Here is a 121,371-nt window from a genome sequence, read left to right on the forward strand (position 1 = left end):
GCTAGGCTTTGGCTATTGTCAATTGATCGATTTGTGCTTGGTCTTGTCACAGGTTATTGCCATGGATTTGGCATGTACATCATTATCAAGGTTTGTGCTTTTCCATACAAAGTTTCATGGTTCAAACTTTGAGCATTGGAAAGCCGGTATGCATGATGCATTGAGTCAGTTGGGCCAAGTGTTTCCACTACATGGCATGGATGTTAGGCCAGAGTCTATGACTAATGATGACTGGGAGGATTTGGATGAGCTTGCACGTTTGACAATCAGGCTACACCTTGGTGAGTCTGTCTATTGCATTGTTTTGGATGCATGTACAACTAGAGAGTTATGGCAAAGATTGGGCAATGCTTTTGGCACAAATGAGTCTAAAGAGATGCCTACAGTCAAAGGATGATCTCGTAGACATAGAGATGTTGTGTGTTGGCATTCTGGTCATGTAGGGCATGTATGTAGGCGTTGTTTTTGGCGGATGAGACAGTGCAAGAGACAACACAAGAGGGATGCTATCACTTTGGATGATGTGGGAGCAAATGTAGCGTATGTGGCTACGCATGACGGAGATGTTGACTTTGCTTCCATGTTTACTCTTTTCTTATGTCAGTTTTTGACAACACATTACCTTCATATTGGATACTAGATGTGAGCGCTAGATTTCATGTCATGTCGAGTCGTGAGTGGTTTAGCAGATATGCTAGTGGTATGCTTGGATGTGTGTGTATAGCTGATGATTCAGTGCATGACATAGTTGGTGCAGGAGATGTCAGATTATTGTTGTCGAGTGGTGCATTATATGTGTTGCGAGATGTACGCCATGTGCCAGGTTTGATGCATAGCTTAATCTCTGTCAGTCAGTTACGAGACAGCGGATGCCAGGTAGTGCTCGCTTAGCACAGTTTAGATTGCATCGTAGACATCTAGTCATAGCGAGAGGTGCTAGTGTTGGTACAATTCATGTGATGCGAGTGCGTCAAGTACAAGACGACATAGTCATTGTGAGTACATAGCCATGCAGAGATATGAGGCATGTCTCCTTTGCAGATGGGTTGCATGATGCTCCAGTTTGTGAGCATGTTGAGCTAGTTGTGGAGACAATTATGCAGCACGGCATGTCATCCATGGATACGATGACATATATGGATGGCTTGAGTGCTGAGGACTCACCCGTGATTCAGTCATTCATGGATATGCTCATGCTAGAGGCTGATGAGTTGATGCCAAGATACAGAGTTCCGCCTATGGATGAGAGGGACGTAGCTGCCCCAGTGTCGGCAGTGACACATTCATATGCGATGAGTAGTCATGATGATGCAGTACATGCACATAGCATAGGAGAGGCTAGGACAACCATGTTTGCGCAGATTTCTTCAACGTTCAGGTGTCTCATATTCGACTTGTTAGTGTCGAGGCTCGATCTAGCAGCTGCAGTGGGAGCATTTGCAGTAGGGATAGTCAATCGTACGGTGACTTACACTAGCATGATGCTTCGTGGAGCTTTGTAGACCATACAGAGTAGTCTGCATGATTTACATGCAATCTCTAGCGGTGGTACACACGCTCGCCTACCACCAGAGCCGATACGACTGCATGTAGATCGACAAAGTGAGCTAGTGGGCATAGGTTGAGAAATTCTCTCACCTAGTTTCTTGTACGTACCAGTAGTTTAGCTAGTAGGTCTCACTTATCGGCGCATCGCCTTTAAGTGGGAGATTGTTGGGGTAAAGGCGCTACGCCTTTTGCCCGAGCCAGACGTCCGATGTTCGGTCGCCTGCCAACTATGTATACACACTTCCATATTCTTTCTATACGTAAGAATAAGGAGCACCTCACTCATATAGAGAGTTACATCTTGAGGCTCCTCCACCCACATCCTGTGTCATGCTCTCTCTCTCTCTCTCTCTCTCTCTCTCTCTCTCTCTCTCTCTCTCTCCCATTCGCACTCTCCACACGTGCACCGCATCCGCGCACTCACAAGGGTGCATAGGTCGTTTGTGTGTTGGGAGGAAGGAATGTGAAAAATAATGAATTTATTTTTAGCAATGCCCTTATGTCCCTATTCAAGATACATGCATGCATAATACTTAAGGGACTTTTGTATGTATTCTCTTTCTATCCCCCAAACGACACCAAGCACAATGACACCTCCAATAGATGTCCTCGTGGACCAAAATCTCAAAATTGTAGAGAGAATGGAGCTTTTGTGTCACTATCGAAATCACTTGAAGGGGGGATCAACACTTGAAATTAAAGATCCAAGTTTTTACGTGGTTAGCAGAAAAAAAAAATTTGCAACATTGAAAGGATGGAGGGATAATGCAAGTTGCTTGCTGGCTTTCATTCTCTCGAGGGCTTGGTTGAGAGTGAAAGTCCATCAAACAAGGGGTACTATATTTGAAGATCTTGTAGCATATTCAAAGCAAAGGCAACAAGGAAGGCTTGTGATGAGGACACTTTGCTCTGCAGCAAGCAAAGGACATATGCTCTCACTATAGTAGAAATGACTTCTTAGACTATTCAAGGTAGTTTTTCCTCAAATGTGAAGGCTTAGCTATCACATCGAGGAAGTATATACCCAATGGTGTGACTTTAGTTTAAGTACATTATCTTCAATGGCATGCCATAGAGACATTTGTGGACACTAGGATTGCTCTAATAAGTGATTCTTTGTTAGCAAGGCACACTCCCTTGAAAGCCATAGCATCGGCCCCTAAAAGAGAAACAATGGAGGAGTGATTCATCGAGGGTAGCTCTATAGCAGGGTAGCTAGTTGCTATCTCATTTGGAGGGATGTGCAATTGTTGGGAATGGCCGCACTATGTTATTTGACATCTCATTCTTGTTGCAAATTTTCACATTTTGTGAGAACTTAATCTATGGCAAGGGTTTTAATATGGCAGTTGGTTTATTTAAAAATAAAACACTACATTGCATTTTGACTCAAAACAGGTTTTTGTAAGCTAATTTTATGGAGCAAATCCTGATTTGGTGGTTTGTTCATTTCAGAGTAAAAATGTATCAAATTTTGACTCAAATGGCTTTGCAAAAGACAATGCAACGAGATTTCACCCCACATTTGATCCCAGGTAGTAAGGTACAATAGATACCATGCGTTAGGTCTAGGTATGAATGCATTGTTTGTCGTGCTCATGTAAGGTACTCAAAAAAGTACACAACATACGTTGGTTGTAGCATTTTTGAGTCAAGATAGAAGTTTACTTCCATTAAAGAGAGATTTTTGAGATTATCTTCAATGGCATGCCATAGAGACATTTGTGGACGCTAGGATTGCTGTAATAAGTGATTCTTCATTAGCAAGGCATGCTACCTTGAAAGCCATAGCATCGGCCCTTGAAAAAGAAACAATGGAGGAGTTATTCATCAACGATAGCTCTATAGTAGGGTAGCTAGTTGCTATCTCCTTTGGAGGGGCTGTGCAATTGTTGGGAATGGCCACCCTATGTAATTAGACGTCTCATTCTTGTTGCAATTTTTCACATTTTGTCAGAACTTAATCAATGGCAGGGATTTTACTATGGCAGTCGATTTATTTTAAAATAAGACACTACAATGCATTTGACTCAAAACAGGTTTTTGTAAGCTAATTTTGTGGGGCAAATCCTAATCTGGTGGTTTGTTCATTTCAGAGTAAAAATGTATTAAATTTTGACTCAAATGGCTTTAAAAACGAGAATGCAAAGAGATTTCACCCCACATTTGATCCAAGGTAGTAAGGTACAATAGATACCATGCGTTAGCTACATGTACAACATGCATTGTTTGTCACACTCAGGTTAGGTACTCAAAAAAAGTACAAGACATACGTTGGTTGCAGAATTTTAAGTCAAGATAGAAGTTTACATCCATTAAAGAGAGATTTTTGATGAGCTATTACATAAGAAATTATTTGAGATCATAAATGTGGTTCTTAAAATGTCATCAAACCAACCGATTGGTAAAAATTGACTCAAGTCTTCTAATCTATCAGCACAATGGTAGAAAAGGAAATAAAGTCTTTTGTATCATTGCAATTATTTGCATTTTGTGTCTACATAACTCCATACATGTTGTGCATCCAAATATGCGTAGTATATCTCTTGTTCCTATTATTCAAATCAATCTACGTCGGTTGGATTAGAATCTCATGGTTGCATCATCCAAGTACCTAACCCTTTGATTCCATACCATACATACAATACATGTATCAAACACAAAAAAGATAATAATATTGTTTACCAAATGCCATCAACTTTCCGACAACATCCAACGTGTGTGGTAAGGTAGGGATGTTTTCTTATCCTTATAATAATATGCCGCATTTGCTTTTTTCTATTGTTTCAACTCAACGCAAAACCAGCTAGCTTTGGGTTCAAGATTTTACACTTGACTACACCGCATCTGCGGATTTTTTAATCGGTCGATTTGAACATTTACTTTCACCCAAGCTTCTTCATTCTTGCGGATAGATCACCCAGATGCGGGTTCATAAGCAATGACAATTTCAGCAGCAAGACTTGCTCAAATCGAAAAATATGGTGTGAGCAATGTTCTAAAGAGTCTAGGTTCTTCAGTGCCTGATTTACAGACCTTGATCGAGTTTGAGGTCTTCAAACATTCTATAAATCTCATATCAATTTCCATTCAACTGCGTTAAGCTGCAATGAGGCGGTCCAACATGAAAGGCCACAACCCTTATATATTTTACTTGAAAACCAAAGAAGAAAGACACATTGAAAGAGACAAATCAAGGCTACAATGAGGCGCTCCAACATGAAAGGCCACAACCCTTATATATTTTGCTTGAAAACCGAAGAAGAAAGACACGTTGAAAGAGAAAAATCAAGGCTACAATGAGGCGCTACAATGAAAATTTCAGCAGCAAGACTTGCTCAAATCGAAAAATATGGTGTGAGCAATGTTCTGAAGAGTCTAGGTTCTTCAGTGGCTGATTTACAGACCTTGATTGAGTTTGAGGTCTTCAAACATTCTATAAATCTCATATCAATTTCCATTCAACTACGTTAAGCTGCAATGAGGCGGTCCAACATGAAAGGCCACAACCCTTATATATTTTGCTTGAAAACCGAAGAAGAAAGACACGTTGAAAGAGAAAAATCAAGGCTACAATGAGGCGCTCCAACATGAAAGGCCACCACCCTTATATATTATGCTTGAAAACCGAAGAAGAAAGACATGTTGAAAGAGAATTACCATCTAAAAAATTATAAATCCAGGCTTACATTGTGGAAAAGTTGAAAGTACTTATTGAATGTTATACATCAGCACGGGAAAATAGCACCAAATATATTGTCTATGATTGAAGAAGCTATTCCACGCACAACCTTGTATCTCACAGAAATTTGACAAATTTTTGGTGCGGAGAACACCTCTTTCTACACTCCACATTGTTCTCTGACCACCAAACCCCTTGGCTCACTACGCAAATAGTTCAGAAATGTTTCCAAAGAATGGCAATGCATCTTGCCCTTGCAGCCAGTAATACCATAAACCATGCAACCACTTTTTCTCGCCTTGTAGCGATGTTGTGTACATCTCTGCAACGATAACATTTAGATAACTTCAGTTATCAGCTAACAAACATAGCTCGGAACAGAGAAAGTACAAATGGCAACATGAACTTAACAAGTTCACCTCGATTAATTATGCAAGGTTGTATAAATTAAGATCTGACATAACTTTTGAGAAAAACCAAATACCATGATATCTAACATCAGGTTTTAACTCCTTAAGAAACATAATCATATCAAAGATTGATGAGATTTGGAGTGTTTTGGCCATGGGCATACATGTCTGTCATGGATGTGATTTCTATCATTTGATGCTTTCCGTATTTCCCCTAGAACGACCTCCTCTCTCTCTCTCTCTCTCTCTCTCTCTCTCTCTCAACAAGATGGCTGATTTCTATTACTTCCCCATATGGTTCCTATTCTATGGCACGTACATCACAGATTACAAAGCAGGCCCGAAGGCAATAAGCTGGAAGCTGCAAAGGTAAACCCAGTGCGAAGAACACAAGGAAACAAAGAAGGAAATAACACACAGGAAGATAACAACAAATAAGAAACCGAGAGGAATCACAAAAAAAAAAAACATTCTCTAAAAACAAACTTTTCATTCACACCTCGCCTCCCCTCCCCCCCCTCCCCCCCCCCCCCCCCCCCCCCCCCCCTCTCTCTCACACCCACCCAAGGTAACTGACTCAAAAGGAGAATATATTTGTGGAACCTGGAGCCAAATCTGGGAGAATCAAGAAGAACATCTCCCCACTTTGAAGAATGCCATGGCACCAAATCTCGGAGAACCAAGAAGAACATCTCCCCACTTTGAAGAATGCCATGGCACCAAATTTGGGAGAACCGAGAAGAGCAACTCCCCACTTTAGAGAATGCCATGGTTAACTCTAATTTAAGTACCCTCAGCTTTAAGTACCACGGGGTCCCAACCATGGGATCAAGGGCCCTTGTGCAAAATCAAGGGTGTTCGTGGATCTCGGCCGTCGGCGCGTAAAAACTAAACTCTGTTTAGTTTTTATGGTGGGGTCCATGAAAACTAAATTTAGGATCCTGAGTAGTTTTTATGTCGAGATCCGAGTGCTCTAGCTCTTTGGGTGGCCAAGTATGAGACATGGATGCACACAAAACGTCCAACAAGGGAAGGCATGTGTCAAGATGCAATCACCTATGTTTTCACCTTAAAGGTATGTGGCCTTGTGCAAGGCATTGACATGGGTGAGAAAATCCACGAGGAATTTTTAAGTCAAGGGTTGTTAAAGAAAGGTTTCATGCTGCTTTGCCAAATATGTTTTTTCAGAGAGGAGGGGGGGGGGGGGGGGGGGGGGGGGGGGGGGGGGGGGGGGGGGGGGGGACAACGTAGGCGGGCCGGTGCAAGGAAAGCATGTGCAGAGATGGGTGCGGGTGCATGGGTCGTTTGTGTGTTGGGAGGGGGGAATGTGAAAAACAATGAAATTATTTTTAGCAATGCCCATATGACCCTATTCAACACATATGCACACATAATCCTTATGGGCTTTTGTATGTACTCCCTTTCTATGCCCCAAACGACACCAAGCACAATGACACCTCCAATAGATGTCCTCGTGGACCAAAATCTCAAAATTGTAGAGAGAATGGAGCTTTTGTGTCACTATCAAAATCACTTGAAGGGGGGATCAACACTTGAAATTCAAGATCCTAGTTTTTCATGGTTAGCAGAATAGTTTTTTTTGCAACGTTGAAAGGATGGAGGGATAATGCAAGTTGCTTGCTGGCTTTCATTCTCTCAAGGGCTTGCTTGAGAGTGAAAGCCCATCAAACAAGGGGTACTATATTTGAAGATCTTGTAGCATATTCAAATCAAAGGCAATAAGGAAGGCTTGTGATGAGGCACTTTGCTTTGCAGCAAGCAAAGGACAGGTGCTCTCACTATAGTAGAAATGACTTCTTAGGCTATTCAAGGTAGTTTTCCTCAAGTGTGAAGGCGTAGCTATCACATTGAGGAAGTATATACCCAATGGTGCGACTTTAGTTCAAGTACATTATCTTCAATGGCATGCCATAGAGACATTTGTGGACACTAGGATTGTTGCAATAAGTGATTCTTAGTTAGCAAGGCACACTCCCTTGAAAGCCATAGCATCGGCCCCTAAAAGAGAAACAATGGAGGAGTGATTCATCGAGGGTAGCTCTATAGCAGGGTAGCTAGTTGCTATCTCATTTGGAGGGATGTGTAATTGTTGGGAATGGCCGCACTATGTTATTTGACATCTCATTCTTGTTGCAAATTTTCACATTTTGTCAGAACTTAATCTATGGCAAGGGTTTTAATATGGCAGTTGGTTTATTTAAAAATAAAACACTACATTGCATTTTGACTCAAAACAGGTTTTTGTAAGCTAATTTTGTGGGAAAAATACTAATCTAGTGGTTTGTTCATTTCAGAGTAAAAATGTATTAAACTTTGACTCAAATGGCTTTGCAAAAGAGAATGCAAAGAGATTTCGAGATTTACATCCATGAAAGAGAGATTTACGATGAGCTATAGTAACAACCATTGCACACTAAGTAACACACTCTTTATAGTGTGCCTTGAGATTCCTTTGTCTTCTCCAAGCTATGTGTTTTTCTCTGCAAACCGAATTCCAACAATTGGTATCAGAGCACGTTGCGTCCTCCCGGGCTTAGTCGCCAGCAGCTCCAGTACACTCTTGCTCACTTTCTCCTATTTCATTGAGCTTTGGCAAGCGTTCGCAGGTCAACAAATATTTCAGGAGAGCTCATAGAGCTTAGTCTCCGTTTCCACTACAGGGAGGTTTGCACAGGCAATTTTGTCATTTTGTACATAATTTTTGTCGGTGTCGTTTTTTGCGTAACAGGTGCCTTATAGAATTCTACGGTTTGTGCTATATAGCACGTGTTGTTCCCGCTCCGTTTCTCCTATTTTCGGGCAGTTTTCACATCAGGTGCAACATTTACCATGGTTGACAACAACAACACATATGTGTTCAAGATGTTTGTTGTTGAGGACAGGTTGGATGGGGACAATTACCATATGTGGGCTTATATGATGCAATACGTCCTTGTGTCAAAGGGCGTCTGGAATATTGTGCAGGGCATTGATGTACATCCTGGTTCTGAGGATTAGGCGATGTTGAGGATGTTGCAGGTCTTGCTACAAGGATTACAGCTATTAGAGTTGTTTTGCCTACAGAAGAACAAGCTCGTTGGGATGTAAAGGATGCGCAGGCTCATACATTGATTGCTTGTTTGTGAAGCGCACCATTGTTCCTCACATCCGTTCAGCAAAATCTGCAAAACAGGCTTGGGATATTCTAGCAAGTGTTTATGCAAGTCGCAATGAGGCTAAAATTGCTTTGCTGCGTAAAGAGTTGAAGTCGAAGATTATGCATGAGGAAGATGATATGGACACTTTCCTTGCTAGTGTCAAGGATATCAATGAGCAACTTATTTCTGCAGGTGAAGTCATCTCAGACAATTCCCTTGTGCAAACTGTTCTTGATGCCTTACCAGATTCTTACCGAGCTTTTGCTAGTACTTGGAGACTTATGACCCAAGGGAATCCAGAAGTTGTCAAGTTTGATGCATTATGAACATTGCTATTGCAAGAGTCACTTTCCATAAAAAACAGGACTAGACAGCGTGCAGTTGAACAGGGTTTTATTGCTTCTCAAAGAAAGGGTGGTAACAGCAATGCAGCCACTTCTTATGGTTCTGTTGCGAGTGGCAAAACTTCTGTTCCTAATGCTTCTGTTGGCCGTACTTCGTCTGGCAATTCTAGTGATAAGGGCAAAGAAGATACGTTGCCATTATTGTAAAGCTAATGATCACTTAATCAAGTCGTGTCCTAAGTTGAAGGCCAAAGAGGCTAAGAAGAAAGAGGGTGGTTCCACTGCAAATGCTGGTTCCACTACAAATGCAGCCATTGCTCAGTCTTTTGTGAAAGGAAATTGTGTTGCTGATGTTGATGGAGAATGGGCTTTTAGCGCAGAGTGCACTTACAATCCTGTTGTCCATGATGCATGCTTGTCAGTTGCTGCATGTGTGGTATTTCGACAGTGGTGCTACAAAGCACATTACCGCACATCGTGAATCATTTACCTCTCTTGAGTCTGTCCCTCATGGAAATTCAGTCACTTGTGCCAATAATGCCTCTTATCCGGTTCAGGGAGTTGGAAAGATTGTGCTTACTACTACAAATGACAGTTCCTTCACACTTGTTGATGCACTTTATGTACCTGGGATCAAGAAGAATTTCTTGTCTGTATCCGCACTTGCTAGACTTGGAGTTGTAGTCAAATTTCTGGATGACAGATGTACAATTCATGATCTCAGTTTTGGTGATGAAATTGTTGCTCTGTTTTGGTGATGAAATTGTTGCATCTGACCTTTTGTGTCGTGGGCTGTATAAGCTCACTTTGTATGACAAGTGTGGACAAAATTTTGCAAATGGTGTTGCAGATTCAGGGGCTATTTCAGATGCAAAACTTTGGCATGCACGTTTTGGTCATCTGAATTTTGCCAGTTTGCTGCTTTTGCAGAAATCTGATATGGTTGCTTCTTTGCCGCCTCTTGAAGCACCTGTCAAACATGTTTGTGAAGGCTATATTTTGGGTAAGATGCAGTGTTCTAAGTTTCCAAAGGATAGTTCAGTTCGTGCCACATGCAGGTTGCAACTTGTGTATAGTGATGTTTGTGGGCCCATGCAAACTTCGTCCTTGGACAATTACCTGTACTTCGTGACTTTCATTGATGATTACTCCAGGCATGCATGGGTATTTCCGCTTAAAGCGAAGTCCGAAGTTTTTATGTGCTTCAAACAATTTCTGGCTATGGCTGAAAATGTCTCGAAATGTACTATGGGCACCCTCCGTTCCGATCGACGGGGGGAGTATATGTCTCATAAATTCAATGCATTTCTGGCTAGTCGTGGGATAAAACACCAATGTACAGTGCCTTATACACCTCAGCAAAATGGTGTTGCTGAGAGGAAAACGGGTCACTTACGAAAATGGCACGATGTATGGTCAAAAGTCAAGCTTTGCCGCATTCTTTTTGGCTTGAGGCCATCATATGTGTCACTTATGTACTAAACAGATGTCCTACGAAATCTTTGCAGTCTATTACTCCATATGAAGCATGGCATGATAGAAAGCCTTCTATTGAGCACATGAGTGTTCTTGGTTGTTTGGCATATGCTTTGGTGCCACAAACACAACGCAGAAAATTGGATGATAAGGCTGTCAAATGTATTTTTGTCGGTTATAGTGCTGAAAGCAAAGGTTACAAGTTATATCATCCGCAAACAAAGCGTATTCTGGTTTCACGGGATGTAGTGTTTGTGGAAGATTCTGTTCAGTCCTTATTGTCATGTACTAGAGACAATAATGTAAGCTCACAAGACATTTATGACACTTTGTTGCCTCTTTTCAGTGGTGGAAATACAAATGTAAGTTTCAATGAGGCAAATGTACAGCCTATGGGGGTTTCTGAAAATGTTACAGATCATCCTATTACTGATGCAGATGTACATAATGTACTTGATGAGGAAAGAGTTGAAAATGAGTAGGCTAGAGGTATGCCAAAATGGCCGGTGCACACTTTGAGTGACAGTAAATTGGATGCACCTTTGTCTAGTGGTACTCGTTCAGGCTCTCGCCATGCATCTTATGCATCAGATTGTTATGCTTTTGCTGTGTCTAGCTTACATGATCTTGAGGAGCCTCCGTCTTTTGATGAAGCACAGAATTCAGAAAATTGGATGACTGCCATGCAATCAGAATATGATGCACTTATAGAAAATGACACATGGACTTTATGTGATTTGCCTCCTGGCAAAAAGGCCATTGGTACGAAGTGGGTTTACAAGTTGAAACGCAAGCCGAATGGTGAGATTGATCGCCATAAGGCTCGACTTGTTACAAAGGGTTTTGCACAACAAAAAGGTATAGATTATGAAGAGACTTTTGCTCCCACTTGTCATATGACTAGTGTGCGTTTTCTATGTGCATTGGCAACTCATTTTGGTTGAGATGTACATCAATCAGATATTGTTACTGCTTTCTTGAATGGTGATATATTTGAGAAAGTTTATGTAACGCAGCCTCATGGTTTTGTCATAAAAGGACAAGAGGACAAAGTGTGAAGATGTAAGAAGGCTTTGTATGGGTTGAAGCAATCTCCTCGTGCTTGGTATGAGAAAGTTGACACTCATTTGGTCAAATGAGGCTTTCGTAACAGTCCAACAAAAAGCACATTGTATGTAAAGCGTGAGGGTGATGTACTTCTCATTGTGGTTCTTTATGTCGATGATTTGCTGATCACTGGACCAAATGAGAGACATATTGTTGAATTTAAGGCTGATTTGAATGCTACTTTCAAGATGAAAGATTTGGGACTGTTGCATCATTACTTGGGTATACAGCTTAAGCAGTGTGATGGTGATATTGCCTTGTGTCAGAAAAGTTACATTGACATTGCTATGTAAGTTTGGATTTGAGGATTGCAAACCTATTGCCACTCCCATGGAAACATGGTCTGAAGTTGAGTCTACATGATGCTAGCTATCCTACTGATGTCACTCTTTACCAAACTGTTGTTGGCCACCTCATTTATGTATGCAACATGAGGCCAGATATTCAGATTGCAGTCTCACAGGTCAGCAGATTTATGCATAGCCCAGGATCTAAGCATTGGCAAGCTGTCAAGAGGATTTTCCGCTACCTTAGTGACACTTTACATCTTGGCTTGTTTTATCCCAAGGGGGGATCATTGCCGCAAGACTTACATGCTTTTTCTGACTCAGATTGGGCTAGTTGTTTTGACACGCGAGTGTCCACAAGTGGTTTTTGTTTCATGCTTGGCAGTTCATGTATATCATGGTTGAGCAAGCAACAACCTACTGTGGCCACTTCGAGTTGAGGCTGAGTACAGGGCAATCTTCACAGCTACAGTTGAGTGTGTATGGCTCAGACGCCTTATGGCTCAATTTGGGTGTTGACCAAGACACTACCAACACTATGTACACTGCCAGTCATAGCGCATTGGCAATTGCGAGAAACCCAATTTTCATGCTCGTACAAAGCACATTGAGATGCATTACCACAATGTCAGGGAGAGGCTCTCAACAAGAGAGATCAGCTTGGCTTATGTGCCAACACAGGACAACCTTACATGTCTTTTCACAAAGGCATTGTCTCGTGAGAAGTTTGAAGCTTTCCGCAAAGCTTTGGGCTTACTCCCCTTTGTGGATTGATCATGTCCTCAAAACATGGCACTTGCTTTTACTCATGTGCAAGCTCTCGTTCACTGCACCACTGCAAGGGGGATTTGTTACCATATACATGTGGTAGTGATGTGTGTGAACATACTAGAACCGTAGAGGCATTTTTTTCCCTCTTTAAGAGGTTTTTTTCCCCAAGCATTGTATATACGCCCATTACTCTATCTTTCCATTGCACACTAAGTAACAGACTCTCTATTGTGTGCCTTGAGCTTCCTTCATCTTCTCCAAGCTGTGTGTGTTTCTCTACAACCCTAATTCCAACATACACCTCATGTGCTGATTTTTTTAATCACTCAATTCAAACATTTACTTTCACCCAAGCTTCTTCATCCTCGTGAATAGGTCACCCAGATTTGGGTTCATAAGCGATGACAATTGCCCTAGCAAGACTTGCTAAAATTGGAAAACATGGTGTGAGCAATGTTCTGAAGAGTCTAGGTTCTTCAGTGGCTGATTTACAGACCTTCATTGAATTTCAAAGCTTCAAACATTCTGTAAATCTCATTTCATTGTCCATTCAATTGCGTTAAGCTACAATGAGGTGCTCCAACATGAAAGGCCACAACCCTTATATATTCTACTTGAAAACCGAAGAAGAAAGACATGTTGAAAGATAATTACCACCTAAAAATTTATAAAAATCCAGGCTTACATTGAGGAAAACTTGAACATAATTATTGAATGTTATACATGAGCATGAAAAAGTAGCAGGAAGTATATCGTCTGCAATTGCCGACGGTGTTGCACGCGCAACCTTGTATCTCACAGAAATTTGACAAATTTATGGTGCGAGAACAACTCTTTCTCCACTCGACACTGTTCTCTGACCACCAAAACCCTTGGCTCACTACGCAAATAGTTCATAAATGTCTCCAGAGATGGCAATGCAACTTGCCCCTGCAGCCAGTAATACCATAAACCATGCAACCACTTTTTCTCGCCTTGTAGCGATGTTGTGTACATCTCTGCAACGATAACATCTAGATAACTTCAGTATTCAGCCAGCAAACATAGCTCGGAACAGAGAAAGTACAAATGGCAACTTGAACTTAACAAGTTCGCTTCGATTAATTATGAAAGGTATAAATTAAGATCTGACGGAATTTTTGAGCAAAACCAAATACCACAGTATCTAACATCAGGTTTTAACTCCTTAAAAAACATAATCATAGATTCCTCTCCTAGCTTGGATATGTTCTACAAATTTTTGTCTTGCTCGCTAAGGCTACTCAGTTGTTTGGTGTGGCTCTTCTTGGTGTCTTCGAGATCAGACTTGAGGCTTTTGCTCCTGCTCAGCCGGTTGATGGTGCTGACCTTTTCAAGAGCTATCAGGCATTCACTCTCTTCTTGTTTAGTTAGTGGCCAAGGCCCTTTTTACTCCCTTTCAGGAAGGTTTTTCCCCCCCTGGCCTTTTCTCAGTTTTCTCAGCTTCTGGCAATTGGCTATTCCTATCACTACATACCTTGGATCTTTGGGCACCCAACCCACCAAAATTTAGTCCATCAAATTAGAGCTCAAGTGATACATCATAAGAGAGCTCATCTTATCTTTCCTCAAGTTGTGGGCTTGGCTCGATACTTTTCAGGGATCCAAGAAATTCATATTTGATTCTCGCATTAAAAGACCTTCAGAGTTGGCAAATGAGGAGAAACATTATGTAATACACATTATGCATCCACATTGTTGATAACATGCATGCATTACACATGAATCATCAGATTACGAATAGTTTGTGCATCTCCAAACATCCGTTGAAAAAGTTAATCTAAGATCATACCTCAACACAAGGGATCCAGGGAAGACAAAGCCAAGGCAGACAGCTGATGTGGACCCTGTAAACTGAAATGCATCCCATATATCCGGGACAAATGAAGCGCCAACAAAAGCTACAGCAACAAGGCAAAATGTCATAGAGTAAAATCGTCGATCATCCAGAGAAATCGGACGAGCCCTGGGGAAAACAAGCCCATCCACATTGAGGCGGAGGGAGAAGTTGAGCAGAGGATAAACCAACATGAGATGAACAGCATATCCCACACGGACAACATCTGACAAAACTGCACCATGTGGCACTTCAAGGTCTGCATCAAAGTTGGACAATACGTCACTTAATGTACCCTCTCCAAAGAGCAGGTATCCAAATACGCTTGTTGTGACGTATATTGACGTGCAAAGTCCAAGAGAAAATCGTATCACTTTGGTAGAGTCCGACGCCCTTTTCAACTCATTTAATATAGGATGGACTGCGAAGGAAAACAACAAGAGAATGAATCCCTCCGCAATTCTGCATATTGAACCATAACTTTACAAGCATCTCTAAACAAGAAGAAAAGGACATAGAAGAGTAATAAGATTATAACCAAGTAAAGAACTTACTGGCCATCAAGCAGAAACTAAAAAGACAATATTGATAAGACTGCATCAATAAAGCGGACCACCAAGCGCTTTCCACAAAACAACACAATTTGACAGGAAACAGAACATTACAAATTGACAAAAAAGGACGGAGAAGGGAATAGCATACCACTAAAAAATCTTATGATGAGATAAAGAGAAGAAAAGTGAAAACGCTCTAAAAGCAACACTGAACAGGGCAAATCCTATTCTGACTAAAGCACCTGATCCAATAGACCAATAGTCCTCTTAACTTAAATACACAACTTCAACTCATCAATTTCACGAAGATAACTTTCGCATTTGCAACTCAATGTCTTCTCCCTGTGATGAAATACTTTAGTTCCACATTTACAGACATTCCACTCTTCATCTCAAACTTACTTGAATGGTGGCAAATATAAGCTGTCACCAAAATTGGCACCACTGAGAAGTAACCCAAAATGGTGGATGCATCCAGGCTAAATGTAGGGAGCAACTTTGGTAAGCCAATAGTTCCAACAGCTAGCTTGTACAGAAAAATTGCAGCAGTAACAACGACAAACAAGATCGCCAACCCAACTGACAAAGCTGAAGTAAGCTCCAATGAATCTAAAACATCAACACAAAATAAAATGAGGACACAATTTCAATATTCCCAAACAGGGAAACTGCAAACTCAAAACATCAAACGATGATTAACCATCCAAATTGGCCCACTTGGACGTTTGCATCCCAAACTGAAACATCAAACATAATGTTTCAAAGACATCTTTATTTGTTGCAAACAAGCGTGTGGGTGTCCATGTTTGCATAGGTGTTTATGTCTAACGCAGCCTGATGAACAAATGACACTTGCAACTGACCATAACAGCCACTTTCACATGGATTCCAGCCCTGACATTTAGTCCCTTATCCACAAAACGCCTCCACTAGCCTCCAAACTCAGAGGCTCACCTGCACGCACATGTGCTCACACACACACTATGCCATAGACCAGTGTGTATACAAAGTGGACACAACGCGATTACCACCTTTGGAATTATTGAAGTCCAAAAGAAATTTGGGACTAAATGTTTCTAACCTATTCTCATCAACAATGTCACAAATCTTAGTGATCTTCCCTTCCACTTAAACAAGTGCTTCTTGTAGACAGTCCATTAAGTTTGGCAAGATCACTGAGCCAAAAATATATACCTAGATGAATCCAGGATAAGCCCAGATTCACCATTCAAGGAAAGTGCAAGGTACGGACTTATGGTAGTCACCCATAGGACAATATAACCATCAGCTCCATTGTGCATAGTATTGACTAAATACTACGGCATCCCCATCAATGTCATCAGTGCCCAATTGTGGGTGTAGAACTAGGTGACCAATATATGCTCCCCCCCCCCCACACACACACACACGAGCATACATGAATACAAAGATCTGCGTACTGAGTTTCTATCATAACTCTAGAGATGCAGGGCAGATTCAACCCCACAATGAAGCCTAGCACTAATAGAAGTATTAAACAGGAAAAATTAGCACAAAAATGAGGGTAGTTTGTTACAAAATGATGATGTGGCATGACCCTATAAGTCTATCCAACTTAAGGTACCCCGTCCGAAGGGGCCAAAAGGGACAAAAGAATTAATGTTGATGTCAAAAACTGATGACGTGGGAGAATTGTACAGACAACCGAGAATTGCATTGGCAAGCTGACGTGGAAACAGTACGCATCTCCACGTTTTGTTCTACCAGGCCAAGCCTGTAACAGCTGACGTGGCATAGCTGTACAGACCGTCTGTGATTTGCGGAGGGATGTTGACATGGCAAAACTGTACGGACAACCCGCAGATCGCGCTCGCTCCTGACGTGTCAGAGCTGTACGGACGACCCGTGATTTGCGGGGGGGGATGCTAACGTGGCAAAACTGTACAGACAGCCCGCAAATCGCGATGACTGTTGTCGTGGCACCTGTATTTCCGCAATCTGCGTTGCCTTTAAACTGAAGTTGCCAGATACTTAGAAGATCACAATGCTTTTCATGTGAGTGTATCGAAACCTTTTAAGAGTGAGGTGCCAATCAATAAGGCGCCTGAGAAGCAACATGAAATGGAAGAGAGCGAGGAGATTCTCGTTTTGAAACAGATACTGCTCATAGGGAAAGAAAATTGGAAGGTAAAGTGAACGGCGGCTCTTACTTAGTCAAGAACTCTCCGACATTGGATGCGAAGGGGATGGAGGAGGAGGACCTAGCAGATACTCCTCAGATATTGGAACTTTTCCTTGAGATTTTCGGTCTAGCTTTGACTATTTCGAGAGATCCCGCAGATCAACACGGTATAATCTGGTGCAGACGAGACTACACAAGAGGAGAGTCACTCCGCTCCTTTGTCACAGGTTACCAAGATGGAATAAAGTCACTCATTTTCCTTTGGATGTCAGGGATACTAATGGGCTGACAATATTCTGCTATATGATTTTATGAAAGAAGTACTTCGACATGGGAATTCCCGAAATGATTCCGATTTATGTGTGCTCTCTCATGTGATTGTATTTGAGTGCAGGTTTGAAAGACAAAATGACTGTAGCATTTCGGTCTTGAGATTCTATGGACATGATAGCAATCAGAATTAGTCAATCCACCATTAGTGAGGTCCGGTGTGGATCTAGATGCAATTGCTAAACACGTTGCCGAGGGATCATGGTCCTAGATCTCGATGGATTTTATGTGATTTGATTTGAATGTGATGTGAATGTTCGGTGACTGTCGTCTTTGTGCAAGTGTTGGATTCGTGTCATCTATCGCATCGGTACTTAAGAGTCAATGTCTACTAAACTAGTTTGTGGCTTGTGTCTGATATTTGCAAGGGTAATCGAGGACGATTACAATTCTTTCAAGAGGGGGTATGTCACAAAACGATGACGTGGCATGACCCTATAAGTCTAACCAACTTAAGGTACCCCGTCCGAAGGGGCCAAAAGGGAAAAGAATTAATGCTAATGTGGCAAAGTTGCACAGACCGCCCGTGATTTGCGTAGGAATACTGACGTGGCAGAATTGTACGGACAACCTGCAACTCGTGATGATTGCTAACGCGGCACCTGTACGGATTTCCACGATCTGTGCTGCCAGCTTTTGGCGCCAGTTTTTGGACCAGATGCTTTTGGAACTTGTAGCTTTTGAGGCTCTGCTTTTGGGCATCCCTTGTATTGTTTATAAGAGCCCTTGGGGCCTCACTCTATAGAGCATCTGAACACTGAGTCTGAGAGCAAAGGTCCCTCGAGAGTTGTATTTACCGAAAGGGGCGCGAGACTTTGGGACCAATACCTCTGGACACGGAACGAAGCCGAGCCATGTAAGTTAGATATTTTGAAGTTTTTGTTTGTGTGTTGCTATTAAACTCTCGCTTGGGAGTGTTCAAGCTTGCTACATAGTTGACAAGGCATAGGGAGCACAGAAGATGGATAGAATTAGCACCATATCAACTCGTCGTAATTGGGACGAAAACTTCGCAATGTGAAGTCTACGTGTCTACCTATACAACTAAAAAATATACCTCGATGAATCCAAGATAAGCCCAGAGTCACCCTCCAAGGAAAATGCATAAACTCATGGTAGTCACCCACAAGACAATATAACCGCCAGCTCCATCATGCATAGTATTGACTAAATACTATGAAATGCTCGCTAACATTGTCAATGCCCACGGTGGGTCCAGAACTAAGTACCCAATATATGCTCCCACACCCACACCATACTGTAAGGTGCAGCGGAATGAATGTTGTATTTTCTCAAGATTAGTGATCTTTACTGCTCAAGGTTCCTTTTAGTTCTTAGGGAAAGAGAGAGCTTTCCGTCTTATAGAGAGTGTGGTGATCACGAACAAAGTGAGTGGATCTAGTGCGTGCAAATGAATGAGACTGAGAGAGGGAGAGAGAAGAGATACGACACCGAGAGGTTGTAAAACCCTCCTCCGAAGGCCCCACTCTCGTCGGCGAGAGTGGTCTACTTGATTGCACGAAAGAGTGCAATGCAAATGCAATGGACTGATGCTATTGGACTATGCCGATGACGAGACGACGACGATGGAGACGGCGGCGACTTAGCCTGGCTCTGGGATCTTCCCTGTGGCTGAAACTTAACTGTTTTTGTCGGGCTGAATATGGGATGAAAAACGCTGAAGGGATCTGGGATTCTGCTGCGGTTTCAGGGCTGAATTGCAGAGAATAAAACGCTGCTTCTTCTAGGGTTTGCTGTGTTTTTGATGGGGGCTGTTGGTGGCTGTAAAACTGAGTCTCTGCTGCGTTTCAGGGCTGGTTCGGGCTGTCGATAGGCTGGCTGGAAACGCTGCCACAGCAGGTTATAATGGGCTGAAAAATCGCTGTCAAGGCTGCTCCCAAAAACACTGCAAAACTGGGTGTTGGCTGGCGTTAGTGTCTTGCAAAAAACGCTGGTCTGGTCACTTGCTGGCGATTTCCTGCAATGGTGAAAAACGCTAGGCAACACAAGGGATGGCGATGGTAATCTGGTAAACACCGGCGAGGAATGGTCAACACCGGCGAGGAAAGATGCCCTATGATGAGAACGCTAGGTTTGATGGTCTGGCCTCGCCAAGGAGATGGGGAGGTTCTTGCTGAGAGGAAGGGAACACCTGCTGCTTGGGGAAGCCTGTTGTGCTCTCTGCTCATCTGCCAATTTGTGCTAACTTGGGTTTGCTTATAAATTAACTTACCCAATTTGCCCTACTGACTACCCAACAAAAGTCACTTAATAAATAAGTGATGAAAAATGTCAAAAATAGGGGAAAATGGGATAAAGTCATCTGAAAAATCCCCGAACTGACTCTGATGGAAATGCTTATGCTTGTGCAAGGTGCAACCAGAGGATATGCATCTATACTGAGTGACTGGGCATGCACGGTCTACGAATAGACTCACAAAAGTGCCAGATCACTCCTAATCTAACTTGACTGGACTTTGACAGAAACCCTGCTATGGTGTAGCTTGTCCACATACACATAGGGTTGGAATGTGTCACGTGACATCCCCTCCTTTTTAACGTGAGGTACTGGTACTGAGCTGCATGGCTTCCTTGTAGTCTGCCAACAACTCTGGATAATCCTTGAAGAACTCTTCGTCTACCCACACCGCTTCATAGGTTCCTCGATCTTTGAACTTCAAAAAATACTCTCGTACTTGTTTCTTCGAACCATGGCGAAACCGATGCAACAAGACTTGCTCCGGCTCCATGACCTCTGCTTCATCGATGATCTCCGGCTCTTCTTCTTTCGAAACGTCCTTTGGAGGTGTTCCCTGAAACACTTTCAACCAAGAAACATGGAAAACGTTGTGCATTGACCATGAGTTAGGCAACTTTAATTTCATTGAAACCTCATTAATCTTTTTGATGACTGGAAATGGACCATACATACGAAAAGATAATTTAGGACATTTCTTTCCAACTTGCTTAAGACGCTGTTTCATAATCAGTAGATACACCCAATCTCCTTCCTTGATCGAGACCTCCTCACAATGCTTGTTAGCCTGTCGAGAATAAGATTCATGAGCCTTGCTTAGCTGAAGCTTCACACTCTCAGAAATCTCATCCAATGATTGACTCTCAGCATTGGCATCAAGCATTTGACTGACCGATCGAGTCAACAATAACTGGAATCGACGGCCAAAAGCTGCCTCATAGGGAGTTCGACCAATAGCAGAAGAGAACGAATCATTGAGAATAGCCTGTACCAATGGGAGATAGAGCTCCCATTGAGACTGCTAATCATGAACATAAGACTTCAACACATCAAAAGCTAACTGATTATAAATTTCCGTTTGACCATCTGACTGTGGATGAAAAGCGGATGAAAAATTCAACTTTGTGCCAAAATTTTCAAAGAGTGCACGCCAAAAGTTGGAGGTAAACTTAACATCCCTATCTGAAACAATGGACTTTGGCAAACCACAGAGGCGGTACCAATGCTTTATGAACAATCGTGCAACATCCTGTGCAGTAACTGTGGCCTTACAAGGAATCAACATGCAGAATTTGCTGAAACAATCAACAATAGTTAAACATTGAGTGTTCCTTGAATGCTGACTTGGTGGTAAGTTAGTCACAAAATCCATAGAGATATCCTGGAAAGGTCCCTCGGGAATAGGCAGCGGAAGCAAGAGGCCTGCTGCTTACCCCGAGGAGCTTTCACTTTTTGACAAATAGTGCAATGTGTGACATAACTAAACACATCTTTTCGCATTTTAGGCCAATAGAAAAATTGTTCAATCTTTTCCAATGTGGTGTTCATATCCCTGTGCCCACCCGTGAGAGAGTCATGTGCATCATGCAATATGGCTTGCCTAAGAGAGGGCCACACACATAGACGCTGACGAAAAAATAACAATCCATCACGAATGAGATAGTTGTTGGGCCCTTGGGAAGCAAGAGCCTGCAACCAATACTTACCAAACTCCGAATCTGCATACTGATTCTTCATGCTGTCAAAAGACTCACCCTGTATAGAAAATGTGGTTCTTGACTCAAGAGCCAAAATCTGTCCTTTGCGACTCAACGCATCTGCAACAGGGTTAGCTTTTCCCGGCACATACTCAATCAAACCACCAAATTGCTCAAAAAATTGTGACCACCGCGCTTGGCGATCACTCCAATGTGCACTAGGCATAGAATGGAGCCACTTGAGGGCTTGATGATATGTGCGCACTATAAACTCTCTACCATACAAAAAATGCTTCCAATGCTTAAGAGAGTGAATGACAGACAAAAGGTCTTTATCATAAACTAAATAATTCTTTTCCACACTATTGAGCTTCCGGCTAAGGAAAGCTACTAGGCGACCATGGTGCTGGAGCACAGCGCCTATGGCGACGTTGCTCGCATCCGTCCATACCTCAAAGGGATCATCCCAAGAGGCAAGGATAAGACACGATGCTTCTGTCACCGCAACCTTGAGAGTTGCGAAAGCCTCAATGGCTGCTTCGAGCAAGTCTACGCGCTGACGGCGAGTCTTTACCCCTTTCAAAACATCAGTCATAGGTGCAACAATGCGTGCAAAATTCTCTGTGTGCGAACTATATGCTTGACATAAACCAAGAAAAGAACGCACATCATATGCAGTTTTGGGCAAATCCCAATTACGAACCTGTTCCACCTTCGCGGGGTCTAGCTGGACGCCTTCTGCAGAAATGATATAACCCAGATAAGTGACTTTAGTAAGAAAAAATTCAAACTTCTTAGCTGCAATGTACAACTGACACTCATCCAAACGAGTTAGTACCCGTTCAACATCTCTTTCATGTTGTTCCCACGACGCAGAAAAAATGACAATATCATCTAAAAAGATGAACACACATACACCTACCATGTCGCCGAAACGACCTACCATGAGACGGTTGAATGTACCCATGGCTCTTGTCAATCCAAAGGCATAACAATATACTCCCATTGCCCTCGCTCAGTGCGAAAGGCAGTCTTGAAAATGTCGCCTTTGAATACCCGTACCTGATGGTATCCACTTTTGAGATCGACCTTGCTGAAAACCTTTGCCCCATTGAGCCTATTGAGGATATACTCAATGCGAGGCATCGCAAACTTGTTCTTGACGGTCATCTTGTTTAATGCCCTGTAATCAACACACAAACGAGATGAACCATCCTTCTTGCGAATGAACAAAATAGGGACAGCAAAAGGATTTGCACTAGGACGTATGAATCCTCTAGCCACCAACTCCGTGAGTTGTCGCTCTAACTCTTCCTCCTGTGACTTGTTCAAACGGTAGGGAGCCTTACTGACAGGCTGCGCTCCCTCCATAAGCTCGATGCGATGGTCCTCCGGCCGCTCCGGTGGAAGACGAGGTGGAAGATCATCCTGCAAAAAGAGATGTTTAAATTTCATAAACAACTCCGAATACTTACCTGGAGCCTGAATGCTCTGGGAAACCGGGGCAGCATATATGAATGCCGCTTGTGCTCCTCGTCGTAATTCATGCTTTACCCGCACATGCGAGATGAGAGGCAAAGAATGCAAGCCCTCCTCAGCACGAATGATGAGGGGGGAATCTGTTTTGGCATGCAAAGTGAGAGTTAGAGCCTCCCAATCAACGAGAGGGTTCAGTTCACGAAACCACTTCATGTCCAAAATCATATCACATACTACTAAAAGAAACTTGCTAAACGGTAAACATCACATCAAGGCACTCCGTCGTGATGAGAGAGTCCATACCAGGAGCGAAGCCAGAAACCTCGATAGGAGATTTCTGACTAACCTTTAAGCGGGCTCTCTCAACAAGAGGGGGACTAATCACATCATGCATACTACCTGGATCAAACAATATGATAAAACGTTGTCCTTTTACATGACCATAACACTTCATGAGAGATTCATCAATGTGTGTGTCAGAGTCATGAGATGATAAAGGTTGTGTTGAGACAGAGTTTGTGGTAGTTGCAGGTGCCTTTGGTTCTTTAGGTGTGACTGTCTTAGGACAGTTTTTCTTAATGTGACCCTTAATGTGACATTGAAAACATCTACCTTCTTTAGCATAAGTCACTTGTTCTTCAGCCGTGATGTATCCTCCTACAATTCCTTGAGAAGCTTTTTCATCAGGGGTTAGCTTAGGTTTTGCAGGTGCTTTAGCTTTACCCTTAGATTCATTGTGAGAGTTCTTTTCCGAGGAATTAGAGGAAGAAGGGCTAGAAGAATTACCATTCTTACCGTTCTTACTGTTCTGTGTGTTCTGAGAATTCTGAGATGTCCCTTGAGAAGACTTGTTCTCCTTAGGCTTTCCCTTGTTGTGCTTCATCTCTTGGGCGAGAGCGATTGCTACCGCCTTGTTGAGATCCGCGGGGTCAAAGACTTCGACATCAAACTTGATGTATTCGTCTAACCCAAAGAGAAAAGCCTCTTTGCGCTCATCATCCGACTTGCGTAGTTGAGTGCCTAGCTGCAAAACACGGTTAGAAAAAGACATGACTGACATACCATGTTGCTTGAGATTACGCCAATCCTCTTTCAAGCGTACAAGATACTGAGGTGGTATAAACCGCGCCTTGAGCTTGTCTTGGAAATCAGCCCAACTAAAAGAGAGGGGCATGAAATCGTCGGCTGCCTCTAGGTGCGCGGCTAGCTGTGCCTCTTGCCATGCATGGTACCAATTGATGGCATCACCGGCAAGGTACATAGCTGCCGTCAAAACTTTGCTATTTCTTGTTTTCTTAGTTGTCGCAAAATAAGCATTAAATTGATGCAACCAAGAATGAATAATTGTAGCATCCATCTTACCGTCATACTTACTGAAAGTCAACTTTTCTGTGACTGGATGATTGGAGTCCGCATCGTGGCTTGCGCCACTTGACGAACTTCCCCGATCTATGGGTGGATCGGTCTTCGAGGCTAGGACTTGGGCAATAAATTCTTGATTGCGAAGCTCCCTTTGAGCTTCACGCTCAGCCCTCCATAGCCAATCTATGCGCAGCACGATCGACCTCCAATGCTGCGTTTCTTGCTGCGGCTTCTTCCTTCCTTAGTTCTTTTCTTGCGTCGCGCTCGCGTTCCAAAGCAAGGCGCTTGTCGTCCTGTCGATCCATCATGGCAATCATTTGCTTCATCATTGCCTCCATAGGGTTTGGCGTAGATGGCGAAGGGGGAGGGTTGGAAAAACCACCTGGTGGGGAGAATCCTTCGTCGCCTATCTCATGCTCATCACCTGAAGGCAAAGTATCCATGCCGCTTTGGGTGACGACCATGCACTATGATCTTGTGGTCTTAAGCTCGCGAGGAACTTCGTTCTTGAGGGTCTTGAGGTTCTTGAGGTCCTTGATTCGTGAGAATCTTGGGTTCTTGAGGTTCTTGAGGGTTTCTTTCGCTTGCTAATCGCGTTGGAGAAGGATCTTCTCTTCACCCGAGTTCTACCCTTTTCTGCGGGCGCACCCCTTGGCGGCCTTGCGATCACACCAAGGTTGCTTTTTCCCACCTCACATCGATTGGCCGGCTGCTAAGTGCACGGTCCGCTCTCAATGAGTGAAAAGAGACACAAGGGGAGGTTGGACAAGCCCTTCTTTCTTGGGATTCCTGTCACTCTTCAACAAAACAAGATTAGGAATCGCCACACCCAAGTAAACGCTGAAGGGATCTGGGATTCTGCTGCGGTTTCAGGGCTGAATTGCAGAGAATAAAGCGCTGCTTCTTCTAGGGTTTGCTGCGTTTTTGATGGGGGCTGTTGGTGGCTGTAAAACTGAGTCTCTGCTGCGTTTCAGGGCTGGTTCGGGCTGTCGATAGGCTGGCTGGAAACGCTGCCACAGCAGGTTATAATGGGCTGAAAAATCGCTGTCAAGGCTGCTCCCAAAAACGCTGCAAAACTGGGTGTTGGCTGGCGTTAGTGTCTTGCAAAAAACGCTGGTCTGGTCACTTGCTGGCGATTTCCTGCAATGGTGAAAAACGCTAGGCAGCACAAGGGATGGCGATGGTAATCTGGTAAACACCGGCGAGGAAAGATGCCCTATGATGAGAACGCTAGGTTTGATGGTCTGGCCTCGCCAAGGAGATGGGGAGGTTCTTGCTGAGAGGGAGGGAACACCTGTTGCTTGGGGAAGCCTGTTGTGCTCTCTGCTCATCTGCCAATTTGTGCTAACTTGGGTTTGCTTATAAATTAACTTACCCAATTTGCCCTACTGACTACCCAACAAAAGTCACTTAATAAATAAGTGATGAAAAATGTCAAAAATAGGGAAAAATGGGATAAAGTCATCTGAAAAATCCCCAAACTGACTCTGATGGAAATGCTTATGCTTGTGCAAGGTGCAACCAGAGGATATGCATCTATACTGAGTGACTGGGCATGCACGGTCTACGAATAGACTCACAAAAGTGCCATATCACTCCTAATCTAACTTGACTGGACTTTGACGGAAACCCTGCTATGGTGTAGCTTGTCCACGGACACATAGGGTTGGGATGTGTCACGTGACACATACGCACATACACGAGCATACATGAATACAAAGATCTGCGTACTAGGTCAAAAATGCTCAAATTGCGAGGATATTGCATTTAAACATTTTCCATACGCTTTTTGATAGGAGCCAAGTGGTAAGCCTCTTTTTTTTGTCTCATAGCTCAGCTCTCCATGGTTAGCCCGAGGAAATTGTCAATGATTGTGATCCCAAATTGACTCGTAATTTTTGGCAAACGTCTTCCAATATTGGAGACCCTTTTGTGCATGTCATCCTCGGATCCTCCTAAAACCGATGGACAGGCCGAACGCACTAATCAAACAATAGAGGGCATGCTTCGCGCAAATGTCTCCTGTCGTCAATATGATGGGGAAGGTCATCTCCCACAGAGTGAATTTGCTTAAAATAGTACTAAGCACACGGCTACGGGTTATAATCCGTTCATACTTATGTATGATTATGAGCCAAAACCACATATTGCTATCTGACTCAAAGGCGTTGTTAGGAAAACAAGAACAAGGGGCACCTCTATAGCAATGTCTCCCAATAGCACTCACAAATTCAACACCACAAACCATATCAAAGGAGCACCCACAAAACCACAACTCAAAGGCCAGTGATCCCTTGGGAATTTACAAGTACACGCTCACCCAAAAAATCACCATGAAAACTAGGAAGCACTTGCTATGGCACGGAATTATGGCACATACCAAACAATGCGCTTCAAGAAAAAAGCTTTCCCCTGCACCAAGACCCTCTTTAAAACCACAATTTCAAGGCGTAAATATGCCACAGCATGTAAGCTTTTACAACGTACTCTACATCAAACCGCCTACAAGCTGCCATATCCTATATCCTAAGGTTCCTACAGAGGATGATTCTTCAAGAAAGAAGAAAGAGAGAGCATAAGCAAAAGCAAAAGGCCTTGCATACAAACTACAATCCGACATTGAAGCTGCCACAAACTTGAAGCATATATTAGAGAAAAGGATTTTGAATAGCAAAGTTGAGATTACCTTGGGTGAAGTTCTTGGCATAGCTAAGTGTGAGTTTCATGAGGAAATTATAGATATCAAAAAAAGAAAAGAGTCAAAATCTCCCGAGTCTAATCCTCCACAATCTTAGGGTGAAGGAGTCATTGAAGACACAAGGGATACATGTACAAGAAAGAGGCCAACTCTCACTGCAGGAAACAGACTGTATCTTCTAAACCACAACTCCAAAAGAGATGCTTTCAAGCCTCAAAAATTCTCTGCAATTTTTTGCAACAAAAGTTTTGAAGGCACAAACTTTCAAATCTATACACCACTATATGCAAAATTGGCACGAATAGCATGCGGCCATAGAACGACTACACGCAAAGAAGGCTAGTCGTGTCATGTGCAGCAGAAGTGTTTGAGGGGCTAGTGGTGTCGATAGTAAGGGGTTTGCAACCACGATGAGGCTGGGCTGAGATCTACTGGCGCTTCAAGCTGGAAACGCTGGCTGTCTTGGCTGAAAAACGCTGACCATCTAGGGCTGAAAACGTTGATGGAAAGCTGAAGAAAATGCTGACTGATCTTGGCTAGAAACGCAAGGGAGATGAAGCTGAAAATGTTCACTATATTCTGCTGAAAAGTTGGCTATCTTCTGCTTCCTCTTCTACTAATCCTAGTGCCCAATGGGCTGCCTATATAGGAGGCACTGTAACAGACTTGGACACTCCAAGTCAAGAATATACCACGACAACACCAAATAACCACTTCAAAACAGTTCACAGTTCACAATTTATTCGACACTGGCCCGGTGGAGTTCCGTGCCTAGAGATATTGGCCCCAAAGACTGGCGCCCCTTTCGATATTTCCTTTTGTATTAATCTGAGTTCAAAGTACAAGAGTGCGGGCAGGCGCTCACACTCCAACTCTGCGTCCAGATGCTCTGAGTTGTGAGAGGCCTGCTCACATATTTCAAGTTACAAGGGATGCCAAAAGCAGAGCCCCAAAAGCTGAAAATCAAAAGCCTATAAATAAAGCAAAGGCTCTTTCTCTCTCTTGCTTATAAAATAAAGCAAGTTCCAAAAAGCTGTCCGATCAAAAGCTTTTAAAATAAAGCAAAAGCTTTTTCTCTCTCATTCTTCTATGCTTTTATAAAATAAAAGCAAAAGCTTCTCTGTCTCTCATCTCTTGCGTTGAGTAAAAGCAAAAGCCAAAATCTGCCCAGCTTTCCGTAAATCACGCTGGTGTCCGTACAACAGGCCACGTGTCAGCCTGCTACATCAGCAAATCAAGGTTAGGGTTAGGGTTTCCACAGAATTAGGGTTTTTTATTTTAGGGTTAGGGTTTTAGCAAAATTAGGGTTTCGGGCAACCACGTCATCACTTTGTGACATAACCCCCTCTTGAAAGCATTGTAATCGCCCTCGATTACGCCTGCAAAACAGACAGAGGCCATAAACCGTCTTAGCAGACACTGACTCCTAGTACATAGTACTACTCCTAGTACTATGTACTAGGAACACACATCTAGCACATGTACCAATTGACAGTCACATCACAGGACATCAAATGACATTCAACATTCATTCGGATCTTAGACCAAGATTTATCGGCAATGTAGATAGCAATCGCATCTAGATCCAGTCGGGACCTCATCAATGCCCGATTGACTAACCCCTATTGCAACCATGTACATCTATTCGAGATCAATTAGTTAAAAATGCTGCAGCCATTTCGTCTATCAGTTCCTGCACTTAAAAACAAGTCAAGAACAAATCAGTTTCATATTCCGGAATTCCATTTCATAAAGTCATCCAGCAGAATTATGTCAGCTCTCAGTATCCCTAAAGCTCAAAGAGACATCAATGACTCTAGTATTCAAAAATCGAGGCATCTGTTGACAAAGGAGCGGAGTAACTCCCCTCTTGTGCAAACGCACTGCACCAGATCTCCGACCAAGCTGAATTCTAGGTTCCATTTGGAGTAGACTATGCTAAACCAAAAGCTTCAAGGTAAAGATTCACATTCCAAGGAATATCTGCTAGGTCTTCCTCCTCCATTCGCTTCGCATCCAATGCGAAGTAGGTCTTGAATTTAACCAAGAACCGTCAGTTCGCTTTACCTTCTTACTTTCTTTCTATGCCAATGTCTGTTCTGGAACGAGTATCTACTCGGTTTCGTCCATTTCGGGTTGTTCATCATCAGGCACATCGCCTTCAAAAGGCTTCAAGAAACTCACATGAAAAACATTGTGAATCCTCCAAGTATTCTGGTAGCTTCAGTCCAAAGGAGATACATTTGGAAAACCTAGAAAGGTCCACACTATGTCATGCTAAGCTTACAAAGAAGCCACTTCTTTCCCCTTTGTTTTATTTCTCGATAGTGCCTTCCCATAATGTAAGAGCACCTAATCCTTCTCCTTCAATTTCAAATCGCGACAATGGCGATCTGCTGTCTTTTTTTGTCTTTCCTGAAATTTCTGCAAAGCCTTCCGGACCAAGTCCCTCGTGAACTGGTCGGCTTCAAAGAAAAATCTTATCTTTTGCGCTAAGGAAGGGTAGAATCTTCGTAGCAAATTCTTCCCCATCAAAGAGTCAAACGTGTTTCTGTAGGCATATTCCACCAAAGGTAAAAACCTTTCCCAAGTAGTCTTCTGATCCAACCAAGAAGACTTCAACAAAGCCAGTACCACTGAATTAGCAATCTTTGATTGCCCGTCAGTCTGCAGGTGGAACGAGAACTGCAACCGCGTGCCTATGTTCTCCCAAATAGCCGTCCAAAACAAACTCGTGAACATGGGGTCCTGTCGGAGACAATCGTCTCAAGCATGCCATGTAATCTGAAGACCTGCGCAATAAACAATCGTGTCCACACTGTGTTCTCCGAGATGAAATCCTTGCAATACTTTCCCAGGGCGGGTGGGTATGGGTAAAAGGCTGTAACAATCCCTGTGCTTTATGCTTGTCAAAGTTAACCTTCGGGCATACCAAGCAACTGCGCACAAACTCGTCCACATCCTTCTTGAGTCTCGACCAAAAAAAAAGTATCTCTCTATCCTTTCAAGGTGGTTGCAATGCATCGACGACCCGTAAAAGGCGGATAGTGGCATTCGGTTAGAACCTTTTCCCTTCAACGTCTGTGTAACGCACAACATGGTTTTCTTCATCAAGTAGCCATCCCAAATGGAATAATCCGCTACTATCTCCCCTTTCTGTATTCAACTGAATACATCTGCAAATCTGTTCTGTGGCGTACTGACCGACCATATCCTCGAAGTTCCTATGATGTATCGCAGAAATAGCCAGAACCAACGGCTTTCGGGACAAAGTATTTACCACCAATTTCTTATGTGCCTGCATATGGACAATCCAGAAATAAATCATGACAAGATGTTTGTCCACCGCATCTGCTTTTTCTGATAGCCGAATGAGCCGTCTGTAGTACGAACACAATCCCAAGAAGCTTCTAACTTCATGGACATTCTTCAAATCGGGCCAATCACAGATAGTCTCTATCTTGGCCGGATCCATTTGCACTCCTGCTGCTGACACAATGTGAACCAAAAAGTGTATCTCTGGTAGGAAAAAAAAATCACTTTTCTTCGCATTAATCACTAACTTGTGATCTCGTAATGCCTGAAAGACCTGAAGCAGATGATCTCTATGTTCTGCCTCATCCTTGGAGAAAACAATGATATCGTCAAAGAAAGTGCCAACAAATAGCCTGTACTCTCGAAAAATCCTATCCATTATCCGGTTAAATATCGCAGGAGCATTGGTTAGGCCAAAAGGTATCACCAAAAGCTCAAATAACCCAAAAGTCATCCGAAAGGCCGTCTTGTAGACGTCTCCCGACGCGATTCAGATCTGATGATATCCACTCTTCAAATCAATCTTGCTAAAACATGAGGATCCCTGTAATCTGTCAAGTATATCATCGATCCTAGGAATCGAAAATCTGTTCTTAATGGTGATTTTGTTGAGAGCTCTATAATCGATGCACATTCTACAAGATCCGTCTTTCTTCAAAACCAACAACATTGGAGAGCAAAACGGTGAAGTACTAGGCTAGACAAGATGTAACAAACTTGGACACTCCAAGTCAAGAATCAACCGCGACAGCACCAAATAACCACTTCAAAACAATTCACAGATCACAATAGATTTGCACTGGCCCGGCGGAGTTCCGTGCCTAGAGATATTAGCCCCAAAGACTGGCGCCCCTTTCGGTATTTCTTTTTGTATTAATCAATCATCAAAGTACAAGAGAGCGGTTAGGGTTTCACTCTCAGACTCTGCGTCCAGATGCTCTGAGAAGTGAGGCCCTCACCACTAATTTAAAGGTTACAAGGGATGCCCAAAAGCAGAGCCCCAAAAGCTTTTAAAATCAAAAGCATCAGTTCTCTCTCTCTCTTAGAGAGTCTTTTCTCTTTTTTTTTATAAAAAAAAAGCAAAAGCAAAATTCGCGTCGCTCGTCATTTTCCAAAAAAAAAAAATTATTTATTTTTTTTTTAATAATCCGCCTCCGCGATTTCCGGAATTTAGGGTTTTTGGCAAAAATTAGGGTTTGCAAGAATTTTAGGGTTTCTGGCAGAAATTAGGGTTTCTGCTGTCCGCCACGTCATCACTTTGTGACATACCCCCCTCTTGAAAGCATTGTAATCGACCGCGATTACGCCTGCAAAACCGACAAAAGCCATAAACCGTCTTAGCAGACACTGACTGTTAGTACCTACGTACTAGGAACACACATCTAGCACATGTACAAAATCGACAGTCACATCACACGACATCACAGGACATCACCAGACATCACAGGACATCACATGACATTCAACATTCATTCGGATCTTAGACCATGATTTATCGGCAATGTAGCTAGCAATCACATCTAGGTCCAATCGGGACCTCATCGATGTCCGATTGACTAACCCCTATTGCAACCATGTCTATTCGAGATCAATCAGACCAAAATGCTGCAGTCATTTCCTCTATCAGTTCCTGTACTCACAAGAAGTCAAGAACAAATCAGTATCATAATCAGGAATTCCATTTCATAAAGTCATCCAGCAGAATACTGTCAGCTCTCAGTATCCCTGAAGCTCAAAGAGACATCAGTGACTTTAGTATCAAAATCGAGGCATCTGTTGACAAAGGAGTGGAGTAACTCCCCTCTTGTGCATCCCACTGCACCAGATCTTCGGCCAAGCTGAATTCTGGGTTCCATTTGGAGTAGACTATGCTAAACCAAAAGCATCGAGGTAAAGTTTCACAATCTGAGGAGTATCTGCTAGGTCCTCCTCCTCCATCCACTTCGCATCAAGTGCAGGATAATTCTTGAACTTAACCAAGAACCGCCTTCGAACTTTACCCTTATTCTTCGTATCCTTATGTGCCAAAATCTGTTCAGGAACAAGGATCTCCTCGTTTTCTTCCACTTCGGGTTGCTCATCAGGCTCCCCATCATCAGGCACATCACCCTTAACAGGGTTCAAGAGACTCACATGCAATGCATTATGAATCCTCCAAGTATCTGGCAGTTTCAATCGGAAGGAGACATCATTTATCTTGTCGGTAATCTGGAAAGGTCCGTAGTATCACATACTAAGCTTTGGAAAAAGCCTCTCCTTTCCCTTTTTCTTTCTTAGGCGTGCCTTCTCAAAAGTAAGAGCACCCAATCATCCTCCTTCAGTTTCCAGTCGCGACGATGGCGATCCGCTGCCTTTTTCTGTCGTTCTTGAGACTTCTGTAAAGTCTCGCGAACCTTGGCAAAAGCCGTATCCAAATCTCGCGAATATTCATCCGCTTCAAATTTCTAATCTTTCGTGCTCAGGAAGGATGGAACCTTCGCAGCAGTTTCAACAATCTCTCATGGCGTCTTCCCCGTCGAAGAGTGTATCGAGTTATTGTAGGCAAATTCCACCAAAGGTAAGTTCTTTTCCCATTGAGTCTTCTGATGTGAGATACAAGACTTCAATAAATCTAAAATCACTGAATTGGCAATCTCAGATTGCCCGTCAGTCTGCAAGTGGAACGATGACGAGAACTGCAACCGCGTGCCAATGTTCTCCCAAATTGCCTTCCAAAACAAACTCATAAATCTGGGGTCTCTGTCGGAGACAATCGTCTCAGGCGTGCCATGTAATCGGAAAATCATCGTGATCATTCTGTATTCTCGGGAGATCAAAAAAAATGAAATCCATTTCAATACTTTCCTAGGGGCGGGTGGGTATGGGTAAAGGCTGTAACAATCCCTGTGCTTTATGCCTGTCAAACTTGACCTTCTGGCATACCAAGCAACTGCGCACAAACTCTTCCACATCCTTCTTCAGTCTCCGCCAAAAGAAATCTCTCTCTACCCCTTTCATGGTGGTAGCAATGCCGCGGTGACCCGTAAAAGGTGGACAGTGGCAATCAGTCATAACCTTTTCTCTCAACGGCTGTGTAACGCACAACATAGTCTTTTTCATCAAGTAGCCTTCCCGAAGGGAGTATCCAGCTGCTGTCTCCCCATCCCGTATCCATGTGAAAATATCTGCAAAACTTGTATCTGTGGCATACTGATCGACCATATCCTCGAAGCTCCTATGATGTATCGCGGAAATAGCCAGAACCAACGGTTTCCGAGACAAAGCATCTGCCACCACATTCTTCTGTCCCTGCACATGGACAATCTGGAAGTGAAAGTGTGACAAGATGTTCACCCACCGCATCTGCTTTTCCGAAAGCTGCTTCTGTGACAAGAAGTAGCGCAAACTCTGATGGTCTGTAAAGACAGTAAAATCCGCTCCGAGTAGGAAATGCCGCCACTGAGTAAGAGCATGGATAACCGCCAAAAGCTCTTTCTCATAAATCTGTGCTGTCATCTCTGGCCTAGAGAACAAACGGCTCTCGTAAGCTATGACATGGCCTTCTTGCATCAAGACCGCACCCAGACTATGACCACAAGCATCACAATATACTTCGAATGACTTCTGCAAGTCCGTCAAAGTCAAAATAGGTCCCGTAGTCAATTTCTCTTTCAATGTCTGAAAGGCAGTCACCTCTGTGGGTCCCCACGAAAAAGGTACTCCTTTCTGTGTCAAGGTATGCAAAGGGGAAGCAACCTCTGCAAAGTTTCGTATGAACCGCCTGTAGTACGAACACAGTCCCAAGAAGCTTCTAACTTCATGGACATTCCTCAAATCGGGCCAATCACGGATAGTCTCTATCTTGGCCGGGTCCATTCGCACTCCTCCTGCTGACACAATGTGTCCCAAAAAGTGTATCTCTGGTAGGAAAAATTCACTTTTCTTTGCATTAATCACTAACTTGTGATCTCGTAATGCCTGAAAGACCTGAAACAGATGATCTCTGTGTTCTGCCTCATTCTTGGAGAAAACAATGATGTCGTCAAAGAAAGTGCCAACAAATAGCCTGTACTCTCGAAAAATCCTATCCATCATCCGGTTAAATGTCGCAGGAGCATTGGTTAAGCCAAAAGGCATCACCAAAAACTCAAATAACCCAAAAGTCGTCCGAAAAGCTGTCTTGTAGACATCTCCTGGTGCTATCCTGATCTGATGGTATCCACTCTTCAAGTCAATCCTGCTAAAGCACGAGGATCCCTGTAACCTGTCGAGTATATCATCGATCCTAGGAATCGGAAATCTGTTCTTGATGGTGATTTCGTTGAGAGTGCTATAATCGATGCACATTCTCCAAGATCCGTCTTTCTTCAAAACCAACAACACTGGAGAGCAATACGGTGAAGTACTAGGCTGGACAAGACCCTTTTCCAAGAGGTCTTTCACTGAGTTCATAATCTTTTCATTCTGTACTCGGCTCACACGATAAGGTGGCCGATTCGGTGGCGTGCTTCCAGATATCAGATCAATGGTATGATCTTCAGGCCCTCTCAAAAGCAATCGGCATGAGCGTGGAGAAAAAAAATCTTGGCGTTCTTTTCTTCAGGTCAAAACATATTCAACCTTTATCCATCGTTCAGTTCTCCCAAAAGAATGAGTAAGAAAACTGAAGTTCATCAAGTACAATCTCTAAGCCCTTCATTTATCAAAGTCGCTTTCTCGGCCCGGTAGTCAACCACGGCGTAGTTCTTGTGGTACCAAGGGATCCCGAGTAGAACGTCACTCACGTGCCCTGAACACCCCTGTCATTGCAAACGAAGTTTGCCAATGCTCGGTGTAATGGCAACATCCCATCCGGGTGCCAGTCGAACTACCTCCGCCTGTGGCGTCAGTCTGTCGGGCGCAGATCCAAATCGAGCCACCAATTCCAAGTGAAAAGAAGTTGGCCTTGGCTCCTTCAAAAGAGCTTCCTGATCCTTCACTTTGCCCCAAAAAAAAAACGGCAAAGTTTGTACTTTCATTCATTTGATTCGGTGCAAGTCCCACGCCATGTGGTACCAGTTCTGCTTTTCTATCTGCCTTTTCTGCCACATTCCTCAGCTGCTCTCGAACTCTCAGACCTGTCGTCGTCTTTATCATTCTGTTCTTTCTGTGCCTTATCAGGGCACTTCGCGGAAATATGTCCATGTTCCCCGCATCCAAAGCACTTCCCCTCTCTGATGAAGCAAGCTCTCTCCTCAGGAGTAAGCTTGGGTCGTGCATCCTTTTTTTTTCTCTGGGTTGCTCTTTTTCATTCTACTTTCATTCCCAGAAGTCTGTTCGGCTCGTTGTGTCATGGCCTCATCTGTGGGGTAGGTCAAACTGCCAGAGTGAATGGCAAAGCCCCGCTTCGCATGACTCATCAACTCCTGAATAGAAGCTGACTTCTGTTCCAAGCAGTGATCTCGGATCTCTGTAGGTAGACCCAAGGTAAACCGCTCAATCTGTTCTCTGAATAAAGAGGCGGGTAGAAAAGAGCTCCAGAATCTTTCACAATAAGAATTCACTGTATCGCTCTTGGTCATCCGGAGATGGTTCCAAGCACCTCGTATATCTCGCTCAAACTCTTGAGTCAACCAAGAAGAAATAAAAAGCCTCTTGAATTTCAGCCATGTAACTGGCACAGTCTTGCTTAATAGAAGCGTGGACCACCAAGTACGAGCATTCCCCTCAAAGTAAGAGGCAGCTCTCCGAATCTTGGAGTGCTCTGAATAGCGTCCTCCCGCGAAAGCGATGTCAAACTGCTGTATAAAAGACAAAGCCTTCGAAGCATCTGAGTATCCTGAAAAGTATCAAACTTGATCGAGTGGCCACCTTCCTTAAACTCTCGGACTTTCTTGCTTTTATCTTCGAAAAAGTCATACTGGTTGGCTTTGTAAAAATTCTTCTTGTTCGCATAAAACTTTCCGTCATCGGAATCTGAGCTGTCTGTAGACGAGACCTGAGTAGAACTGTCAGTCTCTGGGCGAGATGTAGCCTTCTTTGCCTTTTTCTTGCCCGTTCCGAAGCTTTGTGTCTTGCTTCGCTTTTTGCTTTTTTCTGTCTTCTTCGCTCTAATCCGAGGAGCTAGAAGACTGGTCAGAAGAAGAAGAAGAAGAACTGGGTACTCCTTCAAATCGAACACGCTTCTTCCGTTTCTTTGCTTTGTCGAATGTCGACTGACGACCCAAATATCCCGGGAAGTCAGTACCTTTGTTCTGCTTTTTTGCCGTGCTTTTTGCCTTTCTTTTGCACGTCGAAAAGCTGAGCAATCCGTGCATCAACCACGTTCTCCAGTTCCTTCTCCGTATATTTCTTGAAGGCAGAAGGTTTCTTGAGAGCAGGTTTCGGGAGTGGTGTTGTGGTTCTCTGCCACTCCATCTGTACCTCTTCCAAAGAGGTCTGGTTCATATATTTTGCCATCTTCGGGTCCATGGCAAAATTGAGCATCATCTTTGTTGCATCGCTTATCAACTGGCGACGCTCCATCTCTCTTTGCTCCGCCTGAGTAGGCCGAGGCGGGCCATACTCTCTGCCTGAATCTTCGTTGTGATCCCAGCCCGCATCTCCAGATGCAGAGGGAGTCGACTGATCATTGCCCGAAGCCATAGGTGCCGCGGAAAAAAAATTCGGGGATCGGATTTCCCGTAGAAGAGAAATCGGCCGTGCTCTGATACCACTGTAACAAACTTGGACACTCCAAGTCAAGAATCAACCGCGACAGCACCAAATAACCACTTCAAAACAATTCACAGATCACAATAGATTTGCACTGGCCCGGCGGAGTTCCGTGCCTAGAGATATTGGCCCCAAAGACTGGCGCCCCTTTCGGTATTTCTTTTTGTATTAATCAATCATCAAAGTACAAGAGAGCGGTTAGGGTTTCACTCTCAGACTCTGCGTCCAGATGCTCTGAGAAGTGAGGCCCTCACCACTAATTTAAAGGTTACAAGGGATGCCCAAAAGCAGAGCCCCAAAAGCTTTTAAAATCAAAAGCATCAGTTCTCTCTCTCTCTTAGAGAGTCTTTTCTCTTCTTTTTTTTTTAAAAAAAGCAAAAGCAAAATTCGCGTCGCTCATCATTTTCCAAAAAAAAAAAATTAATAATCCGCCTCCGCGATTTCCGGAATTTAGGGTTTTTGGCAAAAATTAGGGTTTGCAGGAATTTTAGGGTTTCTGGCAGAAATTAGGGTTTCTGCTGTCCGCCACGTCATCACTTTGTGACACAAGACCCTTTTCCAAGAGGTCTTTCACTTGGTTCATAATCTCTTCGTTCTGGGCTCGGCTCACACGATAAGGTGGCCGGTTCGGTGGTAGGCTTCCTGGCATCAGTATAATCCTCAGGACGAGCGGGTGGTAACTCACTTGATAGGCCCTCTGAAAAGCAATCGGGATGAGTGTGGAGAAAATCTTTGCATTCTTTTGTTCAGGTCCAAAACATATTCGACCTTTATCCATCGTTCAGTTCTGTCCCAAATAGAATGAGTAAAGAAACTGAAGTTTATCAAGTACAATCTCTGAGCCCTTCATTTGTCAAAGTCGCTTTCTCAGCCCGGTAGTCACCCACGGCGTTGTTGTTGTGGTACCAAGGGATTTCGAGTAGAACGTCACAACCTCCGAAGGAAAATATGTAAAACTCCTCGTGCCCTAAACACCCCTATCATTGCAAACGAAGTTTGCCAATGCTCGGTGTAATGGCAACATCCCGTCCGGGTGCGGTGCCACTCGAACTACCTCCGCTTGTGGCCTCAGCCTATCATGCGTAATTCCAAATCGAGCCGCCAATTCAAGAAGTTGGCCTTGGCTCCTTCAAAAGAGCTTCCTGATCTTCCACTTTGCCTCAAAAGCAGCAAAGTTTGTACTTTCATTCATTTGATTCGGTTCACGCCCCACGCAATGTGGTACCAGTTCTGCTTTTTATCTGCCTTTTCTGCCACGTCTCTCAGCTGCTGTAGAACTTTCTGGCCTTTCTTCATCCTGTTCATTCGGTGCCACGTGACACATCCAACCCTATGTGTCCGTGGACAAGCTACAGCATGATCACGGTTCACTTCAGTCAAGTCAGTCTAGAATAGGAAGTGATCTGGCACTTTTGTGAGTCTGTTTGCAGACCGTGCATGTCCGCACACTTAAATTAGATGCATATCCTCTGGTTGCACACAGCATGACCATCAGATTCCAGTCAGATCCAATCAGTAGCATTTTACAGTGCATAGGTCTATTTTTCCTATTTTTGACATTTTTCACTTATTAATTTTATGTGACTTTTGTTGGAAAGTAGGTAGGACAATTTTGCTAAGTTAATATATAAGCAAACCAGAGTTAGCACTTTCTGGCATAAGAGGCAGCAGGAGCACCTTGCTCAATAGGCAACTTCTCAGCAAGACCAACACCGACGACAACTCTGGTGTTTTCTCTCACCAGAAGGCCTAGCGTTTTTGCACCAGATCAGCCAGCGTTTTTGCAATTGCAGATTCCCGGCAACAATAGACAACAAATCAGCCCTAGCGTTAGTAGATTCCCACAGCAACACAGTAGATTTCCTAGCGTTAGCAGATTTCCCCGCAAGGTCAGTTTTCAGCCCTAGCGTTTTTGGTTTGCAGATCAACCTCAGCGTTTTTGCAGATCATCGCGACAGAATAAGCCATAGGACCAGCGTTTTCAGTTTTCAGCCTTTAAAAACCGTAGATCAAGTCCCGAACCTCGCAGATCTCACCTTCCCGCAGCAATTCCTCGCCGCACAGTCAGTTTCCGCAAGATTAACAGTTTCAGCCCAGAAAACGCAGATTTCAGCATCTACGTTTTCAGCGCGTCGTCGTCGAATCATCGTCGACATAGAGTCAGAATTCAGTAGATAAAGATTTGCAGATTTCAGCCCGTCTCGTCGTTATCCTCATCGTCGTCGACATCGTCGGCAAGTCGAAGCATTGTACAGATTGTGCAATCATAAGTAGACCGCTCTCGCCATCGAGAGTGGGGCCTTCGGAGGAGGGTTTTACGTCTCTGGTGTCATATTTCTCTTCTCTCTCTATCTCTCAGTCTCATACACTTCCATTCACTGTGTCCATTCACTTTGTTTGTGATCATTGCACTCTCTCATTAAGAACGGAAGGCTCCCCCTTCCATAAGAACAAAAGGAACCTTGAGCACAGTTCAGAGCACTCATCTTGAGCAAAGTTCAAACATTCATTCCGCTGCCCTTACATATGTTGCCAAATTGGTTTTATCTGACAGAAAAATGATTCTAAATGAATTATTGGATTTATAAGTGAGAGGGTTTTCTCGCTTGGAACACCAAGGAAAAATAATTCTAAATGAATTATTGGAATTTTAAGTGAGGGTTTTTCTCACTAGAGACATCCGAGTACAGAATATTCCTAGTGCGTCATTCAGAGTAATGACGGGAGCACTGTGAAAGGGAATATCTGTAAGGCCACCAAGAACGGGTACTTCTGATGCGTCACATCGGGATGGGTGACAGGGAGCATCGGGAAGAAGTATCCGACCATCCGGGAACGGACATCTCTGATGCGTCATAGGATGGGTGACATAGAGCATCATGAAAGAGATTGTACCGTAACTTTGGTAGGAAAGGACTAGGTGATGGGTGTTCCTAATGCGTCACAAGGTGGGTGACGGGTGCATCGGAAAGAGAATATCCATAGTCGGGAGGAAATTCCGAACTATGTTAGAATTGTGCACAAGGAAAACGCAAGCACTTGAATGAAGATGGGTTCAGAGGAAACTTTGAGAAAAAACAGATGCTTTTTGAGAAAGTGGGATTGCTTTTCGGGAAGCAGATGCTTTCCCGCGAGGAAGTCTATGTCTGCATTGCAACTGTGCATGTGATTGCATCCAGGGACGCCTGGGAAGTGCTGTGAAAGCATTGTTTTTAACTTATAAGGTTTTATTGAGTTTTTGGGCAGGTTCAGACTATTTTTTAAAATACGCCGGCCACCCACTTAATAAGTGGGCAGCCATCTGATAAATAAGGCAACAGATCAGCCAGCGTTTTCTCTCTCTTTTTCTGGCAGAACAGGAAAAAAAAAAAAAACGGCCGCGATCTCTACGCGAGCAGCTATTCGTGCCCGTGGCTAGGAGCTATAAAAGCATCACATGCCCTCACTCAGAGGGGAGGACGAATCTTTGCAAGGAGGAGATGCTGCTGCAGATTTCAGCCGTAAAGAAGACGTTGCCGGTGATGCCCATGGCTGCCCCAAGTGTACCAGATGTCGCCAAGACCCAGTGCGCGAGTTCCCTCGCAAAGAAGTGCCTACGAAGCGTGTTTCCATCGCGACAAGTTGCTGTTTTTCTCTGTTTTCAGCCCATAAACGTCGTAGACGGGGCTGATTTACGAGAAGGAACACGAGAACACGCCTCTTTTGTGTGTAGGATTGGAAGAGAGGATTTTCTATGGAGAGATCTCTTCCGGGGAATTGCTTTTCGAGAACGGAGTTGCGTTTCGAGCGCCCAGACTTTGAAGGTAATGATTTTCATGTTATGAACTCTGAGTATTTGTTTACAAGTGTACTTCCTCTTAGTGAGGGAGTAGGAGCAGAGGAAAGTATGAGCCTCTGCAGGAGAAAAACGCTCTGAGGAACTAGAGCCAGATCAGTCCAAGGGTTTTGTACTCGAGTTTGGGAAGTAGATCCATGGATCGGAGAGAGGTAGTCTCTCAAGTTGTGATCCGCAAGTTGGGATTCCCAAGTAAGGACTTCGTGTCCGCGAAAGCAGAGTTGTTCTGCGGGAAGAGGACTCTGGAAAGAGAGTTGGAAAAGAGTTGCAGGGATGCCATGCCCTGAGTCTGGAAGGTGAGGCGAGAACCTTGATTCTCGAGGAATTGGAATAAGGAACGGAAGTTCCTTGGAATAGGGTTTTGCCCTAGGAATCGGAAGCTGAGGCTTCCGGGAACCATCAAGTCTTATTCTAGAACGAACGTGGTAGCCCGAATTTTGTAAACCCATCTGCAAGATACTTTGCAGCAGATGGTGCAGTCAGCAATAAAAGCTAAAAGTGTACACCTTAGTGTACATAGAATACAATCCCCGCAGTGGGACGAGAACCATTGAACACAGAAACAACGAATTTTTGTTACCTCTCTTCAAAGGATACATTGCTATCCGGAGAAAGTTTGGAGTAAGTGAATTCAATCTAACTCCTGAGTTTTTGAATAGAAGACCCTCAAACTTTAAGTGAGAGGGCAGGTCTTTGATCAAAGTTAAATCTTTGAGGAACTCATCAACTGCGTATTGCTTTTATGCACGAGATATGCATGTGTCTAACCAGGACAATCACTTTCGAGTGTTTATGACAGTAAGGTTGAGTCAAAACATTGTTTTACACGATGAACTACTGTCACTAAACGGGAGCGTACACGAGCACTTAGAAAATCTGAAAATTATAATTCTTTGAAAACATGAAGGGAGAAGATCGACACAGTATTGGGGACCAGAAGATGGGCTGGTCCCCCCCCCCCCCCCGTTAAGAGTATTCTTTTATTCAGGGAGAATTCTTATACAAGCACGAGAACCCGAGGAAACCCCTCCGTTCTGTAATCTTAGACCCGAAGGTCGTGCTTTCCCGTAAAGGGCTTGGGCACAAGGCCGTTCCTTCCCGTAAGGGACTAAGGCACGTAGCCGTACTTTCTCGTAAGGGACTTAGACGTGAAGCCGTACTTCCCGTGAAGGGCCTTCCTGTGAGACGGGAGATTCCTGCAAAACAAACAACACAGAGCAACAATTCTCAATGCGTAGCAACACCTTATACCTGTCGCTTCTTGCTCGCAGAATCGACCTCCGTACTCAATCGTCACGCGAACACTTGCAGTTTCCGTCGCCAGTCTCTGCTCCAGAATCCTAGCGCTGGTGCTTTTCTGCTGCTTCCGGCTTGTCAAAACTAAAACGCTGGCTATCCTTTTATAGGGTCTGGCACCCGACGGGAATAGCAGCCAAAAAGCAAGGCTGAGCGCTTCCTAGAGAGAGGAGAGAGAGCGATCGCAAAAATCAGCCCCCCCCCCCCCCCCCCCCTGCGTAGCTTTTTAACGCTGGCATTTTTTTTGAGTGGCTTGCTTTATTTTATTAATAAAGGCCTGGTCACTTAAAAGTGACCGGCCACTTAATAAAATAAAGTGTGAACCTGTTCAAACTTTAAAAACTCGCTTAGTTGGTGAAAGCAATGCTACACGAACACATTCCAGGCGTCCCCGGGTGCAGGACACGACACAAATGCAATGCAGACACAGACTCCTCGCAGGAAAACATCTGTCCTCCCGCGACTGTTCCTGCTTTTCGTAAAAAGCTTCATTGAACCCATCTTTATTCTTGTGCTTGCGTTCTTACGCGTATTTTCTTACTCGGTTTGGATTTCCTCCTTAGCCTACGGGATGCCCCCTTACTGATGCACCCGTCACCCATCATGTGACGCATCAGGGGCACTCGTTACCCGGCCCTTTCCACCGACCTTACGAAAACTCCTTCGCGATGTTTACCGTCACCCATCAAATGACACATCAGAGTTGTCCGTTCTTGATGGCAGTTCCTGTAGCTACAATCTTTTAACAGTTCTTAGTGCACATAATAAAATATCCTAAAAAAGAGATTTAATCATTAAAAATAAGAAAATAGTCCAATTAGCAACATCCCTCTAGCTTCTAAACAGTTGACCTCAACTGTAGTGCTTGGACATATACCTCCAATATCTCGGGATAAGCTGCTAATTCCTCATGCGTCATCCACTGAGCATCTAGATTCGAGTAGTTCTTAAACTTAACCAAATACTTCCGTGTCATCTTTCCGGATTTGAGAGACCGCTCCTGATGACTTACTATCTGCTCCGGTTGGAGTATTTCTTCTGTTTCCTCAACCTCAGGAGGTTCCTCAGCACTAGGCTGGCTTGGAGGCGGTCCCACATACGGCCGGAGTAAACTGACATGGAAAGCATTATGGATCTTCCAATTAGGCGGTAGCTCTAATCGGAAAGTGACATCATTCACTCGCTCAGTGATCTTAAACGGCCCATAATAACGGGTAGAAATTTTTACCACTTTCCCCTTATGAGACGCTTGTTTCTTAAGTCTTGCCTTCTCAAACTTAAGTAAGACTAACTGTCCGACTGTTAAGTCTAGATTCCTTCTGTGCTTGTCTGCAGCTTTCTTATGCTTTTCCTGAGAGCGTAGAATAGCTCTCCTAACTTGCCCGTAGGCTGCGTCCAAATCCCGGACAAATTCATCTGCTGCAAAGATCTTATCCTTAGTTAAAAGGATGGGTGGAAGCAAAGGCTTACCATCGAGAATCTCAAAAGGTGCTTTCCCCGTCGATGAGTATATGGTATTGTTATACGCATACTCGACAAGAGGCAAATATTTCTCCCATTCAGATTGTCAATCTGACACATAAGCTTTTAACATATCCAATACTGTGGAGTTGGCTATCTCACTCTGCCCGTCCGTTTGAGGATGGTAGGCAGATGAGAAATTCAGCTTTGTACCAAGATTATCCATCAAGGCACGCCAAAAATTTCCTGTCATGCGACGATCTCGATCGCTCACAATAGACTTAGGCATTCCATGATGCTTAAAGATCTGTGCTAGAAAGACCCTAGCCATATGATCTGCTTTGATCGTTTTCTTGACTGGTATGAAGTGTTCTTGCTTGCTAAACCTGTCCACAATGGTCCAGATCGCGTCATTTCCAGTCTGAGGAGGTCCACGATGAAGTCCATGGCAATACTTTCCCAACGTTCGTTAGGCACAGGCAAAGGTTGTAGCAACCCAGGCGTCTTATGCCGATCATACTTCACTTTTTGGCAAACCAAGCATTCCCTGACATACTTATCAATGTCTGCTTTAAGGCTAGGCCAAAAGAAATATCTTTCCATTGCTATGGTCGTAGGGAGAATACCCCGATGACCCGCATAAGGCGAAGCGTGTGCTTCATCCATGATCTTCTTTCTTAATGGTTCCGCCACACATATGGCCTGATGGTGGTAGAGATAACCGTCCCGAATGGAATAGGGAAACTCATTCTCTCCACGATGTAGCTTTCCCCAAATGGTGGAGAAGTCTGGATCATTCGGATATAAATCCGGTAGTGCTTCTAATTCTTGGTGATACACCGAAGTGATAGCGTTCACCCTTGGCCGCCTAGACAATGCGTCTGCGACTACATTCTTACTCCCAGCCGTGTGAAGGATCTGGAAGTGAAACATAGACAAAAAGTTTGCCCATCTCATCTGCTTTTCAGATAGTTTCCTTTGCGTAAGAAAATACCGCAAACTTTGGTGATCAGTCTTGATCACAAAATCCGCTCCTAGAAGATAGTGCTTCCAGTTGGATAAGGCGTGAATCACAGCCGAGAGTTCCTTTTCGTAGATTGATGCATGCAACTCTGCATCCTTAAGCCGTCTACTTTCGTAGGCCTCTGCATGGCCTTCTTGGTTTAACACTGCTCCGATGCAATCGCCTGAAGCATCGCAGTGAACCTCAAATGGTTTCCTTAAGTCAGGCACTATCAAAATAGGTCCATGGCTTAGCAAGTACTTGAGCCGATCAAAAGCTCCTTGTTGTCTCGATCCCCATCTGAAAGGAATCTTCTTCTTTGTCAAATCATGAAGTGGTCCTGCTACATGAGCAAATCCTCGGACAAACCTTCGATAATACGAACATAATCCCAAGAAGCTACGTACATCATGTACCGTAGTGGGAATAGGCCAATCTTCTACCACTTGGATCTTGGCAGGATCCATACTCACTTGATTGTGAGAGACTATATGGCCGAGATAGTGTATCTCTGAGAGAAAGAATTCGCTCTTCTTTGCATTCACATGCAACTCATGCTTTCCCAATTCTTTAAACACTAAGTCTAAGTGCTTCCGATGTTCCTCTTCTGACTTAGAGAAGATGAGTATGTCGTCAAAGAATACTCCCGTAAAAGCTCGATACGGGCTGAAAATGCGGTCCATCATGCCATTGAACGTCGCAGGAGCCTTGGTCAAGCCGAAAGGCATTACCAAAAATTCATATAGTCCAAAGGTTGTGCGGAAAGTAGTCTTATGGACATCCTTAGGGGCGATCCGTATCTGATGATACCCACTCTTTAAGTCTATGCGACTAAAGACACTTGCACCCTGCAACTTATCAAGTATATCATCAATCCGAGGGATCAGAAAACGATTCTTGATTGTGATCTTGTTTAAAGACCGATAGTCTATGCACATTCGAAACGTGCCATCTTTCTTTTGCACCAGTAGAACTGGAGAGCAGTAGGGTGAGGCACTGGGCCGTACTAACCCTTTCTCTAGAAGCTCGTTGACTTGCTTCAAAATTTCCTCTTGCTGAGCAAGACTCACTTGATAAGGGGGTTGATTGGGAGGCGAGCTACCCGGTATGAGGTCTATGCGGTGATCTTCCGGGCATACCGGAGGGAGTTCGTCTGGAAGTGTTTCCGTGAAACAATCCTTGTACTTTTCAATAAATTGAAGACGCTTAATTTCCAGACTAGAGACAGAGTCCCTACTAGTGTTATCCTATGCAAAAATCAAGTAAGCAGAAACACACTTCTTCATTTCTTTCTTAATGGAGATATGGCTTACAATTGAGAACTGCCAATCTCCTGCATCAGCTTGACTCTTTATTTTCTTACCCCCATGATCAAAAGTGAGGGTCTTTTCCACATAATCGGGAATAGGTGTCATGTGAAACTGCCATGGCATACACAAGATGATATCACATTCCTCGATGGGTGCCATCAAAATGATTCGCAGTCCTTGTACTCGCCAATCCGAAGATTGAGCTGTCCTTGCACGGGAGTTCCATTGGTTGTCAACCCCTCGAATGCTAATCCAGATGTAACTGGTGTGCCAAGCTGAGCCGGTGTAAGGCACAAACGTTCTACAGTCTCCAGGGAGATGAAGTTATCCGTGGATCCTGGATCATAAAGAATCAGTACTCGCTGGTTGTTCAAAGACCCCCATCCCTTCAGAAGTTGACGCTTCCCTTTCTCCATTTCTGTGTTTCCTTGAACATCTGGGATTGAGTTCGAGCTTGGCGGTGCGGGTTCCTTCCTTGCTTTCTCTTGCCTCGTAGAGGCTTGTTCTTGCCGTTGCTGCTTTAGCGGGCAATCCGGTTTCATATGTCCTCTCTCGCCACAGTAGAAGCATCTTCCTTCCTCTCTGAAAGTTTGAAGTTGAGTAGGAGAAAGATACTTAGTTCGCTTGCCAGTGCCCTCTGGCTTCTTAGAATGATCATCGTCCCTAGATGGAGGACGTTTTCTTCCTTGGCCCCCATGGTCATCGTAGACCCCTCTTTGTTGCACGGTAAGTGCTATTCTCCATCTTTCTGGGCATCCCAGTTGAGTGCAAATCCTCAGCAATGATTGCTGACTCCATCATCCTTTGAAGAGTATCATGCAGATACACCTTCATACTCTTTCGAAGCTGCGGTTGGAGACCCGCTTCGAATTTTCTTTTCTTTTCCTCGTCGGCAATCTTCATGAAGGGAGTGACCTTCAGAAGAACCGACCAATACTTGTCCACATAAGTCGTTAATCTTTCATGTTCCTTCTAGGCAAGCCAGTCCCATTCCTTCTCATAAAATTCAGATTTGAAGCTCTCCCAAGTTCTAGCCTGAGAACCTTCCAGAATCTTGGCTAACCACAAATTACTTGTCGTTTCCTTGAGGTGCATCCCCACATGGCGTAATTTGAATCTTCCTGTGAAGTGCCCATTAGTAAAGGCAACTTCAAACTGTCTCATGAAGGACAGTGCTTTGGAGATGTCTCTCCGTCCGTTGTAGGTTTCGAACTTGATGTCCTTGTCGCCCGATTTGAAGACTCTCATGCGATGTTGAGACTTGCGGCCATACTTCTTGAATCGAGGCTTATCTTTAGGTTGATGTAGGGTAGTGACAGTAGTAGCGGCTTCCTTCTTCTGACGAGATGATCGAGAAGTAGAAGTATAATCTGGAGAGTAAGATGGAGATGAGATAGAGATGTCCTTGCTCTCGTCTAGCAGAGAGAGCGCTTTTTCCTGGCCTTTCCTTGAAGTAGGCCGTTCATTCCGATCCGAAGATCCTTTGTGCACCTCGGCACATTCTTCTTCTCTTGCCTCCTGTGGTCTCACGCCAACAGTATTGTCTGGATGCTTGGTTGCATTAGTTCCATTCGTTTTCTTCATTCCGCCCAAAAGCTTTTGGACGTTTGGCAACAGTAAGATTTGTTGCAACTCCGCAAGCTGAGCTTGCACTTGTTGAAGCTCCTCTTCAACGCTTCTCCCTTGGCTCGACATGGTTCTTCCCGTTCTTCCCGGAATCGTCCTTCTTTGCAGAGAAAGAGAGGAGTCCGAGCTCTGATACCACTATCACAAAACGGGAGCGTACACGAGCACTTAGAAAATCTGAAAATTATAATTCTTTGAAAACATGAGAGAAGGGAGAAGATCGACACAGTATTGGGGACCAGAAGATGGGTTGGTCCCCCCCCCCCCCCCCCCCCCCCCCCATTAAGAGTATTCTTTTATTCAGGGAGAATTCTTATACAAGCACGAGAACCCGAGGAAACCCCTCCGTTCTGTAATCTTAGACCCAAAGGTCATGCTTTCCCGTAAAGGACTTGGCCACAAGGCCGTTCCTTCCCGTAAGGGACTTAGGCGCAAAGCCGTACTTTCTCGTAAGGGACTTAGGCGTGAAGCCGTACTTCCCGTGAAGGGCCTTCCCGTGAGACGAGAGATTGTTGCAAAACAAACCACACAGAGCAACAATTCTCAATGCGTATCAACACCTTATGCCTGTCGCTTCTTGCTCGCAGAATCTACCTCCGTACTCACTTGTCACGCGAACACTTGCAGTTTCCGTCGCCAGTCTCTGCTCCAGAATCCTAGCGCTGGTGCTTTTCTACTGCTTCCGGCTTGTCAAAACTGAAACGCTGGCTACCCTTTTATAGGGTCTGGCACCCGGCGGGAATAGCAGCCAAAAAGCAGGGCTTGGCGCTTCCTAGAGAGAGGAGAGAGAGAGATCGCAAAAATCACCCCCCCCTAAGCTTTTTAACGTTGGCATTTTTTTTTAGTGGCTTGCTTTATTTTATTAATAAAGGCCTCGTCACTTAAAAGTGACCGGCCACTTAATAAAATAAAGTGTGAACCTGTTCAAACTTTATAAACTCGCTTAGTTAGTGAAAGCAATGCTACACGAACACATTCCAGGCGTCCCCGGGTGCAGGACACGACACAAATGCAATGCAGACACAGACTCCTCGCGGGAAAACATCTATCCTCCCTCGATTATTCCTGCTTTTCGTAAAAAGCTTCATTGAACCCATCTTTATTCTTGTGCTTGCGTTCTTACGCGTATTTTCTTACTCGGTTTGGATTTCCTCCTTAGCCTACGGGATGCCCCCTTACTGATGCACCCGTCACCCATCACGTGACGCATCAGGGGCACTCGTAACCCGGCCCTTTCCACCGAACTTACGGAAACTCCTTCGCGATGTTTACCGTCACCCATCAAATGACACATCAGAGTTGTATGTTCTTGATGGCAGTTCCTGTAGCTACAATCTTTTAACAGTTCTTAGTGCACATAATAAAATATCCTAAAAAAGAGATTTAATCATTAAAAATAAGAAAATAGTCCAATTAGCAACAACTGCTTTGCTTAACCGTCCGAAAGGTCCATGATTGATCTAGTATCCGGTAGTTCTCCAACAATTTACCTGCTATTGCGGGTAGGAAATTATGAAGGAACCGTTCTGAGCTTTCAAGCAAAATGAAGCTTCAGTAGTCTTTTAGCCCACACCCCTTACCCGGTAAGGGAAGATATAAGAGTGCTTTTCGCACAAATGAAGGAATACTCTCTTTACGAGGGAAGGAACAAGCGACGACTACGGCCTATGATCAAGGAATCCAAGGAATAAAATCCTAGTTTATTTGATGAGCGGGTTTTGCTCTGAGATTGAGCCAAGGGATCGTCACGTTGAGCCTCTTCGCTCTAAGGATCTTACGAAGGGAAGGTAATTTCCCAGGCTCACTGAAACTTAGGTACACCTCTGGGTACATGGATAACAGACGAAGATGCAAAATACCAAGGAACTGGATGAGAGTTTGTTATACTCTCTTGAGCGCCTTTTTGCGCGCAAAGATATTCCGACACGAAAATCTCTATTTGAGATGTGTTCGGTAGAAGGAATTTGAGTTTCTCTACAGAGAAGAGGTTTTCTGATGGTCGTTGATCATTGAGTACGCTATGTGCTTTTACCATTACAGTAGCAACTTTTGGTTGCGGTATATGTTTCTCCATGAGCAGGTCAAGTAGTATTTACACGCTGCTGGAATAAATTCAAACTATTATGTTCGTAAGAATATAGTTCGCCAACCGTTTCAAAATGGTAAGAATTACATATGGGAGAACATCCCTGAGAATCAAAGAGGGTTCGCTCTATTGTGAACTTAACCTGGTTTGAACGTACGTTCAAAAAATGCTATGGCTAGAATCCTATCTGCCTGAGATTTTGAAAGTCGTCATTGATGCTCGCAACGTGAATCATTTTTTATGATTTTGTAAGGAAGAGACGCCAATGGGCGTCGGGAAAACACTCGTGGTGGTAATAACTCGAAGGAGGAAAAGATTGGAAGGAAGTGCCGCTGTGCACAAGGAATCTTTGGATTGGAACCGTCCGCCTACATTGAGCGACGGCCCGGAACAAGAACCGTCTTTAAGGTGATCGCAAATAGTGAAAGAAAGACATCGAGCTTAATGCTCTATGACTTGGGCATTCCCTATGTGGGAGGACACAAGAGGTTTAATACCCTCTGGACTAACATCGTAGGATTATGCGCAAGGACATAGACCTAGATTGATTTCTAGGAGGATTATTCTTCTCGGAATTGAGAAGGTGGAATTGAGTTAACAGATTCTCGGATGAGGAAACTTCCAATCTATTGGAAAGACGCGAATGACGAGTTCTTACATGGCTCGTAAGTTTGATGATTGGTGAAGGATATCCTCGAGGTACTAGAGGAAGGACATGAACCGGTAAGCTAAGTATTGAATTATTGGATTTTTGAATTTTTGTTTAATTTAATTTTTAAGTTCTCTTTTGAGAAAGGACTAGCTCAACTCACCATTGAGCAAGATTTGGAACTTTTCCGATTTCTCCTTGGCAGTTCAGTTGGACCTCTACAGTTGAGAACAACTGTTTATAAGTGAGAGGGATGTTACCAAATTGGCTTTATCTGACAAAAAAATGATTCTAAATGAATTATTGGATTTATAAGTGAGGGTTTTCTCGCTTGGAACACCAAGGAAAAATAATTCTAAATGAATTATTGGAATTTTAAGTGAGAGGGTTTTTCTCACTGGAGACATCCGAGTACAGAATATTCCTAGTGCGTCATTCAGAGTAATGACGGGAGCATTGTGAAAGGGAATATCTGTAAGGCCACCAAGAACGGGTACTTCTGATGTGTCACATCGGATGGGTGACAGGGAGCATCGGGAAGAAGTATCCGACCATCGGGGAACGGACATCTCTAATGCGTCATAGGATGGGTGACATAGAGCATCGTGAAGGAGATTGTACCGTAAGTTCGGTAGGAAAGGACTAGGTGATGGGTATTCCTAATGCGTCACAAGGTGGGTGACGGGTGCATCGGAAAGAGAATATCCATAGTCGGGAGGAAATTCCGAACTGTGTTAGAATTGTGCACAAGGAAAAAGCAAGCACTTGAATGAAGATGGGTTCAGAGGAAACTTTCAGGAAAAACAGATGCTTTTTGAGAAAGCGGGATTGCTTTTCGGGAAAGCAAATGCTTTCCCGCGAGGAAGTCTATGTCTGCATTGCAACTGTGCATGTGATTGCATCCAGGAACGCCTAGGAAGTGCTGTGAAAGCATTGTTTTTAACTTATAAGGTTTTATTGAGGTTTTGGGCAGGTTCAGACTATTTTTTAAAATACGCCGGCCGCCCACTTAATAAGTGGGCAGCCATCTGATAAATAAGGCAACAGATCAGCCAGCGTTCTCTCTCTTTTTCTGGCAGAACAGAAAAAAAAATGGGGACCAGCCCATCTTCTGGTCCCCAGTACTGTGTCGATCTTCTCACTCTCTATCTCTCTCTCTATTTATTTCTCTCTATATTCTCTGGCTTCAGTGATAAGTGATAAATCCTATTTATCCGAATGTATTTTATATTGTTATGCGCTCCCGTTTGTGACACATATGCCCAGTTTCCCCGCATTCAAAGCACTTCCCCTCCTTTATGTAGCGAGCCCGCTCCTGAGGAGTAAGCTTGGGTCGAGCATCCTTCTTTTCTGGGTTGCTCTTTCTCTTTCTACTTTCACTTATCAAGGTCTGCTCAGCTCTTTGTGTCATGATCTCATCGGTGGGGTAAGTCATACTGCCAAAGTGGATGGCAAAACCCCGTTTCGCATGACTCATCAACTCCTAAATAGAAGCTGACTTCTATTCCAAGCAGTGATCTCGGATCTCTGTAGGTAGACCCAAGGTAAACCGCTCAATCTATTCCTTGAACGAGATCTTCTCAAATGAAGAGGCGGGTAGAAAAGAGCTCCAGAATCTCTCGCAATAAGCGTCCACTGTATCCTTCTTGGTCATCCGAAGATAGTTCCAAGCAATTCGTATATCGCTTCATACTCCCGAGTCAGCCAAGAAGAAATAAAAAGCCTCTTGAATTTCAGCCATTTAACCGACACAGTCTTGTTTAATAGAAGCGTGGACCACCAAGTTCGAGCATTGCCCTTAAAGTAGGAGGCAGCTCTCCAAATCTTAGAGTGCTCTGACTAACGCCCTCCCGCGAAAGTGATGTCAAACTGCTATACAAAAGACAAAGCCTTCTAAGCATCTCTATAACCAGAAAACGTGTCAAATTTAATTGAATATCCACCTTCCTTAAACTCTGACTTTCTTGCTTGTCTTCCACAAAGTCATACTAGTTGGCTTTATAAAAATTCTTCTTCTTTGCATAAAAGTTGCTGTCAGCAGAGTCCGAACTGTCTGTAGACGAGTCCTTTGTAGAACTGTCAATCATGGGGCGAGATTTAAACTTTTTCTTGCCCTTTCGAAGCAATGCTTCTTGCTTCGCTTTTTGCCTTTTCTATCTTCTTCGCTCGTGTCAGATGAGCTAGAAGAACTGTCAGCAGAGGAAGAAGAAGAGGAAGAACTGGGTACTCCTTCAAATCGAACACGCTTCTTTTGTTTCTTTGCCTTTTCAAATGTCGCCTGACGACCCAAATAGCCCGGGAAGTCAGTGCCTTTCTTCTGCTTTTTGCCGTGCTTTTCAGCTTTGTTTTGCGCGTCAAAAAGCTGAGCAATTCGTGCATCCACCACCTTTTCTAATTCCTTCTTTGTGTACATCCTGGGAGTAGGAGGTTTCTTGGGTGGTTCTGTGGTCAGCCGCCACTGCGTTTGCACCTCCTCAAAAGAGGTCTCCCTCATATGTTTTCGCAAATTTTGGGTCCTTCGCAAAATTGAGCATCATCTTTGTTGCGTCGCCGATCAATAGTTGGCGCTCCATCTCTCAACGCTGCGCCTGAGTAGGCCTAGGCGGGCCATACTCCTTGCCGGATTCTTCGTTGTGATCCCTTCCCCCATCTCCATATTCAGAGAGAGTCGACTGATCTTTGCCTGAAGCCATAGGTGCCGCGGAAAAGAAAATTGGGATCGGATTTCCCGTAGAAGAGAAATCGGTCGTGCTTTGATACCACTGTAACAAACTTGGACACTCCAAGTCAAGAATATACCACGACAACACCAAATAACCACTTCAAAACAGTTCACAGTTCACAATTTATTCGACACTAACCCGGTGGAGTTCCGTGCCTAGAGATATTGGCCCCAAAGACTGGCGCCCCTTTCTATATTTCTTTTTGTATTAATCTGAGTTCAAAGTACAAGAGTGCGGGCAGGCGCTCACACTCAGACTCTGCGTCCACATGCTCTGAGTTGTGAGAGGCCATGCTCTGAGTTGTGAGAGGCCTGCTCACATATTTAAAGTTACAAGGGATGCCAAAAGCAGAGCCCCAAAAGCTGAAAATCAAAAGCCCATAAATAAAGCAAAGGCTCTTTCTCTCTCTTGCTTATAAAATAAAGCAAGTTCCAAAAAGTTGTCTGATCAAAAGCTTTTAAAATAAAGCAGAAGCTTTTTCTCTCGTTCTTCTATGCTTTTATAAAATAAAAGCAAAAGCTTCTCTATCTCTCATCTCTTGCGTTGAGTAAAAGCAAAAGCCAAAATCTGCCCAGCTTTCCGTAAATCAGCTTTCCGTAAATCACGCTAGTGTCAGTACAACATGCCACGTGTCAGCCTACCACGTCAGCAAATCAGGGTTAGGGTTAGGGTTAGAGTTTCTGATTTTAGGGTTAGGGTTTCAACAAATTAGGGTTTCGGGCAGCCACGTCATCACTTTGTGACAAGCACAGACAAGGTCGAGCAAGGACAAAAATCAGCCCCACGACCAAGTGAATTACAAGCTGAAAATGACTTATTAAACATGCCAAGTTAGAGGTGGTTCACACACGGCAAAACACCTACATGCTGAAATGACTAAACTGTGCAAGAGAGGGTATGCAACTATGACCAGCCTGGACATGCACGTCTTGCTAGTGGCTTACAAAGGTGCCAAGCTTAGTCCTAAAGTAATGACCCATGCTTGTGACATTCCCCCTGTTGAAGGTGAGGCACATCTGTGAACTTCTATCTTGGGATACTTTTCTGTTCTTCTAATGTTGACTGCTTCTAATGCATTTGGATGCATAACCAAGGTGGATATTGCGGATGTAGGTCTGGTGCGATGTAAACACCAACCATACGAGTTACTAGGTAGCCTTACTACTTTCGCAAAATACCAGCCTTGGTACTAGCTCTGCCTTGCGAGCAAGTACTACCGGAGTGGTACCAAGAGGGCACTCGCCCCAAACCTTGGCGCCCCTTCCGGTATTTCTTTATATTGCTCAAGACGGTACAAGCTCTAGAAACTCTGCTCTACTTCTCCACGCGGTAGAATGCCAAAGAGAAAGCCCACATAACATATTTGAAGGCCCTTGGCCTATCCAAAAGCATCTCACATGAAAAGCTACTGCTCTAAAAGCTTCAAGTCAAAAAATAAGCGCCCCATGGGTTGTCCGTACAGCTCTGCCACGTCAACAGATACCTCTGTAAAATGCGGGTTGGTCCATACACTGCAACCACATCATCATCCCTATGCTTGTGCTTGCTCTTCTTAGGGTTTCACGCCCTTGGCCGGTTCCTGTAAGTTGGAGAAGGTTAGGATTTTTAATCCTAACCCTCTTTGGGTGATAGGCCCCTCAACCGTCTTCAGTAAGTTGGTAAGAACTTCTTCCGCTTCTTCTATTAGGGTTTAGACCCTCGGTCGGGGTTAGGATCAAGGAGTCTTAACCCCCTTAGTCTTTAGTGGTTGACACCGTCAGCAATTTGTGACACCATCAATGACGCCTTCATGTGTTTGGCAGAGCAATGATTCTGAGAATACTCGAGAAGATTTTGCATAAGAAGTTGGACCTCCTCTTTTTGCTTGTCAACTTGAATCTTGTCGACAATAGCCTCCCTCCACATACTTGTACAATCATAAGGAGCTGCTGCGTCCATGGTGTGATAAAATAGGATTGACCTCTTCTCATATTCAATGTCCAGAAGGAGCCACCCGCAAACTGTGAGTGAAAATAACTCCCTGATAAAATAGGATTGACCTCTTCTCATATTCAATGTCCAGAAGGAGCCACCCGCAAACTGTGAGTGAAAATAACTCCCTGATACTCTCTTTATAAGCACTTGGCCGCTGCTTTTACAAGAGCCAAAAGCTCTAAAAAGCCAACTGCTAACAAAACTGGCACCCAAACGTCCCAAATCTCAACACTGCACAGCTTCTTCATCAGGGACGCCTTTGGGACTATTGAGTCGTAAGCAATGAAATACCACATCTAGAGTCATATATAGTTGAGGCATAGACAATGAAACATCAAAACAAAATAGCTTGAACTGGAATAACATAACAAGAGAGAGATAAGGCTGAAGAATCTTGCACAAGGAGCTAGATTGCTTCCAAAAGGAAAGACGGTGAACATGAGCCACCACACTCAATGGAACATAGATGAGCCATCAAGAAGAGCAACCCAGAAAAGCAAAAATCAGCCTCAAGCTGGGCACTCATGGAGAAGCAATCCAAGCAATATTTGCCAGCAATTTATTCAGAACAAGGGGACAAAGAATTAGCCCATCATGAGAGATAAATCATTGGTGTATACTAGAGAGAGAAAATCAGCAGCAGAAAGTAAATCCGCCGGTGTTGATTCTAAAGAGAGAGAAAATCAGAACAAGAGACAAAGTACACCATCTTGTGAATTTTTTAGAACGTTAGAATATAGCAGTTACGAGCCCCAAGTTATCAAAAAATTCTCATACACGACTAGACCCACAATATAAAGATCTATGTTAGCGCTTACTTCACACTCTATCTATTCAATTCCATGCTTTTAAAAATATTAGGCATGAAAAGACTAACCAACATGCCGAACACAAGCCAAGGGAGCCAAGATAAAAATAGTTGTGACGAGCATCACAACTGTCCTTTGATTCCACCAAGTCTCACCACCGGCCCATTCTTCCAATACACCAGAGTGATGAACAGATGATATCGTAGAGCCCGATAACACATCAGCTGTAAAAGCCAATTTAAACTGCATCAGTGGATAACAGCTTAAAAAGTTAGAAATCTTGAGCTTCTCGCTAGAGCACACACACACACGTCAATATGCACACATGACATGAAAAGAGATTTACCAATGATAATAAGGTAGACAACCAGTAACCCAAAATTGTTTACAATAATACAGAGTTGCAATAGGACACGTCCAATACGCCCAAAAGAGTCTGCCATGACACCTGAATATGACACGGCCTTGCTTGCAGACGAGTACCGAAGTAAGTAATCAATTGAATGGTTTGTGAGAAATCCTACAAAGATGATTAGAAGGATGCCAGGAATTAATCCAACTGTGTTCATAGTAGCCGGAAGACCCATAATGCCTGCACCAACAATGCTCGTGGAAAGATTAAATACTGCACTTGACAGAGAGGCTGCAGTGTAACCATCATGTTGCCGCTCATCATCTTCCTGCTTGCATGGTAGCAGAGGCGAATACTCTGAGACTTCTTTGAATGATCTTGTAGGTGCCATTATACAAATTTTGTGTTTGGAACTTGAAATGTACCAACAGCAGAATGTGCCTTTTGCAACAGGCTGTAGCGATCCTGTGTACTTCAGAGGTAAATTGGCTTCAGAAAAAAGTTTAGCAGCTTTATACTCGTGAATAAGCAAAAGCTCTTCTCTCCTCCAGCTGAATATCTAGTAGGCAAAACTGCATGTATAAGCTCAAAGAGGCAAAAGGCTACAACTGTCCTTTCTTCAAATTGGTAAAAGTATGTAAACTGTATAATTGGCTTAATTTAATTGGTTTTTCACGCTGTAAGACCTTGATGCAGTGTACTTCTTCCACCCTTGTAATCGGGCTTTTGCTTTGTGTAACTTTGTGTTGTCCTTTGTAAAAATATAATTCGTGTCTCCTTTGCAAATTGCTGGAATCTAATAGTGTGCAACGACTTGGAACAGTTGAAAAAATTGTCCTCTACTTATCGACGAATTTGCTGTGAAGATAGTTGCAGTTCTTTTTCTAAATATTTTTTCCTTTGAAACTGCACACGTTAAGCTGTCCAAGAACCCTTCTATTGTATTGACAATCTCCTCTTTGCTGCTTCTCTCCTACTAATGAATGATCCTCTGTGCTGTCGTATTTAATATAGTTTAACCTGTTTCGTGTACAATTGTACAAAGCTTTGCACAGCTGGACAACACACGACCCTCTGCAGCCTCTTGTAACGAGTGTCTCCTTTCACTGCACTGATGCTTTTCTGCTGCAGATTATAATGACTATTTTGTGCCTGTTTGAGGAGCAAATCTCTATAGGAACAAAAAGACACGCACACGTACACACAGCAAAATATCAATCTCTGCAAAATGACCTAAAAGACCAAAGAATACATCAACAAGATGCATGCATGATCAAAGTATACGAATTAAATTTCATGAAAAAAGTCTGTGATAACTGACTAGCGTAATTTGACACATTAGATGGAACATGGAGCAGGTGCATCCATAAGTAGCTGATCAACCACAAGTGATGCAAGAATGGCCCTAGACGGTGAGCAGATTAGAAAACAGTGATTGCACAACTGGAATCCTCAAAAAGGAAGGACAGAAACAGAGAAACCAAGAATGTGAAGGTATATACACCTGCATAGTTGAGTGTGGCTCAGTTGTGGTGATGTGTTGAAAAAATGGGCATGTTTAAAACCTTTGCACATCAGGTGATCAAATACTATCATCAACCCAATCCAAACAGCTATATCAGCAATCAGTAAGCAAAGTGATAGTTATCAAATCAAACCAGAACCGTATGAAAAACCATCATATCAAAGAGAATGAATGAATTTGCTATAGAAACAGATAGTTTTCCATAGTAGACAGCAGGACTAGTGACTTACAGAAAATTCTAGTTTGTGGAAATCTTTACCGTCAAAGTGCTATAAAGTAATGACTAGGTGTAGTTCTTGGAAAATGAGGGTTCCTCATTTTCACATACCAGCCACATACTTGACAACCCCATAATCAAGGATTTTTTCTCCCCTTCTTTTTTTCTTGGTGGGGCGAGTGTGTGCGGGGGGTCATAATGTCTCAAGTTCTATTGCCTAAATTTCTGTACTAGTGATGAGAAGCAAACAAAGATATGAAAAAAGTGCATTTCAAAGAGAAACAAGCATTTTCTCTATGGTGGTTGGAATGAAAGAGAGCATTTTCGAGCTGGAATCGTAGCCATCAGAGCCTTATACATGATGGGTCAAAGGAAACCGAACATTTCTTGAAGAGAAAAACAGGGCATTTTCCTTTGAACAAATAGAGCAGCAACAGCGCATTTGCTAGATTGGGTTTGGACGGAAAGAAGACAAGAGAGCATACCGGGCAGTTAGCCAACATGGTAATCGATGAGAGCGGAGGCAGCATCTGCAGAAGCCAATGCGGCTCGAGGAAAAATGGGTTGGCGAGCAGGCAGGGACCCTCTGAGAAAGCTAACGCAAGCTTCCTCTTTATTTTTTTTCTGTGGATTCTCGATGGTGGGTTGACACAGGAAGAGAGGAACGAAGGAGAGGACCCTGTCCCCTCCTCCTCCTCTTTCGAGCAAAGCGCTGAACTGGTGCCTGGATTCATGCCTAAAAAACTTGCTTGGAATCTTGGCCATTCATCCACCGTTGAAACTTAAGAGTTTATACACACCCTTCATTATTGAAGATGCCAACAGTGAAGTGGATCATTTGTAAGTTAGGGATTCGTGGAAGAATGTATCGCGATCAATCAGTGTGTGCACGTTAGAGGAGAGGGTATCAAGAACAATCCCTCCTTCTCAATCCCTTCCATCTGGACAGTGCTCGCACAAAGCAAATCTATTCGCATTACACATAATTATTCAATGGCCCATCTTTTGACCCAAAGCAAAACCTGACTTTGGTGTTCCTCTCTTGTAACTACCGGATTGATCCCAGTGGATGGTTGAGGCACGCAAGAAGTGAGCTGAAACCCAAATTCGAGTTGTGGACTATTTTACGATATCAAGCATTGGGAAACTTGATTGTGATGAGGCCCTTAGCTCTAGCACTGATAGACAATAGGCTACACACATGCTTATGGAGATGCATCATGGCAAACTAAGAGCCGAGTCCAACATGGCTTAATGGTTTTAATGTGATGTTACAAATATTTATAAATTGTAGTGACGATCGTTTCTATATTGAGAATAGTAAGGGGACAAGTTCCATAAATGTGGCCATACATATAGATTTTATTTTGTATTACCTTTCAAGTAGGAGCTCGAACAAATGAAAAAGGAGCCTTCCGTTATGCACCTTCTTAAACAAGGTGAAGAATCACAATGGCCTTCATAGACAGCTCAATGAAGTTGGAGATACCAATAGAGGAAGGTGGCAATTGGTACAACATAGGGTCACTATGCAAGAGATAAAGATGGGAATTCAAAATATTGAGGGCAAGGATGTAGTGCAACTCATAGCTATCTGATCTAAGTATGAGCAATACATGATCTATTCTGCAAAATTGATATATTTGATCATGATGTGCAAAAAAAAAAGATGTAAGAATGGTAAAAGCATTCAAACTAGGTAGGAGCAATAATAGGTTTACCATGGCACTTGCAAAAGTGTGGCCTCTTGCAAAAGTGTGGCCTCTTGAAACCAGCTTCCATTATCAACATTGAAAATGAGGAAGGCTTACCACTACTTGCAAGATACACGGTCCATAAACATGTAGTAATGTCACTCTAGAGTCCTTTTCCTCTTTATAAGTGGGTGTAGCTCTTGCAATGGTAGTAAGTGGACTCTTAGATGTGATCCAATCCAAGTGCAAATGGTAGACCAAAGTGGCTAGGTATAGACAAATGTCCAATGTAGAGTGGATGGGTCCTCGAGTATTTGGTGCAATCAATATGTGGCTAGAGAGAGAGAGAGAGAGAGAGAGAGAGCATTATGATGAAAAAGAAGTTAAGGCTTAACGTCATAGGAAAAAATTTCCCAAGAGACCTCAAAGATATATATGATGAGCCTTGAACTCAAGACCTATTATTACTCAATCTATATATATATATATATATATATATATATATATATATAGAGAGAGAGAGAGAGAGAGAGAGAGAGAGAGAGAGAGAAAGAGAGAGAGAGACTAGTTGAGGTTCGTACATATGAACAAATTGCAAATTGAATACAACAATGCTTTGGACTCATTAGTATGAATAGTCAAAGCCCAATGCTTTTGACTCCATAGTGAACAGTCGAACTTGAACAACAAAATCCCAATATGTAGATGTTATTAGACTAAGGTTATCCCCAAGATTGATCATTGCAAATGATGTAGCTCAAATTTGCAAGAGGTGATAAAGTTTTGCGTATTGCCTTCGCAGATCCCATCGTCGAATGTAGGCTCATGCAACTCTCACGGCCCCTTGTCGCAATGCCCTTTTGCAGCCCATCTTACATGAAGCAATGGAAACTCAAGAGAGCATTCCAATGCCTACAAACCAAGTGACAGACGAATACATTGGACGTGGTCAAGAATTAGAAAACCCTTTCAAGAAGCACATTTAGCAGGAGATAAAAGATGATGCCTACGATTGGTGATAGAGAAGGCGATGACAACGGTAATAATGTTCCTTCTTCCACTGTCTACATTGTTATTGACAATACTAAAACAAAGTAACATAGCTCCGTTGTGTGAAAGTGGAAGAAAAGCTCGCCTTTAAAGCTTGCTAGGGAGATTATTTAGTGTGATTTCCCTAACAAAAGCTGCAGACTTTACTAGGCCAAGTCTGGCTCGTGACTTTGACTATTCCTAGTCTTGTGTCCTACCCTGCATCAAGATTTGAGCATCCCCATAGCTTCCAAGAGGGATCCACAGATTCATTGCCCCAAACCTATTGTGTTTGCTTGAAAGGCTTCTTTTTGGGACCAACATTATGTGGGTGAAACCTTTCTTCCTAGGCATTGTGCACGATAGGTTGTGATGAGAGGGGGGGGGGGGGGGGGAGAGAGAGAGAGAGAGAGAGAGAGAGAGAGGGGGGGGGGGGGGGGGGGGGGGGGAAAGTGAGCATAAGCTCGATCTGGCATGCATGCTATTATTTCATTATTGATAATAAATCAGATTGCGAGACAAAGACACAACATGGTGCACGTTGCACCATGTTGTACATGTGGGCAATGAAAAAATACATTAAACACAAGGTGAAAGTCTCACATTGCCATTCTAAAACAATAATCCGAGATAAAGTAAAGTAGGTAAGGCTCTTAAAGGAAGGGACCCATTAAGAAACTAAAACAACAAGGTGAGGAGGCACTAAGGCCTGCTAAGTTAAGGGGAGATGAGGGAAAGTAAGTTTAGATACGTGCACATAATCACATGGAATTTTTGTTGTGTTTTAATATAAAATTGTATGATCTATTATACATATATAATGGCAACTGGTTTATATATTACAAAGAGTCCCAGTTAAATAATGTGACAGGAGCACATTGTATATCAACATTTTGAAATAAAACAAAATGAGAAAGAACTAAAATAAAAACAATAAAATTTAAATTTAAAACTCAAAAAAATATTTTAGTGCCTTTTTCATAAGAAAATATAAATTTAATAAAATATATAATATAATAAAGAGGTATAGTGAAATGAAATTTGAAGTTTTTAAATGAAAAAAAAACTTTTATGAATGTCTTATAGCATGGGATCGGACTCTTATGAATACACTTTTTAATCCAAAAAGGTGAATGCACCTTTGGAAAATAGCATTTAAAAGACTGTAATGTCTTTCTATTCACAAGACTTTCAAGGCCCCTTAGGACACTTGTCAAGCAATGAAAATTGAACGACCTTCACCCATAGTGCACTAAGGCCTTTAGCAGGCCAAATAGAAGATTGTATATGAAGCCCTATCATGGGCCTTTGACTCTAGATTAAAAAGAAGATTGTATATGAAACCCTATCATGGGCTTTTGACTCTTCCTAGTCTTGTGTCCCACCCTCCATCAAGATTCGAGCACCTCAATAGCTTCCAAGAGGGACCTAGACATGGCCATAGAGTGATTGCCATGAACCTATTGTGTTTGCTTGAAGGGCTTCTTTTTTGGGACAAACATTCTTTGGGTGAAACCTTTCTTCCTGGACATATGTGTGACAGGTAGTGCTGAGAGAGAGAGAGAGAGAGAGAGAGAGAAGAAGAAGAAGAAGAAGAAGAGAATTTTAACGTCGTAGGAAACTGTCCCAAGAGAGAGGGCATAAGAGAGGAAAAAGTGAGCATAAGCTCAATTTGGCATGCATGCTATTTTTGCATTATTGACAATTCATCAAAATGGGAGACAAAGACAAAGCAGGGTTCACATTGCACATGTGGGCAATGAAAAAATATATCAAAACACAAGGTGAAAGGCTCACATTGGAATTCTAAAACAATAATATGAAAGAAAGTAAAGTCAAGTCGGGTAAGGATCTTCAAGGAAGGGACCCATTTACAGACTAAAACAAAAGAAGACTGTATATGGAGCCCTATCATGGTCCAATTTTGTACATGGAGCTCTATCACAACTAACTCTACTAGTGGGATCCACTCCATTGGGTAATAGTTCTAAATCTTTTGTTGTCTCTTAATGCATTCCCTGTGCGACTATGGTAGTAGATCCAATCAACATAGCAGAGGAAATAATAAAAACAATTTAATACAATGGACGATACGAATCTCTTAAACAGAAAGACTCATTTACAAATTGAACTATGAAATAAAATATCAATCAGTCAATACTTCACATCAAATGTATGCATAAATCCCTTCTTTACTAAAGCTTGTTTTAAAAAGCCATAAATTTTCAACTCTTTAATGGGGTTGTTTAGTAGCACTTGTTTTAGAAAGCCAAAGGCTTCAAGCTCTTCACACGGGTCATTAAGAACCACAAGCAAAAAAATTGTCACCTACCAAAGCAATGGAACTCTTACAATCACAATGCAACATTGGATCTATTGATCTTTGCCCAAATCTCCCATTGAACATGCTATTGGGGTATAAAGCCCAATGTGGTCGCCCAGGTAAGTGGGCGGGCCGCCAGGTATGTACACATATTCTTTTGTTAAAACCTAATAAGAACTCACTATGCTCTACACATTACAGTAGAGCGAGTTCACCATATCGTCGTGCTCTTCTTCTCACACTCTCTCTCGCATCGCACTTCCGCTCATACTCCTTCAACTGGTATTAGAGCTCAGATCGAGGCTCGGGGCAGCACTGCAGGAGGCTAGAGTCACCAACTCAGATTGGAGTGAAATTCGACAGGCGAAGACACGGCCCCAAATCTCGTGGGAGAGCCCAAAGCGCTCAGTGTTGTCAGAATTTCATTCTGAGGTCATCTCGGCCACCATTCGGCTTCGACAAAGGTCTGCGCAGGCCATTTTCGACTACGTGGTCTCGACGGGTGCAGATCCGACTCTGCAAATTTGGGGTTTTCGGCCTACGACTGCAGGTGCTGATGATATCGACACTCCGAGAGTGTTGATTTGTGGTTGTCTACACATCGAAGGACGGCTCACAGTTCTTGGAGGCGTGTCACATACGACACAGGCGCATCTATACACAGACTGTAGGCGACATCCACTAGTTCATCAGGTAGCTTATGTTTGCTGCTTGATATTCCAGATTTCATCCTGACATTGCAGGTACTTCCACATGGGATGTATTGTCAGAGATGATGTATGTTTGTTGAGGGTTTGCTGGCTGTGAGTCACGCAGCAAACAACCGCCGCAGCGGTTACAGTATATAGTGGGAAATTTGTGGATGTATGACTTTGTGGGAAGTCTATGTACTGTCAGATTTACTGCAGCCTTTGTTGAGGGTCGAGTGAGGTTTTATTGAGCTGGAGGATTCTCGAATGTTGAGATCCTTTCGGTGATACAGGTCTTGGAGCGATCCCTCGAGCACCCTTAGATAGGCAGCTAGGATGTATTGAATGTGAGTTAGACAGTTGGGATGCATCTTTGCTTTACTGCCGTTGAGGCATTGTCGCAATCTATGCTTACAGGATAGTGACAGGACAGTCAAAGTCAGTACAGGTGCAGGACAGGTTTACCCACAGCTTACAGTGTTAGAGAGACAGTGTTTTTTTTGAGCTGTTTTTTGGTCTGTTTTTTTAGTGCACCAAAGCCATTTTACAAAGGAGACTCTGCCAAAATTTATGCAGAATCTGAAGCTTTCTTGGTTCATTTGACAGGTTGATATTGGTTCAGAGGTCAGTTTACAGGGGAAACTCTGCCGAATTTTTCCCAGGAAAGTAAACCACTGTGAAGCGTAGCTATGGCTGGTGGATCACATGACACTGCTCTTTACAATATCAAGAAGCTGGATGGAACCAATTTCCCATTGTGGAAGAAGCAGATTTGGCACGTGTTGGTACAAAAGAAGCATATAAAACCTATAAAGCTCAAGGGGATAAAACCAGAAGATATGGATGAAGATGAATGGAGCGAAATGGATGAATTGGCACTTTCTACCATTATGCTGACTTTGGCAGAAAGCGTTTACTTCAATGTAGCAGATGAGATGTCGGCTTATCAAGCATGGTTAAAGCTGAGTGATCTTTATGAGAAGCAGAGTGCAGCTTCACAGGTATACTGGCTTAAGAAGCTTGTTGACTTGAAGATGAAAGAAGGGACACCTATGTCCAATCATATGAATGAATTCAACACAATCTACAGTCAGTTGTCAGCTCAAGGTGTCAAGTTTGATGAACCTGTTAGAGCTATGTTCCTGTTGATCACATTGCCGGATAGTTGGGACACTTTTCGCACAGCTTTTAGTAATTCTGCACCTCCAGATGGTTTGAACATAGCAGGTGTAGAAGGAAGTTTGCTTACTGAAGAAACCAATAGAAAGACAATGGACAAAGGCAAAGGAACAGCCTTAGTTGTCAAGGGAAGGACCAAAGAAAAGTACAAAGGTGGAAAGAGGAATCAGTCTCGTAGCAAGTCCCGCAGTGCTAAAGGCAAGAGTGACATAGAATGCTACCATTGTGGCAAGAAGGGTCACATGAAAAGAGATTGCAGAGAATGGAAAGCAGAAAAAGGCAAAGAGAAAGCTGAAGACCATGGTGAGAAGAACAACTCCTCAATGAAGATTCAAGAAATAAATGTGACAAACACTGTTGCAGAGGATGACAGTCTAGTGTCAGGAGACATCTATTTCTTGAAGAATACAATGGACTCAACTCTTCTTACAACATCTGATGGAAATGCACTGAGTGACTGGATTATAGACTCAGGGGCATCACTTCATGTGTCTCCAAACAAGGAGTGGTTTACCTCTTATGTGACCACTAAAGATCATGTTCGTCTAGGCAATGGGCAGACATGTGAGATCTTAGGTGTTGGAGATGTTCAATTGAAGTTTCAGAATGGCTCTTCTTTCACGCTGAAGAATGTGAGACATGTTCCCGCAATTACAAAGAGCTTGATCAGCACAGGTTTACTTGATGATGCTGGCTACGTCACCACTTTTGGACAGAACATGTGGAAGATATCCAAGGGTTCTATGACAGTAGCACATGGAGTAAAGTCTGGAGGAATTTACATGATTTATGTATCAAATTTCTCTAAAAATGTAATCAATGTAACCGAGCAACCGAACGTTTCTTTGTGGCATAGCCGGTTAGGACATATGTCCAAGAAGGGAATGGAAATCTTGTCTCGTTCTGGTTATTTGCCTGGCTTTTCATTTAATGATTTTGAATTCTGTGAACATTGTCTGTATGGTAAGCAAACACAGCAGCCACATAAGCATAGAAGCAGTAGAAGAGATACACAGTCGGCACTTGTTCATAGTGATTTGTGTGGACCTATGCCTAACCTATCTCTAGGGGGAGCTTCTTACTTTATGACATTTATAGATGATTACTCGAGGAAAGTATGGGTTTACTTTCTCAAGCACAAGGATGAAGCGTTTAGTGTTTTCAAAACGTTTGTGACACTTGTGGAGAATCAGAGTGGCAAGAAGCTTAAATGCTTACGCACTGACAATGGTGGAGAGTATGTTTCAAAGGCCTTTCAGGACTTTTGTGAGTCAAAAGGTATAAAACGTGAACCCTTACAATCCTCCTCAAAATGGTGTTGCTGAGAGGATGAATAGGACCATACAAGAGAAGGTCAGAAGTATGTTGTCTAATGCACAGCTGCCAAATGGGTTTTGGGCTGAAGTTGTATCAACACCTGTTCATCTTGTAAATAGATCTCCTAGCAAGGTTTTGCAGAAGGATTCAGTGCCAGAGATGGTATGGTCAGGCAAAATGCCCTCATACAAGCATCTCAGAGTCTTTGGCTGTGAGGCATATACTCACGTTCCAAAGGAATTTAGGAACAAACTTGAGCCAAAGAGTAGAAAGTGCATCTTTGTAGGCTATGGTAATTCTGGTGAGATGGGGTACAGACTTTGGGATCCCGAATCCAGAAAGGTTGTCCGCAGCAATGATGTTCACTTTAATGAATCCAAATATCATTCTAAACCAGAGAGGGTTGAGGAGATTAGAAGAGTTGTCTTCCAAGAAGATGGACCTGCACGTGCAAGACAAAATGTCAGGGCTCAAGAGGAGCAAGGACATGATAGAGTGGAACCACAGGTTGTGGTTGAGCCTGAGCCACCTATTGTGCGTAGATCTGGACGTGTCACGCGACCTCCTGATAGGTTTGTTCCATCTATAAATTATGTCATGTTGACTGATTGCAATGAGCCTTCATGTTACAAGGAAGCAGTGCAAATGAAGGACTCCGGGAATTGGCAATTGGCCATGCAGTCAGAGATGACAACTCTGCATAAAAACCAGACATGGAAGCTAGTTAAATTACCACGGGGCAAAAAGGCTCTACCTTGTAAATGGGTTTACAGGTATAAGATCACCGCTCATGATAGTTAGCCAAAGTACAAAGCAAGGCTTGTTGCCAAGGGCTTTAAGCAAGAACAAGGCATTGACTTTGATGAAGTCTTTTCTCCGGTGATCAAGATGACTACATTGAGATGCTTTCTTGCATTGGTTGCCATATTAGATTTGGTGTTGCACCAAATGGATGTCAAGACAGCGTTCTTGCATGGTGATTTAGATGTGGAAATTTACATGCAGCAGCCAGAAGGGTTTGTTGAGAAAGGCAAGGAAGATTGGGTATGCCAGTTGTTCAAGAGTCTTTATGGCTCAAAACAATCACCGAGGGCATGGTACCATGAATTCCACAAGTTTATGCTTTCTCAAGGCTACAAACGTAGTGAGTTCGATCACTGTCTATATACAAAGAAGGCTAAGGATGGTAGTTGGCTGATCCTTATTTTGTATGTGGATGACATGTTGATTGTTGGCAAGCACTTGGAAGAAATTTCAGCTTTGAAGTCAAAGATGGCAAAATTGTTTGACATGAAAGACATGGGTGAGGCAAGTCATATACTTGGTATGCGCATTGAGAGAGACAGATTAAAGAAGTTGATTGGTTATCTCAAACAGAGTATATTGACAAGGTTTTGCAACGTTTCAATATGGAGAAGGGAAAGGCACTGAGTGTTCCATTGCCACCATATGTGAAACTTAGCAAACAAGATTGTCCTGTGTCTGAGGAAGAACAGGCTGAAATGGATAAGATTCCATATGCGTCTGCAGTGGGTAGTTTGATGTATGCAATGATTGCTACTCGCCCAGACATTGCATTTGCAGTGGGAGTAGTAAGTCGATACATGTCAAACCCAGGCAAGAAACATTGGGAGGCAGTGAAAAGAATATTGAGATACCTGAAAGCTACAAAGAGTATGCGTATATGCTATGGGAGTCAGGAGCTAAGTGTAAAGGGTTTTACAGACTCAGATTATGCAGGTGACTTAGACAACCGAAGGTCTACGTCAGGGTATGTCTTTACATTGGCTGGTGGAGCAGTATCATGGCGTTCTAGATTACAAGATTGTGTTACTCAGTCTACTACAGAGGCTGAATATGTTGCAGCATCAGAGGCATGCAAAGAATCAATTTGGCTTAATCGACTAGTAACAGATTTGGGAATCAAAGAAGAGATGCCTATGTTATATTGTGATAGTCAAAGTGCTATACAATTGGCTCGCAATCCAGTTTATCACTCAAAGACAAAGCATGTGGATGTGAAGTATCATTTCATCAGGGAAATGCTCGAGGATAAGCAACTTCAGCTTGTCAAAGTTCACACCACAAAAAATCCTGGTGATCTACTTACAAAAGGACTTCCCTCAGAGAGCTTTGCGCATTTTCGCAAGCAGTTAGGTGTAGGGTAGTACATCACTTCTCTACATCTCTTGTATATTAGCTTGTATAGTAGCTTCTCTCACACTTAAAGTACCACATTGGACTTTAAGTGGGGGGTTGTTGGGGTATAAAGCCCAATGTGGTTGCCCAGGTAAGTGGGCGGGCCGCCAGGTATGTACACATATTCTTTTGTTAAAACCTAATAAGAACTCACTATGCTCTACACATTACAGTAGAGCGAGTTCACCATATCGTCGTGCTCTTCTTCTCGCACTCTCTCTCGCGTCGCACTTCCGCTCGTACTCCTTCACATGCCAACCATAATGCTGCCTTGCTAGCCTCTGATGCTACAGCATACTCAGCCTTTGTAAAGGAAGAAGAAATAAGATCGTGAATACATGATCTCCAAGAACTAGTGCCCTCGAACAAATATGAAAATATAGCCAGATATAGACTTCATATTGTCTACATTCCTTGCATATATCCGCAGCTACATATTCAACCATTGATGCGTCATTGATTCCGAAGCATAAGCACTTGCTTGCCATACCTTTCAAGTACTTGTATAAGACAGAGGAAACTGACGCATGCAATTCTCCATTTAACCACACTATATATAGGTTACCAACTATAGCCCCTTGAATCACATGAGCATCTCGGCCTTTGGCCTACTACCCAGACCTATCTTAGGTCTGACATTACTCCCCCCTTGGAGAAGTTTTTACGTCCCAAAAACAAAAGTGGTGATATCTTTGTAAGAACACTAATGTTTTCCATAGTGGCATCCTTTATGAATACAGTTGTCCATTTGACCAGAACATGGTTGAGTGAAATCAAGAAGAGAATCTTGATTTTTCGCATTGTTGTCCCTTTGCACCCATCTTGTGTAGCTGGCCCATATCTAATATAGTGTATAGAGTCTATTTAGAACTCACTTGAGTATGCTAAATAAGTTATCACAACTAAGAGGTGTCTAAAAGAATGCCTCTTCTCGCTTTCCATGAGAGTAATTGGTTGACAAAACTCATTAACAAGGATAAGTCCTTGACTTATTATCATTCTTCATCAGAAGACAACCCCACCATAATTGTTGATCAAGGTTGAGAACTTAATTTAAACATGAAATGACTAAACTTAATCACAACATGCTTTGCCTCATGGTAAGCAAACTCCAACTAGAGAGACAATCTTTCTAATTGGATTGTTTTTTGCGAACATACACTCATAGCATATCCTTTAGCACAATATTAACACTTAGAAACTGCCTATCCACATGTGGATGTATTGACAATATCGTGTTGTATTTCCCAACCGTTTACAAATAGGCTCCAAAAATAATTGGTAAATGTGGATCACAATTCCGTGTAACATTGCTGAGTAATCAACTAGAAATAACCAACTTGGTTAAATGTACAAAGTTTAATCACTGATCTACCAACATCCAAACCGAGCCATGACCTCTATTGGTGATTGATAAGCCCACAACTAAGCTCGTATAGGCACTTCACATAAAGTGCAAAATGCTTCATAAGCTATCAATTTCATGAATTTGCATGCCGCTCCAAATCAGATTTTGCAAAACACCTAGTGTGCATGCCTTTAGCCAAAACTAATCCAAACTTGCATTTTCATCACTATAATTGCTAATATGTATGGCAAATGTGATGCTCATAGCACACATCAAAGAGGAGAGTAAATAGTTTTGAGAAGAATCTAAATACTTCCTCTACTGCAATCACTTGCAAACCTTGCTAAAACGTTTAAGCCGTATTAGAACGTGAAACATAAATCACATCTAGGTAAAAACAATGAAACATTTTTGTTAACAATACAAGTCTTTCTATATACATAAACAACCATCCGTTAGCAACACTTGTAACCTTAACAAGTCATTCCAAGCATCCGATAATTTTTTGTCATTGAAATTGTTCCTGATACTACATACTCAAAGTGGTCTACAAAATGGATGTGACCAACAACTAGGGACTTTGTTGTGACACATAATTGAAATAATAGGCACCAATGTCAATCCCAAAGGCTCATATTCTTCACATGTGGAATATGTCTCAGATAAGGAGGTCCAAAAACATGACATCCTTCAAGTATGAGATGCACTTGTGTGTGGAGGTAATTGGAAACACTCAGCGACATGAGTGAGAGGGACCCTCATAAACTTTTCTCTACACTGGCTAAACCAAACTCCATGAGTTCCTAAACCATGTTGCACCCCTTGTAACAACATGTGACAAACAAACCCTATCATGTAGATATATAACTACGAGATGCAAAAATGTATTGAGAGTACACTACTGTCCCAAAATTCTTACTCCTACATGACCACGTCATGTCTTTTAAGAGAAAAATGGACAAAAGCATTCTAACATATTCATCCCACTTGGAAAATGTAATCAAATCATATGCAAGAATGAAATGGAACCAAAACATAGGCTTACCTGGAGAATAAAGATAGCATCCACTTACCCGAAGTTAAGTGCACTAGCCAAACCTAAAAATACAACATGAAACTAGTAACCTTGGGTGTTACCTTGGCAATCAAACCCCTTGGTTGGATTCTGCATGCAAACTGTGGAAACAATGACCAAATCAATCTACCATGTCCAATAAAGATTGTAATTAATTTGTAAAGTTGAACTTATCGAGTATCCCTTGGTAGATTTTGCACTTCTTTCCATGAAAGTACAACTGTGAAGAGATCAATCAATGACTATCAACATGCATGGAGTGATTTGGTGCTAGCTAGGCATAACCCTAGAAATAACACTCCTATATTCAGAATTAGTGCTATATATTAAACAAGAGATCTTTGCAAGTTGGAATGGTATTCACAACTAGAGCTTGAAGGAATCATATCTCTCCATGAATAGAAGAGAAAAAAAAAAATCGACACTCCAAACAAGATAGTCACACTAAAGTTTCTTGGGTGTTCAAACAAGAGATCACCTGCTTTGAGGCTCTCTTAGTTTGTTCATGTTGTCCCATGAATTATTTGCTTGATAGTGAGGCCATTCCTACGTGCTATCCACAAAAAGCAGCATCTATATTGCCAGCACCTTGAGCATAGAAAATTGTATGATGTTGTAGTTATATACAGTGATCACAAGCAAATATACCAACCTCAACTTTTCTTGAAGACAGTAGCTGATGTTACAATGGAAGCGTAAACAAGGATTCAATGGAATGAATGTCACTATACTTAACACGCCATGCATGCATATTAGAAAGTAGTGTGATACGCCCTTGGCTTTATGACGGTCTTAACAATTTGAGCCATGCCATACGTGTCTTGCACAATTTGTAATGGCATCAATACATCACAAATTGTTGTTTCCAAACGTAACTGTGAGCTTATATCCTGTCATTGCCAATTTGCCAAACCTGTGTACCATTATCCTTGCTTCTACATGGATAGTACTTTGGCACGGAATAGAAGCCTTACTTCACATTAAGTGTCAAAACACTTTGCTTTTCACAACAGAGAAATCTTTTTTTTTGAATGAAAAGTGAAAGACTGAAAAACAAGTAGAACTTGAAATTGTCTAACCTTGTCGCTCCTCTGAGAGTAGTTGCCTTCTCTTGAATGTGGCTCATAGCCATGTATGGGAAGGAATTTAGAGTTGTCGGTGAATGTACCTTGCATGCCCTCGTGGCTTGGTTCATACCAATCTCCAATAAAAAATCAGATAGACATGTTGCCAATTTTTCCCAAGCTCGTATGGTAATAGCATATTCCAAACTTTGGAAGCTTACATGCAATATGTCCTGAAGTGAAGCCTTGCTTCGCATAAGTTCATTGAAAAGGTGAGACATAATGCAACATGAGTTCTCATAGCTAACATGTGCTTTTGTTGACATACAAATGTCAAACCAAAAGAGAATTGACATTGTTGATCTTTCATAGAGAAACAACCTTGCTAAATCATGAAGCTTAATGAAAACCATGAGCTTGAACAATATTATAAGAGATAGCTCTTGAAGCTTAGCTATCAAATGTCATCTAACTGCTAAACTCCTCTTGACCGAAGCAACATTTTCTTGTCAAGTTGGCATTGTAGAGAATCTTGCAAGATGGAATAAGTTAAAAAGCAAACTTAAATTTAAGGTACTTACCAATTTTTTGTGACCACCGCCCTTGGCATTGGAAGCCGTAGCATACGTGGTATGGTTGGCTTATGTTGGAATTAGGGTTGCAGAGAAACACACACAGCTTGGAGAAGACGAAGGAAGCTCAAGGCACACAATAGAGAGTGTATTCCTTAGTGTGCAATGGAAAGATAGATAGCCCTAGAGTGATGGGCGTATATACAATGCACGGGGGAAAAAAACCTCCTAAAGAGGGAAAAAATGCCCCGGCGGTCCTAGTGTGTTCACACACATCACTACCACATGTATATGGTAACAAATCCCCCCTGGAGTGATGCGGTGAACGAGAGCTGGCACATGAGTAAAGGGAAGTGCCATGCCCTGAGGACAGGATCAGTCCACAAAGGGGAGTAAGCCCAAAGCTTTGCGGAAAGCTTCAAGCTTCTCACGAGACAATGCCTTTGTGAAAAGATCTGCAAGGTTGTCATGTGTTGGCACATAAGCCAAGCTGATCTCTCCTGCTGAGAGCCTCTCCCTGACATAGTGGTAATGCACCTCAATGTGCTTTGTGCGAGCATGAAAAACTGGGTTCCTCGCAACTGCCAATGCGCTCTGACTGTCAGTGTAGATAGTGTTGGCAGTGTCCTGTCCAACACCCAAGTCAGCCATAAGGCGTCTGAGCCATACACACTCAACCGTAGCTGTGAAGACTGCCCTGTACTCAGCCTCACAACTCGAAGTGGCCACAGTAGGTTGCTTCTTGCTCAACCATGATATACATGAACTGCCAAGCATGAAACAAAAACCACTTGTGGACACTCGCGTGTCAAAACAACCAGCCCAATCTGAGTCCGAAAAAGCATGTAAGTCTGGCGGCAATGATCCCCCCTTGGGATAAAACAAGCCAAGATGTAAAGTGCCACTAAGGTAGCGGAAAATCCTCTTGACAGCCTGCCAATGCTTAGACCCTGGGCTATGCATAAATCTGCTGACCTGCGAGACTGCAAACTGAATATCTGGCCTCGTGTTGCATACATAAATGAGGCAGCCAACAGCAGTTTGGTAAAGAGTGCCATCAGCAGGATCGCCAGCATCATGTAGACTCAACTTCAAACCTGTTTCCATGGGAGTGGCAATAGGTTTGCAATCCTCAAGTCCAAACTTACATAGCAATGTTTCTATGTAACTTTTCTGACACAAGGCAATACCACCATCACACTGCTTAAACTGTATACCCAAGTAATGATGCAACAGCCCCAAATCTTTCATCTTGAAAGTAGCATTCAAATCAGCCTTAAATTCAGCAATATGTCTCTTATTTGGTCCAGTGATCAGCAAATCATCAACATAAAGAACCACAATGAGAAATACATCATCCTCACGCTTTACATACAATGTGCTTTCTGTTGGACTGTTACGAAAGCCTCGTTTAACCAAATGAGTGTCAGCTTTCTCATACCAAGCACGAGGAGATTGCTTCAACCCATACAAAGCCTTCTTACATTTGCACACTTTGTCCTCTTGTCCTTTTATGACAAAACCGCGAGGCTGCGTTACATAAACTTCCTCAAATATGTCACCATTCAAGAAAGCAGTAACAATGTCTGATTGATGTACATCCCAACCAAAATGAGCTGCCAATGCACATAGAAAACGCACAGTAGTCATACGACAAGTGGGAGCAAAAGTCTCTTCATAATCTATGCCTTTTTGTTGTGCATAACCCTTTGCAACAAGTCGAGCCTTATGGCGATCGATCTCACCATCCGGCTTGCGTTTCAACTTGTAAACCCACTTCGTACCAATGGCCTTTTTGCCAGGAGGCAAATCACATAAAGTCCATGTGTCATTCTCTATAAGTGCATCATATTCTGATTTCATGGCAGCAATCCAATTTTCTGAATTCTGTGCTTCATCAAAAGACAGAGGCTCCTCAACATCATGTAAACTAGACACAGCCAAAGCATAACAATCTGATGCATAAGATGCATGGCGAGAGCCTGAACGAGTACGACTAGATAAAGGTGCATCCAATTTACTATCACGCAAAGTGTGCACCAGCCATTTTGGCATACCTCTAGCCTGCTCATTTTCAGCCCTTTCCTCATCAAGTACATCATGTACATCTGCATCAGTAATAGGCTGTTCTAAAACATTTTCAGAAACCCCCATAGGCTGTACATTTGCCTCATTGGAACTTACATTCGTATTTCCACCACTGAAAAGAGGCAACAAAGTGTCATAAATGTCCTGTGAGCTTACATTACTGTCTCTAGTACATGACAGCAAGGGTTGAACAGAATCTTCCACAAACACTACATCCCGTGAAACCAAAATACGTTTTGTTTGCGGGTGATACAACCTGTAACCTTTGCTTTCAGCACTATAACCAACAAAAATACATTTGACAGCCTTATCATCCAATTTTCTGCGCTGCACTTGTGGCACCAAAGCATATGCCAAACAGCCAAAAACACGCATGTGCTCAATAGAAGGTTTTCTATCATGCCATGCTTCATATGGAGTAATAGACTGCAAAGCTTTCGTAGGACACCTGTTAAGTACATAAGTGGCACACATGATGGCCTCAAGCCAAAAAGAATGCGGTAAAGCTTGACTTTTGACCATACATCGTGCCATTTCCGTTAGTGACCTGTTTTTCCTCTCAGCAACACCATTTTGCTGAGGTGTATAAGGCACTGTACATTGGTGTTTTATCCCACGACTAGCCAGAAATGCATTAAATTCATGAGACATATACTCCCCCCCTCGATCGGAACGGAGGGTGCCCATAGTACATTTTGAGACATTTTCAGCCATAGCCAAAAATTGTTTGAAGCACATAAAAACTTCGGACTTCGCTTTAAGCGGAAATACCCACGCATGCCTGGAGTAATCATCAATGAAAGTCACGAAGTACAGGTAATTGCCCAAGGACGGAGTTTGCATGGGCCCACAAACGTCACTATGCACAAGCTGCAACCTGCATGTAGCCCTAACTGAACCATCCTTTGGAAACTTAGAACGCTGCATTTTACCCAGAATACAGCCTTCACAAACATGTTTGATAGGTGCTTCAAGAGGCGGCAAAGAAGCAACCATATCAGATTTCTGCAAACGCAGCAAACTGGCAAAATTCAGATGACCAAAACGTGCATGCCAAAGTTTTGCATCTGAAATAGCCCTTGAATCTGCAACAGCATTTGCAAAATTTTGTCCACACTTGTCATACAAAGTGAGCTTATACAGCCCACGGCACAAAAGCCCAGATGCAACAATTTCATCACCAAAACTGAGATCATGAACTGTACATCTATCATCCACAAATTTGACTACAAGTCCAAGTCTAGCAAGTGCGGATACAGACAATAGATTCTTCTTGATCCCAGGTACATAAAGTGCATCAACAAGTGTGAAGGAACTGCCATTAGCAGCAGTGAGCACAATCTTTCCAACTCCCTGAACTGGATAAGAGGCGTTGTTGGCACAAGTGACTGAATTCCCATGAGGGACAGACTCGAGAGAGGTAAACAATTCACGATGTGAGGTAATGTGCTTTGTAGCACCACTGTCGAAATACCACACATGTGAATCTGCAGCAACTGACAAGCATGCATCATGGACAGCAGGATTGTAAGTGCACTCTGCGCTAAAAGCCCATTCTGCATCAACATCAGCATCAAAATCTCCTTTCACAGAAGACTCAACAATGGCTGCATTTGTAGTGGAACCAGCATTTGCAGTGGAACCACCCTCTTTCTTCTTAGCCTCTTTGGCCTTCAACTTAGGACACGACTTGATCAAGTGATCATTGGCTTTACAATAATGGCAACGCATCTTCTTTTTGCCCTTATCACCAGAATTTCCAGACGAAGTGCTGCCAGTAGAAGCATTAGGAACAGAATTTTTGCCACTCGCAGCAGAACCATAAGAAGTGGCTGCATTACTGTTACCACCCTTTCTTTGAGAAGCAATAAAAGCCTGTTCAACTGCACGCTGCCTAGTCCTGTTTTTTCTAGAAAGTGACTCTTGCAACAGCAATGTGCATAATGCATCAAACTTGACAACTTCAGGATTTCCTTGGGTCATCAGTCTCCAAGTACTAGCAAAAGTCTGGTAGGAATCTGGTAAGGCATCAAGAACAGTCTGCACAAGGGAACTGTCAGAAATGACTTCACCTGCAGAAATGAGTTGCTCATTGATATCCTTGACACTAGCAAGGAAAGTGTCCATATCATCCTCCTCATGCATAATCTTCGACTCTAGCTCTTTACGCAGCAAAGCAATTTTAGCCTCATTGCGGCTTGCATAAAGACCTGCTAGAATATCCCAAGCCTGTTTTGCAGATTTTGCTGAACGGATGTGAGGAATAATGGTGCGCTTCACAGACAACGCAATCAATGCATGAGCCTGCGCATCCTTAACATCCCAACGAGCTTGTTCTGCTGTAGGCAAAACAACTCTAACAGCTGCAATCCTTGCAGCAAGACCTGCAACATCCTCAATATCGCCTACATCTTCAGAACCAGGACGTACATCAATGCCCTGCACAATGTTCCAGACACCTTTTGACACAAGAACGTGTTGCATCATATAAGCCCACATAGGGTAGTTGTCCCCATCCAACCTGTCCTCAGCAGCAAACATCTTGAACACATCTGTGTTGTTGTTGTCAGCCATGGTAAATGCTGCACCTGATGTGAAAACTGCCCGAAAATAGGAGAAATGGAGCGGGAACAACTTGTGCTATATAGCACAAACCGTAGAAGACTATAAGGCACCTGTTATGCAGAAAACGGCACTGACAGAAAATCTGCACAAAATGACGAAATAGCCTGTGCAGTACTGCCCGTAGTGGAAACGGAGGCCGAAATGAGCCCAAATCAAAATTCTGAGCAGACCAAGCTCTTCGAGCTTTCCCAAAATATTTGTCGACCTGCGAACGCTTGCCAAAGCTCACTGAAATCGGAGAAAGTGAGCAGGCGTGTGCTGGAGCAGCTGGCGACTAAGCCCGGGAGGACGTGACCTGCTCTGATACCAATTGTTGGAATTAGGGTTGCAGAGAAACACACACAGCTTGGAGAAGACGAAGGAAGCTCAAGGCACACAATAGAGAGTGTATTCCTTAGTGTGCAATGGAAAGATAGATAGCCCTAGAGTGATGGGCGTATATACAATGCACGAGGGAAAAAAACCTCCTAAAGAGGGAAAAAATGCCCCAGCGGTCCTAGTGTGTTCACACACATCACTACCACATGTATATGGTAACAGCTTATACAGAATATAAGCCATGTAGAGGCCATGTTGCACTCTGGATCATTGTCTTGATCAACTTAAGTGCAGAAACATTTTGCATATGAGCCATTCCCTAACAAAAATTCAAACCCCAAACTCGGAAATGAAGAAAGAAAGATGTTTGCTAGCTTCTTGAACTGCAAAGATCCGGCCATGTGGAACATCTTTGGACCCTTCAAAAAGATTAGCAACAGGCCTTGCCATACTAATAGTTGCCAAGTATTCATGACCTCCCTGGATCAAGAGCTATTTCCTTGAGATATTGAAGCAATGTTGGTTGGCTTTGCTTCTGCATCAAAAGCTAGCCTCGTGGAAACCTCCTGCAGTATGAAATCATACATAAAGCTAAAAAACTCATGAAAATAGGAAATCTCAAATCTGATGATCATAATGAGTCAAAGTGCTCTTTGTCGATTTATTGCATGGAGAGAAGCCATGCTTCTTATCAAAATCGTTTCTTATTCAAGCCTTGCTTGACTGTGGTCTTAAAAAATATATCTTTGGTCTTTGCTAATAGTGTCTTTGGCAAAAAAAATTGGTGCATATGGTAATTGCTACAAGCCGCGCTTGTGCTTTCAATACTTAAATTGCACAATTATGGAAAGACTTCCATGGCAACACACACGTCCGTTGCATGCCATAATTATCAAGCACATTCTCAATAAAAGCAAAAATCAATTGCGTACCTCATGATGTACTCGTGAGGACTTGCCTTGCCGACCGCTTGGCTTGTGTGTCTATGGAAAAATCCCGTCTTTGGCCTTGCAAGCGCCATGCCACATAATTTTTTGCCGGTTTGGGGATTTCCTGATGATCATGTCCCTCCTTGAGAGACGGTGAGATTCTGACTTGTTTGCTTTCCATGGCTACTTCCCTTGCATGCCAAATCCACCGCCCAACCAGTCAAGCCTTGCCATGGACTTCAATCGATTGCTTGTCGTGTGCAATATTACCTACCAAGTCATAAGGAATCTCACTCAATTGTGTTATACACAATCGTTGAAAATCTATCGCCTTCCTGCACCAAATCTTGTTGGCCGCAATAACTTGCGGCACAAAGCTCCAAACAAAGCTTAAGGTTCCTACCTTCGCTTGACTGCAAAATTTTCCTACTTGCTTTTCTTCGGCCTGCATTGGCCGCCAACGATTGTACCTTGTTGCGCACAGCCTGTCCAATAGGACGGCCCCTTGCGCTTTCTAGGATTTTTAGGCCTTGCCCAAAAAAACACAAAAATCATAGAAGGTGTGCCTCGATACCTTCGTAATATTGATTCCTTCTCGTCCAACTCGGTTTTCATGCTCAAGTGGGTGTGTACCCACCCTTGAGCCTTTAAAATATTTAGGGTTGGTGTATAAACACGAAGCTCCGGCTATGGTGTCGATGGGTAGAGCACATAGAATGAAGGAAAAAAACAATCACCGCACGTTGCGATGCTCAGACGGGCTCGCGTAAGAGGCACAAAAGGTCCCATGCTGCAGGATGATCTCAACGAACCGGCTTGCATACAATTTGGCAGTGGTTGATCCTAGCTTTCCTTCCTGTGAAGAGAATGTTCCTACCTCTTTTGCTTCATCGTTCAGCCTCCCTCAGAGTTTGATCCCGTAGTCCGTGTGTCGAAACCGTTCATGCAAGCCATGGTTCTTCAAGCCCGACCTCCTACTTAGGGGAGGAGATGTTTCTTGCGTGTCCTCCCCTTGAAACCACCATAGCCTTGCGTGGGCAGAGAGAGAGAGAGAGAGAGAGAGAGAGAGAGAGAGAGAGAGAGAGAGAGAGAGAGAGAGAGAGAGAGAGAGAGAGAGAGAGAGAGAGAGAGAGAGAGAGAATGCCTCCCTGGTTCTTCCCCACTTCATGGCCCTTCTCCCCTAAGCTCCGATGTCAATATAAGATAAAGGGAATTGACGCATGCAATTCTCCACCCAACCACGCTATATATAAGCCCTTGGCCTGCCAAATATATCCCCTTGAACTGCATGAGCATCCGAGCCCTTGGCCTAGAGCAACAACTTGAGGATATGTTTCACTGCTTCCCAATATTTCTTACCGGGGTTAGCCATGTAACAACTCACTAATCCCACTTCAAATGCAATGTCTAGCCTTGTAGCCATCGTAGCATACATGAGACTACCCATTGTAAAGTTATACAAAATATTAGCCTTCTCAATACCACACTTGGATGAATCATTCTTCCTACGTTTCAAATATGTTGGCATGGGGGTACTTGATGCCTTCCCCCCATGCACATTAAAACATTGCAAAACCTTCTGAATGTATGACTCTTGAGAAAGTTCAAGAATACTGTTTGATCTATCATGCTTGATATGCATACCAAGAAAGTGATTATCGTCTCCCAAATCTTTCATGAGAAACAGTCTGACTCAACATTTGCGTCAAATTTTCAATCTCGTGAGTGTTCTTCTCGTCAATCAACATGTCATCAAGATATAACACAAGAAGAATGAGTGATCCATCATCGATCTTCTTTGTGTATAAGCAGTGATCCTCATAACTTAATTTATATCCATGAAACTACATGAAAGTATTAAATTTCTGACACCATTGCCTGGAACCTTGCCTTGAGCCATAAAGTGCTTTCTTGAGTCTACACACAAGTGCTAGTCTACTTGGCTTAACAAACCGTTCAGGTTGCTTCATGTACACATCTTCCTTGAGATCTCCAAGGAGGGAAACCATCTTCACATCCATTTGGACTAAATCCAAGTCCCCTATAGCTACTAGTCCAAGCATCACACGTAAAGTAGTTATCTTGACCATGGGTGAGAAGATTTTAAGTCTACACCATTTTGTTGCTTGATATCTTTAGCACTACGAATCTAGCCTTGCACTTAGGCTTTGGATCTCTCGACGTATACTCCTTCTTGTAAACCCATTTGCAAGGTAATGTTGTCTTGCCTGCAAGAAATTTAATTAGGTCCCAAGTTTCATTTCGCTCAATTGAGTCTCTCAGAATACATCACTTGCTCCCACTTCTCCTTATCATCCATTTGCATAGCTTCTTGGAAATAAGCTAGTTCCCACCAACCAGTCAACACAAGATGATCCAGACTTGGTTGAAAATGCTCAGGTAGAACTGAGGCTCAACTAGAGCATCTCAATCCCGGACTACTGCTCTTGGCTCTAGAGCATTGCTAGTGGAAGGCTCATAACTACACTTCTGAGTTTTGACCAAATATGAGGCAACATCCTCAAATGTGACTCTCTTGTACTTGAACTCTTTGATAGGGTTCTTATGCATCTTCGACTCATTGAATATGACATCCAAACTTCTAATGATCTTATGAGATTCTGAGTGCGAAAGACAATAGCCCATCTCTCCCTCTGCACCACAACCAATGATGATACATCTGTGTGACTTTGGTTCAAGATTTCGTCAAATCTCTTTTGGTACACGTGCATATGCCTTGCAATTAAAGACACGTAAATGATTGTAGTGTGGTTTCTTGCATGACCACAACTCCTCTAGAATCAGGGAATTCAATGGCATACTAAGAGATCTATTTACAATGTGAACCATGATCAAATTAGACTTGGGCTAAAAGCCTTGAGTCAAGTTTTCCATAGAAAGCATAGCTATGAATCTTTCCCAAATCGTGTGATTCATACTTTCAACTAATCCATGTTGGACAAGTGTGTAAGACATAGTCTACTACCGCCAAATCATTCTTTTGCATAGAAGTTTGCAAACTCCTTGGAGACATATTCTCCCCTGTTATCACTTCTTAAGCTCTTGGCCTTCTTGCCTGACTGATTTTTGACTAATACAAGAAACTTCTAGAATGTAGATAAGACATCGTCCTTATGTTTAAAAGGATATAACCACACCAATAGAGTTGTTTCTGAGTGTCACAACATAGTTATCCCTCCCTAGAGACTTGGTCACCATAGGACCTCATATGTCATTATGTACAAGTTCTATTGGCTCAAAATGCTCCTACCCAATGGCAAGTGTACAAACCTTAGTTTGTTTTCCATAAATAAAAATGCTCAACACAAAAATCAATGAAACTCAACACAAGTAACCAAACATGCTAGAGTCTTCATTTGCTTTTGGCTCATATGGTCTAGCCAACTATGCCACAACTCAATATATAGCAACTCGACTATTAGACATAAAATCATCTTTTACATAAAATACATGCATGGAGTAAAGAGTACTCATGCTTATGAACTTTGAGAACAACAATATTACCCTTCTCATCATCCAAAATCTGTTCCCAAAGACTGTAGTGTACTCCAAATCATCTAGCTATCCAGCGGCTATCAAGCTCTTTGCTAGCTTGGGTACATGTCTGACATTGTGAAGCATAAACTCTATGCCATTGTTTCACACCGACTTGATGTCTACAACACCAACTATATCAAGGTCATAAGAGTCTCCAAGCTTCACTATGCTTTGAGTCTTCACATAAGTAGAGAATCAATCTCTATGTAATGCAATATGGAAGTTTACACCATAATCAATGATCAAATTTTGTGCGACGATGGCATGTTGTGAGACAAGAGCATCCATGCTAAGATCTATTGTGATTCCCAAAGTGTTTGAGACTTGGTCTTGGGAGACTCAACCATGGTGATCTCCTCAAGCTTAACCTTGCCCTTTGTGTCATTGTCAGACTTCTTCTCATCTTGAGATTTTTTCTTGTTTCTCTACCATAATCTACAATCCTCTTTGCATGCCCTTTCTCATGGCAATAATAGCATTCTACATTGGCATGGAGCCACGAGAATGAGAATTCTTATGATCTAGACTTGGCATAATAGCAAGTGTGCTTCTGTGAGATAGCAACATATGTATCTTCACCCTTGGTAGGTTCAATAGATTCCTGCAAATCTCTTTAGTGAGCAAACTATCGACTACATCACTATAGGCCAAATTTCCTTTATGCGCAGAGTTACTTATAACTGTGCAGAAAGTGTCCCACAAGGAAGGTAGAGAGCATAACAAGACGATAGACTACACTTCTTCATCAAAATTGAGCCCCTATGACATCAATTGACTGAAGATTATGTTCTCTAGAAATTGTGCTGCCTTCTTTTATACAAAGCTCAAATAGATTCTTTATCAAGTAAATCTTGTTACCGGAACTCTTTATCCCATATGTATTTCACAATTTGTCCCTTAATGCTTTCAAAGTAGCTTCACTAACAATAGTGAATACATTGACTGTGCAAGATGTAGACAAATTGTGGATCTATCTTTGGCATCAAGTACTTTCCATTGGGCATGTCATAATAATCAATATCTAATTCTCCTAAATGATTTTCTCATGTTAAACTGATCATTTAATATGGGGAAGTGCCAGGGGAGAAAAAGCTAGAGTATTGGTTAAGCTAGTAGACCGGCCATAGTAGGGATCCAAAGGAGGGAAAATAGGGATCCAAAGGGGGGGGCCATCTGCAAAAGAGCCATGTGCAACAATGGGCTAAAAAGACCCTAAGGTTCAGCCCATTAAGACTTCCAAAATGCTAAGGTTCCAAAATTCAAAGGTTGTGTCCAACGGTCAACCTTAAGGGAATTGGATGCTTTGTGTGTGAACAAAAAAGTCTTTGCAATCCCTACTTGGGAGGGGGCGAGCCTTTCTTGTAGTGGATGAGAGAGAAAGCCACACACACACACACAAGCTCCCTTTACACAAAGGGAATGAGGGACACATGTCAGCTCCCTAGGCCAGATGCCCACAAGGTGTACCCAATTCCTATTGGATGGCCTTGGAGATGGACCAATGAGAATTAGTCTAGAGTAAATCTAGTTTAATTAATTTAAAAACACTTAATAAAAGAACCAATGAGAATTAAGTCCTCTAGAAGACTATTGGACAATCTCCCAAGTGGCCCAATGAGCATTCAGCAGCCCAATGGCTTGCCTGATTCCTATTGGCCAGGAGGCAAAGGGGTCCAATGAGAGTTTAGTTGAATTATTAATTTACCTAAAGCTCTCACAAAAGGGGAAAGGGGGACACATGTCAGAAGGCTATCACTTATGCTTCTTAATTGTCATTGGCTAGCTCTAGGGAGGTCCAATCGGAGGACATCAAGAGCAAATAGCAAGGGAGCTTGCCCAAGAGAGAGAGGGGGCTGATTTTTGCAAGGCATTATCACACACACACTCACACAATCTCATGTGTGAAGTAAAGAAGACTCTCTCTCCTTCTCAAGCTTTATTGGAAAGCTTACCACCTACTCCAAGCTTGTGAGAAGGGAGGCCTACACCAACAACTCTTCGCTTTGTGATGCAAATCCAACCAAGAGCCAAGCTTCAATGCATGCTCATCTCCTCTACCATGCTAATTACTAAGCTAAGCTATGCTAATATGAGTGATTATGTGAGGAGATGTACATCTTTCTCGCAAGATACTCCTTCTTCCTCTCAATCTACTCTCATACCCTGCTAGCTCTCACCATCTTCGAAGGTGTGTGAGGTCTTAGGTCTGAGAACGGGGATAATTGATGTTGTGTTTGCTAAGTGTTTTGCTTAGTGCATGAAGCTTTCATCTTCATTGCACTAGCTAGTCTTGAAGGAACACAAAGAATTGTATTGTACAATGTCTCTCTTGATGGGAGAAACCATAATACAAAGCCTTTTCAAGGGGGGACCGGCTCCATGCAAATCCGGTCCTCAACTGTTGTCAATAGCTTAATTTCTCTCTCTTTTGAAAGTATTGTTCATGCTATCTAACTAGGTGTTATGCTTTTTGTTGCTCTCTCTCCACCCAAGCACTCTTGTAATTCTCATTAGGAATCTATTCTAATGAAATGCCCACTATGTTCATGCTAATTTCCGCTACACACAAGTTTTTAGGCCATTAAATGTTACATTGGTATCAGAGCACAAGGTTTCTATTTTATTGCTCAAGAAGGGAGGTCCTCAAGCTAGCTATAAATGGTTGGCATTATTAATTGCCTGTGAGTAAGTAGAATAGGGATTTTTCAGCCTTGCAGTGCGCCTGCCTTCGTGCAATTAACGGGGCATCACCGTCGAGAGCTATGGTCTTAATAGTGGAGCCCTATGGGGCTTGCCTACGGCTTAACCACTATTGAGCTATTAGAAGCTTGACAAGAGCCGGTGCTGTTTTGGTGTTGAAAGACCCTCTCTTCTATTCCTTGCAATTAATGGTATTCGAGCCATGGGTACAGTAGCTTGAGTGCTTTTTCTAAAGGGGTAAAGAGGAGTAGCAACTAGGGCTTGAAGTGCCAAAGTACACCTAAAAATTTTACACCTAAAAGTTGTTAGAATGGCTGACAATAGTAAAGAGAGTGAAATTAATGTTGATAACTTTGATTTTGCTAATGAGCAAGCTACTAATGATGCTCCAATGCTTGTTAACTATCTTGTTTCTAGGCTTCAACAAGCCATGGGCAATCCATCTCTCCAAAGTGAAGTGCAACGGCAGCTCCGTGCTCATGGGATTCTCCAAGCTCATCACCATGACGAGAGAACACCTAGGAAGCCTCCTTGTGAGACTCCCAAAAGAGGTCTCTCTCCGATTCGAGAAGAAGAAGAGAATCCATACGAAGGGCTCAAGTATTTACTTCTTGATGATGCATCTCCTTCCCAAAGGAGAAATCAAGAGCCTCCACCGAAGGAACGAGAAAGAAGTGAGTCTCCCGCCACCTCGGCAGAGATTGCTCCACGAAGACGGCGGGCTAAACGCTCTCCATCACCACCAAAGCGGAGAAGGCCATCACACTCTTCTCCACACCATAATTCAAAGAGGGATGATAAAAAGCAAGAGAAGAAAAAGGCGAGAAAGAGGACACCCTCTTCTCCATCTTTTTCATCCTCTTCTTCTTATGAAAGTGATGGTGAAGACGACAAAGATCAATGTAACATTTAATGGCCTAAAATCTTATTTGTAACGGAAATTAGCATGAACATAGTGGGCATTTCATTAGAATAGATTCTTAATGAGAATTACAAGAGTGCTTGGGTGGAGAGAGCAACAAAAAGCATAACACCTAGTTAGATAGCATCGACAATACTTTCAAAAGAGAGAGCAATTAAGCTATTGACAACAGTTGAGGACCGGATTTGCATGGAGCCGGTCCCCCCTCCAAAAGGCTTTGTATTATGGTTTCTCCCATCAAGAGAGACATTGTACAATACAATTCTTTGTGTTCCTTCAAGACTAGCTAGTGCAATGAAGATGGAAGCTTCATACACCAAGCAAAACACTTAATCAAACACAACTTGAATTATCCCCGTTCTCAGACCCAAGACCTCACACACCTTCGAAGATGGTGAGAGCTAGCAGGGTATGAGAGTAGATTGAGAGGAAAAAGAAGTATCTTACGAGAAAGAAGTACATCTCCTCACATAATCACTCATATTAGCATAGCTTAGCTTAGTAATTAGCTTGGTAGAGAAGATGAGCATGCATTGAAGCTTGGCTCTTGGTTGGATTTGCATCCACATGCCAAGAGAGTGTTGATGTAGGCTTCTATCTCACAAGCTTGGAGTAGGTGATGAGCTCTCCATTAAAGCTTGGGAGGAGATAGAGTATTTTCCCTTCACACATGGTCAAGTGTGAGAGTGTGAGTGTCAATGCCAAGCAAAAATCAGCCCCCTCTCTCTCTTGGGCGAGCCCTAGCTGCTAAGTTAGTCTGGCTTTTGCCTCATTGGACCTCCCCAAGTCAAGCCAATAGGGATTAAGCAACATAAGTGATAGCCTTCTGACATGTGTCCCCCTTTCCCCTTTTGTGAGAGCTTTAGATAATTAAATAATTAAACTAAACTCTCATTGGACCCCTTTGCCTCCTGGCCAATAGGAATCAGGCAAGCCATGGGGCTCATGAATGCTCATTGGACCCCTTGGGAGACTGCCCAATAGTCTTCTAGGACACTTAATTCTTATTGGTTTCTTTTATTAAATGTTTTTAAATTAATTAAACTAGATTTACTCTAGCCTAATTCTCATTGGTCCACTTCAAGGGTCTTCCAATAGGAATTGGGCACACCTTGTGGGCATCTGGCCTAGGGAGCTGACATGTGTCCCTCATTCCCTTTGTGTAAAGGGAGCCTGTGTGTGTGTGTGTGGCTTTCTCTCTCATCCCCTAGCTTTGGGGCTCGCCCCCTCCCATGTAGGGATGTAGAAAGACTTTTTGGGCACACACTAAGCATCCAATTTTCCCTAAGGTTGACCTTTGGACACAACCTTTGAATTTTGGAACCTTAGCATTTTGGAAGTCTTAATGGGCTGAACCTTAGGGTCTTTTTAGCCCGTTGTTTCACATGGCTCTTTTGCAGATGGCCCCCCCTTTGGATCCCTATTTTCCCTCCTTTGGATCCCTACTGTGGCCGGTCTGCTAACTTAACCAATATTCTAGCTTTTTCTCCCTTGGCACTTCCCCACATTAAATGATCAGTTTAATATGAGAAAATCATTTAGGAGAATTAGATATTGATTATTATGACATTACCTCTCTCTTGAAATCATAGTCGTCCTCGACTATGGTGTAGAGAAGATAAAGCATATGCATGAGTCCTTTTCTTAGCGGGTAGAGGATCCCTATGTTACCCTACGACATCATTCCATAATGGATGACTAGTCCATTTGGCGCTTGAGAGCCTGAGGCTGCCGCAAGCATGTCTGCACATTAGTCCTATCAGTCTTCCATAGTAGAGTGACAAGCTCTACTTGGTGTTCGCGAGACGTCGTCTCCGCAAACTTGATCTAAGCATGCATACTACTTCATTTTTGTGCACAAATAAAGAAAAAGAGAGTCTTATAAGACAAAAAATTTTGTTCATTTTTAACATTTTGTACATTTGCTTACTCTTGGGAAGCATTGTAAGCATTGACAAGGTTTAGGTTATCCTTTAATTGTATGCCTTGCATCCATCTAGCATCTTCAAAAGGATAATTCTTAAACTTAATAAGATATCGTCGGATAGTCTTACCACCTCTTAATACCTTGTCTTCATGTCGGAGAATGGACTCGGGCTGCAGCACCTCCTCGTGGTCCTCGATCTCCGGTGGGTCTTCAATAGTTGGTTCTTGAGGTGGCTCTCCTTTGTAAGGCTTCAAGAGGCTCACATGAAAAGCATTGTGTATGAGCCAATGATTGGGCAACTTAAGTTGATAGGCCATCTCATTGATTGGCCTAAGAATCTGGAAGGGACCATAGTACCTTTTTGCTAGTTTAGCATAGTACTTTTGGTGGCCCGTAGGATTCTTGCCCGTCGTGTGCCTTAATCGAGCCTTGGGAAACTTTAACAAGACCCAATCGTTTTCTTTAAAGGCTTGGGCTCTTCTGTGCTTGTCAGCAGCAGCCTTTTGCCTTTGCTGTGAGATAGAGATAGCATCCTTAATCTTTTGGAAAGATTCTTGTAGGTCTCGGCTATAATCATCTGCAGCGAAGATCTTCCCATGTACCTTAAGTAGCAAGGGACTTTTTGATCTTCCCTCAATTACCTCGAAAGGTGCTTTTCCTGTAGAAGTATGTACAGTGTTATTGTAAGCATACTCTACTAAGGGTAAGTACTTCTCCCATTGGGATCTTTGATCTACTTCCGTTACATAGGCTTTTAGTAGATCGAGAATAGTTAGGTTAGCTATTTCACTTTGGCCATCAGTTTGTGGATGATAGGCCGAAGAGAAGTTTAGCCTTGTTCCTAAATTCTCAAAGAGACCCTTCCAGAAATTACTGGTCATTCTAGGATCTCTATCCGACACTATGGACATTGGCAAGCCATGGTACTTGAAAATTTGTGAAATGAAGAGGGTTGCCATTTGATGGGCTTTGATAGTCTTTTTGACAGGTATAAAATGAGCTTGTTTACTGAACCTGTCTACTATCGTCCATATTCCCGTATTCCCATGGATAGACTTAGGCAATCCAAAGATAAAATCCATGGATATGCTCTCCCACGGTGAATTAGGGATTGGCAAGGGTTGAAGCAATCCAAGTTGCTTCCCTCTATCAAATTTTGTCTTTTGACATACCACACATTTGGAAACATACTCATGTATGTTCACTTTCATGGTAGGCCAATAGAAATATGTTTCAATTCCCTTTAGCGTAGACTGAATCCCTCTATGCCCCGCATATGGGGGAGCATGAGATTCATACATTACTTTCTCACGTAGTGAGTTAGTAACGCATAGTCTATTGCCATAGAGAAGATAACCATCTTGTAAAGTAAATGGTTCTTCTTTCTTCCCTAATGCAAGGGCTGAAATCACATCTCTAAAATCGGGATCAATAGCATACTCATCTATCATTGAAGATAGATCATTGTGAGTTGCTATGGAAACCGCATTCACTCTCGGTCGTCTTGAGAGTGCATCGGCTACTTGATTATGCTTGCCAGAAATGTGAGCAATATGAAAATGAAATTGCGAAAGGAAATTTGCCCACCTCATTTGTTTGTCGGAGAGCTTGGTCTGCGTCATGAAGTACTTAAGACTTTGGTGATCCGTTCGCAGAATGAAAGGAGTCCCCAATAAATAGTGCTTCCATGAGTCTAAGGCATGTAGAACTGCAAGGAGTTCTTTTTCGTATATGCCTAGAGCTTGCTCAATAGGGTCGAGCCTTCGACTCTCATAGCCTATGGCGTGCCCTTCTTGGAGCAGAACAGCCCCAAGGCAATCACCACAAGCATCACATTGGACCTCAAATGGTTTTGAGAGATCCGGTAGTGTAAGCACAGGTTGAGAGATAAGCTTTTCTTTAAGCTTTTCGAAAGCATTGTTCTCCTTAGCAGACCACGTATACCTAACATTTTTCTTTGTTAGGTCATGTAATGGTCCCGCAATTTGTGAGAACTTTTCTATGAAGCGTCTATAGTATGCACACATACCTATAAAGCTTCTTAGTTCATGAAGATTCCTTGGTTTAGGCCATCCTTTTATTACCTCTAACTTGGATGGATCCATTTGGATTCCATCTTGAGAGATAATGTGACCTAAATATTGAATCTCTTGCAAGAAAAATTCACTTTTCTTTCGATTAACATAAAGTTTATTCTCTCTTAAAACTTGAAATATTACCTGGAGGTGTTGCTTGTGTTCCTCTAATGAATTAGAGTAGATGATAATATCATCAAAGAACACTCCAGTGAAGGTTCGATGAGGTCTGAACAGCTTCTCCATCAAGCGGTTAAATGTGGCTGGTGCATTAGTCAAGCCAAAAGGCATGACAATGTATTCGTAAAGACCAAATGTAGTACGAAATGCGGTCTTTACAATGTCTTGATCAACTATCCTTATTTGATGATAGCCACTTTTTAGGTCAATCCTACTGAAGTAGGTCGATCCTTGTAGCTTATCAAATAGGTCTTCTACCCGTGGAACGGGAAACCTATTCTTGATAGTGATCCTATTTAGTGCTCTATAGTCGACACACATACGATATGTGCCGTCTTTCTTTTGCACTAATAGCACAGGTGAGCAAAATGGAGATGAGCTAGGCCTAACCATGCCCTTCTCAATTAACTCATGCACTTGCCGCATAATCTCCTCTTGTTGAGCTTGAGAAACTCTATAAGGAGGTTTGTTAGGCGGTGAACTTCCTGGAAGAAGTTCAATTGCATGGTCGTCATTACCTCGTTTAGGAGGTAGCTCAGAAGGGATGTCGTCAATAAAGACATCTTGAAACCCCTTGAGAAAATTGGATAACTCTAATTCCTTTTGGTTGCTTTTATTTTCTTTTGCTAAAGCATTAGGTTCATTTTGAGAATCTTTAACAAAAATCATGTACACGGAAATAGAGCTCTTTATTGACTTGTTGAAAGCTGGTGTATGTACAATGGGGATGGTGTTACCCATCTCCCTAGCATCTATATACATGTCCTTTTCCCTGAACTTAAAGGAGATTCTCCTTTCAGGAAATTTAACATGGGCAGCCAGACGGTCAAACCATGGTGCCCCTAGGATTACATCCTCATGCTTGAGAGAAGAGATAAAGAAATCCTCTTTGTCCACATAGCCTTGGACATGAAGCCTCAATTTCCCGATTAAGGGAGTGACTGAAGCTTCTTGCCCCTTGAAGGCACTGTCTGCGGGTAGGATATCTCCCATCTCGTAGGATTGTATGCCTAGCTTGGTGGCTAACTCCATAGATATGAAATTGTGAGTAGAACCAGGGTCAAAGAGAATAAAAGCATCATGTTCTCTTACCTTTCCCCAAGCATGGCATAGAGGAGATCCTTTGTGGTGAGTTTGGTGAATCTCCTCCTCTTGGATTTCAACCAAAGAAGCTCTAGGAGGATCTTGGCGGTTGTTCTTTTGGGGACAAGCGCGGTACGCATGCCCTTGTTCGCCGCACTTGAAACACCGGTTATCTTTACCATAACGCTCAAGCTCTTCAGGAGAGAGTTTATTCTTTCCTTTGTAAACTCCCTTCTCTTTAGCTTTGTTGGAATTGCCCTTAGGAGACTTTTGGACATTGTCCTTCCCCTTAGGCTCATTGGAACCTTTGTTTTCTGGGGGCTTATTATTTCTTTTACCCCCCGTTTGGAAATTGATTCGCGAGGCCACCATAGTATGGTGTATTACCGCCGATATGGTACGTGGCCTTTGGGAGTTGACATACTCCGCCATTTCTTCGGTTAAGCCCGCACAAAATTGTTGCTTTTGCTCTCCAAAATCCAACTTTTTGAAGACAGTGGCTTTGAGTTGTAGGTCCCAAAACTTGTCTACATATTTGTGGATGGATTCATTGGGAGAGAGCTTTAAGCTTCGCCATTCGGTGAGTACTTTGTCTTTGGCATCGGTGGCCAAAAACTGCTTCATAATGGAAGCTCTTAAAGCCTTCCATGTTCGTGGAGCTTCACCGTTGGCTCGTAGGCTAGACCACCATTGTCTGGCGGACTTTTGAAAGTGCATAGCTACATGGCGTAGCTTAGAGGACTCCGTGAAGCCCTCATCTCCAAACGCCGCATCGAATTGCTGGATAAAGGCCAAAACTTTGTCTGTAGCACCGAAGGTGCCATCATAGGTAAGGAAAGAGATGCTCTTCCCTCCCTCTTTGAATTTCTTCAGCTTGGACGACCTCTTCCATGCGGCATAGGATTTCCTATGGCCTCTTCTGTTTGATGGTTCAAAAGTTGCACCATCACTTTCTTCAGAAGATGAAGAATTTGAAGAAGGTGGAGAAGAGGGTGGCCTCTTTCTCGCCTTTTTCTTGTCTTGATCTTTGTCGTCTTCACCATAGCTTTCATAAGAGGAAGAGGATGAAGAAGATGGAGAAGAGGGTGTCCTCTTTCTCGCCTTTTTCTTCTCTTGCTTTTTATCATCCCTCTTTGAATTATGGCGTGGAGAAGAGTGTGAGGGTCTTCTCCGCTTTGGTGGTGATGGAGAGCGTTTAGCCCGCCGTCTTCGTGGAGCCATCTCCACCGAGGTGGCGGGAGACTCGCTTCTTTCTCGTTCCTTCGGTGGAGGCTCTTGAGTTCTCCTTTGGGAAGGAGATGCATCATCAAGAAGTAAGTTCTTGAGCCCTTCATATGGATTCTCTTCTTCTTCCCGAATCGGAGAGAGACCTCTTTTGGTAGTCTCACAAGGAGGCTTCCTAGGTGTTCTTTCGTCATGGTGATGAGCTTGGAGAATCCCGTGAGCACGGAGCTGCCGTTGCACTTCACTTTGGAGAGATGGATTGCCCATGGCTTGTTGAAGCCTAGAAACAAGATAATTAACAAGCATTGAAGCATCATTAGTAGCTTGCTCATGAGCAAAATCAAAGTTATCAACATTAATTTCACTCTCTTTAATATTGTCAGCCATTCTAACAACTTTTAGGTGTAAACTTTTTAGGTGTACTTTGGCACTTCAAGCCCTAGTTGCTACTCCTCTTTACCCCTTTAGAAAAAGCACTCAAGCTACTGTACCCGCGGCTCGAATACCATTAATTGCAAGGAATAGAAGAGAGGGTCTTTTGACACCAAAACAGCACCGGCTCCTGTCAAGCTTCTAATAGCTCAATAGTGGTTAAGCCGTAGGCAAGCCCCGTAGGACTCCACTATTAAGACCATAGCTCTCGACGGTGATGCCCCGTTAACTGCACAAAGGCAGGCGCACTGCAAGGCTGAAAAATCCCTATTCTACTTACTCACAGGCAATTAATAATACCAACCATTTGTAGCTAGCTTGAGGACCTCCCTTCTTGAGCAAGAAAAGAGAAACCTTAAGCTCTGATACCAATGTAACATTTAATGGCCTAAAATCTTATTTGTAGCGGAAATTAGCATGAACATAGTGGGCATTTCATTAGAATAGATTCTTAATGAGAATTACAAGAGTGCTTGGGTGGAGAGAGCAACAAAAAGCATAACACCTAGTTAGATAGCATCGACAATACTTTCAAAAGAGAGAGCAATTAAGCTATTGACAACAGTTGAGGACCGGATTTGCATGGAGCCGGTCCCCCCTCCAAAAGGCTTTGTATTATGGTTTCTCCCATCAAGAGAGACATTGTACAATACAATTCTTTGTGTTCCTTCAAGACTAGCTAGTGCAATGAAGATGGAAGCTTCATACACCAAGCAAAACACTTAATCAAACACAACTTGAATTATCCCCGTTCTCAGACCCAAGACCTCACACACCTTCGAAGATGGTGAGAGCTAGCAGGGTATGAGAGTAGATTGAGAGGAAAAAGAAGTATCTTACGAGAAAGAAGTACATCTCCTCACATAATCACTCATATTAGCATAGCTTAGCTTAGTAATTAGCTTGGTAGAGAAGATGAGCATGCATTGAAGCTTGGCTCTTGGTTGGATTTGCATCCACATGCCAAGAGAGTGTTGATGTAGGCTTCTATCTCACAAGCTTGGAGTAGGTGATGAGCTCTCCATTAAAGCTTGGGAGGAGATAGAGTATTTTCCCTTCACACATGGTCAAGTGTGAGAGTGTGAGTGTCAATGCCAAGCAAAAATCAGCCCCCTCTCTCTCTTGGGCGAGCCCTAGCTGCTAAGTTAGTCTGGCTTTTGCCTCATTGGACCTCCCCAGGTCAAGCCAATAGGGATTAAGCAGCATAAGTGATAGCCTTCTGACATGTGTCCCCCTTTCCCCTTTTGTGAGAGCTTTAGATAATTAAATAATTAAACTAAACTCTCATTGGACCCCTTTGCCTCCTGGCCAATAGGAATCAGGCAAGCCATGGGGCTCCTGAATGCTCATTGGACCCCTTGGGAGATTGCCCAATAGTCTTCTAGGACACTTAATTCTTATTGGTTTCTTTTATTAAATGTTTTTAAATTAATTAAACTAGATTTACTCTAGCCTAATTCTCATTGGTCCACTTCAAGGGTCTTCCAATAGGAATTGGGCATACCTTGTGGGCATCTGGCCTAGGGAGCTGACATGTGTCCCTCATTCCCTTTGTGTAAAGGGAGCCTGTGTGTGTGTGTGTGGCTTTCTCTCTCATCCCCTAGCTTTGGGGCTCGCCCCCTCCCATGTAGGGATGTAGAAAGACTTTTTGGGCACACACTAAGCATCCAATTTTCCCTAAGGTTGACCTTTGGACACAACCTTTGAATTTTGGAACCTTAGCATTTTGGAAGTCTTAATGGGCTGAACCTTAGGGTCTTTTTAGCCCGTTGTTTCACATGGCTCTTTTGCAGATGGCCCCCCTTTGGATCCCTATTTTCCCTCCTTTGGATCCCTACTGTGGCCGGTCTGCTAACTTAACCAATATTCTAGCTTTTTCTCCCTTGGCACTTCCCCACATTAAATGATCAGTTTAATATGAGAAAATCATTTAGGAGAATTAGATATTGATTATTATGACAATCAAGAAAAGAAAAAGGCGAGAAAGAGGTCACACTCTTCTCCACCTTCTTCAAATTCTTCACCTTCTGAAGAAAGTGATGGTGCAACCTTTGAACCATCAAAAAGAAGAGGCCATAGGAAATCCTATGCCGCATGGAAGAAGTCATCCAAGCTGAAGAAGTTCAAAGAGGGAGGGAAGGGCATCTCTTTCCTTACCTATGATGGCACCTTTGGTGCTACGGACAAAGTCTTGGCCTTTATCCAGCAATTTGATGCGGCGTTTGGAGATGAGGGCTTCACGGAGTCCTCTAAGCTACACCATGTAGCTATGCACTTTCAAAAGTCCGCCAGACAATGGTGGTCTAGCCTACGAGCCAACGGCGAAGCTCCACGAACATGGAAAGCTTTAAGAGCTTCCATTATGAAGCAGTTTTTGGCCACCGATGCCAAAGACAAAGTACTCACCGAATGGCGAAGCTTAAAGCTCTCTCTCTATGAATCCATCCACAAATATGTAGACAAGTTTTGGGACCTACAACTCAAAGCCACTGTCTTCAAAAAGTTGGATTTTGGAGAGCAAAAGCAACAATTTTGTGCGGGCTTAACCGAAGAAATGGCGGAGTATGTCAACTCCCAAAGGCCATATACCATATCGGTGGTAATACACCATACTATGGTGGCCTCTCGAATCAATTTCCAAACGGGGGCTAAAAGAAATAATAAGCCCACGGAAAACAAGGGTTCCAACGAGCCTAAGGGGAAGGACAATGTCCAAAAGTCTCCTAAAGGAAACTCCAACAAAGCTAAAGAGAAGGGAGTTTACAAAGGTAAAAACAAACTCTCTCCTGAAGAGCTTGAGCGTTATCGCAAGGATAACCGGTGTTTCAAGTGCGGCGAACAAGGGCATGCGTACCGCGCTTGTCCCCAAAAGAACAACCGCCAAGATCCTCCTAGAGCTTCCTTGGTTGAAATCCAAGAGGAGGAGATTCACCAAACTCACCACAAAGGATCTCCTCTATGCCATGCTTGGGGAAAGGTAAGAGAACATGATGCTTTTATTCTCTTTGACCCTGGTTCTACTCACAATTTTATATCTATAGAGTTGGCCACCAAGCTAGGCATACAAGCTTACGAGATGGGAGATGTCCTACCCGCAAACAGTGCCTTCAAGGGGCAAGAAGCTTCAGTCACTCCCTTAATCGGGAAATTGAGGCTTCATGTCCAAGGCTATGTGGACAAAGAGGACTTCTTTATCTCTCTTCTCAAGCATGAGGATGTAATCCTAGGGGCACCATGGTTTGACCGCCTGGCTGCCAATGTTAAATTTCCTGAAAGGAGAATCTCCTTTAAGTTCAGGGAAAAAGACATGTATATAGATGCTAAGGAAATGGGTAACACTATTCCCATTGTACATACACCAACTTTCAACAAGTCAATAAAGAGCTCTATTTTTGTGTACATGATTTTTGTTAAAGATTCTCAAAATGAACCTAATGCTTTAGCAAAAGAAAATAAAAGCAACCAAAAGGAATTAGAGTTATCCAATTTTCTCAAGGGGTTTCAAGATGTTTTTATTGACGACATCCCTTGTGAGCTACCTCCTAAACGAGGTAATGATGACCATGCAATTGAACTTCTTCCAGGAAGTTCACCGCCTAACAAACCTCCTTATAGAGTTTCTCAAGCTCAACAAGAGGCGATTATGTGGCAAGTGCATGAGTTAGTTGAGAAGGGTTGTGTTAGGCCTAGCTCATCTCCATTTTGCTCACCTGTGCTATTAGTGCAAAAGAAAGACGGCACATATCGTATGTGTGTCGACTATAGAGCACTAAATAGGATCACTATCAAGAATAGGTTTCCTGTTCCACGGGTAGAAGACCTATTTGATAAGCTACAAGGATCGACCTACTTCAGTAGGATTGACCTAAAAAGTGGCTATCATCAAATAAGGATAGTTGATCAAGACATTGTAAAGACCGCATTTCGTACCACATTTGGTCTTTACGAATACAATGTCATGCCTTTTGGCTTGACTAATGCACCAGCCACATTCAACCGCTTGATGGAGAAGCTGTTCAGGCCTCATCGAACCTTAACTGGAGTGTTCTTTGATGATATTATCATCTACTCTAATTCATTAGACGAACACAAGCAACACCTCCAGGTAATATTTCAAGTTTTGAGAGAGAATAAACTTTATGTTAATCGAAAGAAAAGTGAATTTTTCTTGCAAGAGATTCAATATTTAGGTCACATTATCTCTCAAGATGGAATCCAAATGGATCCATCCAAGTTAGAGGTAATAAAAGGATGGCCTAAACCAAGGAATCTTCATGAACTAAGAAGCTTTATAGGTATGTGTGCATACTATAGACGCTTCATAGAAAAGTTCTCACAAATTGCGGGACCATTACATGACCTAACAAAGAAAAATGTTAGGTATACGTGGTCTGCTAAGGAGAACAATGCTTTCGAAAAGCTTAAAGAAAAGCTTATCTCTCAACCTGTGCTTACACTACCGGATCTCTCAAAACCATTTGAGGTCCAATGTGATGCTTGTGGTGATTGCCTTGGGGCTGTTCTGCTCCAAGAAGGGCACGCCATAGGCTATGAGAGTCGAAGGCTCGACCCTATTGAGCAAGCTCTAGGCATATACGAAAAAGAACTCCTTGCAGTTCTACATGCCTTAGACTCATGGAAGCACTATTTATTGGGGACTCCTTTCATTCTGCGAACGGATCACCAAAGTCTTAAGTACTTCATGACGCAGACCAAGCTCTCCGACAAACAAATGAGGTGGGCAAATTTCCTTTCGCAATTTCATTTTCATATTGCTCACATTTCTGGCAAGCATAATCAAGTAGCCGATGCACTCTCAAGACGACCGAGAGTGAATGCGGTTTCCATAGCAACTCACAATGATCTATCTTCAATGATAGATGAGTATGCTATTGATCCCGATTTTAGAGATGTGATTTCAACCCTTGCATTAGGGAAGAAAGAAGAACCATTTACTTTACAAGATGGTTATCTTCTCTACGGCAATAGACCATGTGTTACTAACTCACTACGTGAGAAAGTAATGTATGAATCACATGCTCCACCTTATGCGGGGCATAGAGGGATTCAGTCTACCTTAAAGGAAATTGAAACATATTTCTATTGGCCTACCATGAAAGTGAACATACAAGAGTAGTTTCTAAATGTGTGGTATGCCAAAAGAAAAAATTTGATAGAGGGAAGCAACTTGGATTGCTTCAACCCTTGCCAATCCCTAATTCACCATGGGAGAGCATATCCATGGATTTTATCTTTGGATTGCCTAAGTCTATCCATGGGAATACGGGAATATGGACGATAGTAGACAGGTTCAGTAAACAAGCTCATTTTATACCTGTCAAAAAGACTATCAAAGCCCATCAAATGGCAACCCTCTTCATTTCACAAATTTTCAAGTACCATGGCTTGCCAATGTCCATAGTGTCGGATAGAGATCCTAGAATGACCAGTAATTTCTGGAAGGGTCTCTTTGAGAATTTAGGGACAAGGCTAAACTTCTCTTCGGCCTATCATCCACAAATGGATGGCCAAAGTGAAATAGCTAACCTAACAATTCTCGATCTACTAAAAGCCTATGTAACGGAAATAGATCAAAGATTCCAATGGGAGAAGTACTTACCCTTAGTGGAGTATGCTTACAATAACACTGTACATACTTCCACGGGAAAAGCACCTTTCGAGGTAATTGAGGGAAGATCAAAAAGTCCCTTGCTACTTAAGGTACATGGGAAGATCTTTGCTCCAGATGAGTATAGCCGAGACCTACAAGAATCTTTTCAAAAGATTAAGGATGCTATCTCTATCTCACAGCAAAGGCAAAAGGCTGCTGCTGACAAGCACAGAAGAGCCCAAGCCTTTAAAGAAAATGATTGGGTCTTATTAATGTTTCCCAAGGCTTGATTAAGGCACACGATGGGCAAGAATCCTACGGGACACCAAAAGTACTATGCTAAACTAGCAAAAAGGTACTATTGTCCCTTCTAGATTCTTAGGCCAATCAATGAGATGGCCTATCAACTCAAGTTGCCCAATCATTGGCTCATACACAATGCTTTCCATGTGAGCCTATTAAAGCCTTACAAAGGAGAGCCACCTCAAGAACCAACTATTGAAGACCCACCGGAGATCGAGGACCAAGAGGAGGTGCTGCAGCCCGAGTCCATTCTTCGACATGAAGACAAGGTATTAAGAGGCGGTAAGACTATCCAACGATATCTTATTAAGTTTAATAATTATCCTTTTGAAGATGCTAGAAGGCATACAATTAAAGGATAACCTAAACCTTGTCAATGCTTACAATGCTTCCCAAGAGTAAGCAAATGTACAAAATGTTAAAAATGAACAAAGTTTTTTGTCTTATAAGACTCTCTTTTTCTTTATTGTGCACAAAAATGAAGAAGTATGCATGCTTAGATCAAGTTTGCGGAGACGACGTCTCCCAAACACCAAGTAGAGCTTGTCACTCTACTATGGAAGACTGATAGCACTAATGTGCATACATGCTTGTGGCAGCCTCAGGCTCTCAAGCGCCAAATGGACTAGTCATCCATTGTGGAACGATGTCGTAGGGTAACATAGGGATCTTCTACCCGCTAAGAAAAGGACTCATGAATATGCTTTACCTTCTCTACACCATAGTCGAGGACGACTATGATTTCAAGAGAGAGGTAATGTCATAATAATCAATATCTAATTCTCCTAAATGATTTTCTCATGTTAACTGATCATTTAATATGGGGAAGTGCCAGGGGAGAAAAAGCTAGAATATTGGTTAAGCTAGTAGACCGGCCGTAGTAGGGATCCAAAGGAGGGAAAATAGGGATCCAAAGGGGGGGCCATCTGCAAAAGAGCCATGTGCAACAATGGGCTAAAAAGACCCTAAGGTTCAGCCCATTAAGACTTCCAAAATGCTAAGGTTCCAAAATTCAAAGGTTGTGTCCAAAGGTCAACCTTAAGGGAATTGGACGCTTTGTGTGTGAACAAAAAGTCTTTGCAATCCCTACTTGGGAGGGGGTGAGCCTTTCTTGTAGGGGATGAGAGAGAAAGCCACACACACACACACAAGCTCCCTTTACACAAAGGGAATGAGGGAAACATGTCAGCTCCCTAGGCCAGATGCCCACAAGGTGTACCCAATCCCTATTGGATGGCCTTGGAGGTGGACCAATGAGAATTAGGCTAGAGTAAATCTAGTTTAATTAATTTAAAAACACTTAATAAAAGAACCAATGAGAATTAAGTGCTCTAGAAGACTATTGGACAATCTCCCAAGTGGCCCAATGAGCATTCAACAGCCCAATGGCTTGCCTTCTTCCTATTGGCCAGGAGGCAAAGGGGTCCAATGAGAGTTTAGTTGAATTATTAATTTACCTAAAGCTCTCACAAAAGGGGAAAGGGGGACACATGTCAGAAGGCTATCACTTATGCTTCTTAATTGTCATTGGCTAGCTCTAGGGAGGTCCAATGGGAGGACATCAAGAGAAAATAGCAAGGGAGCTTGCCCAAGAGAGAGAAGGGGCTGATTTTTGCAAGGCATTATAACACACACACACTCACACAATCTCATGTGTGAAGTAAAGAAGACTCTCTCTCCTTCTCAAGCTTTATTGGAAAGCTTACCACCTACTCCAAGCTTGTGAGAAGGGAGGCCTACACCAACAACTCTTGGCTTTGTGATGCAAATCCAACCAAGAGCCAAGCTTCAATGCATGCTCATCTCCTCTACCATGCTAATTACTAAGCTAAGCTATGCTAATATGAGTGATTATGTGAGGAGATGTACATCTTTCTCGTAAGATACTCCTTCTTCCTCTCAATCTACTCTCATACCCTGCTAGCTCTCACCATCTTCGAAGGTGTGTGAGGTCTTGGGTCTGAGACCGGGGATAATTGATGTTGTGTTTGCTAAGTGTTTTGCTTAGTGCATGAAGCTTTCATCTTCATTGCACTAGCTAGTCTTGAAGGAACACAAAGAATTGTATTGTACAATGTCTCTCTCGATGGGAGAAACCATAATACAAAGCCTTTTCGAGGGGGGACCGGCTCCATGCAAATCCGGTCCTCAACTGTTGTCAATAGCTTAATTTCTCTCTCTTTTGAAAGTATTGTTCATGCTATCTAACTAGGTGTTATGCTTTTTGTTTCTCTCTCTCTCCACCCAAGCACTCTTGTAATTCTCATTAGGAATCTATTCTAATGAAATGCCCACTATGTTCATGCTAATTTCCGCTACACACAAGTTTTTAGGGCATTAAATGTTACAGGGCATCCATGTAGCCATCGCCCTTTTGGCACTCAAACCGTGGCTCCAATTGATCTTTCTGGTCAAAACATCCTAAATATTCTCGTTCCATATTGAAAATTCATGCCTTTGACTTCTTACTGTTATAGATTTCTTTCTCGAAAGAAGAGACCATAACTGCAAGAGAGATCAATATGGCAAGAAGATCGAAAACTATGGCAACAATTACGAGAAAAATTAGATAGAGTTTCCCTTGTGACTTGAGCAAATTCTCAGCTAAAGATGATCAAAGACTAATGCATAAAGAATATGACTAACTAGCTATGTGAAGCCAAAATTGATTCCCAAATCTTGTCTCTAAAATCTACTTGCTACAGAATGCTAAAAGCTCCTATATGCAGACAAATTTGATTCTAAATTCGTCAAAAGTGCCTCCCTGGCCACGTCTATGTGCACTCCGCTTTTTGAACACGAAGATCAAAGCCGGGATGCCATCGAGAGAGAGTGCATCAAGGAGGAAGTGAGTGTGTGTGTGGATCCTCTCTCTCCATTATGCAAGATCTCCCTTCTCTCTATTGCACAAATCCTCTATCTCTCTATTGTGTAAGTATTTCTCTCTCTCTTCTTGCATTATAGCCTTGCGTTTAATTTTTTCTATTGTGTTGCTTGCTTTACATTAGTGCTACTGAGGGTCTATGCCTTGCGTTAATTTTTAGCGCCACATAGGCTTTTTGTGTTGGTCTTTTTTTATGTGCTCACCTTGCATAATTTCAAAATGCTATCTTTACTCACTCACACACTACACTCTACTACACAAGAACAAACATAGACTAATTTCTCTCTTGTAGCTTGGCTAAGGTCCCAAGCCTTAACCTCGAGATGAAGCCGATGCATGCACAGTTAAGTTTCTTTCAACCTGGGTTCTGATACTAGTTGAAAGGAGCATGTGGGGGCTCAAAATTGTGTGCGGTGAGGAAGAAGAAGCACATACATAGTACACACTATCTTGGTGGAGCATTAGTGAGTGAAGTGCACTCACACTCATTATTTTTATGTCCCCAAAGAATAAAGTTAGTTGTTGTTTGATGATGGGTGTGATCAAGGTCTCAACCACATTGGCATCTCACGCTAAGAAATGACAAATCATGACGCAAGTAAATGACATCCCTATGGGCTCGACATCTTCCCCAATATGGTGTAATCTATACCTACATGCCCTTGAATTCATCTACAATAAAAGGGTCTTATAGGATGAAAACTTACTTATCTCTAGTTTTCATTCAAATACTTTGATGAAATTTTATGGATCAAAAACCTCTGCAACATATTCTTCTTACATCAAACTACATACCCTAATTGCCCAATCCTTGATGAGACTACTAGTACATTTGACAGATATCCCCAATCCTTGATGAGACTACTAGTACATGAAGCTCCAAGTACATGATCAATAGCTCTTGTACAAAGATGTAAAAGTAAGATGTCATGCCTATCCTGATATTTTAATTTATCCATATAGGGAGCAACCGCCCTACTACATGGGCACACAAGGTGATACTATCCCAAGTCAAACCTATTCTATTTGCCAAATTTGCCTTTTCAAGCTAGCTTGGACCTCAAAAGGTTGGTCAATTAGCTTTGCAAAAATGGTTTTGAATGTCTAAGGATTTGTAGACTTATTAAAGGCCACCTAAGAACGTATGCGGTGAAAATATAAGCATGTAAAGGCAGGAGAAGTGCTAACCTTTGCCAATGGTGGCCACTTGGTCCCTGTTAGGTGTCATAATAATCAATATCTAATTCTCCTAAATGATTTTCTCATGTTAAACTGATCATTTAATATGGGGAAGTGCCAGAGGAGAAAAAGCTAGAATATTGGTTAAGCTAGCAGACCGGCCACAGTAGGGATCCAAAGGAGGGTAGGGATCCAAAGGGGGGGGCATCTGCAAAAGAGCAATGTGCAACAATGGGCTTAAAAGACCCTAAGGTTCAGCCCATTAAGACTTCCAAAATGCTAAGGTTCCAAAATTCAAAGGTTGTGTCCAAAGGTCAAAGCTTAGGAAATTTGGATGCTTTGTGTGTGTGTACAAAAGTCTTCACAAGTCCCTACATAGGAGGGGGCGAGCCCAAGAAGTAGGGGATGAGAGAGAAACACCCACACACACTCACAAGCTTCATTTGTACACAAAGGGAAAGAGGGACACATGTTAGCTCCCTAGGCCAGATGCCCACAAGGTGTAGTCAAATCCTATTGGATGGCCATGGAGGTGGACCAATGAGAATTAGGCTAGAGTAAATCTAGTTTAATTGATTTAAAAACACTTTATAAAAGAACCAATAGGAATTAAGCTCTCTAGAAGACTACTGGACAGTCTTCCAAGGGGACCAATGAGCATTCAGCAGCCCAATGGCTTGCCTGATTCCTATTGGCCAGGAGGCAAAGGGGTCCAATGAGAGTTTAGTTGCATTTATTAATTTACCTAAAGCTCTCACAAAAGGGGAAAGGGGGACACATGTCAGAAGGCTATCACTTATGCTGCTTAATTTCCATTGGCTAGGTCTGGGGAGGTCCAATAGGGTTGTAGCATGAGCAATTAGCAAGGGAGGTCGACCAAGAGAGAAAGGGGGCTGATTTTTGCAAGGCATTATCACACACACACTCACACAATCTCATGTGTGAAGTAAAGAAGACTCTCTCTCCTTCTCAAGCTTTAATGGAAAGCTTACCACCTACTCCAAGCTTGTGAGAAGGGAGGCCTACACCAACAACTCTTGGCTTTGTGATGCAAATCCAACCAAGAGCCAAGCTTCAATGCATGCTCATCTCCTCTACCATGCTAATTACTAAGCTAAGCTATGCTAATATGAGTGATTATGTGAGGAGATGTACATCTTTCTCGTAAGATACTCATTCTTCCTCTCAATCTACTCTCATACCCTGCTAGCTCTCACCATCTTCGAAGGTGTGTGAGGTCTTGGGTCTAAGACCGGGGATAATTGATGTTGTGTTTGCTAAGTGTTTTGCTTAGTGCATGAAGCTTTCATCTTCATTGCACTAGCTAGTCTTGAAGGAACACAAAGAATTGTATTGTACAATGTCTCTCTTGATGGGAGAAACCATAATACAAAGCCTTTTCGAGGGGGGACCGGCTCCATGCAAATCCGGTCCTCAAATGTTGTCAATAGCTTAATTTCTCTCTCTTTTGAAAGTATTGTTCATGCTATCTAACTAGGTGTTATGCTTTTTGTTTCTCTCTCTCTCCACCCAAGCACTCTTGTAATTCTCATTAGGAATCTATTCTAATGAAATGCCCACTATGTTCATGCTAATTTCCGCTACACACAAGTTTTTAGGCCATTAAATGTTACATTGGTATCAGAGCACAAGGTTTCTCTTTTCTTGGTCAAGAAGGGAGGTCCTCAAGCTATCTATAAATGGTTGATACTATTAATTGCATGTGAGTAAGTAGAATAGGGATTTTTCAGCCTTGCAATGCGCCTGCCTTTGTGCAGTTAACGGATCATCACCGTCGAGAGCTATGGTCTTAATAGTGGAGTCCTACGGGGCTCGCCTATGGCTTAACCACTATTGAGCTATTAGAAGCTTGATAGGAGCCGGTGCTGTTTTGGTGTTGAACAACCCTCTCTTCTATTCCTTGCAATTAATGGTATTTGAGCCACGGGTACAGTAGCTTGAGTGCTTTTTATAAAGGGCTAAAGAGGAGTAGCAACTAGGTCTTGAAGTGCCAAAGTACACCTAAAAAGTTTACACCTAAAGGTTGTTAGAATGGCTGACATTAGTAAAGAGAGTGAAATTAATGTTGATAACTTTGATTTTGCTAACGAGCAAGCTACTAATGATGCCTCGATGCTTGTTAACTATCTTGTTTCTAGGCTTCAATAAGCCATGGGCAATCCATCCCTCCAAAGTGAAGTGCAACGACAGCTTCATACTCATGGGATTCTCCAAGCTCCCCACCATGACGAGAGAACACCTAGGAAGCCTCCTTGCAAGACTTCCAAAAGAGGTCTCTCTCCGATTCGGGAAGAAGAAGAGGATCCATATGAAGGGCTCAAAAATTTGCTCCTTGATGACACATCTCCTTCTCAAAGGAGAACTCAAGAGCCTCCACCGAAGGTACGAGAAAGAAGTGAGTCTGTTGCCACCTCGGCGGAGATGGCTCCACAAAGACGGCGGGCTAAACACTCTTCATCACCTCCAAAATGGAGAAGACCATCGCATACTTCTCCACACCATACTTCAAAGAGGGATAACAAAAAGCAAGAGAAGAAAAAGGCGAGAAAGAGGACACCCTCTTCTCCATCTTCTTCATCCTCTTCCTCTTATGAAAGTGATGGTGAAGACAAAGAAGATCAAGGAAAGAAAAAGGCGAGAAAGAGGTCACCCTCTTCTCCATCTTCCTCAAATTCTTCATCTTCTGAAGAAAGTGATGGTGCAACCTTTGAACCATAAAAAAGAAGAGGTCATAGGAAATCTATGCCACATGGAAGAGGTCGTCCAAGCTCAAGAAATTCAAAGGGGGAGGGAAGAGCATCTCTTTCCTTACTTATGATGGAACTTTTGGTGCTACGGACAAAGTCTTGGCCTTTATCCAACAATTTGATGCGGCGTTTGGAGATAAAGGCTTCACGGAGTCCTCTAAGCTACGCCATGTAGCTATGCACTTTCAAAAGTCTGCGAGACAATGGTGGTCTAGCCTATAAGCCAACGGTGAAGCTCCACGAACATGGAAAGCTTTAAGAGCTTCCATTATAAAGTAGTTTTTGGCCACCGATGCTAAAGACAAAATACTCACCGAATGGCGAAGCTTGAAGCTCTCTCCCTATGAATCCACTGCCCATAGACAGGCAAGAAAGTCAATCGTGCTTTTTGGGAGGTCAAGCTCGGTGATGTTGATAGATACAACTCAAAGCCATTGTCTTCAAAAAGTTGGATTTTGGAGAGAAAAAGCAACAATTTTGTGCGAGCTTAACTGAAGAAATGGTGGAGTATGTCAACTCCCAAAGGCCTCGCACCATATCGGTGGTTATACACCATACTATGGTGGCTTCTCGAATCAATTTCCAAACGGGGGCTAAAAGAAATCCTAAGCCCACGTAAAACAAGGGTTCCAATGAGCCTAAGGGGAAGGACAATGTCCAAAAGTCTCCTAAGGGCAACTCCAACAAAGCTAAAGAGAAGGGAGTTTACAAAGGCAAAAATAAACTCTCTCTTGAAGAGCTTGAGCGTTATTGCAAGGATAACCGCTGTTTCAAGTGCGGCGAGCAAGGACATGCGTACCGCGATTGTCCCCAAAAGAACACCTGCCATGAACCTCCTAGAGCTACCTTGGTCAAAATCCAAGAGGAGGAAATTCACCACAAAGGATCTCCTCTATGCCATGCTTGGGGAAAGGTAAGAGAACATGATGCTTTTATTCTCTTTGACCTGGTTCTACTTCCAATTTTATATCTATAGAGTTGGCCACCAAGCTAGGCATACAAGCATACGAGATGGGAGATGTCCTACCCGCAGACGGTGCTTTCAAGGGGCAAGAAGCTTCAGTCACTCCCTTAAACAAGAAATTGAGGCTCCATGTCCAAAACTATGTGGACAAAGAGGACTTTTTTATCTCTCCTCTCAAGCATGAGGATGTAATCCTCATGCTTGAGGATTACAAGGGGCACCATGGTTTGATCGCATGGCTGCCAATGTTAAATTCCCTGAAAGGAGAATCTCCTTTAAGTTCGGGGAAAAAGATATGTATATAGATGCTAAGGAAATGGGTAACACTATACCCATTGTACATACACAAGCTTTCAACAAGTCAATAAAGAGCTCTATTTCCATGTACATGATTTTTGTTAAAGATTCTCAAAACGAACCTAATGTTTTAGCAAAAGAAAATATACACAACCAAAAGGCATTAAAGTTATTCAATTTTCTCAAGGGGTTTCAAGATGTCTTTATGACGACATCCTTGGTATGCTCCTTCCCTCTCCTCTCTCTCATGTTCCCTTCCCCTCTTTCTCTCTCTCTCTCTCTCCCTCTCTCACATACACACACACTATGTCTTCGAGAGAGAGAGAGAGAGAGAGAGAGAGAGAGCACACACATGCATAAACAAAACACACACACACACACACATGCATAAACAAAGAATGCATACACACACACACACACACACACACACAGAGAGAGAGAGAGAGAGAGAGAGAGAGAGAGAGAGAGAGAGCACACACATGCATAAACAAAAAACACATACAGGCACACACACACATGGATAAACAAAGAATGCATACACACACACATAGAGAGAGAGAGAGAGACCCAAAGAGAGAGAGAGAGGGGGAGAAGACGAAAAGAGAGAGGTAAGGGGAGAAAACAAAGAGAGAGAGAGAGAGAGAGAGAGAGAGAGAGAGAGAGAGAGAGAGATAAAAAAAGAGAAAATATGAAATGAAATGTTATATTAAGATTTAGGGTTAGGCTAAATTGAAATTATATTTAATTAAAATTAGGTTAGATTAAGATCTAAGATTAAATTAGATTACATTTAACTTATATTTAAAATTTATGCTAAATTTAAAGTTAGGTTAGACTTAAGATTAAGTTAATATTTAAATTAGATTTAAGATTAGGTTATATTACATTTAGATTTATATATGTTAAGTTTAAAATTAGGGCAAGATTTAAGGTTAGCTAGGTTAGATTTAAACTAGATTACATTTAGGTTTAGGATTTAAAATTGAATTAGATTTAGGTTTATGTTGAGTTTAAGATTAGATTAGATTTAGATTTAAGATTAAGACAAGATTTAAGATTAGCTAGATTAGATTTAGATTTTAGTTAGATTACATTTAGGTTTATGTTAGATTTAAGATTAGATTAGGTTTATGTTTATTTTGAGTTTAAGATTATATTAGACCTAGATTTATGTTCGATTTATGATTAGATCAAATTATATTAGATTTAGGTTAGATTTTAGGGTATGCCAATGAAGGCTTTGCCCAAAGAGCAAACACTAGTTACACAACAATGTGTGTATTGCCATCAGAATCTGACACCTATTAACTCACACACTAACCATATTCAATCAGTCGCGAATCACCATATGTTCAATTAGGTTAGATTTAAGATTAGATTTTGGATTTAGTTTTTATATTAAAGTCTACCTTTGGGATTACGAGAGAAAAATTAGAGTTAGGCGAACGGTGATCCCTCTCTTTCTCTCTGCGGATGCGACCTTAAGCTGGAAAGCTTCCAACGACATGATACTCAGATTGGAGGCCAACATGTAATGTGCTAAGTAATCCCTCGAACAAAAATCTGCTGTGAAGAGATGTTAAGATGCTGTGAATTGCTACAACTAGAGAAGAGGCAAAGGTGTTTTGTCCACTACATGCACTATCATGTAGACTTGGGTGTGTAGATTTCTTGTACCCACAAATATAGGCATTGACCAATAAAGATGAGATTATAACCCGGTGGTTCTGATCTCCATGCACCTCTAGACCGAGGTGTGCGAGGATTGGACATGACTAGAGAATGTGAGGTAGTTTACAATGTGAACAAAGAGAGAGAGAGAGAGAGAGAGAGAGAGAGAGAGAGAGAGAGAGAGAGAGAGAGAGAGAGAGAGAGAGAGAGAGAGAGAGAGAGAGAGAGAGAAAAGACGGAGGATGCCAATAGAAGATTAAATCTATATCCAGGTTATCAAGTTTTTTCATTCATTATGAGTAGTGACGAGGATGTGGGGCCGTCCAACCGAAACACCTATCTCTCAGCAAGGATCTTATGTCCTTGTAATCAATGCAAGCATGTTGTGTGACGGACAAGACGTGTTTCTTTGCAGCACGTTCACGAATTTGGTGAGTTTGATCCATCTATTATAGATCAAGTTGTTGCCAAGTATAACTCGTCGAACTCTGACGTTGGCCAACAGGCAGCAATCTTGCAACCCAATAGACGTGTTTTCAGACGCTTTGGTCAAGCAGTATACGTGAGGCCACAAGATGTAGCCTCTGACAGCTCAGAGGATGATCATGCAGACCACATTCCAAACAAGGCAATGTTTGAGCCCGAGATTGATGAAATGATCGAAACGATCATGGATTCAAAAAGGCTTATCTATGATGATATGAAAAGTGAAGCCGATACGCCATTGTATGATGGAGCACGTGTGTCTAGATGGAAGGCGCTCCTGGTTCTTCTCAACATGCAAGCAAAGTTTGGATGGAGTGACGGTAGCGTCACAATGCTTTTCAGGTGATCTATTACAATGTGTTTACTTTAATAAAAAACTCGAGATGTATAATGATCTGATAGATTACTTACACAAGTTTACCGCATTTTTTTCATTGTATAGATTGCTCAAAGAGCACATACTGCCAGCTGATAATGTGATGCCAGATTCCAGAGAGGAAGCAAGAAAGATCTTGCAAAACTTGGGGGTAGATTACAATTTGATTCACGCTTGTCCTAACGACTGCATTCTTTTCAGAGGGGAATACATAGACATGGAGAAGTGTCCGAAATGTGATTCCGAGAGATATCGAGTAGATCTCCACGGAACAAAAATTCCACAAAAGTTTTTGCGACATTTTCCTCTCCTTCCTCACATCAAGGATTTCTTCAAATGTAAGTCCATGGCCGCCCTAGCATCATCGAATAAATCTTTGGATGGTGTGCTACGAATTCCTGCAGATTGTGCAGCCTGGAAACATATAGACGAAACATGGCCAAATTTTGCCAAGGAAGCTCAAAATTTGCGCATAGGCCTGGCTATGGATGGCGTAAATCCATTTGGTCAGAGATCAACATCTTACTGTGTATGGCCCATTGTCATCGTCAACTACAACATTTCCCCGTGGTTGACTATCAAGAAGGGGCACCTGTGGGGCTAAGCTTGATTGTGCCGGGTGGTATAAAGTGAAGAATATGGATGTGTATCTTCGTCCACTATTAGAAGAGCTACAACAATTGTGGATTGGCATAGAAGTGGTGGATATGAACCAACACACAGGTCGATCGAATGCTTTGATTAGAGGCATTCTAAAAAGTGGACCATGCATGACTATCCCAGACTAATAGAATGCTCAGGTGATTTACACTCAAACTCAAACAATATAAATCTTGGTTTTTCTCAAGCTGATCTATTGTCATGTGTATACATGCAGTGCTTCAAATAAGCAGATACAGAACATGTGTCACATGTGTACCTAGACTTAATGCACATCGGGCGCCCTCATTGAAGAAGCAAATCTACGAAGGTCATCAAGCGTATCTTCCAGAGAATCATGTGTTACGCGACGGCTTTTTGGGAAGAGAGCCACCGAGGATGTCTGCACAAGCATGGTTAGAGCAGAAGGAGATGTGTGATGACGGTTTGCTCCCAGAGATGAAGAGGATCTCTCTATGGTACGAGTTATCATATTGGCCCAGATTCATGATCAATCACTTGCTTGATCCAATGCACATATTCAAGAATGTGGGTAATCTACTATGGGACCATCTGGCCGGCAAAAAAGATACTTTGGGAGCCAGGGTTGACCTTAGAAATGTGGATAGTATGGAGCAATATTGGCCACAGACAGCATCCGATGGATCATAAAACTCCCTAAAGCACCATGGATTTTGACAGGAGCCCAAGAAGCAAAGTAAAAGAGATGCAGACCCCCATTGGCGTAATGCACTCGCTCCGAACGTGTTTCACTAAAGAAGGAAAGCTTACCGGTTTGAAGTCCAACGACATGCATGAAATGTGTTAGGTATGTTTGAAGTGGAATATATTATAGTGAGAATTGTGTAACAAATTTGTATGTGGACTTTCATTGCTAGACGTGTTTTGCAGTTTATTTTATCGGTGGCCATTGAGGGATGTTTGTCTCCTGACGTCCGTAACACAATCTACAAACTTGTGAAGTTGGTGCAATGGATCTCATAAAAGGAGATCAATGTAGACTCCATACCATTCGTCAAACTAAACGCTACGGAGGTTCTGTGCATGTTTGAGAAACACTTTCCTACTACCATGCTAACCATTCAGGTGCATCTTCTTGTTCACATAATTGATGAGGTGGAAATAGCTGGCATAGTACATTCCACATGGATGTTCTTTTTAGAACGTTTCATGAAAACACTCAAGGGATATGTGCATCAAAAGGCACGTCCAGAGAGTAGCATGGCAGAAGGTTGGTTGGTATCAGAGTCCCTAGTTTACATTGGAGAGTGGCTAGACAGATTTGATAAAGCCCGGGACACGCTATGGAGAACCATAGATGATGAGCGCATATCTGGGATTGTCATGTGCAATCTCGGTGTTGATAAGAAGATGACGAAAGATCTAGAGGCTAAAATCAATCGATTTTGCATGCTTCACAATCTAGTGATGCAAAAGTGGATTTCACAATATGAGGATGCAAATAAGAGCGACAAAGGGCATGGATCGAGTGGAGACGGGAAAGACGACCACCAATGCATTATCCGGCGGGTCTAGAGAGCCTACCAACATTCATAAGCTTAAGATGGTTGCACAACCAATTGAAAAGCGCACTATAGTGCAGTGAAGAAGTGACTAAGGAGGAGTGGGAGTACTCTCGGGGTTGCGCGACCAAGGTAAGTTTGCAATGTACGACTAGTGACTTCTAGATGTTTGAACGGCCACTCATAATCTTTTTTGGTCGTAGTATAAGTCATACACAACAGCATGGTGTAAAGGTCACCATTTTATGGTGGAACGGATCGACAAAAAGCGGTTTACTCAAGATTGTGAAATCATGGCAAAATTTGAACAGTCTAGTCGACGACGGTCCTCTGATGTAGATCCTGTGGTAGCGAAACTCACTTACTTCGGCACGCTACAAGAGATTTTGAGGATTGATTATAGAGGATTTTTTGTCAACTTGTTTGATGTGCAATGGTTCAAGATAAACATGGAGGATCGCAATGCTACTGTCCACAGAGAAGAGTTTGGTTTGTTGGAGGTGGATTCAACTAAAAAATGGACCGACCTAATAGACACTTTCGTACTACCCGAGCATTGTGAACAAGTAAGTATATAAATAGTTAACATCCAATTTTAGAAGTGATGTGCTTGGAAGCTCTCATGTAAGCTATGTGGCTCTGGCAGGTGATATTTCATCCTACAAAGTCTGCATCAGAATGGTGGTACGTCATAGAGGTAGCCCCTCATAGTGTATGGATGTATGAGTGCTACCGTGTACCAATCACAGTGGCATCAATGGAGGAGATCGGAGAAGATGCTCAATCAGAAGCCGCTGAGGTGGTGCCAGACGAGCATCAAGCTGCTACTCTCTATGGGGTGTATGCAGAGGATCTACAAAATGAAACGGAGGACATCTGCATAAACGGAGAACTCTATATAGACATAGGGAGTTATGCAGAGCTATGCAAGGATGAGAGAGAGACCTCTTAAAGCCATAAACATTGTATTAAAAAAAAAAATCTTCGTTTTATAACATATATTGTATTCACATGGCTTTTTGTCTATTCCTGTCTATATGCTATACTTGAGAAATTTAAATTGTGTTTAATTTGTCATTGCTTCCACTCCAGGTATGCTCCAGGTATGTTCTCACAAGCAGGGACACTCCTCGGTGTGTCGTGAAAGTCTGATACACCAACATAGCATTTATGAGCAGAGACGGATCACCTCCTTTGCGATTGCAGCCTCAGTCTCCATCGCACTACGAGTTTCATCCTTGTACAAGATACGTAGAATGCACACGGGAGACAAATTCACAAGAACTTCATAGGAATCTCTCTACACAGGAATCCATCCCCCTTTATGAGTTCTCTCTCTCTATCTCTCTCTCTACACAAGAATCCCTCTCCCTATTATCTATAGTATAGATTATAACTTGTCAATAATTTCTTCTCCATTCAATATTAAGATTAAATATTTGTGTGTTTAATGCAGGTATGGATGATGATGAGTTTCTTTCTTCTTTGTCACCCCAGCAGAGGAGGTGGTACGAGGATCGTCATTGCTCTGGAGCACCATCAAGTCGTTTTACTCTTTCAGCATCTCCCTCTGTTTTGGAGCATTCAACGCGCTCCGAAGCTTTGGTGTCGACGAGATGATCTTCACACTCATCTAGGCACCGACGTTCTATTGTTGGCGGCGGCGATTGTTGTGGGGATGTCGCTGCTGATGCCTCGACACCGCCTCGTGTTCAACGAGGCTCTTTAACTTCCCCTTCTTTGCTCGCCCCCACACCAGCCACGACAGCGCCATCTACGCCAGGTTTTGTATGGCTATCGGTCGTTCCTGGCAACACACCACTACCTACTCCTCCGGGAGTCACCCCATTCGACACTCCTCGCTTCAGGGCCCATACTCCAGTGGCGACACCTGACATCCGTACCCCCATCAATACGCTGCTAGAGACCCCTCCCGAGACACCCAGGTTCACGCATCATAGACAAGAGGGCTTACCGTACTCCGTTGACATCAACAACAGTATCATTTTGGATGATGAAGGCAAGAAGGTGATCTCGTGCATGCGCGGTCTTTGCTCTCAGGTGTTTAGACACTACATACTAAACACCTGGAGTGAAGTGCCAAGTGAATTAAAAGATAGAGTCATCAACATGCTGCATGACGAGTTTCTCGTGTCAAGTCCGGATGAGCGCTTCAATGAAGACCTGATGAAGGTTCAATGTGCGAATACTACAAAAAGCAATAAAGCATGGGTGGAACATACTAGATTGGCTGGCCAAAGAAGATTGGAAGAATGCGAAGCGAGTTGCGCGCGAGAATCCTGACAAGTGGAAGCAACAAAAGGAGGCAGCCAAAGCGCGAGTAGAGGCAGGGAGCTCGCACCACTTGGGAAGTGGCGGGTGGGCATCAATTGAGGCCGATTTTGTAAGTGTTTTTGCACTACTCTTTAGGTTTGGTAGTTACATCTATTTGTACTTTTAGATTCTAACATAAAGGATTCTTTGTGTTTTGAACAGTGGTCGATGAACAGGACGTGACCCCACACCGTACGAGCGCGAGTACGCAGGCAGAAAGGGCTTAAACCCCCTGATGGACATTATGAGTTCTCATGGCGGCATGGTTAGTATTAGGGTTCACTCTTTTCCATTTGTTGTGTTGTTTTGTAAATTATATGTTTACACTTACAAAAAGTCTTATTGTTTTTTTTTGCAGAATCCGATAGATACGCCGCTTGGACGCGATGAGACGTCTGATTAGACAACGTAGTCTAGCCGTAGCTAGATAGCATTAGTTTCCTTTTGTTATAGCATGTATAATGAGATGACGTGGATACGTCTTTTTGTAACTATTGGAAAACCATGTATATTTTCTCAATAATGATAATGGTGTTGTAACTATTACATTTGTAAAACTTAACAATCAAGTGATTTTGCCTATGATGTGTAGAATTGTCATTGATTTACTTTTATCAATTTACTTTTGTCAGTTTTGTATCTTTATTCTGCAAACAATACTATGGATGATGGAGTTAATGCTATACTGTCTTGTGGATGACTACTTTGGGTCTATACCTTGCACTTTCTTTCAAAGGTGAATCTGGGCTTATCTTGGATTCATTTAGGTTTACTCTATTGTTGAAACATTCAATATGGTTGATTTGAATGCCCTGCCACCCAAATTTTTTTACTCTCGGGCGTTGCTATAAGCGTCGCTATATAAGGCTCTGTAACGTCGCTATAGGAAGCCTGCAACTGTCGCTATTTGTGTCGCTATATAAAGACGCGTATAGGGATGTAGATAGCGATGCGTATAGCAATGTTCCGTAGCGATGCTATTAGCGACATCGGGGAGTATAAAAACCCAATGTATTTCCGTTGCTAAAAACGTCACAAGTGCACACAACCTCTTGTAGTGGGAGTGCTACACCGGCACTACGAGAGAGAAGAGAAGAGAGGAGAGAAGAATACACACACACTGGGTGAAATCTCCCCCCGTGCAAGAGAGCATTTCCCTCTTGCATGTATTTATTTATAGATTTCTTGAATGCTAAAAAATGAGTACAAACTGATCGGCCGGACATAAATGGCTAAAGCTCATAAAGAGCACTTGAATAATTAAATATACATAAAATATAATATCCTTCTGCATAATCCATTATCTGTTGATGCTTTTGCCACCTGTCAGCTGCAATAAAAGGATAAATATCAATTCCATAACATACCTCTCCGTTGGAAAGCAACTGTCCTTAGTTGCAAAGTAAGAAATCTGCAAACGATACTTGTCAAAAACTGTGATTAGAAATCTGTGTCAAAAAATTAGCATATAATAAAAATAGTGAAACTTAAAAATATTGCATATGCCTACCATCATCCACATACTACCTATTCTAGTGTCCCATACCGCTAGAATTAGAATAAGCAGTATATGTTATATCTTGATGATCAGGATATCATTGGTCACACTCATCATTTAATAAGTCAATTCTCATCAGTGTCAATTGTAATTCCATAAATATTGTTGCGACAAGAAATCATCATATAGAGAATCCAACTTCAATTTCCATTCCGAATATAATCCAAATCCAAAATATCTTTCATTTTCTATACTCGAGTAACAAAATCATACCAGTTACAGTGGTGGCCAGCCACTACAACATGATTTTGTGATTGGTCTGCCTAAATCGGCGAGTCTACACCAATAAGACGTGCTGCCTAAATCGGAAAATCTACACTAATGCTGCCTAATCGACGAATTTGCATTCGATATTGTTTAAAAATAATGAATCTACTATTTATCAATGTGCTGCCTAAATCGGCGGATCTGCACCAAGATGAGTATCTACACATTGCTTAAATCGGCGAATCTGTGTGTCCGTGACCAATGGACTAGAAGAGACATAAAAGAGAAAACTATCTACTACCTGTTTGACACAAAATTGCAGTATTCTCAGGTAAAAAAGTACTTACAAACGGTTTGTCTAGTATCCCAAAGCACCTTAGCTCTCATGGGAGTTGTACAACTTCATGACAATTCATCTTGATAGAAATTGCATTCAGTGCAAGCAGAAAACACAATGTTAGTGATGATGAATTTTCACATGTCATAAAAGAATGCAAATAAGCAAAATATATTTGTTGCAAACTCCTTGAGCTTATTCCGCATGTATACCAAAAAAAAAAACATCTTACAAGAGAGTTGAGAAGGTGAATATTATCATAGTAGTATAATAATCAAGTACATTGCAGTATGAGCAGATGAGAGATGATTTATAATGACGAGATCGTAAAGAAAGGACAATTAAAATACTGCAGAGAACATTGCAAAACAAAATGGCTACCTGGGGGTTCATTGATATGAGAGTACAGTGGTTAGCTTTATCTGCAATAGTATTTCACAAAGGCAAAGCAGTAAAAATGATTTTCAAACAATTGAAGCACACACTAAATTCATTAACATTTAAAAGTTTGTAATGAGAGTCTGTCTAAAGCATAGGAATGGTAGTAGAGATTAATGTTGTGTGAAAACGGTAGGAAGGTCAAATAGTAGTTCCAATTAAGAAACTAATAATGGGGCTTTTATTTAAACTATTGTCAAAATAAAATTGAAAAAATAAAAGTAAAAAAATCATTCCAACTATATGATCTTTTATTCATCATGGTTTACCTTAGTCAACTCTATGGAGGAGTACTAATAGCATGGATGTCATACAGAAGCAAATAAATGAAACTATATCAAGTAATAGGTAACAAAAATTGCACTAGCATTATACCATATGATGGAACATTTAAGTTAAAATAAAACAATAATAATTTTATTTTTTGTATGTTTTTGTTTTAAAATAAATAACTAAATATATGTTTAGAGTGTCACCTAATACTTACAAAGAAATGAGGACCCTTAGACATGTGCACATTGAGCCGGGTAGACTCTTAAAAAAATCACAATCCACTGAAGTATGGAACATCTATATTCATGACAAACTCTAGAGTTATTCAAGCTGTTAAGTACTACTAACTTCACGACCTGTGACCAAATATTACTTTTTTCTCAGTAAAGCAATTAGTAGGTAGCTTATCCTTCTTGTCTGGAAAGAGGTTTATGAACAATGGCATCATCACATGTACTAGAAGAGAACATGCATTATAAGATTATATATATATATATATATATATATATATATATATATATATACATTATATAAGTATATCGCTATGTTTTTAAACCAAATTGTGTTCAAGATCTTTAGGCTACACGAGCTATTTGTTTCGTAAATTTCAATTATAGATGACCTTTAATTCGGGTTTGGTATTTCAAGCCCTAGGAGAAGGATTGATTTATCAAGGCAACCATTATGCCAATTAAAGAGAATGAAGAAAATCCTTATTTAAAAACAACATATATCAGAGATATTGGTCACGTTATAGAGAGATTTTATTAGCCATAGTAACAAATTCTGAGTGAGGAACGAAGAGAGAGAGAGAGAGAGAGAGAGAGAGAGAGAGAGAGAGAGAGAGAGAGAGAGAGAGAGAGAGAGAGAGAGAAAAGGAAATGTTATATTAAACATGGACAAAAACCAAAGTGACATATTTATAATGAGACCAAAGTGATACAATCCTTGTGGATCTACTCCAATGTGTGGGTGCAGAAACAAGATGAAGTAAAGGAAAGACTGAGAGATTTAAACTAAAAACCTCAAGTGGTGTGATGAAAAGCAATATTTTCATGGACAATGCACGTGGGTCTCCGGCATCGGAGAAAGTATTGCAGTGGGCGTCCAAGAGCATCCTCAGTGTCTGTCGCAAGAAGGAGTCGTAGTGGAAGGGGGAAGAGAGATAGCAAAAATGAAATATTATATTACTCATCTTCAGAAGACCATGGGATCAAACTCAGACAGTCCTAATGGATCTAATCCAATGTTTGGATACAAAATAAAATGAAGGACAATAAAATTGTAAGAACACTAAAGCTTACCATATACATGTGGCTGTGATGTGTGTGAACACACTAGGACCACCGGGGCATTTTTTCCCTCTTTAGGAGTTTTTTTCCCCCCGTGCATTGTATACGCCCATCACTCTAGGGCTATCTATCTTTCCATTGCACACTAAGTAACACACTCTCTATTGTGTGCCTTGAGCTTCCTTTGTCTTCTCCAAGTTGTGTGCGTTTCTCTGCAACCCTAATTCCAACAATTGGTATTAGAGCACGTTGCGTCCTCCCGGGCTTAGTCGCCAGCAGCTCCAACACACGCTTGCTCACTTTTCTCCGATTTCAATGAGGTTTGGCGAGCATTCGCAGGTCGATTTTTGAATCGGGCTCATTTCGGCCTCCGTTTCCACTCCATGCATTATTGCACAGGCTATTTCGTCATTTAGTGCAGAATTTTTGTCAGTGCCATTTTCTGCATAACAGGTGCCTTACAGTCTTCTATGGTTTGTGCTATATAACACGTATTGTTCTCGCTCCATTTCTCCTCTTTTTGGGCAGTTTTCACATTAGGTGCAACATTTACCATGGCTGACAACAACACAGATGTCTTCAAGATGTTTGCTGTCGAGGACGGGTTGGATGGGAACAATTACCCTATGTGGGCTTATATGATGCAACATGTTCTTGCGTCAAAGGGCATTTAGAATATTGTGCAGGGCATTGATGCATGTCCTGGTTCTGAGGATGTAGGCGATGTTGAGGATGTTGCAGGTCTTGCTGCAAGGATTGCTACTATTAGAGTTGTTTTGCCTACGACAGAACAAGCTTGTTGGGATGTAAAGGATGCGTAGGCTCATGCATTGATTGCATTGTCTGTGAAGCGCACCATTGTTCCTCACATTCGTTCAGCAAAATCTGCAAAACAGGCTTGGGATATTCTAGCAGGTCTTTATGCAAACCGCAATGAGGCTAAAATTGCTTTGCTGCGTAAAGAGCTGGAGTCCAAGATTATGCATGAGGAAGATGATATGGACACTTTTCTTGCTGGTGTCAAGGATATCAATGAGCAACTTTTTTCTGCAGGTGAATTCATTTCAGACAGTTCCCTTGTGCAGACTGTTCTTGATGCCTTACGAAATTCTTACCAAACTTTTGCTAGTACTTGGAGACTTATGACCCAAGGAAATCCAGAAGTTGTCAAGTTTGATGCATTATGCACATTGCTGTTGCAAGAGTCACTTTCCAGAAAAAACAAGACTAGACAGCGTGCAGTTGAACAAGCTTTTATTGCTTCTCAAAGAAAGGGTGGTAATAGCAATGCAACCACTTCTTATGGTTCTGCTGCGAGTGGCAAAACTTCTGTTCCTAATGCTTCTGCTGGCAGAAATTCGTCTGGAAATTCTGGTGATAAGGGAAAAAAGAAGATGCGTTGCCATTATTGTAAAAAGCTAATGATCACTTGATCAAGCAGTGTCGTAAGTTGAAGGCCAAAGAGGCTAAGAAGAAAGAGGGTGGTTCCACTGCAAATGCTAGTTCCACTACAAATGCAACCATTGTTGAGTCTTCTGTGAAAGGAGACTGCGTTGCTGATGTTGATGTAGAATGGGCTTTTAGTGCAGAGTGCACTTACAATCCTGCTGTCCATGATGCATGCCTGTTAGTTGCTGCAGATTCACATGTGTGGTATTTTGACAGTGGTGCTACAAAGCACATTACTTTGCATTGTGAATTGTTCACCTCTCTCGAGTCTGTCCCTCATGGGAATTTAGTCACTTGTGCCAACAATGCCTCTTATCCGGTTTAGGGAGTTGGAAAGATTGTGCTTACTGTTGCAAATGGTAGTTCTTTCACACTTGTTGATGCACTTTATGTACATGGGATCAAGAAGAATCTTTTGTCTGTATCTGCACTTGATAGACTTGGACTTGTAGTCAAATTTGTGGATAACAAATGTACTGTTCATGATCTCAGTTTTGGTGATGAAATTGTTGCATCTGGGCTTTTATGTTGTGGGCTCTATAAGCTCACTTTGTATGACGAGTGTGGATAAAATTTTGTAAATGCAGTTGCTGATTCAAGGGCTATTTCAGATGCAAAACTTTGGCATGCACGTTTTGGTCACCTGAATTTTGCCAGTTTGCTGCGTTTGCAGAAATCTGATATGGTTGCTTCTTTGCCGCCTCTTGAAGCACCTGTCAAACATGTATGTGAAGGCTGTATTTTGGGTAAAATACAGGTTATGATTGCATGGCCCAAAATAGTCTGCCATGCACATGCCACTTGTCGTGCGTGCACTGTCAAATGATTAGAGGGAAAGAGAGGGAGAGAAAGAGAGAGTGTGTAGGCAGAAAGCTGAGAGAGTTCGATGGAAATTTTGTCAAAAAGAGACAGAAAATAGAAACGGTGTGTGTAGCCGCTAGCTGAAGAGCGAGAGAGAGACGTAGGGTAGGGACTATGCAACTCATTGTGATTCTTCAGATCAGGGCTGAGTTCTGTGGTAGTGGATGGAGCCAAGCCCGAGAGTGGTTGGGAGAACGAAGGGTGGCAGGGCAGGCATGCATGCAATGATGGAGGATGGCCCACTCTAGTGGAGGGCGGCGTAGACAAAATAGGAACCCGAAGAGGACCTGAAAATGACAGGTCTGGCTTTCTGCTGCATTCAAATTTTGCTGCATGCACTTGTGCCAATGATGCTTGATGGCGCCCAAAACGGCCGCCTCAGAGCCATCGCTTGATCGGACAAAACCTACAACTGACGTGTCATCCACCGATTGTAGTGAGGTGGAGCGTTGATGTAGCTTACGAGCTGGAGAGAGAGAGAGAGAGAGAGAGAGAGAGAGAGAGAGAGAGAGAGAGAGAGAGAGAGAGAGAGAGAGAGAGAGAGAGAGAGAGAGAGAGAGAGAGAGAGAGAGAGAGAGAGAGAGAGAGATGTGAGTGTTCTGCATGTGCCAGGGAGGGCCATGGGTAGTCGGTGGACTGGTGTACCTCTCTGAGTGTTGGCATGCAGCTGTACTGAAACTAGTGGTCATGATGGCGGTTGGCGGCCAGAGAGAGAGAGAGAGAGAGAGAGAGAGAGGGAGAGAAAAGTCTACCAGCAACTGCGTGCAAAAGCGAAGGCGAGAGTTGCATGAGGTGAGGACTCCAAGTTGCACGAGCAGCACATGCAAAAGCACAGGTGAAGAGTCCACGACCTGCAACAACTCGCTATAATGAAACTGCATGGCGGCTAGTGGGGGGTGCATGCAACAAATGGCAGCATGCGGTGCAACTGTTATTGTGTTGGTGTTTAAAGCGAGGTTGCCCACACGGATAATTACCGATAATTAAAGGTGGTTATCCTTCTGCGAGTTAGTGCCTAGTCCCTAACAATGCAGATAGAGGTCGCCATTGGACGATGACGGTTACAACTGTGTGTGCTGGCAACACCTGTGCTTTCACGCAACTGTGTGTGCTAATGGTGGCCAAGCATAACGATTTCTCACCCTCTTATTCAACTTCATCCCGCCTACAGATGCTTACCACATAATTAAAGGGTAGTTTAATTGGGATCATTTCGACGACAGTAAAACTGCTAGAATGCTTCTTCTTCTTGACGTTTTCTTCCCCTTTCTTTTGGAGGTAGAGGGTGTCGAGGTTTACTAAATTTTTTAATATAATAAAC

General features: G+C 42.6%; 2 protein-coding genes across 4 annotated transcripts; both read right to left on the reverse strand.

The window, feature by feature from the left end:
- Window positions 1-13,422: 13,422 nt before the first annotated feature.
- On the reverse strand, window positions 13,423-56,906 carry LOC147428166 (amino acid transporter AVT6A-like). Its single transcript, XM_086497667.1, has 5 exons — window positions 56,282-56,906; window positions 56,004-56,159; window positions 15,595-15,801; window positions 14,594-15,059; window positions 13,423-13,781 (listed from the first exon to the last, which is right to left on the reverse strand). The coding sequence occupies exons 1-5, from the start codon at window positions 56,676-56,678 to the stop codon at window positions 13,664-13,666; spliced, it is 1,344 nt and encodes a 447-aa protein (XP_086353793.1). The 5' UTR covers window positions 56,679-56,906; the 3' UTR covers window positions 13,423-13,663.
- On the reverse strand, window positions 56,762-58,869 carry LOC147428167 (uncharacterized). Of its 3 annotated transcripts, XM_086497668.1 has the most exons (4): window positions 58,515-58,869; window positions 57,308-57,439; window positions 56,974-57,083; window positions 56,762-56,846 (listed from the first exon to the last, which is right to left on the reverse strand). In XM_086497668.1, the coding sequence occupies exons 1-4, from the start codon at window positions 58,761-58,763 to the stop codon at window positions 56,762-56,764; spliced, it is 576 nt and encodes a 191-aa protein (XP_086353794.1). In that variant the 5' UTR covers window positions 58,764-58,869. The 3 variants fall into 3 exon arrangements, 1 of the variants encoding a protein (XP_086353794.1); XR_015186077.1 differs by lacking the exons at window positions 56,762-56,846; window positions 56,974-57,083 and having other exon boundaries at window positions 57,297-57,458; window positions 58,515-58,654; XR_015186078.1 differs by lacking the exons at window positions 56,762-56,846; window positions 56,974-57,083 and having other exon boundaries at window positions 57,297-57,520; window positions 58,515-58,651.
- Between the last annotated feature and the right edge of the window lie 62,502 nt (window positions 58,870-121,371).

Source organism: Adiantum capillus-veneris, chromosome 23 (assembly GCF_014529385.1).
Source record: "Adiantum capillus-veneris isolate H3 chromosome 23, ASM1452938v2, whole genome shotgun sequence".
Lineage (NCBI taxonomy): Eukaryota > Viridiplantae > Streptophyta > Polypodiopsida > Polypodiales > Pteridaceae > Adiantum > Adiantum capillus-veneris.

What these genes read in the sequence shown, in the direction of transcription:
- LOC147428166 (XM_086497667.1), bottom strand. Translation starts at nt 56,678, where the DNA reads ATGGCACCTACAAGATCATTCAAAGAAGTCTCAGAGTATTCGCCTCTG. An exon ending in TGTCTACCTTATTATCATTG is followed by an intron (nt 56,160 to 56,281) that starts GTAAATCTCTTT and finishes TGGCTTTTACAG; the next exon opens with CTGATGTGTTATCGGGCTCT. An exon ending in TTATATTTGCCACCATTCAA is followed by an intron (nt 15,060 to 15,594) that starts GTAAGTTTGAGA and finishes TTTCCTTCGCAG; the next exon opens with TCCATCCTATATTAAATGAG.
- LOC147428167 (XM_086497668.1), bottom strand. Translation starts at nt 58,763, where the DNA reads ATGAATCCAGGCACCAGTTCAGCGCTTTGCTCGAAAGAGGAGGAGGAG. An exon ending in TACAATTGTACACGAAACAG is followed by an intron (nt 57,084 to 57,307) that starts GTTAAACTATAT and finishes GCACACTATTAG; the next exon opens with ATTCCAGCAATTTGCAAAGG. An exon ending in AAGAAGTACACTGCATCAAG is followed by an intron (nt 56,847 to 56,973) that starts GTCTTACAGCGT and finishes TTTGCCTACTAG; the next exon opens with ATATTCAGCTGGAGGAGAGA.